Source organism: Rhinopithecus roxellana, chromosome 17 (assembly GCF_007565055.1).
Source record: "Rhinopithecus roxellana isolate Shanxi Qingling chromosome 17, ASM756505v1, whole genome shotgun sequence".
NCBI classification, from domain to species: domain Eukaryota; kingdom Metazoa; phylum Chordata; class Mammalia; order Primates; family Cercopithecidae; genus Rhinopithecus; species Rhinopithecus roxellana.
The window spans coordinates 112,189,570-112,311,465 of record NC_044565.1 but is presented as its reverse complement, the minus strand read 5'-3'; the positions used below and the strand labels follow the sequence as shown (position 1 = coordinate 112,311,465).

Genomic DNA, 121,896 nt, shown 5'->3' with positions numbered 1-121,896 from the left:
AGGTAAAACGGGGGCAGTCATCCCTCCCCTCCTCAACCACACCCGTCAGAATAAGAAGCCACAAATCATTCTCTGCCACCCAGCAACTGCCTCGGTCTCCTCCACCACTTTCCCCACCGATGGGAAGACGGGAACGGCGTCAGGCCCAGAACAGGGACAGACTGGATGAGGCCAGCGAAGAGCACAGGGACAAACGTTCGGGCAGCGCCCACTCTCGGGCTCGGGCAAGTACAGAGTCGCTCCGAGAGCCACCGTCTCCAGAAGATGCGGCAGGCGCCGGGCTGTGCCTGGAGCCGGAACACCCCGGAGCCGCCCGCCCCGCAACGGGCCCGCGCTTCTGGGATTGGCGCCCTGCTGGAGGCCACTGCCTGTGACGTCATCGGACGCGCCCGCTTCTCTCTGGAGTACGCGCCCAGCGGCCCTGGGTTCGCCGCGGCTGTAGTTCCCCGGCTGGCTGCGGTCACTGGTGCCAGTGCTCAGGCGCCCGCCGCCCTTGACCTCCGGCCCCGCGAGCCCTAACTCAGCGCAGGAGGACCGGCCTCCGCCGCCAGGTAGGACGAGCCTGGCTGGGTCAGGCCGGAAGGGTGTCCGTGGCGCGGGTCTCCCGCGGAGCGCAGAACTGGGACCTGACCCCCAGCCGCTTCTGACCACACCGACGGGGGGACCTTTCTGAGCCTCACTAACTGCGGGGTAAGGAGATGGGCATGTGGGAGATTGGGGAACCGGCATGGGTTCCAGGCGAGTGGACGGTGGTTTGGGATCCGACGTGCACACCCATGTCTCAGGCTTTGTTTGATGGAGGCTGCTTTTTCCACCTCATGTCGCCGCCCCTTTGCTTACGGACTCTTGCAGAGTTGGACTGAGCTCTGGCCGTGTGACATAGTGGTTGTTGCAGAAACCCCAGGGCCACTTTCTGACTGGTACCTTGGGCACCTGACGTCATCCCTTCGAGTCTCAGTGTCCCCTTCTGTAAAGGGAGGGCGCGCTACCCGAGGGGACCGCTGTAAGGTTGGAATGAACCTGCATGTGTGTGTCACGTGGGAAGGGAACGGTCAGTGGGGCCTGGGGTTCTCTTGGAGCGCTGGTAACCAGCCTTGTCCCTGAGGCAACAGCCAGAGGGCGCCTCTAGTTTCACCTTATGAAGTATAGCAGGGTAAAATACAAGCCTGGACCACTTCCCATGTGGTATGCAGGGAACCAGGGTAAAATACAAGCCTGGACCACTTCCCGTGTGGTATGCAGGGAATGGCTGATGGGGCAAAGGGCCTTGGGCTATAGTCCTAGGAATTTCAGGGATCCTGATGATGGCTCTGGGATCCTCCGTCTCCTGGATCCTGCGTTTTTCTCTGCAGGCTCTGATGCTGGTGTCTGGTAGAAGAAGGTTGCTCACAGCTCTGCTGCAGGCTCAGAAGTGGCCCTTTCAACCCTCCAGAGACATGAGACTAGTACAGTTCCAGGCACCCCACCTGGTGGGGCCTCACTTGGGCCTGGAAACAGGGAATGGTGGAGGGGTTATCAACCTCAATGCCTTTGACCCCACACTCCCGAAGACGATGACACAGTTCCTAGAGCAGGGAGAGGCCACCCTCTCAGTGGCAAGAAGGTAAGTAAGTGGGCAGCATCGCCCTGAAGCAGCTGCCCTGGTCCCCCCGCACCCTCCCACTGCATTCCTGTTCTGGGAAACAGCACCAGCAGGTAGCTCTTTGGCAAGGGAGCAGAGTAACCCCACCTTTTATTTCTCACCTGTTCTCTTAAAAGATCCTTAGAAATCTTACGTAATAACATCTTCAGTTTTCAGAGGAGAAAACTGAGGCCTAGGGGAGGTGATTAACAATTTCAAGGCCATACATTTGGTGCTGGAACCAGGACTCTCTACTTCATCACACTGCCTCCTCCAGGAAGGAAGTCCTGGACTGACTGACGGGTCTGGGCCAGGGGGTCCTAAAAGGCATCTTATGCAGCCGGGGGAGTGATATAGGCTCCCAGCTCCTACAAGGAGAGAGGACTGCAGGGAGGTTTTCTACAAGACAGTTCCTGGGTTTGGACTAGATTAGGTGAGAGCGTCCCTGAAGCCTGGACCCCTACAGAATCTGGTCTAAGGAGCTGATGAACAATAAATTAAAAACACGTTAAGATGTTGTTTTCATCTATTAAAATGGGAAAAAATACAAATGTTTCACGGCTCACAGTATTAACAGTATGTTCCCATATTGCCATATTCCGCAAAGATTAGAAACCTCCATGTGCCTCATTAGGGACTTGGGTATATCTCTATACAGCAGTAACAGGCAGCCACAAGCAATAAAGAGGACGCCCTCTGTGTATTGTTCCATATTGTTAAGGAGAGATCTCCAAAAGCAGTTGTTTTTGTCAAAAGTGTAAAGATTGGTGCTGTCATGTGCGTACAAAAGGCTGGGAGAAGAATATCCATAGAGTAGCTGCGAAGAGCCAGGGGAACAGGGGAACCAGAAGGGGAACGGGAGACCTTTCTGTGTATTCAAACTGCAGACCTTTCTGTGTATTCCAGTTTGTATCTTTTACATGGATATGAGTTACCTAAGCGGGAGAGGAAATCAAGACTCGAAAAATAAAAGCCCTGCTCTGATATCAAAGGACAATAGCTCGGCTTGATTTTCATACTGACTCTGATGGTTGATAGAGCTAGGAACTATATTTCAAAAAGCAAAACCTATAGCTGCTGCAGGATCTGCCCAGCCTGCCGGGGTTGCTGATCTGTTCCCAGCCAGACCCTCTCACCTGTTGTGGTCTCTACAGAGCCTTGGCTGCCCAGTTGCCAGTCCTGCCACGGTCGGAGGTAACCTTCCTGGCTCCAGTCACACGGCCAGATAAGGTGGTGTGTGTGGGCATGAATTATGTGGACCACTGCAAAGAACAGAACGTGCCCGTGCCCAAGGAGCCCATCATCTTCAGCAAGTTTGCCAGCTCCATCGTGGGGCCCTATGATGAGGTGGTCCTCCCACCAGAGAGCCAGGTCAGTGCCTCCCCACGCCCTCCCTAGTCAGTGGGCCATCGCAAGGGCGTTCTGAGCTCGGTACTCAGCCTGCTGGAGCCAGCTCTTGCTCAATAGTGCATTCAGCAGAAACTAGGGGATTATACGCTCAGTCATAACGGTGGCCTTGGAAAAAAAAAGTTAATGTGCATGTTTTCCTGATTACAAAAGCGATACACCTTCACTGTAGGTAAAATGGAGACAAACATTTAAAAATTACGTCACCCATAATCCCATGCCCAGGGCTTCCAATATTAGTGTTTTTCTGTCTATCTTCCCAGTGTTCTCCACTCCTGTATATGTTTATACTGTACATACACTTCTCTTTTACTTAAGACTCCATCAGGAGCATTTTCTCGTGACATTAAATATTCTCCGTGACATATTTAGGGTACCATGGAGTTTGTTATATAGGTTAGTTTACTTCCGATTACCTTATTGCTGGATACTGTTTCTAGTTTTCAGCTTCTATAAATAAATGTTGCAATAGACATCCTTATGTAGAAAAGGCTTTGCATGTCCATTAATACATTATTATTTCCTTTGAATAAACCCTTAGAATTTAAATATGTCAGAGTATAGGCAGTATTTCAAAACTTTTGAAAAATTCTGCCAACTGGCCTTTTAAAAGATCGTAAAAGCAACTCACACATCCACTAGTAGTGTATATACCCTTATTAACACTGGTTACTTTTTCTCTCTGATTTTTGTTTTAGAAATGTCTTGGAAATTTTAGAAAAGCTGGGAAAGTAATACAGTGAACGTCCAGATAACTTTTCCACCTTATTTCATTGTAAACATTTGGCTATATTTCCTTTTTCTCCCTGGCCTTCTCCCTGCCCTCCACATGGCAAACGTACACTTTTTTTTTTTTTTTTTGCAGGGGGTGGGGTGAAGGAGACCTTTTAAAATACATTGGGAATATTAAGACAATTTAGTCAGAAAAACTTAAGTAGGCATCTCCTAAGAATAAAGACAGTGGCTTGCATGACCATCCCACCATTATCACTACCAAGAAAATTAACTTGAATAATATTTAATATAAAATCCAGTTGCCCTAATTCCCAATCAGAAGTACTGCTGACTGCCCCAAAGGTAACTTTTAATTTGCTTACTTTTTTTATTGCTCCTTGATCAACCAAGGCCACACACTGTATTCAGTTTTATCTCTTTAGTGGTTTCAATCTAGGACAGGGTTCCGTAGACCTTTTCTTAAAGGGCTGTGTTGGTCTGTTCTCACACTGCTGATAGACATACCTGAGACTGGGCAATTTACAAAAAAAAAAAAGGTTTAATTAGACTTACACTTCCACGTGGCTAGGGAAGCCTCAAAATCATGGCAGAAGGCAAAGAGGAGCAAGTCACATCTTACATGGATAGCAGCAGGCAGAAAAGAGCTTGTGCAGAGAGACTCCCATTTTTAAAACCGTCAGATCTCGTGAGACCCATTCACTGTCATGAGAACAGCGCAGGAAAGACCCGCCCCCAGGATTCAGTCATCTCCCACTGGGCCCTCCCCCAACATGTTGGAATTATGGGAGCTACAAGATGAGATTTGGGTAGGGACACAGCTAAACCATATCAAGGGCCAATTAGTAAATATTAGGCTTTGAGTGTCAGATGGTCTCTTTTGCAGCAATTCAACTCTGCTGTTGTAGTGTGACAACCACCAGGGACGATACAGAAATGAATGGTGGGTTTCCAATCAAACTGTTATAGGAGATGGTGAGCTGGCCATAGTTTGCCAACTCCTGATCTCAAACACGCTCCCTGCCCTTTCCTTGAAGAATCCAGTTGTCTCATAGCATGTTTCACACCCTGGGTTTGTCTGGTTGTTTCTTCATGATTAGTGTCAGCGTAAGCATTTTTATCAAGAGGTCTACAAAGATGTTACAGATTTCCCATTGCATCCCACTGGGAGGTTCATGTCAGTGGTCCCAGAATTTGACCACTTGGTTTAGCTGACATTCACTAGGTCCCTCCATTGTGAAGATGCATTTCTATTTTTGTAATTAATAAGCAGTCTGTGAGTGGTAGTTTGAGATCACATAACTATCTTACTGCCCCGTAGCTTCTCATCCAGCGATCCTGTAGTCATCCTGACTGAATCCATTATTGCATTGGGGGTTAGAGAAAAATGACCTTTTTTTTTTTTTTTTTTTTTTTTTTTGAGACAGAGTCTCGCTCTGTTGTGCAGGTTGGAGTGCAGTGGCATGATCTCAGCTCACTGCAACCTCTGCCTCCTGGGTTCAAGTGATTCTCCTGCCTTGGCATCTCGAGTAGCTGGGATTACAGGTGTGTACCACCACACCTGGCTAATTTTTGTATTTTTAGTAGAGACAGTGTTTCACCATGTTGGCCAGGCTGGTCTTGAACTCCTCACCTCAGGTGATCCACCCGCCTCGGCCTCCCGCAGTGCAGGGATTACAGCCGTGAGCCACCACGCCCGGCCAAGATCAATGACTCTTCTCAATCATGCTTTCTGTTTTTATTGGCTGGCATTCTTCTATGAAGAAAAGCTGCCTCTCCTCTTTTTATTCCTGTGTCTTCAGTATCACTGTGAATTCATGATTTTTGTTTTTACTCAATTGTTTGTAATTCGTCATTTACATTCTTTAGGTGACTTCAGTTTGGCCAGTGAGGGGCCTTCAAGTTGACTCCATTCCCGTCACTTTTTGTATATCCTAGCTTTTTGACCAAGATGTTCTAGGCTTATCATGTACTGTCTTGGACCTGGAATTAGCCATTTCCCCGAGGAACCTGGTGCTTCTTCTTTTTTTTTTTTTTTTTTGAGGCGGAGTTTCGCTCTGTTGCCCAGGCTGGAGTGCAGTGGTGGGATCTCAGCTCACTGCAAGCTCCGCCTCCCGGGTTCACGCCATTCTCCTGCCTCAGCCTCCCAAGTAGCTGGGACTACAGGCGCCCGCCACCACGCCCAGCTAGTTTTTTGTATTTTTTGGTAGAGATGGGGTTTCACCGTGTTAGCCAGGATGGTCTCGATCTCCTGACTTCGTGATCCGCCCGTCTCGGCCTCCCAAAGTGCTGGGATTACAGGCTTGAGCCACTGCGCCTGGCCCCGGTGCTTCTTAATGGGGAGTGGTATTAGAGACCAACATCTAGGTGTCAGGTGTACTCATACCAACTGGTTATCATCAGAAAGAGCTGCCAATTTTAAAGGCCAAATTATATCTATTTTGTAGTTGTATTTTATGGATTATGGGAGAGGCTGAGCATATTTTCATGTTGTCTGGCCATGTCCATTACCTATTTGTGAATTGCTTACTCAAGTCCTTTGTGGGATGTCAATCTTTTTCTTACTAAAGTGAGTTAATAACATTACAGCATTTAGAATAGTGCCTGACACACAGGAAGGTTATGTATTGCTAGAGGATATTACTTCGTATTTATTCTTTGTTAAAAGTATCCAGAGTAACTTTTAAACTCAGTGCGCTGGACACGTTCCTCTTCTGCAGTCACAGTGGGGAGAGGACCTGTGCCTGCATCCCGTGATGCTCTCTGCCACTGCCCAAAATGTATGAGTCTACAAGCCACACCTCCCTTGTCATTCACTTGGCTCTGCTTCGTGGTGATGGCAAACGTGCTGGCACCCAAGCCCTAATGACAAAGGTCCACGCCCTTCAGCACCGTGTGCAGCCTCAGCATGGACAGTGGGCCCCGAAGCCACTGCAGCTCACTGTTCCTCTCCCACCCTACAGGAAGTAGATTGGGAAGTGGAGCTGGCCGTGGTCATTGGAAAGAAAGGCAAGCACATCAAGGTGAGGTGGAAAGTTGGGCTCCCAGGCCAGAGTGTAGCAGAGGCCCCAGCTCCTGCCTCTCCCAGTGCTGACCTCGCTCACCAACACACAGTGCCAGCTGTCCCTGACCCTGGGAAGCGGTCAGCCTCCTTGCTCCCTGACACTGCCTTGCCCTTCACCCACCTTTGGCTGGCTCTGGCCATTAACACGGGATAACAGCTTAGAGATCCTTTGCCATAGGTGTTGGTGTCACCCATGATCTAACCTCCTGTATGGCCACATCCCCTGCCCCATAGGCCACAGATGCCATGGCCCACGTGGCCGGCTTCACTGTGGCTCATGACGTGAGTGCTCGTGACTGGCAAATGAGACGCAATGGGAAACAGTGGCTGCTGGGGAAAACCTTCGACACCTTCTGCCCTCTGGGCCCTGCCTTGGTGACCAAGGACAGTGTAGCAGGTAGGTCCCTGGTCCCTGCCCCCTTATACCTACCATTGCACAGATGAACAGTGCTCCAGGGAGGAGCGTGGGTTCAGGTACATGCGGCACCTGCCCTCCCTGGCCACCCTTTCACTGCTGACTCCACACAGGGCAAGTCTCTTATCCTCAGCCATGAGTTCTCCCATGGGCTTCCTTCCCAAGGTCCCTAGAGGGAACACAACTGCAGAGGATGTGAAACTGCATGAAGTAAATGACAAACAACACTGAGCTGATGGGTGGATCAGGCTTCCCGTGGCTGCCACCATCTGAAACAATCTTAAGTTGAGCATCATGGAGCATAGTTATCACAAGGCCCTGGCATCTTCCACAGTACAGGAGACGACAGCCAGTGTGACTCACCCAGCCATTGTGGAAACAGAACAGCACTGACCACACACAGTGAGGAGACAGCGCCAGGACGGGGGCAGTGCCCCAGAGGGCAGAGCGCAGCCTCTTAACACAGCCGCCCACAACTGTGGTGGAGGTGGTGCACGGGGGGGTGTCCATGTGGGCCAGCCATGCCAGGATGCCAAAGACCCCATTATCTCACAGCACCCCATGCAGAGTCCGCAGGAAAGTTAAATTGTGTTTCAGCTGCTCTACTTAAGGGGAGTAGAACACTAAGACCACCACCAACAGTTGAAAGTGCTGGTTAGCCAGGATATTCTTACACTAATCCATCCCCTGCCAGCATCCAGTACATGAGGCCTCACTCTCCTGGCTAGAACCATTACCTCACTGCTTTGTAGATGCTAAGTCTTTTTTTTTTTTTCTTTTGGAATGGTCTTACTGTGTCATCCAGGCTGGAGTGCAGTGGCCCAATCTCAGCTCACTGAAGCCTCAATATCCAGGGTTCAAGCGATCCTCCCACCTCAGCCTCCTGAGTAGCTGGGACTACAGGCATGCATCACCACATCTGCCTGTTTTTATTATTTTTTATAGAGACAAGCACTCACTGCGTTCCCCAGGCTGGTTTTGAACTCCTGAGCTTAATCAGTTCTCACATGCCTTGGCCTCCCAGAGTGCTGTAATTACAGGCATGAGCACCAGGCTTGGCCCTGCCCAGGCGGCATTTTTGTATCTACAGGTGTCATCCTATGCTGTAGACAGATGCCCTTTTTTTTCAAGGCAAAAACCCGAGCCATTTTTCTCTCCCTCTTCAGAGTCTGGAACATCCTCTCAACTCATCCCTGTGACTACTGCCTGGTGCTCTTGGTGGGGATGCAGGGAGGCCTGAAAAGGCCAATGTCTATACTGAAAGTTCTAACGTAGAGCACTGAGTCAATGTGGGCACAAAGCCCTTTCACCTGGCAAGTCACAAAGCTCCGCTACGGTTGTGTTTGTGAAATACTGGGGGGTTTGAGGGGGAAAAGGGATAACCCCAAGGTACCATCTTTGCATTTCAGATCCACACAACTTAAAGATCTGCTGCCGAGTGAACGGGGAAGTAGTCCAGAGCAGCAACACCAACCAGATGGTATTCAAGACGGAGGACCTGATAGCCTGGGTCTCCCAGTGAGTGCCAGGGCCTGTCCTGCCAGTCCCACTCCATCCACCCACATGTGGAGGCTGAGCTGAGCCCTCCACCCTTGGCTGTGGCCACCTCAGCCAGCCCCTGGTCTCACCGGGTCCTTTTGCTTTGCTCCAGGTTTGTCACCTTTTACCCAGGGGATGTCATCCTGACTGGGACCCCCCCAGGTGTCGGTGTATTCAGGAAACCTCCTGTGTTTCTCAAGGTACGTTAGCGAAAAGGAAAGAGAGCAAGGGCCCGAAGGCCTGGCAGGCTTGGCTCAGACTTGAGAAGTACAGGCTTGTGTGGATGTGCGTGTGTCTGACGGAAGGGCTGACACCCTCATGGCCTGCTCTGTTGCAGAAGGGGGATGAAGTCCAGTGTGAGATTGAAGAACTAGGTGTCATCATCAACAAGGTGGTGTGATGGCTCCTGCACAGGCCCTGGACATAGGATGGGGGCATCTGCTCCCACTCAGCCTAGCCCAGGGAAAGGCCCAGTGACAGGTATGGGCAGGTGCCAGCCCTGCAAGCCGCCTCTTCTGGGTAGAGGGAGAAGGACAGAGCTCTCTTCAATAAATTTGTCAGGCCAGAGCAGCAGCTTGGCTTCTGCTGTTTGTCTTCTTTTGGGCTTTGTTTCATGGGACAAGTCGGGGCATTTTGTGGGACTGGGGAAGAAAAGAGCAAATACACACGCGTATGCCAAAAAGATACTCCTGGGCTTGGGAAAAGACAACCTGTCTGGTCCCCTTGTTTATCACATCAAAGGAGGGAGAAAGCAAGAGATGGCAAGGGACAATCAAGCCTCAATGATTATATTTATAGACCAGCTAAGGGTTTGCAGCCTCCTCTCCGTCTTGCGTCTTCTGGCTCTAGGACACAGCTGTGTTGTGTGGCTGAGAAGTCTCGGCACAGGCTCCTTCTCACAGTTCTAGCTACAAATGAATTGCCGGATGAACTGTTCTAGTTTTTCCTGATTCTCCCGGCTGGCAAAAGTAGGGGACAGGTGGAGCCTGGGGCCTGCAGGGCTCGGCATCTGCTGCAGAACCTGGGCCATGAAAGATGGGCCATGAGTACCCTCAACACAGAGACTGTGTCCACCGGGCCCAGGGCCAAGCCTGTCCCCCAGAAACCTGCCGTGAGACCTCTGGCCCCTTCGACCTCAGTGTTTGTGCAAAAGCTGCCTCAAAGCAGCCCTAATACCCCACCTAGAAGGATGAACCAGTGATTTGGGAGACCAAGAGGCAGGAAACCATCCCATCTTCTCCAACCCATCACCACGTCTGTTGCTGGAAGACACCAAGTAAATCCCAGGGTCTTAATGAGACACCATCAGGCCACCCCCATGGGGTGATGGGCACATAGCTGGGTTTCCCTGAGCCACGCTATCGGGGTGGGAACGGGGACAGAACATGGTGACACAGGCTCCTCTCACCCCTAGGTCTCTGAAGGTCCAGATAGCACTGATGGCGAGCTTTGGGTCCGCACACTCTGGAGAGGAGAGAGAGATGAAGGCTCTAGGTAGGGAGGACAGGGAGCCATTGGGCACAGGATTCTCTCCTCCTGTGTAAAGCAGCAGCCCAGGGAGGGATAGAGCTCAGACTGGACAGAAGACCCTCTGAACTCTGCAGCGCTCCTTCTAGAGTTGGGTTGTCACTGTCCGGCAGGGGGCAGCAACCACCAGCAAACACCCCTGCCTCCAGGCGCCTGGGCTGACTGGCTGGGACTCACCAAAGATCCCTTCTTCCTGGGCGGTGGCCTGGAGGAACTGGAACAGCTGCTCTGTGTAGCCCGACTCTGCAGAAAAGAGAAGACCTAGACCTGGCGCCCTACACCGACAGCCTGCCTCGAGGACTGCAAGGGAACGAGGGCCTCACCAGTATCGGGCAGCTGGCCCTGGTGGAGGAAGGCGGCAGCCTGTGCAAAGGCCTTGAGCAGTGGGCTGAGCAGGCGGCAGAGGAAGAGAAAGAAGTCTGGGCAGTGTGACTGCTGGCTGAGCTGGGGGGGACAGGCCGGGGTGAGCGCAGCTCCCTACCACCTCCCTCCAGGGGCGGCTTCTTGAAACACACCCTGAAGTACCGGCCCTCAGCCTCTTCAAAGTCATCACTGTCACTATCAGTAAAGTCCCCACTTGGTTTCCACAGCAGCTTCCTGCTCAGTCGCTGTCGCCCTGTGTCACAGGCTGACCGGGAGCCTGGGGTCTAGGGGCCATGGAGCCATAGTTCTCTGACAGGCTGGTCAGGGATCAACCCTATACCCCCAGACCAGGTACATGCCGGTGAATCCAGTAAAAGCAGACCTAGAGGCCCAAGAGCTTGCTATGCAGAAGCTTTTTAACTTGATGTGCTCCCATTAGTCCAATTTTGCTTTGGCTGCCTCTGTTTGTAGGGTAGTGCTAAATAAATTTTTGAGCAAAGTGTAGTGGCTCGTGCCTGTAATCCCAGTGCTTTGTGACACTTACAGGGGTGGATTGCTTGAGGCCAGGAGTTCAAGATGAGTCTGACCAACATGGTGAAACCTTGGCTCTACTAAAAATACAAACATTACTGGGGCATGGTGGCACACACCTATTATACCAGCTACTTGGGAGGCTGAGATGCGAGAAAGGCTTGAACCCAGGAGGTGGAAGTTGCAGTGGGCAGACAATACACCACTGTACTGCAGCCTGGGTGATAGAGCAAGACTCTGTCAGAAGGAAAGAAGGAGAAAAGGAAGGCAGGAAGGCAGGAAAGCATTTTTGCCCTGAATAATGTCCTGGAGATTTTCCCCAATGATTTCTTGTAGTAATTTCATAGTTCAATATTTTAAGTCTTTAAACACTTTTGATTTGATTTTACATATGGCAAGATACAGAAGTCTAGGATTTAGTTTCATTCTTCTTCATATGGAAATCTAGTTTTCTCAGCACCATATACTGAAGAGACTGTCTTTTCCCCAGTATGTGTTCTTGGTATCTTTGTTGAAAATGAGTTCACTGTAGGTGTGTGGATTTGTTTCTAGGTTCTCTATTCTGTTCCATTGGTCTATGTGTCTGTCATTATGCCAGTACCATGCTGCTTTAGTTACTATAGCTCTGTAGTATAATTTGAAGTCAAGTAATGTGATTCCTCCAGTTTTGTTATTTTGGCTTAGGATAGCTTTATCTATACTGGGTCTTTTCGGGTTCCATATAAATTTTAGGATTTTTTTTTCTATTTATGTGAAGAATGTCATTGGTATTTTGATGGGGATTGCATTGAATCTGTAGGCTGCTTTGAGTATTATGGACATTTTAACAATATTGATTCTTCTGATCCATGATCCTGGAATTTCATTCCATTATTGGATGTCCTCTTCAATTTCTTTCATCAGTGTTTCATAGTTTTTGTTATTGAGATCTTTCACTTATCTGGCTAATTCCTAGGTGTTTGATCTTATTTGTGGCTATTGTAAATGGGATTACTCTTTTAATTTCTTTTTCAAATTGTTCACTGTTGGCATCTAGAAATGCTACTGATTTTTCTATGTTGGTTTTGTATCCTGTAACTTTACTGAATTTATTTATCAGTTCTAATGTTTTTTTGTGTGGAATCTTTAGGGTTTTTTCAAATACAAGATCATATCATCTGCAGACAAGGATAATTTGACTTCTTCTTTTCCAATTTGCATGCCCTTTATTTCTTTCTCTTGTCTGATTACTCTAGCCAGGACTTCCAGTCCTATGTTGAATCAACAGTGGTAAAAGTGGGCATCTGTGTTGTGTTCCAGATCTTAGAGGGAAGGCTTTCAGTTTTTCCCCATTCAGTGTGATACTAGCTGAATGGTATCGTGTTTTAATTTCAAGTTCCACTTGTTCATTGTAGGTATCTAGGAACGTGATTGAGTTTGTACATTAACCTTGTATCCTGCAACCTTGGTATAATTACTTATTAATTTTCTAATTTTAAATTTTCTTTTTTTCTTTCTTTTCTTTTTTTTTCTGAGACAGAGCCTCACTCTGTAACCTAGGCCAGAGGAAGTGGTGTGATCTAGGCTCACTGCAAACTCCGCCTCCCGGGCTCATGCGATTCTTCCACCTCAGCCTCCCAAGTAGCTGGGATTACAGGCATACACCACCATGCCTGGCTAATTTTTGTATTTTTGGTAGAGACAGGGTTTTGTCATGTTGCCCAGGCTGGTCTCCGAACTCCTTGGCTCAAGTGATCCACCCACCTTGGCCTCCCAAAGTGCTAAGATTACAGGTGTGAACCACTACGCCCAGCCTAGAATTTTTTTGTTTTTTCTTTTCAGATTTTCTATATAGACAAACATGTCATCTGCAAACAGAGAGTATATTTTTTCCTCCTTTCCAATCTGTATACCTTTTATTTCCCTTTCTTGTGTTATCACATTAGCTAAGACTCTGGCACAGTGTTGAAAAAGAGTGGTGAGAGGAGACATGCTTGCTTTGTTCCTGATCTTAGCAGGAAAGCTGTTTCTCACTGTTGGGTACAATGTTAGCTGTAGGATTTTTGCAGATATTCTTTATCAAGTTGAGGAAGTTCCCCTCTAGTACTAGTTTACTGAGTTGTTGTTTTTTTTTTTTTATCATGGGTGTTGTATTTTGTCAAAAGTGATTTCTGCATCTATTAATATAATCATGTGATTTTTCTTCTTTAGCCTGTTGGTGTGATAATTTATATATCTAAATAAGTTTTTAATATTAAACCAGCTTTGCATACCTGGGATAAATCCCTCTTGGTCTTGGTGTATAATTCTTTGTTTACATTGTTAGATTCTACTTGCTAGTATTTTGTTGAGGAATTTTGCATCTGTGTTCATGAGAGATATTGGTCCCATAGTTTTCTTTTCTTATAATGGCTTCGTGTGATTTTGGTACTACAGTAATACTGGCATCTTAGGATGAGTTAGGAAGTATTCTCTCTGCTTCTATTTTCTGGAAGAGACTGTAGAATACTGACATAATTTCTTCCTTGAATTTTTGGTAGAATTCACCAGTGAACGTATCTGGGCCTGGTGCTTTCTGTTGAAAGGTTATTAATTATTGATTTGGTTTCTTTAACACAGATAGACCTGTTCAGATTGTCTTTTTTTTTCTTTTTCTTTTTTCTGAGACAGGCTCTCACTCTGTCGCCCAAGCTGGAGTGCAGTGGTGCAGCCACTCCTCACTGCAGCCTTGACATCCTGTGCTCAAGCAATCCTCCCATCTCCAGCTCCCAAGTAGCTGGGGCAACAGGCATACACCACCATACCCATCACATTTTTTATTTTGTAGAGACAGGATCTCACTGTGTTGCCCAGGCTGGTCTCAAACTCCTGACTTCAAGAGATCCTCCCTCCTCAGCCTCCCAAAGTGCTGGGATTACATGCATGAGCCACCATCTCCCAGCACAGATTGTGTATTTCTTCTTGCATGAGTTTTGACAGAATGTGTATTTCAAGGAATTGTTTCATTTCACCTAGGTTATCAGATTTGTGGGCATCAAGTTTTTCATAATATCCCTTTATGATCCTTTCAATATCCATAAAAGGACATTAGTGATGTCACCCCTTTCATTTTTCATATTAGTAATTTGTGTCTCCTTTTTTTCTTAGCCTGGCTGGAGGCTTATGAGTTTCACCTACCTTCAAATAAACAGGTTTTGATTTTGCTGATTGTCTCTACTGACTTCCTGTTCTCAATTTCATTGAGATGTTTTAGTTTTTATTGTTTACTTTCTTCTGTTTACTTTGGATTTAACTTGTTCTTTTTTCTATTTTCCTAAGGTGGAAGCCTAGATTACTGATCTTTGACATTTCTTCTTTTCTAATATAGAATCTAATAATCACTTTAATTCATTCAATGTTATAAATTTCTCTCTGATCACTGCTTTTGCTACATCCCACACATTTTAATTAGTTGTCTTTTCACTTTCATTAGTTCAAAATCTTGTTTAATTTCCCTAGATTTCTTCTTTGGCCCAGATATTACTTAAAAGAGTATTGTTCAATCTCCAGGTAATTTGATGGTTTCCTGCTGTCTTTATTTTATTGATTTGTAGTTTAATTCTGCTGTGGTCTGAGAACACACAGTATATGACATATATTCTTTAAATTTGTTAAGGTGTGTTTCATAGCCCAAAATGTGGTATCTTGGTGAATGTTCCATGCCAGCTTGAGAAGAATGTGTAATTTTCTGTTATTGGATGAGGTAGTCTGTAGATGGTCATTATATCCAGCTGATTGACGGTGTTGTTGAGTTCGACTATGTTCTTACTGATTTTCTGCCTGCTTGGTCTGCCGATTTCTGATCAATGAGTGTTGAAGTCTTCAACTTTAGTAGTGGATTCACCTGTTTCTCCTTGCAGTTCTGTCAGTTCTTCCCTCACATATTTCTATGCTCTGTTGTTAGGGGCATATACACATTCAGGATTGTTATGTCTTCTTGGAGAATTGACTCCTTTTTCTTATGTAATGTCCCTCTTTATCTCTGGTAACTTTCCTTGCTCTTCAAATCTGCTCTGCCTGAAATTAATGGAGATATTCTGGGGATGTTTTTGATAAGTATTAGTATGGTATATCTTTCACCATCCGTTTAATTTTAATCTAGGTGCATCTTTATATTTAGAACGGGTTTCTTGTAGACTACATATAGTTGTGTCAGATTTTTTAATCTACTCTGGCAATCTCTTTTATTTTATTTTATTTCTTTCTTCCCACCTTTTATTTTACGTTCAAGGGGTACATGTGAAGGTTTATTACTACGTGGGTCAACTGCATGTCACAGGAGTTTGGTGTACTGGCCATTTTGTTACACAAGTAACAAGCAGAGTACTCAATAGGTAGTTTTTCAATCCTCACCCTCCTCCCATCCTCCACCCTTAAGTAGGCCCCGGATGTCTGCTGTTTCCTTCTGTGTGTCCATGTATACTCAGTGTTTAGCTCCCACTTATAAGTGAGAACATTCATTGTTTGGTTTTCTGTTCCTGTGTTAATTCACTTAGGATGATGGCCTCCAGCTCTATCCATGTTGCTGCAAAGGACATTGATTGCATTCTTTTTTTATGGCTCTGTGGTGTTCCATTGTGTATATATAGTCTATCATTGATGGGCATCTAGGTTGAATCCATGTCTTTGCTGTTATGAATAGTGCTGCGATGAACATATGCCTGCATGTGTCTTTATGGTAGAATGGTTTATATCCCTTCGGGTATACACCCAGGAACAGAATTGCTGGGTTGAACGGTAGTTCTGTTTTAAGTTCTTTGATAAATCTTCAGACTACTTTTTACGGTGGCTGAACTAATTTATATTCTGACCAGCAGTGTATAAGCATTCTCTTTTGTTCACAACCTCTACAGCGTGTTACTTTTTGACTTTTTAATAATAGCCATTCTGACTGCTATGAGATGATATCTCATTGTGGTTTTGATATTGAGTATTTTTTCATATACTTGTTGGCTGTGCAGATATCTTTTGAGAAGTGTCTGTGCATGTCCTTTGCCCATTTTTAGTGTGGTTGTTTGCTTTTTCTTTGTTGATTTAGGTTCCTTATAGATTCTAGATATTAAGAGTTCTGTTGGATGCATAGGTTGTAAACATTTTCTTTCATTCTATAGGTTGTGGATTTACCCTGTTGATAGTTTTTTTGCTTTGCAGAATCTCTGTCTTTGTTGGTGTATTTAGCCCATTGGCACTCAAAATGATTATTGACATTGCTAGAGTAATATCTACCATATCTGTTACTGTTTTTTCTATTTGTTGCCTTGTTATTTGTTCCTCTATTTTTGTCTTCCACTCTTTTTTTTTTTTTTTTGCCTTTTGTTATTTTAATTCAGCATTTTATATGACCAAAAAATAAATAAATTGTCTGCATATTTCTGCTAGGGTCTGAATATGTTCCCCCAAAATTCATATGTTGAAATTTAATCACGAATATAAGAAGTGAGGCCCTTAGGAGGTGATGAAGTTATAAAGGTGGAGCCTTCATTAATGGATTAGTGCTTTAATGAAATAGGTGAGAGGGGGCTGTTCATCTTTTCCACCACACAAGGACACAGCAAGAAGGTACCATCTTGGAAACAGGGAGTGAGCCCTTATCAGACACCAAACCTGCTATTGCCTTGGTCTTGGACTTCCCAGCCTCCAGAACTATGAAAAATTAATTTCTCTTATTTATAAATTATGCAGTCTAAAGTATTTTTTATAGCAGCCCAAATGGATGAAGACAATTTCTTTATAACAAATATTTTTCTTCTTATTTTTTTCACTTCTTTTAGTGTTTTCCTTAGATTTGCAATATACGTCTACAACTAATGCAAGTCCATTTTCAAATACCATATACTACTTCATGGGTTGTACCAAGCACCTTATAATAGCAAAATAATCCCAACTCCTGCCTCCTATCTCTTATATCACTACTGTCATTCATTTCACTTATACATAAGCATACTTAAGTATATATGTTTCTGTGGATATATATACACATATATGAATACATAATTGAATATGTTGTTGCTATTATTATTTTGAACACTGTTATCTGTTAGATCAATTCAGAATTTTAAAAAATAACAGTTTCTGTTTTATCTTCACTCATTCCTTCTTCAGTGCTCTCTTTCTTTATATAGATCCAAGTTTCTGACTTGTATGTTTTTCTTTCTCTTTGAAGAACTTCTTTCAATATTTCTTACAAGACACATGTACTGACAATAAATTCCCTCAATTTTTGTTTGTCTGAGAAAGTCTGTATTTCTTCAGTTTTGAGGAATAATTTTGCAGGGTACAGAATTCCAGGTTGTTTATTTTTTCTCTCTCAGGATGTTAAATATTTCACTTCACACTCTTCTTCTTTGCATGGTTTCTGAGGAGAAGGCAGTTGTTATCCTTCTCTTTGCTCCCTGTAGGTAAGGTGGCTTTTTCCTCTGGCTTTTTTCAATAGTTTTGTTTTGTTTTTGTTTGTTTGTTTGTTTGGAACAGAGTCTCACTCTGTCACCAGGCTGCAGTGCAGTGGTACAATCTCAGCTCACTGCCACCTTCACCTCCTGGGTTCAAGCGATTCTCCTGTCTCCGCCTCCCAAGTAGCTGGGATTACAGGTGCCCACCATTGCGTCCAGCCAATTTTTGTGTTTTTAGTAGTGATGAGGTTTTGCCATGTTGGCCAGGCTGGTCTCGAACTCCTGACCTCAAGTGATATATCCACCTTGGCCTCTGATCAAACTGCCTTGGCCTCCAGTAGTGTTTTATTTATATTTGATTTTTCTAGTTTGAATATGCTGTGCCTGGGTGGGTTATTTTTTTAGCATTTATTCCTGGATCTATGGTTTGGTGCCTGATACTAATTTGGTGAAAATCTCTGTCATCTGTTGTTGTTGTTGATTTATTTAAAAGGTGGTGTCTGGCTATGTTGCTCAGGCTGGAACCTTCCACAGGCGTGATCAGCAAGGGAATTTTGACCTGTTCCATTTCTGACCTGGGCCAATTCACCCCTCCTTAGGCAACCTGGTGGTCCCCCATTCCCCAGAAGACACCATACTAATGCCAAACTTAGTGCAGACACCCAGGCGGCATAGTGCACTACAGCCCAGAACTCCTGTACCAACTCAAGCTCTCATCCTGCCTCAGCCTCCTGAGTAGCTGGGACTACAGGTGTGTGCCACCACATCGATTTATTTATTTTTTGAGACACGGTCTCACTCTGTCACCCAGGCTGAAGTGCAGTGGTGCAGTCATGGCTCACTGCAGACTTGACCTCCCAGGCTTACATGATCCTTTCACCTCACCCCACTGAATAGATGGGACCAGAGGTGTGCACCATGCCCAGCTAATTTTTTCATTTTTCTGTAGAGATGGGGTCTCCCTATGTTGCTCAGGCTATGATTGTTTTAAATATTTTTTCTGTTTCTTTCTCTTTGTTTCTATTCTCTTTCTTGCATCCCCATTATGTGTATGTTATTTATTTATTTATTTATTTATTTATTTATTTATTTATTTATTTATTTTTCCTGTCGTTGTTGCACAGTCCTTGAATAGTCCATTTCACTTTTTCAGTCTCTTTCTTCTTTGCTTTTCTGTCCTGGAAGTTTCTATTGATATATCCTCAAGGTTAGAGAGTCTTTCTTCAACCATGTCTGGTATACTCATGGGCCTATCAAAGGCATTTTTCATCACTATAACAGTGTTGCTGATCTCTAGTGGATTTCCATCTCTCTGCTTAACAGGTTCTTGCATGCTGTCTACTTGATTCATTAGAGCCCTTAGCATATGAGTTGTAGTTGTTTTAAATTCCCAGTCTGATAAGTGTAACACTCCTGCCATATCTGAGTCTGGGTCTGATGCTTGCTCTTTTTCTTCAAACTTTGTGTTTTGCCTTTTAGTATGACTTGTAATTTTTTCTTGATATCAGACATGATGTACTGGGTAAGAGGAACTGCAGTTAGTAGGCCCTTTAATAATGTCGTAGTAAGGTGGCAAAGGGCAGAAGAGTAATCACAGTCCTATGATTAAGGCTCAGCCTTTTAGTGATCCCCTGTCTCTGAAATGTTAACTTCACAAGTTCTTCTTGGTTTTCCCCTTTTGGATGGAACAGGACAGCTAGAACTCTGTATATACCTAAAAAAACAAATAAATATTGAACTTTAGCCAATGTATGCATGTTGAAATGTTTGAGGGGGGCAGGGAAAGTGTACTGATGTCTATAACTCACTTTGAAAGTCATCAAAAGACAAGATGGATTGATAGATAGATGGAAGGATAGATAGACATGTGATAAAGCAACTACAGTAAAATATAAATTTTAAGGTCTAGGTGGTGAGTATACAGGTTTTCATTGTACTTTTCTTTTTCAACTCTTTTGTGTGTTTGAAAATTTCATAATACAATGTTCAAAAAGTTAGCCCTACAGCCTAGGGAAATAGGTCAGGGTCAGTAGGATGAAATTTAATGCCAGTGAAGGGCAAGCTGGTCTCTTCAGATGCAGATGCTGTTTTGCTTAGGTGAAGAATGAGAAAGTCATTTTCTGCCAGCTGTTCATGTACATAAGGAATGGGCTGCACTCAAATGATGTGCTTCTGTAAGAGACGCTGAATTCATAGACGTTTCCATCATCTCTGGACAAGAATTGGGCATACTATCCTACTCCAGACCATTCACATCTTCTTAAGGTGAGATATCCCAGTTTCTACGACACTTTGGCAAACGAGTCGTATGAGTCAGGATGGGGGCTGAGTTTTGCTGCAATAACAAAAGACTCCCAAATCTCAGTGTCATCTCCCTCACATTCCACATCCAATGTGAGTTGGCTGTGGCTCGATCCATGTTGTTTTAACTCTGGGACACAAGCTGACAGAGTCTGGTTTTTATTTAGAGCATTCCATCTAGTAGCAGAGGGAAAAGAGACATGACAAACACAGGCTGGCTTTTACAGAAGCCTTGTAAGGGGTCTATGATGCTCCTACCCCCATAGCGTTGGCCAAAACAGTTCTCATGGCAAGGCCATAGTTCAGCTACATGCAAACACCCCATCCTCCAGCAGGAAGAGGCACAGCTGATGATGACCAAGTCATTGAATCTACCCCAAGGAGATTATCAGAATGATCTGAGGTCTAAGAAAGACAAGGGAACTAGGGGAGAGGTGGCAGAGGAATGACACGCTGGTTTTATTCAAACATTTTAGAAAATGCAGGATAAGATGTGCTCTGCACAGCTCCAGGGGCAAGCGGAGGACATTTCTACCAGCTAGGAGTCACAGGCTTCTGGTTGTCACGGGAAGCACATTCTGACAGGAAGGACTACCCAGCCATAGAGAACACCGAGGGCACGTTGTTACCTGGGCTGCTCAATGCGCCCAGGACAGTGGTGACACTTGAAGACAGTGTTGCCCTCCACTCTCCCCCTCCCCATAAAGTACTGGGCCCAGCCGCCCACACAGCAGTGAGCTCCCTGTCCCTGAAAAAATGTAAGCAGACCCTGGGTGCTCCTGGACAGAGGGCTGTGGATGGAGTCCCTGCATCGCAGGGTGGAGCAAGACCACAGCAAGCCAGAGGAGGGTGTGTCTAGCCCAGGGTACACGCAGGACAGAGCACCTGAGAGGGAGGCTGTGCTCCTTCTTGCTAACATGTGCCCCTCTCAAACTGCCAGGACAACAAAATCACATAATAAGGTTGCTAAGATCTACAGAAAGAATCTTCTATCCATGAAATTGTGAAGAAGGAAAAAGAAATTTGTGCCAGTTTTGCTGTCGCACCTCAAAAGGGCAAAGTTAAGGCTACAGTGTGTGAGAAGTGCTTGGGTAGGGTGGAAAAAGCATGAGATTTGTGAGTGGAAGATGTCAACAGAAACGTATTCTGATTGACAGCAACCGTGTAGCACCAGATTAGCTTCATCTGGATTAACTTTGATCACTGGCAGGTATGTGTAGGAAAAGACATGGCTGATGTAGGGTTTGGCACTATGGCAGTCTCATGCATCCAGTGGGGGTCTTTGAAGACATCCCCCAAGGATACTCTATCCAAAGGAAATAATTCCTCATGTACTCATTTTTAAACGACCTTTCTCACTCTGAATAATTATCTTGATCTAGATCCATGCTGCATCAACAATGTGTCCCTTTTTATTGCTGAGAAGCCTTCCCTAGTGTGGCCACACAGTGTTTACACATTCACCTGTTATTGGAAAACCAGGTGGTTTCCAGTTTGGAGACTTTACAAAAGGCCTGCTGGGAACATTTCTGTATACATCTTTGCATGAGCATTTTTTTTATTTCTCATGTAATTACTATCAAACAAAAATATAAATCTGGATTCTGTAAAAAGAGAATTTATTAAAAAGGATTGTTGTGGGGTGTGGGGGGGACTATTACAGTAGGGAAACGGTCTGACGATATGATCCTCAAGTGTCTCCGAGGTTAGGCAAAGGGCTGATCTTGTATAGGGAGGCTGTCAACGTGGCTACAGAGAACTATTATGGGAAAGTGGGCTGAGCAAGAGGGTCACCATCGAGTAGGTTGTACCCTGCGGACAGCCTGTTCTCAGGAGGGACCCTCAGGAGGGCTGTGGGTTGGCAGAGGCTGCGGTTGGGCCAAAGCTCGGGGGCTTGGAGGAGAGAATCTGAACCAAAGTTTAGTCACAGGTATTTTGTTCTTATTGATCTGTGGGGACAAGCAGTCCAGTTAATCATTTATGATGCCAAGACTGGGAATTTAGAGGGTCTGTGTCTGGCCTGGTCATAGATAAACAAGGGAGCATCTGGGAGGCTCATCCAAGTTATATGGGAAGTCACTGGCTCTCTCCAGTAGGGTGTTTTCTGGAACAAAAGAGTGGAGGGACTCCTTAACCTTCACTATTTCTAGGAGCAAAGGGCTAAGATAAAATTCAGTACTGTCAAGAGTCAGGATTGAAATGGCTAAATCATACGGTAGGTGTATGTTTAACTCTCTTCATACACTGCCAAATGGTTTTCGATCCTGGTGGTACTATTTTATAATCCCATTAGCAGTGTACAGGAATCCCAGGTCCTCCACATTCTTGCCAATACTTTTTATAATCAGTCTTCTTTGTCCATTCTCGTAGGTATAGGTGTGAGAAGGTGTCACATTGTGCTGTAGTTGCATGTCCTTAATGATTAATGATGTTGAGCATCTTTCCACGTCCTAATTTTCTATCTGTGTTATCTTCTTTGGTGAACTGTCTGTTCAAATATTTTGTCCATTTAAAAAACTGAATTGTTGGATTTTATCGATTGATTTTTAAGTGTTCTTTCTATATTCTGGATACAAGTCTTTTATCAAATACAGCCTTTGCACATATTTTCTTCCAGGCTGCACCTTAGCTTTTCAGAAAGCCTTTGGGAGCCATGGCTTAGTGAAACGCTTGTGCCAGGTTCTCCTCAGCACATCCCCCTGATCACAGCCACCCCCATAGGTTCCATTTCTTCTTTCTTTCTTTCTTTCTCTTCTTTCTTTCTTTTCTTTTCTTTCTTTCTTTCTTTTCTTTCTCTTTCTTTCTTATTCTTTCTTTCCTTTCTTTCTTCCTTTCTTTTCTTTCTTTTCTTCTTTTCTTTTCTTTCTTTCTCTTTCTGTCTTTTCTTTTCTTTTCTTTTCTTTTCTTTTCTTTTCTTTTTCTTTCTTTCTTTCTTTTCTTTCTTTCTTTCTTTTTGAGACGGAGTCTCGGTCTGTCGCCCAGGCTGGAGTGCAGTGGCATGATCTGGGCTCACTGCAAGCTCCACCTCCCGGGTTTACAGCATTCTCCTGCCTCAGCCTCCCGAGTAGCTGGGACTACAGGCGCCCGCCACCTCGCCCGGCTAATTTTTTGTATTTTTTAGTAGAGACGGGGTTTCACCGCGTTAGCCAGGATGGTCTCGATCTCCTGATCTCGTGATCTGCCCGTCTCGGCCTCCCAAAGTGCTGGGATTACAGGCTTGAGCCACCGCGCCCGGCCCTTTTTTTTTTTATTTTTAGTAGAGACGGGGTCTCACCGTGTTAGCCAGGATGGTCTCTATCTCCTGACCTCGTCATCTGCCCGCCTCGGCCTCCCAAAGTGCTGGGATTACAGGCGTGAGCCACCGCGCCCAGACATAGGTTCCATTTCTGTATCTGTGGTTACCTTCTGCAAGCTAGGCTGAAGTCCCAAGCTCCAGACCCATGGCTCCGACTGCCCACCGTTCAATGCCCTTTGGACGTCCCATGCAAATTGGAGCTCACCATCCTCTCCCCAGACCTGCTGCTCCTCCAGAAGCCCTGTCTCCATGAACAGCCCTGCACCTACCGGGCTAGAGACCCAGGAGTCGGCCTCGTACCTCCTTCCTTCTCACTTCCACCTCCTGTCATCCAAAGCTGTCAGTTCTTCCTCCTGAACATCTCTAGACACTCACCTTCTCCGCCACCCACCACAGCACCATTGTTCTCACCTGCACCACCCACCCAGACACCTTTCCTTAGACGGGTGGCCAGAGAAAAATTTCTCCAATAGAAGTCGGGCCATGGCACGCCAGTGAGGACCTTCCAGCGGTCTCCTGTGCACTTACACAAGGTCCAGACTCCTTCGTGCGGCAAGTCAAGCTCTTGACGATCCGGTCCTTGAGTAATGTGGGGGCCTCTTGCCCAGAGCCCCTCACATTCTTCAAAGACGGCAGCTGAAGAGCTGAGCTGTGGCTGTCTGTGGAGTTCAGCCGCCGCTCCCTGCACGCCCGCCCCCTGCAGGGGACGGGGCCCCGTTTCCCCACTTCCCCACCTGCGCCCAGCGGTGCTGCTGAGTGGCTGCGAAACGCCGGGCTTTGGGGTCAGGAACACCAGCTCCACTGCTCACCGCCTGTCACTCTGGAAAAACAGCTCTGGCGCCAGGCTCCCCGTAGGTAAAACGGGGGCAGTCATCCCTCCCCTCCTCAACCACACCCGTCAGAATAAGAAGCCACAAATCATTCTCTGCCACCCAGCAACTGCCTCGGTCTCCTCCACCACTTTCCCCACCGATGGGAAGACGGGAACGGCGTCAGGCCCAGAACAGGGACAGACTGGATGAGGCCAGCGAAGAGCACAGGGACAAACGTTCGGGCAGCGCCCACTCTCGGGCTCGGGCAAGTACAGAGTCGCTCCGAGAGCCACCGTCTCCAGAAGATGCGGCAGGCGCCGGGCTGTGCCTGGAGCCGGAACACCCCGGAGCCGCCCGCCCCGCAACGGGCCCGCGCTTCTGGGATTGGCGCCCTGCTGGAGGCCACTGCCTGTGACGTCATCGGACGCGCCCGCTTCTCTCTGGAGTACGCGCCCAGCGGCCCTGGGTTCGCCGCGGCTGTAGTTCCCCGGCTGGCTGCGGTCACTGGTGCCAGTGCTCAGGCGCCCGCCGCCCTTGACCTCCGGCCCCGCGAGCCCTAACTCAGCGCAGGAGGACCGGCCTCCGCCGCCAGGTAGGACGAGCCTGGCTGGGTCAGGCCGGAAGGGTGTCCGTGGCGCGGGTCTCCCGCGGAGCGCAGAACTGGGACCTGACCCCCAGCCGCTTCTGACCACACCGACGGGGGGACCTTTCTGAGCCTCACTAACTGCGGGGTAAGGAGATGGGCATGTGGGAGATTGGGGAACCGGCATGGGTTCCAGGCGAGTGGACGGTGGTTTGGGATCCGACGTGCACACCCATGTCTCAGGCTTTGTTTGATGGAGGCTGCTTTTTCCACCTCATGTCGCCGCCCCTTTGCTTACGGACTCTTGCAGAGTTGGACTGAGCTCTGGCCGTGTGACATAGTGGTTGTTGCAGAAACCCCAGGGCCACTTTCTGACTGGTACCTTGGGCACCTGACGTCATCCCTTCGAGTCTCAGTGTCCCCTTCTGTAAAGGGAGGGCGCGCTACCCGAGGGGACCGCTGTAAGGTTGGAATGAACCTGCATGTGTGTGTCACGTGGGAAGGGAACGGTCAGTGGGGCCTGGGGTTCTCTTGGAGCGCTGGTAACCAGCCTTGTCCCTGAGGCAACAGCCAGAGGGCGCCTCTAGTTTCACCTTATGAAGTATAGCAGGGTAAAATACAAGCCTGGACCACTTCCCATGTGGTATGCAGGGAACCAGGGTAAAATACAAGCCTGGACCACTTCCCGTGTGGTATGCAGGGAATGGCTGATGGGGCAAAGGGCCTTGGGCTATAGTCCTAGGAATTTCAGGGATCCTGATGATGGCTCTGGGATCCTCCGTCTCCTGGATCCTGCGTTTTTCTCTGCAGGCTCTGATGCTGGTGTCTGGTAGAAGAAGGTTGCTCACAGCTCTGCTGCAGGCTCAGAAGTGGCCCTTTCAACCCTCCAGAGACATGAGACTAGTACAGTTCCAGGCACCCCACCTGGTGGGGCCTCACTTGGGCCTGGAAACAGGGAATGGTGGAGGGGTTATCAACCTCAATGCCTTTGACCCCACACTCCCGAAGACGATGACACAGTTCCTAGAGCAGGGAGAGGCCACCCTCTCAGTGGCAAGAAGGTAAGTAAGTGGGCAGCATCGCCCTGAAGCAGCTGCCCTGGTCCCCCCGCACCCTCCCACTGCATTCCTGTTCTGGGAAACAGCACCAGCAGGTAGCTCTTTGGCAAGGGAGCAGAGTAACCCCACCTTTTATTTCTCACCTGTTCTCTTAAAAGATCCTTAGAAATCTTACGTAATAACATCTTCAGTTTTCAGAGGAGAAAACTGAGGCCTAGGGGAGGTGATTAACAATTTCAAGGCCATACATTTGGTGCTGGAACCAGGACTCTCTACTTCATCACACTGCCTCCTCCAGGAAGGAAGTCCTGGACTGACTGACGGGTCTGGGCCAGGGGGTCCTAAAAGGCATCTTATGCAGCCGGGGGAGTGATATAGGCTCCCAGCTCCTACAAGGAGAGAGGACTGCAGGGAGGTTTTCTACAAGACAGTTCCTGGGTTTGGACTAGATTAGGTGAGAGCGTCCCTGAAGCCTGGACCCCTACAGAATCTGGTCTAAGGAGCTGATGAACAATAAATTAAAAACACGTTAAGATGTTGTTTTCATCTATTAAAATGGGAAAAAATACAAATGTTTCACGGCTCACAGTATTAACAGTATGTTCCCATATTGCCATATTCCGCAAAGATTAGAAACCTCCATGTGCCTCATTAGGGACTTGGGTATATCTCTATACAGCAGTAACAGGCAGCCACAAGCAATAAAGAGGACGCCCTCTGTGTATTGTTCCATATTGTTAAGGAGAGATCTCCAAAAGCAGTTGTTTTTGTCAAAAGTGTAAAGATTGGTGCTGTCATGTGCGTACAAAAGGCTGGGAGAAGAATATCCATAGAGTAGCTGCGAAGAGCCAGGGGAACAGGGGAACCAGAAGGGGAACGGGAGACCTTTCTGTGTATTCAAACTGCAGACCTTTCTGTGTATTCCAGTTTGTATCTTTTACATGGATATGAGTTACCTAAGCGGGAGAGGAAATCAAGACTCGAAAAATAAAAGCCCTGCTCTGATATCAAAGGACAATAGCTCGGCTTGATTTTCATACTGACTCTGATGGTTGATAGAGCTAGGAACTATATTTCAAAAAGCAAAACCTATAGCTGCTGCAGGATCTGCCCAGCCTGCCGGGGTTGCTGATCTGTTCCCAGCCAGACCCTCTCACCTGTTGTGGTCTCTACAGAGCCTTGGCTGCCCAGTTGCCAGTCCTGCCACGGTCGGAGGTAACCTTCCTGGCTCCAGTCACACGGCCAGATAAGGTGGTGTGTGTGGGCATGAATTATGTGGACCACTGCAAAGAACAGAACGTGCCCGTGCCCAAGGAGCCCATCATCTTCAGCAAGTTTGCCAGCTCCATCGTGGGGCCCTATGATGAGGTGGTCCTCCCACCAGAGAGCCAGGTCAGTGCCTCCCCACGCCCTCCCTAGTCAGTGGGCCATCGCAAGGGCGTTCTGAGCTCGGTACTCAGCCTGCTGGAGCCAGCTCTTGCTCAATAGTGCATTCAGCAGAAACTAGGGGATTATACGCTCAGTCATAACGGTGGCCTTGGAAAAAAAAAGTTAATGTGCATGTTTTCCTGATTACAAAAGCGATACACCTTCACTGTAGGTAAAATGGAGACAAACATTTAAAAATTACGTCACCCATAATCCCATGCCCAGGGCTTCCAATATTAGTGTTTTTCTGTCTATCTTCCCAGTGTTCTCCACTCCTGTATATGTTTATACTGTACATACACTTCTCTTTTACTTAAGACTCCATCAGGAGCATTTTCTCGTGACATTAAATATTCTCCGTGACATATTTAGGGTACCATGGAGTTTGTTATATAGGTTAGTTTACTCCCGATTACCTTATTGCTGGATACTGTTTCTAGTTTTCAGCTTCTATAAATAAATGTTGCAATAGACATCCTTATGTAGAAAAGGCTTTGCATGTCCATTAATACATTATTATTTCCTTTGAATAAACCCTTAGAATTTAAATATGTCAGAGTATAGGCAGTATTTCAAAACTTTTGAAAAATTCTGCCAACTGGCCTTTTAAAAGATCGTAAAAGCAACTCACACATCCACTAGTAGTGTATATACCCTTATTAACACTGGTTACTTTTTCTCTCTGATTTTTGTTTTAGAAATGTCTTGGAAATTTTAGAAAAGCTGGGAAAGTAATACAGTGAACGTCCAGATAACTTTTCCACCTTATTTCATTGTAAACATTTGGCTATATTTCCTTTTTCTCCCTGGCCTTCTCCCTGCCCTCCACATGGCAAACGTACACTTTTTTTTTTTTTTTGCAGGGGGTGGGGTGAAGGAGACCTTTTAAAATACATTGGGAATATTAAGACAATTTAGTCAGAAAAACTTAAGTAGGCATCTCCTAAGAATAAAGACAGTGGCTTGCATGACCATCCCACCATTATCACTACCAAGAAAATTAACTTGAATAATATTTAATATAAAATCCAGTTGCCCTAATTCCCAATCAGAAGTACTGCTGACTGCCCCAAAGGTAACTTTTAATTTGCTTACTTTTTTATTGCTCCTTGATCAACCAAGGCCACACACTGTATTCAGTTTTATCTCTTTAGTGGTTTCAATCTAGGACAGGGTTCCGTAGACCTTTTCTTAAAGGGCTGTGTTGGTCTGTTCTCACACTGCTGATAGACATACCTGAGACTGGGCAATTTACAAAAAAAAAAAAGGTTTAATTAGACTTACACTTCCACGTGGCTAGGGAAGCCTCAAAATCATGGCAGAAGGCAAAGAGGAGCAAGTCACATCTTACATGGATAGCAGCAGGCAGAAAAGAGCTTGTGCAGAGAGACTCCCATTTTTAAAACCGTCAGATCTCGTGAGACCCATTCACTGTCATGAGAACAGCGCAGGAAAGACCCGCCCCCAGGATTCAGTCATCTCCCACTGGGCCCTCCCCCAACATGTTGGAATTATGGGAGCTACAAGATGAGATTTGGGTAGGGACACAGCTAAACCATATCAAGGGCCAATTAGTAAATATTAGGCTTTGAGTGTCAGATGGTCTCTTTTGCAGCAATTCAACTCTGCTGTTGTAGTGTGACAACCACCAGGGATGATACAGAAATGAATGGTGGGTTTCCAATCAAACTGTTATAGGAGATGGTGAGCTGGCCATAGTTTGCCAACTCCTGATCTCAAACACGCTCCCTGCCCTTTCCTTGAAGAATCCAGTTGTCTCATAGCATGTTTCACACCCTGGGTTTGTCTGGTTGTTTCTTCATGATTAGTGTCAGCGTAAGCATTTTTATCAAGAGGTCTACAAAGATGTTACAGATTTCCCATTGCATCCCACTGGGAGGTTCATGTCAGTGGTCCCAGAATTTGACCACTTGGTTTAGCTGACATTCACTAGGTCCCTCCATTGTGAAGATGCATTTCTATTTTTGTAATTAATAAGCAGTCTGTGAGTGGTAGTTTGAGATCACATAACTATCTTACTGCCCCGTAGCTTCTCATCCAGCGATCCTGTAGTCATCCTGACTGAATCCATTATTGCATTGGGGGTTAGAGAAAAATGACCTTTTTTTTTTTTTTTTTTTTTTTTTTTGAGACAGAGTCTCGCTCTGTTGTGCAGGTTGGAGTGCAGTGGCATGATCTCAGCTCACTGCAACCCCTGCCTCCTGGGTTCAAGTGATTCTCCTGCCTTGGCATCTCGAGTAGCTGGGATTACAGGTGTGTACCACCACACCTGGCTAATTTTTGTATTTTTAGTAGAGACAGTGTTTCACCATGTTGGCCAGGCTGGTCTTGAACTCCTCACCTCAGGTGATCCACCCGCCTCGGCCTCCCGCAGTGCAGGGATTACAGCCGTGAGCCACCACGCCCGGCCAAGATCAATGACTCTTCTCAATCATGCTTTCTGTTTTTATTGGCTGGCATTCTTCTATGAAGAAAAGCTGCCTCTCCTCTTTTTATTCCTGTGTCTTCAGTATCACTGTGAATTCATGATTTTTGTTTTTACTCAATTGTTTGTAATTCGTCATTTACATTCTTTAGGTGACTTCAGTTTGGCCAGTGAGGGGCCTTCAAGTTGACTCCATTCCCGTCACTTTTTGTATATCCTAGCTTTTTGACCAAGATGTTCTAGGCTTATCATGTACTGTCTTGGACCTGGAATTAGCCATTTCCCCGAGGAACCTGGTGCTTCTTCTTTTTTTTTTTTTTTTTTTGAGGCGGAGTTTCGCTCTGTTGCCCAGGCTGGAGTGCAGTGGTGGGATCTCAGCTCACTGCAAGCTCCGCCTCCCGGGTTCACGCCATTCTCCTGCCTCAGCCTCCCAAGTAGCTGGGACTACAGGCGCCCGCCACCACGCCCAGCTAGTTTTTTGTATTTTTTGGTAGAGATGGGGTTTCACCGTGTTAGCCAGGATGGTCTCGATCTCCTGACTTCGTGATCCGCCCGTCTCGGCCTCCCAAAGTGCTGGGATTACAGGCTTGAGCCACTGCGCCTGGCCCCGGTGCTTCTTAATGGGGAGTGGTATTAGAGACCAACATCTAGGTGTCAGGTGTACTCATACCAACTGGTTATCATCAGAAAGAGCTGCCAATTTTAAAGGCCAAATTATATCTATTTTGTAGTTGTATTTTATGGATTATGGGAGAGGCTGAGCATATTTCATGTTGTCTGGCCATGTCCATTACCTATTTGTGAATTGCTTACTCAAGTCCTTTGTGGGATGTCAATCTTTTTCTTACTAAAGTGAGTTAATAACATTACAGCATTTAGAATAGTGCCTGACACACAGGAAGGTTATGTATTGCTAGAGGATATTACTTCGTATTTATTCTTTGTTAAAAGTATCCAGAGTAACTTTTAAACTCAGTGCGCTGGACACGTTCCTCTTCTGCAGTCACAGTGGGGAGAGGACCTGTGCCTGCATCCCGTGATGCTCTCTGCCACTGCCCAAAATGTATGAGTCTACAAGCCACACCTCCCTTGTCATTCACTTGGCTCTGCTTCGTGGTGATGGCAAACGTGCTGGCACCCAAGCCCTAATGACAAAGGTCCACGCCCTTCAGCACCGTGTGCAGCCTCAGCATGGACAGTGGGCCCCGAAGCCACTGCAGCTCACTGTTCCTCTCCCACCCTACAGGAAGTAGATTGGGAAGTGGAGCTGGCCGTGGTCATTGGAAAGAAAGGCAAGCACATCAAGGTGAGGTGGAAAGTTGGGCTCCCAGGCCAGAGTGTAGCAGAGGCCCCAGCTCCTGCCTCTCCCAGTGCTGACCTCGCTCACCAACACACAGTGCCAGCTGTCCCTGACCCTGGGAAGCGGTCAGCCTCCTTGCTCCCTGACACTGCCTTGCCCTTCACCCACCTTTGGCTGGCTCTGGCCATTAACACGGGATAACAGCTTAGAGATCCTTTGCCATAGGTGTTGGTGTCACCCATGATCTAACCTCCTGTATGGCCACATCCCCTGCCCCATAGGCCACAGATGCCATGGCCCACGTGGCCGGCTTCACTGTGGCTCATGACGTGAGTGCTCGTGACTGGCAAATGAGACGCAATGGGAAACAGTGGCTGCTGGGGAAAACCTTCGACACCTTCTGCCCTCTGGGCCCTGCCTTGGTGACCAAGGACAGTGTAGCAGGTAGGTCCCTGGTCCCTGCCCCCTTATACCTACCATTGCACAGATGAACAGTGCTCCAGGGAGGAGCGTGGGTTCAGGTACATGCGGCACCTGCCCTCCCTGGCCACCCTTTCACTGCTGACTCCACACAGGGCAAGTCTCTTATCCTCAGCCATGAGTTCTCCCATGGGCTTCCTTCCCAAGGTCCCTAGAGGGAACACAACTGCAGAGGATGTGAAACTGCATGAAGTAAATGACAAACAACACTGAGCTGATGGGTGGATCAGGCTTCCCGTGGCTGCCACCATCTGAAACAATCTAAGTTGAGCATCATGGAGCATAGTTATCACAAGGCCCTGGCATCTTCCACAGTACAGGAGACGACAGCCAGTGTGACTCACCCAGCCATTGTGGAAACAGAACAGCACTGACCACACACAGTGAGGAGACAGCGCCAGGACGGGGGCAGTGCCCCAGAGGGCAGAGCGCAGCCTCTTAACACAGCCGCCCACAACTGTGGTGGAGGTGGTGCACGGGGGGGTGTCCATGTGGGCCAGCCATGCCAGGATGCCAAAGACCCCATTATCTCACAGCACCCCATGCAGAGTCCGCAGGAAAGTTAAATTGTGTTTCAGCTGCTCTACTTAAGGGGAGTAGAACACTAAGACCACCACCAACAGTTGAAAGTGCTGGTTAGCCAGGATATTCTTACACTAATCCATCCCCTGCCAGCATCCAGTACATGAGGCCTCACTCTCCTGGCTAGAACCATTACCTCACTGCTTTGTAGATGCTAAGTCTTTTTTTTTTTTTTCTTTTGGAATGGTCTTACTGTGTCATCCAGGCTGGAGTGCAGTGGCCCAATCTCAGCTCACTGAAGCCTCAATATCCAGGGTTCAAGCGATCCTCCCACCTCAGCCTCCTGAGTAGCTGGGACTACAGGCATGCATCACCACATCTGCCTGTTTTTATTATTTTTTATAGAGACAAGCACTCACTGCGTTCCCCAGGCTGGTTTTGAACTCCTGAGCTTAATCAGTTCTCACATGCCTTGGCCTCCCAGAGTGCTGTAATTACAGGCATGAGCACCAGGCTTGGCCCTGCCCAGGCGGCATTTTTGTATCTACAGGTGTCATCCTATGCTGTAGACAGATGCCCTTTTTTTTCAAGGCAAAAACCCGAGCCATTTTTCTCTCCCTCTTCAGAGTCTGGAACATCCTCTCAACTCATCCCTGTGACTACTGCCTGGTGCTCTTGGTGGGGATGCAGGGAGGCCTGAAAAGGCCAATGTCTATACTGAAAGTTCTAACGTAGAGCACTGAGTCAATGTGGGCACAAAGCCCTTTCACCTGGCAAGTCACAAAGCTCCGCTACGGTTGTGTTTGTGAAATACTGGGGGGTTTGAGGGGGAAAAGGGATAACCCCAAGGTACCATCTTTGCATTTCAGATCCACACAACTTAAAGATCTGCTGCCGAGTGAACGGGGAAGTAGTCCAGAGCAGCAACACCAACCAGATGGTATTCAAGACGGAGGACCTGATAGCCTGGGTCTCCCAGTGAGTGCCAGGGCCTGTCCTGCCAGTCCCACTCCATCCACCCACATGTGGAGGCTGAGCTGAGCCCTCCACCCTTGGCTGTGGCCACCTCAGCCAGCCCCTGGTCTCACCGGGTCCTTTTGCTTTGCTCCAGGTTTGTCACCTTTTACCCAGGGGATGTCATCCTGACTGGGACCCCCCCAGGTGTCGGTGTATTCAGGAAACCTCCTGTGTTTCTCAAGGTAGGTTAGCGAAAAGGAAAGAGAGCAAGGGCCCGAAGGCCTGGCAGGCTTGGCTCAGACTTGAGAAGTACAGGCTTGTGTGGATGTGCGTGTGTCTGACGGAAGGGCTGACACCCTCATGGCCTGCTCTGTTGCAGAAGGGGGATGAAGTCCAGTGTGAGATTGAAGAACTAGGTGTCATCATCAACAAGGTGGTGTGATGGCTCCTGCACAGGCCCTGGACATAGGATGGGGGCATCTGCTCCCACTCAGCCTAGCCCAGGGAAAGGCCCAGTGACAGGTATGGGCAGGTGCCAGCCCTGCAAGCCGCCTCTTCTGGGTAGAGGGAGAAGGACAGAGCTCTCTTCAATAAATTTGTCAGGCCAGAGCAGCAGCTTGGCTTCTGCTGTTTGTCTTCTTTTGGGCTTTGTTTCATGGGACAAGTCGGGGCATTTTGTGGGACTGGGGAAGAAGAGAGCAAATACACACGCATATGCCAAAAAGATACTCCTGGGCTTGGGAAAAGACAACCTGTCTGGTCCCCTTGTTTATCACATCAAAGGAGGGAGAAAGCAAGAGATGGCAAGGGACAATCAAGCCTCAATGATTATATTTATAGACCAGCTAAGGGTTTGCAGCCTCCTCTCCGTCTTGCGTCTTCTGGCTCTAGGACACAGCTGTGTTGTGTGGCTGAGAAGTCTCGGCACAGGCTCCTTCTCACAGTTCTAGCTACAAATGAATTGCCGGATGAACTGTTCTAGTTTTTCCTGATTCTCCCGGCTGGCAAAAGTAGGGGACAGGTGGAGCCTGGGGCCTGCAGGGCTCGGCATCTGCTGCAGAACCTGGGCCATGAAAGATGGGCCATGAGTACCCTCAACACAGAGACTGTGTCCACCGGGCCCAGGGCCAAGCCTGTCCCCCAGAAACCTGCCGTGAGACCTCTGGCCCCTTCGACCTCAGTGTTTGTGCAAAAGCTGCCTCAAAGCAGCCCTAATACCCCACCTAGAAGGATGAACCAGTGATTTGGGAGACCAAGAGGCAGGAAACCATCCCATCTTCTCCAACCCATCACCACGTCTGTTGCTGGAAGACACCAAGTAAATCCCAGGGTCTTAATGAGACACCATCAGGCCAGCCCTGTGGGGTGATGGGCACATAGCTGGGTTTCCCTGAGCCACGCTATCGGGGTGGGAACAGGGGGACAGAAGATGGTGACACAGGCTCCTCTCACCCCTAGGTCTCTGAAGGTCCAGATAGCACTGATGGCGAGCTTTGGGTCCGCACACTCTGGAGAGGAGAGAGAGGTGAAGGCTCTAGGTAGGGAGGACAGGGAGCCATTGGGCACAGGATTCTCTCCTCCTGTGTAAAGCAGCAGCCCAGGGAGGGATAGAGCTCAGACTGGACAGAAGACCCTCTGAACTCTGCAGCGCTCCTTCTAGAGTTGGGTTGTCACTGTCCGGCAGGGGGCAGCAACCACCAGCAAACACCCCTGCCTCCAGGAGCCTGGGCTGACTGGCTGGGACTCACCAAAGATCCCTTCTTCCTGGGCGGTGGCCTGGAGGAACTGGAACAGCTGCTCTGTGTAGCCCGACTCTGCAGAAAAGAGAAGACCTAGACCTGGCGCCCTACACCGACAGCCTGCCTCGAGGACTGCAAGGGAACAAGGGCCTCACCAGTATCGGGCAGCTGGCCCTGGTGGAGGAAGGCGGCAGCCTGTGCAAAGGCCTTGAGCAGTGGGCTGAGCAGGCGGCAGAGGAAGAGAAAGAAGTCTGGGCAGTGTGACTGCTGGCTGAGCTGGGGGGGACAGGCCGGGGTGAGCGCAGCTCCCTACCACCTCCCTCCAGGGGCGGCTTCTTGAAACACACCCTGAAGTACCGGCCCTCAGCCTCTTCAAAGTCATCACTGTCACTATCAGTAAAGTCCCCACTTGGTTTCCACAGCAGCTTCCTGCTCAGTCGCTGTCGCCCTGTGTCACAGGCTGACCGGGAGCCTGGGGTCTAGGGGCCATGGAGCCATAGTTCTCTGACAGGCTGGTCAGGGATCAACCCTATACCCCCAGACCAGGTACATGCCGGTGAATCCAGTAAAAGCAGACCTAGAGGCCCAAGAGCTTGCTATGCAGAAGCTTTTTAACTTGATGTGCTCCCATTAGTCCAATTTTGCTTTGGCTGCCTCTGTTTGTAGGGTAGTGCTAAATAAATTTTTGAGCAAAGTGTAGTGGCTCGTGCCTGTAATCCCAGTGCTTTGTGACACTTACAGGGGTGGATTGCTTGAGGCCAGGAGTTCAAGATGAGTCTGACCAACATGGTGAAACCTTGGCTCTACTAAAAATACAAACATTACTGGGGCATGGTGGCACACACCTATTATACCAGCTACTTGGGAGGCTGAGATGCGAGAAAGGCTTGAACCCAGGAGGTGGAAGTTGCAGTGGGCAGACAATACACCACTGTACTGCAGCCTGGGTGATAGAGCAAGACTCTGTCAGAAGGAAAGAAGGAGAAAAGGAAGGCAGGAAGGCAGGAAAGCATTTTTGCCCTGAATAATGTCCTGGAGATTTTCCCCAATGATTTCTTGTAGTAATTTCATAGTTCAATATTTTAAGTCTTTAAACACTTTTGATTTGATTTTACATATGGCAAGATACAGAAGTCTAGGATTTAGTTTCATTCTTCTTCATATGGAAATCTAGTTTTCTCAGCACCATATACTGAAGAGACTGTCTTTTCCCCAGTATGTGTTCTTGGTATCTTTGTTGAAAATGAGTTCACTGTAGGTGTGTGGATTTGTTTCTAGGTTCTCTATTCTGTTCCATTGGTCTATGTGTCTGTCATTATGCCAGTACCATGCTGCTTTAGTTACTATAGCTCTGTAGTATAATTTGAAGTCAAGTAATGTGATTCCTCCAGTTTTGTTATTTTGGCTTAGGATAGCTTTATCTATACTGGGTCTTTTCGGGTTCCATATAAATTTTAGGATTTTTTTTTCTATTTATGTGAAGAATGTCATTGGTATTTTGATGGGGATTGCATTGAATCTGTAGGCTGCTTTGAGTATTATGGACATTTTAACAATATTGATTCTTCTGATCCATGATCCTGGAATTTCATTCCATTATTGGATGTCCTCTTCAATTTCTTTCATCAGTGTTTCATAGTTTTTGTTATTGAGATCTTTCACTTATCTGGCTAATTCCTAGGTGTTTGATCTTATTTGTGGCTATTGTAAATGGGATTACTCTTTTAATTTCTTTTTCAAATTGTTCACTGTTGGCATCTAGAAATGCTACTGATTTTTCTATGTTGGTTTTGTATCCTGTAACTTTACTGAATTTATTTATCAGTTCTAATGTTTTTTTGTGTGGAATCTTTAGGGTTTTTTCAAATACAAGATCATATCATCTGCAGACAAGGATAATTTGACTTCTTCTTTTCCAATTTGCATGCCCTTTATTTCTTTCTCTTGTCTGATTACTCTAGCCAGGACTTCCAGTCCTATGTTGAATCAACAGTGGTAAAAGTGGGCATCTGTGTTGTGTTCCAGATCTTAGAGGGAAGGCTTTCAGTTTTTCCCCATTCAGTGTGATACTAGCTGAATGGTATCGTGTTTTAATTTCAAGTTCCACTTGTTCATTGTAGGTATCTAGGAACGTGATTGAGTTTGTACATTAACCTTGTATCCTGCAACCTTGGTATAATTACTTATTAATTTTCTAATTTTAAATTTTCTTTTTTTCTTTCTTTTCTTTTTTTTTCTGAGACAGAGCCTCACTCTGTAACCTAGGCCAGAGGAAGTGGTGTGATCTAGGCTCACTGCAAACTCCGCCTCCCGGGCTCATGCGATTCTTCCACCTCAGCCTCCCAAGTAGCTGGGATTACAGGCATACACCACCATGCCTGGCTAATTTTTGTATTTTTGGTAGAGACAGGGTTTTGTCATGTTGCCCAGGCTGGTCTCCGAACTCCTTGGCTCAAGTGATCCACCCACCTTGGCCTCCCAAAGTGCTAAGATTACAGGTGTGAACCACTACGCCCAGCCTAGAATTTTTTTGTTTTTTCTTTTCAGATTTTCTATATAGACAAACATGTCATCTGCAAACAGAGAGTATATTTTTTCCTCCTTTCCAATCTGTATACCTTTTATTTCCCTTTCTTGTGTTATCACATTAGCTAAGACTCTGGCACAGTGTTGAAAAAGAGTGGTGAGAGGAGACATGCTTGCTTTGTTCCTGATCTTAGCAGGAAAGCTGTTTCTCACTGTTGGGTACAATGTTAGCTGTAGGATTTTTGCAGATATTCTTTATCAAGTTGAGGAAGTTCCCCTCTAGTACTAGTTTACTGAGTTGTTGTTTTTTTTTTTTTATCATGGGTGTTGTATTTTGTCAAAAGTGATTTCTGCATCTATTAATATAATCATGTGATTTTTCTTCTTTAGCCTGTTGGTGTGATAATTTATATATCTAAATAAGTTTTTAATATTAAACCAGCTTTGCATACCTGGGATAAATCCCTCTTGGTCTTGGTGTATAATTCTTTGTTTACATTGTTAGATTCTACTTGCTAGTATTTTGTTGAGGAATTTTGCATCTGTGTTCATGAGAGATATTGGTCCCATAGTTTTCTTTTCTTATAATGGCTTCGTGTGATTTTGGTACTACAGTAATACTGGCATCTTAGGATGAGTTAGGAAGTATTCTCTCTGCTTCTATTTTCTGGAAGAGACTGTAGAATACTGACATAATTTCTTCCTTGAATTTTTGGTAGAATTCACCAGTGAACGTATCTGGGCCTGGTGCTTTCTGTTGAAAGGTTATTAATTATTGATTTGGTTTCTTTAACACAGATAGACCTGTTCAGATTGTCTTTTTTTTTCTTTTTCTTTTTTCTGAGACAGGCTCTCACTCTGTCGCCCAAGCTGGAGTGCAGTGGTGCAGCCACTCCTCACTGCAGCCTTGACATCCTGTGCTCAAGCAATCCTCCCATCTCCAGCTCCCAAGTAGCTGGGGCAACAGGCATACACCACCATACCCATCACATTTTTTATTTTGTAGAGACAGGATCTCACTGTGTTGCCCAGGCTGGTCTCAAACTCCTGACTTCAAGAGATCCTCCCTCCTCAGCCTCCCAAAGTGCTGGGATTACATGCATGAGCCACCATCTCCCAGCACAGATTGTGTATTTCTTCTTGCATGAGTTTTGACAGAATGTGTATTTCAAGGAATTGTTTCATTTCACCTAGGTTATCAGATTTGTGGGCATCAAGTTTTTCATAATATCCCTTTATGATCCTTTCAATATCCATAAAAGGACATTAGTGATGTCACCCCTTTCATTTTTCATATTAGTAATTTGTGTCTCCTTTTTTTCTTAGCCTGGCTGGAGGCTTATGAGTTTCACCTACCTTCAAATAAACAGGTTTTGATTTTGCTGATTGTCTCTACTGACTTCCTGTTCTCAATTTCATTGAGATGTTTTAGTTTTTATTGTTTACTTTCTTCTGTTTACTTTGGATTTAACTTGTTCTTTTTTCTATTTTCCTAAGGTGGAAGCCTAGATTACTGATCTTTGACATTTCTTCTTTTCTAATATAGAATCTAATAATCACTTTAATTCATTCAATGTTATAAATTTCTCTCTGATCACTGCTTTTGCTACATCCCACACATTTTAATTAGTTGTCTTTTCACTTTCATTAGTTCAAAATCTTGTTTAATTTCCCTAGATTTCTTCTTTGGCCCAGATATTACTTAAAAGAGTATTGTTCAATCTCCAGGTAATTTGATGGTTTCCTGCTGTCTTTATTTTATTGATTTGTAGTTTAATTCTGCTGTGGTCTGAGAACACACAGTATATGACATATATTCTTTAAATTTGTTAAGGTGTGTTTCATAGCCCAAAATGTGGTATCTTGGTGAATGTTCCATGCCAGCTTGAGAAGAATGTGTAATTTTCTGTTATTGGATGAGGTAGTCTGTAGATGGTCATTATATCCAGCTGATTGACGGTGTTGTTGAGTTCGACTATGTTCTTACTGATTTTCTGCCTGCTTGGTCTGCCGATTTCTGATCAATGAGTGTTGAAGTCTTCAACTTTAGTAGTGGATTCACCTGTTTCTCCTTGCAGTTCTGTCAGTTCTTCCCTCACATATTTCTATGCTCTGTTGTTAGGGGCATATACACATTCAGGATTGTTATGTCTTCTTGGAGAATTGACTCCTTTTTCTTATGTAATGTCCCTCTTTATCTCTGGTAACTTTCCTTGCTCTTCAAATCTGCTCTGCCTGAAATTAATGGAGATATTCTGGGGATGTTTTTGATAAGTATTAGTATGGTATATCTTTCACCATCCGTTTAATTTTAATCTAGGTGCATCTTTATATTTAGAACGGGTTTCTTGTAGACTACATATAGTTGTGTCAGATTTTTTAATCTACTCTGGCAATCTCTTTTATTTTATTTTATTTCTTTCTTCCCACCTTTTATTTTACGTTCAAGGGGTACATGTGAAGGTTTATTACTACGTGGGTCAACTGCATGTCACAGGAGTTTGGTGTACTGGCCATTTTGTTACACAAGTAACAAGCAGAGTACGCAATAGGTAGTTTTTCAATCCTCACCCTCCTCCCATCCTCCACCCTTAAGTAGGCCCCGGATGTCTGCTGTTTCCTTCTGTGTGTCCATGTATACTCAGTGTTTAGCTCCCACTTATAAGTGAGAACATTCATTGTTTGGTTTTCTGTTCCTGTGTTAATTCACTTAGGATGATGGCCTCCAGCTCTATCCATGTTGCTGCAAAGGACATTGATTGCATTCTTTTTTTATGGCTCTGTGGTGTTCCATTGTGTATATATAGTCTATCATTGATGGGCATCTAGGTTGAATCCATGTCTTTGCTGTTATGAATAGTGCTGCGATGAACATATGCCTGCATGTGTCTTTATGGTAGAATGGTTTATATCCCTTCGGGTATACACCCAGGAACAGAATTGCTGGGTTGAACGGTAGTTCTGTTTTAAGTTCTTTGATAAATCTTCAGACTACTTTTTACGGTGGCTGAACTAATTTATATTCTGACCAGCAGTGTATAAGCATTCTCTTTTGTTCACAACCTCTACAGCGTGTTACTTTTTGACTTTTTAATAATAGCCATTCTGACTGCTATGAGATGATATCTCATTGTGGTTTTGATATTGAGTATTTTTTCATATACTTGTTGGCTGTGCAGATATCTTTTGAGAAGTGTCTGTGCATGTCCTTTGCCCATTTTTAGTGTGGTTGTTTGCTTTTTCTTTGTTGATTTAGGTTCCTTATAGATTCTAGATATTAAGAGTTCTGTTGGATGCATAGGTTGTAAACATTTTCTTTCATTCTATAGGTTGTGGATTTACCCTGTTGATAGTTTTTTTGCTTTGCAGAATCTCTGTCTTTGTTGGTGTATTTAGCCCATTGGCACTCAAAATGATTATTGACATTGCTAGAGTAATATCTACCATATCTGTTACTGTTTTTTCTATTTGTTGCCTTGTTATTTGTTCCTCTATTTTTGTCTTCCACTCTTTTTTTTTTTTTTTTGCCTTTTGTTATTTTAATTCAGCATTTTATATGACCAAAAAATAAATAAATTGTCTGCATATTTCTGCTAGGGTCTGAATATGTTCCCCCAAAATTCATATGTTGAAATTTAATCACGAATATAAGAAGTGAGGCCCTTAGGAGGTGATGAAGTTATAAAGGTGGAGCCTTCATTAATGGATTAGTGCTTTAATGAAATAGGTGAGAGGGGGCTGTTCATCTTTTCCACCACACAAGGACACAGCAAGAAGGTACCATCTTGGAAACAGGGAGTGAGCCCTTATCAGACACCAAACCTGCTATTGCCTTGGTCTTGGACTTCCCAGCCTCCAGAACTATGAAAAATTAATTTCTCTTATTTATAAATTATGCAGTCTAAAGTATTTTTTATAGCAGCCCAAATGGATGAAGACAATTTCTTTATAACAAATATTTTTCTTCTTATTTTTTTCACTTCTTTTAGTGTTTTCCTTAGATTTGCAATATACGTCTACAACTAATGCAAGTCCATTTTCAAATACCATATACTACTTCATGGGTTGTACCAAGCACCTTATAATAGCAAAATAATCCCAACTCCTGCCTCCTATCTCTTATATCACTACTGTCATTCATTTCACTTATACATAAGCATACTTAAGTATATATGTTTCTGTGGATATATATACACATATATGAATACATAATTGAATATGTTGTTGCTATTATTATTTTGAACACTGTTATCTGTTAGATCAATTCAGAATTTTAAAAAATAACAGTTTCTGTTTTATCTTCACTCATTCCTTCTTCAGTGCTCTCTTTCTTTATATAGATCCAAGTTTCTGACTTGTATGTTTTTCTTTCTCTTTGAAGAACTTCTTTCAATATTTCTTACAAGACACATGTACTGACAATAAATTCCCTCAATTTTTGTTTGTCTGAGAAAGTCTGTATTTCTTCAGTTTTGAGGAATAATTTTGCAGGGTACAGAATTCCAGGTTGTTTATTTTTTCTCTCTCAGGATGTTAAATATTTCACTTCACACTCTTCTTCTTTGCATGGTTTCTGAGGAGAAGGCAGTTGTTATCCTTCTCTTTGCTCCCTGTAGGTAAGGTGGCTTTTTCCTCTGGCTTTTTTCAATAGTTTTGTTTTGTTTTTGTTTGTTTGTTTGTTTGGAACAGAGTCTCACTCTGTCACCAGGCTGCAGTGCAGTGGTACAATCTCAGCTCACTGCCACCTTCACCTCCTGGGTTCAAGCGATTCTCCTGTCTCCGCCTCCCAAGTAGCTGGGATTACAGGTGCCCACCATTGCGTCCAGCCAATTTTTGTGTTTTTAGTAGTGATGAGGTTTTGCCATGTTGGCCAGGCTGGTCTCGAACTCCTGACCTCAAGTGATATATCCACCTTGGCCTCTGATCAAACTGCCTTGGCCTCCAGTAGTGTTTTATTTATATTTGATTTTTCTAGTTTGAATATGCTGTGCCTGGGTGGGTTATTTTTTTAGCATTTATTCCTGGATCTATGGTTTGGTGCCTGATACTAATTTGGTGAAAATCTCTGTCATCTGTTGTTGTTGTTGATTTATTTAAAAGGTGGTGTCTGGCTATGTTGCTCAGGCTGGAACCTTCCACAGGCGTGATCAGCAAGGGAATTTTGACCTGTTCCATTTCTGACCTGGGCCAATTCACCCCTCCTTAGGCAACCTGGTGGTCCCCCATTCCCCAGAAGACACCATACTAATGCCAAACTTAGTGCAGACACCCAGGCGGCATAGTGCACTACAGCCCAGAACTCCTGTACCAACTCAAGCTCTCATCCTGCCTCAGCCTCCTGAGTAGCTGGGACTACAGGTGTGTGCCACCACATCGATTTATTTATTTTTTGAGACACGGTCTCACTCTGTCACCCAGGCTGAAGTGCAGTGGTGCAGTCATGGCTCACTGCAGACTTGACCTCCCAGGCTTACATGATCCTTTCACCTCACCCCACTGAATAGATGGGACCAGAGGTGTGCACCATGCCCAGCTAATTTTTTCATTTTTCTGTAGAGATGGGGTCTCCCTATGTTGCTCAGGCTATGATTGTTTTAAATATTTTTTCTGTTTCTTTCTCTTTGTTTCTATTCTCTGTCTTGCATCCCCATTATGTGTATGTTATTTATTTATTTATTTATTTATTTATTTATTTATTTATTTATTTTTCCTGTCGTTGTTGCACAGTCCTTGAATAGTCCATTTCACTTTTTCAGTCTCTTTCTTCTTTGCTTTTCTGTCCTGGAAGTTTCTATTGATATATCCTCAAGGTTAGAGAGTCTTTCTTCAACCATGTCTGGTATACTCATGGGCCTATCAAAGGCATTTTTCATCACTATAACAGTGTTGCTGATCTCTAGTGGATTTCCATCTCTCTGCTTAACAGGTTCTTGCATGCTGTCTACTTGATTCATTAGAGCCCTTAGCATATGAGTTGTAGTTGTTTTAAATTCCCAGTCTGATAAGTGTAACACTCCTGCCATATCTGAGTCTGGGTCTGATGCTTGCTCTTTTTCTTCAAACTTTGTGTTTTGCCTTTTAGTATGACTTGTAATTTTTTCTTGATATCAGACATGATGTACTGGGTAAGAGGAACTGCAGTTAGTAGGCCCTTTAATAATGTCGTAGTAAGGTGGCAAAGGGCAGAAGAGTAATCACAGTCCTATGATTAAGGCTCAGCCTTTTAGTGATCCCCTGTCTCTGAAATGTTAACTTCACAAGTTCTTCTTGGTTTTCCCCTTTTGGATGGAACAGGACAGCTAGAACTCTGTATATACCTAAAAAAACAAATAAATATTGAACTTTAGCCAATGTATGCATGTTGAAATGTTTGAGGGGGGCAGGGAAAGTGTACTGATGTCTATAACTCACTTTGAAAGTCATCAAAAGACAAGATGGATTGATAGATAGATGGAAGGATAGATAGACATGTGATAAAGCAACTACAGTAAAATATAAATTTTAAGGTCTAGGTGGTGAGTATACAGGTTTTCATTGTACTTTTCTTTTTCAACTCTTTTGTGTGTTTGAAAATTTCATAATACAATGTTCAAAAAGTTAGCCCTACAGCCTAGGGAAATAGGTCAGGGTCAGTAGGATGAAATTTAATGCCAGTGAAGGGCAAGTGGTCTCTTCAGATGCAGATGCTGTTTTGCTTAGGTGAAGAATGAGAAAGTCATTTTCTGCCAGCTGTTCATGTACATAAGGAATGGGCTGCACTCAAATGATGTGCTTCTGTAAGAGACGCTGAATTCATAGACGTTTCCATCATCTCTGGACAAGGAATTGGGCATACTATCCTACTCCAGACCATTCACATCTTCTTAAGGTGAGATATCCCAGTTTCTACGACACTTTGGCAAACGAGTCGTATGAGTCAGGATGGGGGCTGAGTTTTGCTGCAATAACAAAAGACTCCCAAATCTCAGTGTCATCTCCCTCACATTCCACATCCAATGTGAGTTGGCTGTGGCTCGATCCATGTTGTTTTAACTCTGGGACACAAGCTGACAGAGTCTGGTTTTTATTTAGAGCATTCCATCTAGTAGCAGAGGGAAAAGAGACATGACAAACACAGGCTGGCTTTTACAGAAGCCTTGTAAGGGGTCTATGATGCTCCTACCCCCATAGCGTTGGCCAAAACAGTTCTCATGGCAAGGCCATAGTTCAGCTACATGCAAACACCCCATCCTCCAGCAGGAAGAGGCACAGCTGATGATGACCAAGTCATTGAATCTACCCCAAGGAGATTATCAGAATGATCTGAGGTCTAAGAAAGACAAGGGAACTAGGGGAGAGGTGGCAGAGGAATGACACGCTGGTTTTATTCAAACATTTTAGAAAATGCAGGATAAGATGTGCTCTGCACAGCTCCAGGGGCAAGCGGAGGACATTTCTACCAGCTAGGAGTCACAGGCTTCTGGTTGTCACGGGAAGCACATTCTGACAGGAAGGACTACCCAGCCATAGAGAACACCGAGGGCACGTTGTTACCTGGGCTGCTCAATGTGCGCAGGACAGTGGTGACACTTGAAGACAGTGTTGCCCTCCACTCTCCCCCTCCCCATAAAGTACTGGGCCCAGCCGCCCACACAGCAGTGAGCTCCCTGTCCCTGAAAAAATGTAAGCAGACCCTGGGTGCTCCTGGACAGAGGGCTGTGGATGGAGTCCCTGCATCGCAGGGTGAAGCAAGACCACAGCAAGCCAGAGGAGGGTGTGTCTAGCCCAGGGTACACGCAGGACAGAGCACCTGAGAGGGAGGCTGTGCTCCTTCTTGCTAACATGTGCCCCTCTCAAACTGCCAGGACAACAAAATCACATAATAAGGTTGCTAAGATCTACAGAAAGAATCTTCTATCCATGAAATTGTGAAGAAGGAAAAAGAAATTTGTGCCAGTTTTGCTGTCGCACCTCAAAAGGGCAAAGTTAAGGCTACAGTGTGTGAGAAGTGCTTGGGTAGGGTGGAAAAAGCATGAGATTTGTGAGTGGAAGATGTCAACAGAAACGTATTCTGATTGACAGCAACCGTGTAGCACCAGATTAGCTTCATCTGGATTAACTTTGATCACTGGCAGGTATGTGTAGGAAAAGACATGGCTGATGTAGGGTTTGGCACTATGGCAGTCTCATGCATCCAGTGGGGGTCTTTGAAGACATCCCCCAAGGATACTCTATCCAAAGGAAATAATTCCTCATGTACTCATTTTTAAACGACCTTTCTCACTCTGAATAATTATCTTGATCTAGATCCATGCTGCATCAACAATGTGTCCCTTTTTATTGCTGAGAAGCCTTCCCTAGTGTGGCCACACAGTGTTTACACATTCACCTGTTATTGGAAAACCAGGTGGTTTCCAGTTTGGAGACTTTACAAAAGGCCTGCTGGGAACATTTCTGTATACATCTTTGCATGAGCATATTTTTTTATTTCTCATGTAATTACTATCAAACAAAAATATAAATCTGGATTCTGTAAAAAGAGAATTTATTAAAAAGGATTGTTGTGGGGTGTGGGGGGGACTATTACAGTAGGGAAACGGTCTGACGATATGATCCTCAAGTGTCTCCGAGGTTAGGCAAAGGGCTGATCTTGTATAGGGAGGCGTCAACGTGGCTACAGAGAACTATTATGGGAAAGTGGGCTGAGCAAGAGGGTCACCATCGAGTAGGTTGTACCCTGCGGACAGCCTGTTCTCAGGAGGGACCCTCAGGAGGGCTGTGGGTTGGCAGAGGCTGCGGTTGGGCCAAAGCTCGGGGGCTTGGAGGAGAGAATCTGAACCAAAGTTTAGTCACAGGTATTTTGTTCTTATTGATCTGTGGGGACAAGCAGTCCAGTTAATCATTTATGATGCCAAGACTGGGAATTTAGAGGGTCTGTGTCTGGCCTGGTCATAGATAAACAAGGGAGCATCTGGGAGGCTCATCCAAGTTATATGGGAAGTCACTGGCTCTCTCCAGTAGGGTGTTTTCTGGAACAAAAGAGTGGAGGGACTCCTTAACCTTCACTATTTCTAGGAGCAAAGGGCTAAGATAAAATTCAGTACTGTCAAGAGTCAGGATTGAAATGGCTAAATCATACGGTAGGTGTATGTTTAACTCTCTTCATACACTGCCAAATGGTTTTCGATCCTGGTGGTACTATTTTATAATCCCATTAGCAGTGTACAGGAATCCCAGGTCCTCCACATTCTTGCCAATACTTTTTATAATCAGTCTTCTTTGTCCATTCTCGTAGGTATAGGTGTGAGAAGGTGTCACATTGTGCTGTAGTTGCATGTCCTTAATGATTAATGATGTTGAGCATCTTTCCACGTCCTAATTTTCTATCTGTGTTATCTTCTTTGGTGAACTGTCTGTTCAAATATTTTGTCCATTTAAAAAACTGAATTGTTGGATTTTATCGATTGATTTTTAAGTGTTCTTTCTATATTCTGGATACAAGTCTTTTATCAAATACAGCCTTTGCACATATTTTCTTCCAGGCTGCACCTTAGCTTTTCAGAAAGCCTTTGGGAGCCATGGCTTAGTGAAACGCTTGTGCCAGGTTCTCCTCAGCACATCCCCCTGATCACAGCCACCCCCATAGGTTCCATTTCTTTCTTTCTTTCTTTCTTTCTCTCTTTCTTTTCTTTTCTTTTCTTTTCTTTTCCTTTCTTTTCTTTTCTTTTCTTTTCTTTTCTTTTCTTTTCCTTTCCTTTCCTTTCCTTTCCTTTCTTTTCTTTTCTTTTCTTTTCTTTTCTTTTCTTTTCTTTTCTTTTCTTTTCTTTTCTTTTCTTTTCTTTTCTTTTCTTTTCTTTTCTTTTCTTTTCTTTTCTTTCTTTTCTTTTCTTTTCTTTCTTTTTTTCTTTTTTTGAGACGGAGTCTCGGTCTGTCGCCCAGGCTGGAGTGCAGTGGCATGATCTGGGCTCACTGCAAGCTCCACCTCCCGGGTTTACAGCATTCTCCTGCCTCAGCCTCCCGAGTAGCTGGGACTACAGGCGCCCGCCACCTCGCCCGGCTAATTTTTTGTATTTTTTAGTAGAGACGGGGTTTCACCGCGTTAGCCAGGATGGTCTCGATCTCCTGATCTCGTGATCTGCCCGTCTCGGCCTCCCAAAGTGCTGGGATTACAGGCTTGAGCCACCGCGCCCGGCCCTTTTTTTTATTATTTTTAGTAGAGACGGGGTCTCACCGTGTTAGCCAGGATGGTCTCTATCTCCTGACCTCGTCATCTGCCCGCCTCGGCCTCCCAAAGTGCTGGGATTACAGGCGTGAGCCACCGCGCCCAGACATAGGTTCCATTTCTGTATCTGTGGTTACCTTCTGCAAGCTAGGCTGAAGTCCCAAGCTCCAGACCCATGGCTCCGACTGCCCACCGTTCAATGCCCTTTGGACGTCCCATGCAAATTGGAGCTCACCATCCTCTCCCCAGACCTGCTGCTCCTCCAGAAGCCCTGTCTCCATGAACAGCCCTGCACCTACCGGGCTAGAGACCCAGGAGTCGGCCTCGTACCTCCTTCCTTCTCACTTCCACCTCCTGTCATCCAAAGCTGTCAGTTCTTCCTCCTGAACATCTCTAGACACTCACCTTCTCCGCCACCCACCACAGCACCATTGTTCTCACCTGCACCACCCACCCAGACACCTTTCCTTAGACGGGTGGCCAGAGAAAAATTTCTCCAATAGAAGTCGGGCCATGGCACGCCAGTGAGGACCTTCCAGCGGTCTCCTGTGCACTTACACAAGGTCCAGACTCCTTCGTGCGGCAAGTCAAGCTCTTGACGATCCGGTCCTTGAGTAATGTGGGGGCCTCTTGCCCAGAGCCCCTCACATTCTTCAAAGACGGCAGCTGAAGAGCTGAGCTGTGGCTGTCTGTGGAGTTCAGCCGCCGCTCCCTGCACGCCCGCCCCCTGCAGGGGACGGGGCCCCGTTTCCCCACTTCCCCACCTGCGCCCAGCGGTGCTGCTGAGTGGCTGCGAAACGCCGGGCTTTGGGGTCAGGAACACCAGCTCCACTGCTCACCGCCTGTCACTCTGGAAAAACAGCTCTGGCGCCAGGCTCCCCGTAGGTAAAACGGGGGCAGTCATCCCTCCCCTCCTCAACCACACCCGTCAGAATAAGAAGCCACAAATCATTCTCTGCCACCCAGCAACTGCCTCGGTCTCCTCCACCACTTTCCCCACCGATGGGAAGACGGGAACGGCGTCAGGCCCAGAACAGGGACAGACTGGATGAGGCCAGCGAAGAGCACAGGGACAAACGTTCGGGCAGCGCCCACTCTCGGGCTCGGGCAAGTACAGAGTCGCTCCGAGAGCCACCGTCTCCAGAAGATGCGGCAGGCGCCGGGCTGTGCCTGGAGCCGGAACACCCCGGAGCCGCCCGCCCCGCAACGGGCCCGCGCTTCTGGGATTGGCGCCCTGCTGGAGGCCACTGCCTGTGACGTCATCGGACGCGCCCGCTTCTCTCTGGAGTACGCGCCCAGCGGCCCTGGGTTCGCCGCGGCTGTAGTTCCCCGGCTGGCTGCGGTCACTGGTGCCAGTGCTCAGGCGCCCGCCGCCCTTGACCTCCGGCCCCGCGAGCCCTAACTCAGCGCAGGAGGACCGGCCTCCGCCGCCAGGTAGGACGAGCCTGGCTGGGTCAGGCCGGAAGGGTGTCCGTGGCGCGGGTCTCCCGCGGAGCGCAGAACTGGGACCTGACCCCCAGCCGCTTCTGACCACACCGACGGGGGGACCTTTCTGAGCCTCACTAACTGCGGGGTAAGGAGATGGGCATGTGGGAGATTGGGGAACCGGCATGGGTTCCAGGCGAGTGGACGGTGGTTTGGGATCCGACGTGCACACCCATGTCTCAGGCTTTGTTTGATGGAGGCTGCTTTTTCCACCTCATGTCGCCGCCCCTTTGCTTACGGACTCTTGCAGAGTTGGACTGAGCTCTGGCCGTGTGACATAGTGGTTGTTGCAGAAACCCCAGGGCCACTTTCTGACTGGTACCTTGGGCACCTGACGTCATCCCTTCGAGTCTCAGTGTCCCCTTCTGTAAAGGGAGGGCGCGCTACCCGAGGGGACCGCTGTAAGGTTGGAATGAACCTGCATGTGTGTGTCACGTGGGAAGGGAACGGTCAGTGGGGCCTGGGGTTCTCTTGGAGCGCTGGTAACCAGCCTTGTCCCTGAGGCAACAGCCAGAGGGCGCCTCTAGTTTCACCTTATGAAGTATAGCAGGGTAAAATACAAGCCTGGACCACTTCCCATGTGGTATGCAGGGAACCAGGGTAAAATACAAGCCTGGACCACTTCCCGTGTGGTATGCAGGGAATGGCTGATGGGGCAAAGGGCCTTGGGCTATAGTCCTAGGAATTTCAGGGATCCTGATGATGGCTCTGGGATCCTCCGTCTCCTGGATCCTGCGTTTTTCTCTGCAGGCTCTGATGCTGGTGTCTGGTAGAAGAAGGTTGCTCACAGCTCTGCTGCAGGCTCAGAAGTGGCCCTTTCAACCCTCCAGAGACATGAGACTAGTACAGTTCCAGGCACCCCACCTGGTGGGGCCTCACTTGGGCCTGGAAACAGGGAATGGTGGAGGGGTTATCAACCTCAATGCCTTTGACCCCACACTCCCGAAGACGATGACACAGTTCCTAGAGCAGGGAGAGGCCACCCTCTCAGTGGCAAGAAGGTAAGTAAGTGGGCAGCATCGCCCTGAAGCAGCTGCCCTGGTCCCCCCGCACCCTCCCACTGCATTCCTGTTCTGGGAAACAGCACCAGCAGGTAGCTCTTTGGCAAGGGAGCAGAGTAACCCCACCTTTTATTTCTCACCTGTTCTCTTAAAAGATCCTTAGAAATCTTACGTAATAACATCTTCAGTTTTCAGAGGAGAAAACTGAGGCCTAGGGGAGGTGATTAACAATTTCAAGGCCATACATTTGGTGCTGGAACCAGGACTCTCTACTTCATCACACTGCCTCCTCCAGGAAGGAAGTCCTGGACTGACTGACGGGTCTGGGCCAGGGGGTCCTAAAAGGCATCTTATGCAGCCGGGGGAGTGATATAGGCTCCCAGCTCCTACAAGGAGAGAGGACTGCAGGGAGGTTTTCTACAAGACAGTTCCTGGGTTTGGACTAGATTAGGTGAGAGCGTCCCTGAAGCCTGGACCCCTACAGAATCTGGTCTAAGGAGCTGATGAACAATAAATTAAAAACACGTTAAGATGTTGTTTTCATCTATTAAAATGGGAAAAAATACAAATGTTTCACGGCTCACAGTATTAACAGTATGTTCCCATATTGCCATATTCCGCAAAGATTAGAAACCTCCATGTGCCTCATTAGGGACTTGGGTATATCTCTATACAGCAGTAACAGGCAGCCACAAGCAATAAAGAGGACGCCCTCTGTGTATTGTTCCATATTGTTAAGGAGAGATCTCCAAAAGCAGTTGTTTTTGTCAAAAGTGTAAAGATTGGTGCTGTCATGTGCGTACAAAAGGCTGGGAGAAGAATATCCATAGAGTAGCTGCGAAGAGCCAGGGGAACAGGGGAACCAGAAGGGGAACGGGAGACCTTTCTGTGTATTCAAACTGCAGACCTTTCTGTGTATTCCAGTTTGTATCTTTTACATGGATATGAGTTACCTAAGCGGGAGAGGAAATCAAGACTCGAAAAATAAAAGCCCTGCTCTGATATCAAAGGACAATAGCTCGGCTTGATTTTCATACTGACTCTGATGGTTGATAGAGCTAGGAACTATATTTCAAAAAGCAAAACCTATAGCTGCTGCAGGATCTGCCCAGCCTGCCGGGGTTGCTGATCTGTTCCCAGCCAGACCCTCTCACCTGTTGTGGTCTCTACAGAGCCTTGGCTGCCCAGTTGCCAGTCCTGCCACGGTCGGAGGTAACCTTCCTGGCTCCAGTCACACGGCCAGATAAGGTGGTGTGTGTGGGCATGAATTATGTGGACCACTGCAAAGAACAGAACGTGCCCGTGCCCAAGGAGCCCATCATCTTCAGCAAGTTTGCCAGCTCCATCGTGGGGCCCTATGATGAGGTGGTCCTCCCACCAGAGAGCCAGGTCAGTGCCTCCCCACGCCCTCCCTAGTCAGTGGGCCATCGCAAGGGCGTTCTGAGCTCGGTACTCAGCCTGCTGGAGCCAGCTCTTGCTCAATAGTGCATTCAGCAGAAACTAGGGGATTATACGCTCAGTCATAACGGTGGCCTTGGAAAAAAAAAGTTAATGTGCATGTTTTCCTGATTACAAAAGCGATACACCTTCACTGTAGGTAAAATGGAGACAAACATTTAAAAATTACGTCACCCATAATCCCATGCCCAGGGCTTCCAATATTAGTGTTTTTCTGTCTATCTTCCCAGTGTTCTCCACTCCTGTATATGTTTATACTGTACATACACTTCTCTTTTACTTAAGACTCCATCAGGAGCATTTTCTCGTGACATTAAATATTCTCCGTGACATATTTAGGGTACCATGGAGTTTGTTATATAGGTTAGTTTACTCCCGATTACCTTATTGCTGGATACTGTTTCTAGTTTTCAGCTTCTATAAATAAATGTTGCAATAGACATCCTTATGTAGAAAAGGCTTTGCATGTCCATTAATACATTATTATTTCCTTTGAATAAACCCTTAGAATTTAAATATGTCAGAGTATAGGCAGTATTTCAAAACTTTTGAAAAATTCTGCCAACTGGCCTTTTAAAAGATCGTAAAAGCAACTCACACATCCACTAGTAGTGTATATACCCTTATTAACACTGGTTACTTTTTCTCTCTGATTTTTGTTTTAGAAATGTCTTGGAAATTTTAGAAAAGCTGGGAAAGTAATACAGTGAACGTCCAGATAACTTTTCCACCTTATTTCATTGTAAACATTTGGCTATATTTCCTTTTTCTCCCTGGCCTTCTCCCTGCCCTCCACATGGCAAACGTACACTTTTTTTTTTTTTTTTTTGCAGGGGGTGGGGTGAAGGAGACCTTTTAAAATACATTGGGAATATTAAGACAATTTAGTCAGAAAAACTTAAGTAGGCATCTCCTAAGAATAAAGACAGTGGCTTGCATGACCATCCCACCATTATCACTACCAAGAAAATTAACTTGAATAATATTTAATATAAAATCCAGTTGCCCTAATTCCCAATCAGAAGTACTGCTGACTGCCCCAAAGGTAACTTTTAATTTGCTTACTTTTTTTATTGCTCCTTGATCAACCAAGGCCACACACTGTATTCAGTTTTATCTCTTTAGTGGTTTCAATCTAGGACAGGGTTCCGTAGACCTTTTCTTAAAGGGCTGTGTTGGTCTGTTCTCACACTGCTGATAGACATACCTGAGACTGGGCAATTTACAAAAAAAAAAAAGGTTTAATTAGACTTACACTTCCACGTGGCTAGGGAAGCCTCAAAATCATGGCAGAAGGCAAAGAGGAGCAAGTCACATCTTACATGGATAGCAGCAGGCAGAAAAGAGCTTGTGCAGAGAGACTCCCATTTTTAAAACCGTCAGATCTCGTGAGACCCATTCACTGTCATGAGAACAGCGCAGGAAAGACCCGCCCCCAGGATTCAGTCATCTCCCACTGGGCCCTCCCCCAACATGTTGGAATTATGGGAGCTACAAGATGAGATTTGGGTAGGGACACAGCTAAACCATATCAAGGGCCAATTAGTAAATATTAGGCTTTGAGTGTCAGATGGTCTCTTTTGCAGCAATTCAACTCTGCTGTTGTAGTGTGACAACCACCAGGGACGATACAGAAATGAATGGTGGGTTTCCAATCAAACTGTTATAGGAGATGGTGAGCTGGCCATAGTTTGCCAACTCCTGATCTCAAACACGCTCCCTGCCCTTTCCTTGAAGAATCCAGTTGTCTCATAGCATGTTTCACACCCTGGGTTTGTCTGGTTGTTTCTTCATGATTAGTGTCAGCGTAAGCATTTTTATCAAGAGGTCTACAAAGATGTTACAGATTTCCCATTGCATCCCACTGGGAGGTTCATGTCAGTGGTCCCAGAATTTGACCACTTGGTTTAGCTGACATTCACTAGGTCCCTCCATTGTGAAGATGCATTTCTATTTTTGTAATTAATAAGCAGTCTGTGAGTGGTAGTTTGAGATCACATAACTATCTTACTGCCCCGTAGCTTCTCATCCAGCGATCCTGTAGTCATCCTGACTGAATCCATTATTGCATTGGGGGTTAGAGAAAAATGACCTTTTTTTTTTTTTTTTTTTTTTTTTTTTTTTGAGACAGAGTCTCGCTCTGTTGTGCAGGTTGGAGTGCAGTGGCATGATCTCAGCTCACTGCAACCTCTGCCTCCTGGGTTCAAGTGATTCTCCTGCCTTGGCATCTCGAGTAGCTGGGATTACAGGTGTGTACCACCACACCTGGCTAATTTTTGTATTTTTAGTAGAGACAGTGTTTCACCATGTTGGCCAGGCTGGTCTTGAACTCCTCACCTCAGGTGATCCACCCGCCTCGGCCTCCCGCAGTGCAGGGATTACAGCCGTGAGCCACCACGCCCGGCCAAGATCAATGACTCTTCTCAATCATGCTTTCTGTTTTTATTGGCTGGCATTCTTCTATGAAGAAAAGCTGCCTCTCCTCTTTTTATTCCTGTGTCTTCAGTATCACTGTGAATTCATGATTTTTGTTTTTACTCAATTGTTTGTAATTCGTCATTTACATTCTTTAGGTGACTTCAGTTTGGCCAGTGAGGGGCCTTCAAGTTGACTCCATTCCCGTCACTTTTTGTATATCCTAGCTTTTTGACCAAGATGTTCTAGGCTTATCATGTACTGTCTTGGACCTGGAATTAGCCATTTCCCCGAGGAACCTGGTGCTTCTTCTTTTTTTTTTTTTTTTTTTGAGGCGGAGTTTCGCTCTGTTGCCCAGGCTGGAGTGCAGTGGTGGGATCTCAGCTCACTGCAAGCTCCGCCTCCCGGGTTCACGCCATTCTCCTGCCTCAGCCTCCCAAGTAGCTGGGACTACAGGCGCCCGCCACCACGCCCAGCTAGTTTTTTGTATTTTTTGGTAGAGATGGGGTTTCACCGTGTTAGCCAGGATGGTCTCGATCTCCTGACTTCGTGATCCGCCCGTCTCGGCCTCCCAAAGTGCTGGGATTACAGGCTTGAGCCACTGCGCCTGGCCCCGGTGCTTCTTAATGGGGAGTGGTATTAGAGACCAACATCTAGGTGTCAGGTGTACTCATACCAACTGGTTATCATCAGAAAGAGCTGCCAATTTTAAAGGCCAAATTATATCTATTTTGTAGTTGTATTTTATGGATTATGGGAGAGGCTGAGCATATTTTCATGTTGTCTGGCCATGTCCATTACCTATTTGTGAATTGCTTACTCAAGTCCTTTGTGGGGTCAATCTTTTTCTTACTAAAGTGAGTTAATAACATTACAGCATTTAGAATAGTGCCTGACACACAGGAAGGTTATGTATTGCTAGAGGATATTACTTCGTATTTATTCTTTGTTAAAAGTATCCAGAGTAACTTTTAAACTCAGTGCGCTGGACACGTTCCTCTTCTGCAGTCACAGTGGGGAGAGGACCTGTGCCTGCATCCCGTGATGCTCTCTGCCACTGCCCAAAATGTATGAGTCTACAAGCCACACCTCCCTTGTCATTCACTTGGCTCTGCTTCGTGGTGATGGCAAACGTGCTGGCACCCAAGCCCTAATGACAAAGGTCCACGCCCTTCAGCACCGTGTGCAGCCTCAGCATGGACAGTGGGCCCCGAAGCCACTGCAGCTCACTGTTCCTCTCCCACCCTACAGGAAGTAGATTGGGAAGTGGAGCTGGCCGTGGTCATTGGAAAGAAAGGCAAGCACATCAAGGTGAGGTGGAAAGTTGGGCTCCCAGGCCAGAGTGTAGCAGAGGCCCCAGCTCCTGCCTCTCCCAGTGCTGACCTCGCTCACCAACACACAGTGCCAGCTGTCCCTGACCCTGGGAAGCGGTCAGCCTCCTTGCTCCCTGACACTGCCTTGCCCTTCACCCACCTTTGGCTGGCTCTGGCCATTAACACGGGATAACAGCTTAGAGATCCTTTGCCATAGGTGTTGGTGTCACCCATGATCTAACCTCCTGTATGGCCACATCCCCTGCCCCATAGGCCACAGATGCCATGGCCCACGTGGCCGGCTTCACTGTGGCTCATGACGTGAGTGCTCGTGACTGGCAAATGAGACGCAATGGGAAACAGTGGCTGCTGGGGAAAACCTTCGACACCTTCTGCCCTCTGGGCCCTGCCTTGGTGACCAAGGACAGTGTAGCAGGTAGGTCCCTGGTCCCTGCCCCCTTATACCTACCATTGCACAGATGAACAGTGCTCCAGGGAGGAGCGTGGGTTCAGGTACATGCGGCACCTGCCCTCCCTGGCCACCCTTTCACTGCTGACTCCACACAGGGCAAGTCTCTTATCCTCAGCCATGAGTTCTCCCATGGGCTTCCTTCCCAAGGTCCCTAGAGGGAACACAACTGCAGAGGATGTGAAACTGCATGAAGTAAATGACAAACAACACTGAGCTGATGGGTGGATCAGGCTTCCCGTGGCTGCCACCATCTGAAACAATCTAAGTTGAGCATCATGGAGCATAGTTATCACAAGGCCCTGGCATCTTCCACAGTACAGGAGACGACAGCCAGTGTGACTCACCCAGCCATTGTGGAAACAGAACAGCACTGACCACACACAGTGAGGAGACAGCGCCAGGACGGGGGCAGTGCCCCAGAGGGCAGAGCGCAGCCTCTTAACACAGCCGCCCACAACTGTGGTGGAGGTGGTGCACGGGGGGGTGTCCATGTGGGCCAGCCATGCCAGGATGCCAAAGACCCCATTATCTCACAGCACCCCATGCAGAGTCCGCAGGAAAGTTAAATTGTGTTTCAGCTGCTCTACTTAAGGGGAGTAGAACACTAAGACCACCACCAACAGTTGAAAGTGCTGGTTAGCCAGGATATTCTTACACTAATCCATCCCCTGCCAGCATCCAGTACATGAGGCCTCACTCTCCTGGCTAGAACCATTACCTCACTGCTTTGTAGATGCTAAGTCTTTTTTTTTTTTTCTTTTGGAATGGTCTTACTGTGTCATCCAGGCTGGAGTGCAGTGGCCCAATCTCAGCTCACTGAAGCCTCAATATCCAGGGTTCAAGCGATCCTCCCACCTCAGCCTCCTGAGTAGCTGGGACTACAGGCATGCATCACCACATCTGCCTGTTTTTATTATTTTTTATAGAGACAAGCACTCACTGCGTTCCCCAGGCTGGTTTTGAACTCCTGAGCTTAATCAGTTCTCACATGCCTTGGCCTCCCAGAGTGCTGTAATTACAGGCATGAGCACCAGGCTTGGCCCTGCCCAGGCGGCATTTTTGTATCTACAGGTGTCATCCTATGCTGTAGACAGATGCCCTTTTTTTTCAAGGCAAAAACCCGAGCCATTTTTCTCTCCCTCTTCAGAGTCTGGAACATCCTCTCAACTCATCCCTGTGACTACTGCCTGGTGCTCTTGGTGGGGATGCAGGGAGGCCTGAAAAGGCCAATGTCTATACTGAAAGTTCTAACGTAGAGCACTGAGTCAATGTGGGCACAAAGCCCTTTCACCTGGCAAGTCACAAAGCTCCGCTACGGTTGTGTTTGTGAAATACTGGGGGGTTTGAGGGGGAAAAGGGATAACCCCAAGGTACCATCTTTGCATTTCAGATCCACACAACTTAAAGATCTGCTGCCGAGTGAACGGGGAAGTAGTCCAGAGCAGCAACACCAACCAGATGGTATTCAAGACGGAGGACCTGATAGCCTGGGTCTCCCAGTGAGTGCCAGGGCCTGTCCTGCCAGTCCCACTCCATCCACCCACATGTGGAGGCTGAGCTGAGCCCTCCACCCTTGGCTGTGGCCACCTCAGCCAGCCCCTGGTCTCACCGGGTCCTTTTGCTTTGCTCCAGGTTTGTCACCTTTTACCCAGGGGATGTCATCCTGACTGGGACCCCCCCAGGTGTCGGTGTATTCAGGAAACCTCCTGTGTTTCTCAAGGTAGGTTAGCGAAAAGGAAAGAGAGCAAGGGCCCGAAGGCCTGGCAGGCTTGGCTCAGACTTGAGAAGTACAGGCTTGTGTGGATGTGCGTGTGTCTGACGGAAGGGCTGACACCCTCATGGCCTGCTCTGTTGCAGAAGGGGGATGAAGTCCAGTGTGAGATTGAAGAACTAGGTGTCATCATCAACAAGGTGGTGTGATGGCTCCTGCACAGGCCCTGGACATAGGATGGGGGCATCTGCTCCCACTCAGCCTAGCCCAGGGAAAGGCCCAGTGACAGGTATGGGCAGGTGCCAGCCCTGCAAGCCGCCTCTTCTGGGTAGAGGGAGAAGGACAGAGCTCTCTTCAATAAATTTGTCAGGCCAGAGCAGCAGCTTGGCTTCTGCTGTTTGTCTTCTTTTGGGCTTTGTTTCATGGGACAAGTCGGGGCATTTTGTGGGACTGGGGAAGAAGAGAGCAAATACACACGCATATGCCAAAAAGATACTCCTGGGCTTGGGAAAAGACAACCTGTCTGGTCCCCTTGTTTATCACATCAAGGGAGGGAGAAAGCAAGAGATGGCAAGGGACAATCAAGCCTCAATGATTATATTTATAGACCAGCTAAGGGTTTGCAGCCTCCTCTCCGTCTTGCGTCTTCTGGCTCTAGGACACAGCTGTGTTGTGTGGCTGAGAAGTCTCGGCACAGGCTCCTTCTCACAGTTCTAGCTACAAATGAATTGCCGGATGAACTGTTCTAGTTTTTCCTGATTCTCCCGGCTGGCAAAAGTAGGGGACAGGTGGAGCCTGGGGCCTGCAGGGCTCGGCATCTGCTGCAGAACCTGGGCCATGAAAGATGGGCCATGAGTACCCTCAACACAGAGACTGTGTCCACCGGGCCCAGGGCCAAGCCTGTCCCCCAGAAACCTGCCGTGAGACCTCTGGCCCCTTCGACCTCAGTGTTTGTGCAAAAGCTGCCTCAAAGCAGCCCTAATACCCCACCTAGAAGGATGAACCAGTGATTTGGGAGACCAAGAGGCAGGAAACCATCCCATCTTCTCCAACCCATCACCACGTCTGTTGCTGGAAGACACCAAGTAAATCCCAGGGTCTTAATGAGACACCATCAGGCCAGCCCTGTGGGGTGATGGGCACATAGCTGGGTTTCCCTGAGCCACGCTATCGGGGTGGGAACAGGGGGACAGAAGATGGTGACACAGGCTCCTCTCACCCCTAGGTCTCTGAAGGTCCAGATAGCACTGATGGCGAGCTTTGGGTCCGCACACTCTGGAGAGGAGAGAGAGGTGAAGGCTCTAGGTAGGGAGGACAGGGAGCCATTGGGCACAGGATTCTCTCCTCCTGTGTAAAGCAGCAGCCCAGGGAGGGATAGAGCTCAGACTGGACAGAAGACCCTCTGAACTCTGCAGCGCTCCTTCTAGAGTTGGGTTGTCACTGTCCGGCAGGGGGCAGCAACCACCAGCAAACACCCCTGCCTCCAGGAGCCTGGGCTGACTGGCTGGGACTCACCAAAGATCCCTTCTTCCTGGGCGGTGGCCTGGAGGAACTGGAACAGCTGCTCTGTGTAGCCCGACTCTGCAGAAAAGAGAAGACCTAGACCTGGCGCCCTACACCGACAGCCTGCCTCGAGGACTGCAAGGGAACAAGGGCCTCACCAGTATCGGGCAGCTGGCCCTGGTGGAGGAAGGCGGCAGCCTGTGCAAAGGCCTTGAGCAGTGGGCTGAGCAGGCGGCAGAGGAAGAGAAAGAAGTCTGGGCAGTGTGACTGCTGGCTGAGCTGGGGGGGACAGGCCGGGGTGAGCGCAGCTCCCCACCACCTCCCTACCACCTCCCTCCAGGGGCAGCTTCTTGAAACACACCCTGAAGTACCGGCCCTCGGCCTCTTCAAAGTCATCACTGTCACTATCAGTAAAGTCCCCACTCGGTTTCCACAGCAGCTTCCTGCTCAGTCGCTGTCGCCCTGTGTCACAGGCTGACCGGGAGCCTGGGGTCTAGGGGCCATGGAGCCATAGTTTTCTGACAGGCTGGCCAGGGATCAACCCTATACCCCCAGACCAGGTACATGCTGGTGAATCCAGTAAAAGCAGACCCAGAGACCCAAGAGGATGGCGAGAGCCATGCCACAGCACCTGCTGGGCCAACTTGCAGAGTGGGAGGAAGTGAACTCCCACCCTCAAGGGCAGTGGCCGTGTTGCCAAGAAATGTGGGGAGCAGGAGGTGTGCAGAGAACCTCAGAGGCACACATGTCCAGTGCTATGCAGAGAGAGACACAGAACCGTGGCATAGGTGGCCATTCCCAAGGCACAGGGAGCAGAGATGCGAGCTAGGCTTCCCCGCTGTAAGGCCAGGGGCAGTCCACCACCACAGCACACACAGGGCAGAGGAGGAGCCTGGGGCAGCTGGCACTCAGGGTGTGAGGCTGGAGGATGCCAGGCCCAAGGGAAGGGTCTTGTCTCCAGCTGCCCTGCCTACCTCCTCAGCGACCAGGAGGCCGCACTGGATGAGCCGGTCCAGCACCTCCTGACAGTAGCAGTAGGAAGACTGGCAGGGCTGGGGAGAAAAAAGCACCCATATGGCCTCAGGCAAGCCAGGCACGTGGTCAGGGGCCTAGCCAAAGGCCAGGCAAGGCCAGACCTACCACCCAGGAGGTTTCAGAGGTAGGGCTTGGGCAGGGATGGGCCATTCCTGCCACCAAGAGGGGAAGGCCTAGGAGCAAGTGGGCCGTAGGGGAGGGCTGACCTTTAGCAGCAGCAGGTCTTGCGGCAGCAGGTGCATCAGCAGCAGGATCTGGCGGTACAGCTCATTCTGGCTCAGCAGTAATATGCCCTGCAGCTCCCAGGGCCCCTGGGGCGGCACTCTGCCTGCCAGCAACCCCCGCACTGCACAGGCTGGGGGAGGTGGGTCCATTATGAGGATGGAGCTGTTCCTTTCACCGCTGCACACACATCCCACCTACCCCGTGCACCTCAAGACTCACCACCCACAGCCTCGCTCAGGAAGACGGGCAGCAGCTCAGCACTCAGCCGTGCCAGCTGCGTGAGGCCTGGGCCAGGCCGCAGCACCACCAGCAAGTCGCCCTGGCGGATGCGCAGCAGGGCCACGTGCGCCCGCAGCAGGCTCAGAGAGTGCTTCAGCAGGCTCCGCAGCTGCCCAGAGAAGCCTACATCAAAGCCACGCAATAGTATCTCCTCCGTCAGCCAGGAGAACTCCCCCAGGAGCTGTGACAGGAACACGCCCTGGGTGGGCAGAGCAGGCCTGAGCAGGAGAGCCACACCCCTCCCCCCGCCCAGGTCCCCACCACGTGGCACCCGCTACCTTCTGGTGCTTGAAGAGCAGCAGTGTCGCCATGATGGCGGTGCTCATCACCGCAGCGCTCCCCACACTGGCTGGAGTGGGGCGGGGTGGGGGGTGGAGATGCTGGTCAGGGCTTGAGGCCCAGCAGCCTGGTCCCTCCATTATCTAGCAAGTCTTCCTGGCCACACATCCCAACTCCACCCCAGGGATGGGGAATGTACGCCCAGAGCAGTGGCTTTTATCACACAGGCTGAGAGCCAGGCCAGGAGCTGGGGGCCTTTCCCTAGATCTCGTCCTGGGGCCCACACACCAACCCACAGCTTCTACTACAGAGGGCCACTGGAGAAGATACTGATAGATCTCTCTAAAAGGGCCCTCTGCGCAGGCGCTGTGCTAAGCCCCTTACACGTATCATTCCATTCAGTTCACACCATCCCCATCTAAGCTAAGGAGACTCCACTCAGAAGGCAGGGCTGGGTGTGGCCTTTGAGAAGCAGCTGCAGCCTCCTGGCCTCAGGCCACCATCTTTGTGCATGCACTTAGCTGCTCCCTCATGCCAGCCCTGGCTGCCCTGCTCCTCCTGTAGGAGGAGGGTTCCATTCTTCTTCAGCTGTCCCTGAGGTACCATAGAGGGTCTCACGTGCAGACACTCACTTGGAATGGAGAACCCTGGTGACTGGCTGACCCAGAGAGAGGGGACGATTCAGGGACCCGCCCCCAAAGGCCCAGATCTGGTTCACCCTCACCACTCAGGACATGACAGCTCAGTCTCCTGACCAGGAGCTGGTCCTCTTCCTTGAGGGCCAGGAGAGGCCCAGTTATGGGGGTCCACTCCTGCTCCTTCTCAGTGTCTGGGACAGCAGTACTGAGATAGAGACACAGATTACAGAATGAAGGGACCAAACACAAAAACAGCTGTGGGAAAGCCGAGCTTTCTAAAAGGTGAGGGGGTTTCCCCCTCCCAGCCCCAGGACAGAGGATGGCTTCTATAACCCCCAGTCCCTTCCATGCCTCTGTGCCATATTCTCACACTCAGACTGTTGGAAAGGTGAGTGCCTGGAACTATCCAAGATGACCCCAGGATATGTGGTGAGGGAGGGCTGCTAGTGTGTGTATACTAGGGGGATACAGAAGCTGGTGCTGAAGGGCTGCCTGCCTTGCCCCTGAGACCGCATGATCCCATGCCCCTACCATTGGCCCAGCACGATGGGCTGCAGTAGCTGCTCCAGGGTCTGCCGGCCGCCCCAGCAGCTTCTGGCACTGACGATGTATTCCTGCCCAGGACAAGGCTCTTAGGTGGCCTGCGCTGGACTACCAGGAAACTTGCACACAGCCCACTGGAAGTAGGCAAAGCTATCCCTGCAGTGGCTTCGAAGGCCAGACTGCCAAGATGCCTAGGACAGCCCCCTTAGGTACTCCCAGCCTTCCCCAGCTGACTCCATACCTGCAGGGAGAAGGGCTGAGCTAGGTGCACCCGGGAGCAGATCCGGCGGCTGCAGCCCCAGTGGCTCCACAGGCTACGTAGCACAACCAGAGCTCCTGTCCGCAGCCCCAGGGGGGCCGAGGCCTGCAAGGAGGGAGAGGATTACTATAGTTGCCAGGGGCACTGCTCTCGGGTGGACATCAGGGCTGCCCACCCATCCTGGTCTCCAGAGATATACTCTGGTCCCAGCACGCTCAGTTTTATCTCAGGCCCAAACTGGTGCATGACCTTGTCCCAAGCTCCTCTTCTCTTATCCATGACACAGGAAAAATCCCTCCCTATCAAGGTCTTCAGAGGATGAAATGAGATGATGGTAATGGCCTTGGCAGGTGCTGCTGGATGATTCCTTTGTACCCCCAGCAGCCCTAAGAGGGACTCAGCCACAGGACACAATATTGTGCCTCCTGTCTGGAGCTGGTGTCCACCCAGGGGCCCAAGGGCTGGAGGGTCTCACGTTCTCACATTGTATATGTCACACAGTGCATCCGGAACCAGGTCATAGGTGACGGCCACTGGTACCAGCAGAGCATCTGGGACGATGCCCACCTGGACTGCCTGCACCACAAACCCCAGCCAAGCCTGGCCCAGGGCTGACAGCCGTGGCCCTGGGGACTCAGGAGTTTCCTCCAGGAAGATGAGCAGGGGCTGTCCACTAACCAGCAGCTGCTCTATGACCTGGAATAGGAGGGGACAGTGGGTGTTAAGGCCAGAGCAGAAACAGACCCCTGTCCTCTTAGCCTGGCCCATATGTAACCACTGGGGGCACTCACCGCCTGGACCACAGCCCTTGCAAGGAGCCCCTCAGAGCTGTCCAGGGAGAGGTTGGCCTCTGGGGGCAGGAAAAGCCCCCCAAGCTTCCTCAGGAGAACTCTGTGGGACACAGGGCAGAGCCTGATAAGGAAAGGGGCTCTGGAGATGAGAATGAATAAGGGGCTAGTGAGAGTCTCAGCTCCCCCACGGCCAGCCTGTATCCTACTTGAATACCCTGAGGTGAAGCCATGGCCCTACGCCCTGTGGTTGACCCCTCCATCTAAGCCCCACAGGCTAGACTGCTGTATGGTTGGGATGAGAGAGGCCACGAAGAGGGCTTTAGCAGGGAGCTGCTGCCAACACACCCCAATACACACCACGCCCCAGCCTGTGGCTTCTCCTACATATGTCTAGAGGCAAAAGCTTTTTACCTGAGGGCAGGGGAACAGGCACGGGAGTCCCAGGCCACACGGAGCACACCCAGGCCCTGGGAGAGCAGCATAAAGGGCAGCAGGATCCCGTCCAGGAGGGTTTTGTGAGTAGAGAGGAGGACAAGCGGCGAGCCCTGCTCCGGGGAGAGCCAGACAGAAGTGCCAACCTGCCCCACCCTGAGGACACAGGCAGCCAAAGACCCAGGGCAGCCCGAGGGAGGGAGGGTCCAGCTGAGAGTTCTTCCTCTGAGCACATTTCCCAAAAGCAAAGGAGCCTTTAGACAACTTTTAAGGTAACTGCACTGACGCAATGGTTGTTAAGACCATGATGGAAAGACGTTAGAGGAAGCCCCATGGGAGCAGGGCCGTGAGACATAAAGGGAAGGTCGGCAAAGAGCAGGGGATTTTTCCCACCAGCTGATGGGGACTGGACTGCTGTATGGCTGGGAGCAGAGAGGTCAGGAAGCAGGACCAGATGGGGGCTGCTCCTGACTTATGGGTTTGGCCCAGCCTCTGCTCTTCTGCTCCCACCATCCCCATCCCAATGGAGGGCGGGCCTTACTGCCTGGGCGGCCTTCTGGACCATCTTCATCTGACCCTTGTGGAGCTGCACATTCAGGAAGAGGCAGTTCAGGAACCGCAGCAGCGCCCAGCTGAACAGCCTGGGGAGGGACACCAGGCCTGAGGTGCGGCATGGAGTGACGCTCAGCCCGGGGCACTTGGAGGGCCGCCCAGTGCTCCTCTAAGGCAGGCCCCACCACTGTCCTCATTTTACAGAAGAGGAAAGTGAGGCTCAGGGAAGCTACAGAACTGCTTCACGGTAGCGAACACTAAGAAGTAACGGTGCTGGGACTGGAAGTTCTGACACCACAGTTCATGCCCACCAGATGCTGCTACACTCCCACGACCTCATGGTGCAGCTACCTCACATTAGAATCAGAGCATCTGCCTCTATTTACCCTAAAGGAGACTAGAGGACCAAGCTTCTCTCCAGGCAGAACCCAGCCTGTTCTTGGCAAACTGCCAGGAAAGATCAAATAAAAACGAAGGATTAGTGATAGAAGAAGGAAAGGGGACAACTGCAGGGGCAAAATCCCTGGTGGGCAGGCGCGTGGGGTTGTCCATCCAGCCCAACAGGAGGACCAGCTCTATTTATTTTTTAAGACAGGGTCTTGCTCTGTTGCTCAGGCTGGAGCGCAATAGCACGAACTTGGCTCACTATAACCTCTGCCTCCCGGGCTCAAGCGATCCTCCCACCTCAGCCTCTCAAGTAGATGGGACCATAGGCACGCACCACTGTACCCAACTAATTTTTTGGAGAGACAAGTTTGCCCAGGCTTGTCTATGTTGCCCAGGCTGGTCTTGAACTCTTGGATGATCCACCCTGCTTGGCCTCCCGAAGTGCTGGGATTACAGGCATGAGCCACTGCACCGGTGTAGGACCAGCTTTGATTTAGGACAGACACATAGCTGTAGTAGCAGGGAAATGTGGCAGATAAGCAGCAAGTCCCCATGTGATGGCTTTTATCTTGCTGTGAAGCATGAGATGCGGCATCAGTTGACACTGGATAAATCTAAGAAGGAGCAGGCTAGATGGGAGCTCTGGAGGGTGCCATGTCTCCCTGTGACATTTGCACTTAGCAAGGAAACCAGTCCACTGGTGTGTGTTTCTCTAGCAATGCTGGGCTGCTGAGGTGCAAAGAGAAGGCAGACAGTCGGGGGTCCTGCCCATGACTCCCTCACAAGAGCATTACTCGCATCCTGAGCCTGCAATCTCAGCTAGGCTCGGAGGGAAGGCAACACAGACAGGGAGGCTAATGGCTGATGTCAAGGGACATCAACGGATCACCTTGATGATCAAGGGACTAGAAATCTCAACAAAGTCAAGGAATTGTCACAGTGGAGGGCTGGCCAAGGTCACCAACAACCTCTACTTTCTGTCCTTGCTCAGTTGGCCACACAGCACATTCAAGACAGCTGAGCTTGACACATGCTGCCTCAAGCCCTCCTGCACTCAGGGACTCATTCATCTCCTTGGCTTTAAACACCATCTGTATGCTAAAGCTTCACAGTGTCTCTGGCCCCAACCTCTCTTCTGAGCTCCAACCTCCTATATGCAACTGCCTCCTCAGTGTCTCCACAAGCATGTCAAGTACCCAAACTCTCTGTCCAGATTACCTTTCTGGGCCAACTCACTTCTCCCAAAGCCTGTTCTCTGTACATACCACCAGAAAGTAGGCTAGAAATGGGGCTGTCCTGTAACTTCTCCAATTTCCCTCACTACCCTTGCTCCCACCGTCCAATCCATCAGTGAGTCCTGTTAATGTCACCTCGATCTCTCAATCCACTTTTCAACCTCTACTGTCTACCATCATCTCGCACCTGGACTAACAAAACAGCCTTCCAGATGCCTTTCTAGTCTCCACTCTTGACCCTAATCCACGATGTCGTCACTTCCCACTTAAAACCTTGCAGCTGCTTTTCACTGCACTTGGAGATCCAGTCCAAACTTGCACGGCCTTACATGATTTGATCCCTTCTGCCTCTCGATTTCACCTCCCACAGCTCTCGCGAACCCTCACTTGCTGGCTTCCAACCACGTCAGCTTCTTGAGCAAACCTAGTCCCTCTCCTGCCCAAGATCAAAACTCAGGCTATTCCCTCTAGCAAGACTGTTCCCCTCATTCTTGTACCCCCAAGGCTGGCTCCTTTTCCTCCTCTTGGCTCTGGCTTAAACAGTCTCTTTGTCCCGTTACTGGTATTCTGTCTCAGCCCTGTTCCTTCCTCCTTGCAGCCACGTGTATCTCTGTTTACCCCTCCATTTCCCTGGAACAGTGCACTGCATGTAACAGAAGCTCAGACCTGTGCTGGGGAATGTGGGGATGGGAGGCGGTGGTGAAGGCAGGCTGCAGCCCACTCTGGTAAACACTATCCAGCTCCCTAGAGGGAGAGTTCAGCACTTCCCCACGCCCAGCCAACACCCACTCTCCAGAAGGACACAGTCCCCAGCCCAAGGATGAGTGCCCCTCAGCACAGTTACCTGACCAGGAAGGGACGGGGTGAGGCCTGGATGTGACCCAGGATGCGCTGTACCTCTTTCTTCACAAGGTCAGGAGCCTGGCCTTCGCCAGCGCCTCCTGGGACCCTCGCTGAGAGGAGGTTCTGCACCCTGTGAGGGGGTTGGGAGGAGTGATATGAGGCTGCTGCAGGGAACGGCCTCCAATCTTCACCATTCTCCTTAAGGAAGGGTCCCAGGCAAAGCTCACCCTCTAGAAGCCTTGCCCCAGCCAGCCCTCTCAACTACCCCTACCTACTGTCATTGTCATCCCATTCAGGATCCCAGAAATGCCAGCCAGACCTCACTCCCTGCCTCCTCACCTGGTGCTTTCCACGATCTTCTGTGGGGCATCCTGGCAGGGGGGGATGTGCTGCTCCAGGGACCACAGGAAATAGCAGAGCCTCCGAACCAGCCAGCCCCGAAACCTGGGCACAGCTCCCAGAGCAGGAGGGAAGATCGTTCAGAGAGGGCCCACCTCCACCAGGGCTCACAGAGGGCTATTCAATCAGAAAGGGACCACACCCCAGTCCCATGTCCCAGGAACACCTGAGCAGGAAGAGGAACTGCCTGTCCATCTGTGCCCCATTCCCACCCCTCACCCTGCTGAGTGGGGGACAGCTTCACAGCCTGAAACACGGTGGGCAATCCACACATGCTCACAGAAGGAACTGCAGGAGAGCTCCAAGTCTGCCCCTCCCTGCAGGCTTGTGGAACAGAGGACAGGGCCCTTCTTTTTCTATCAGAGGAAGAAAATGGCACCAAAAAGCAGGGCCCCAGCAGCCCTGCACCCAAGGGGCCCTGTCCCCAATCCTGCTCCAGTCTGTAGCGCTGACTACCTGGTGTTCTCCTCCTTCACCAGGATCACACTGCAGAAGCCTAGGTCCGTTATGCTTCTGTGGAAGAGGGACTCCTGCCAGAGAGGCGGAGAGACAGCATGTCTTGGGGGACCTTTGCAAACTGGCAAAAAAACGCCCCTGTGCTGCCCGTCTGGTCTCTGCCTGGCAGCCTGCCAAGTCTTCCAGGAGAAAACATGACAGTGCAGTATTTCCCGAAAGGCGTGTGACCCCAGATCCTAGGCTGGCTCAGGAAAAGGGGCCCATGATCAAAACTGAAGTGCTGTATCCTGTACAGAATCACCCTTTTTCAGGTGGCATACAAAGTCTCCAGGAAGTTATCTTCTCAACAGCAGAGAACAGGCAACCCGGGTCTTCACGAGAAATCTGGGCACCCTCACCACCATCACATGGCACGGACCGAAAAAGAGGTCTTCAAGCATGAGCTGAGTGCTGGGGAAGTCTGAGTCGGTGGTGTCCCCAAAACTGAACAAGAAAACTCACGCGGGCATGATGAGACCCCAGCCCCCGGGCACACCCTACCACATTGAGGCCCCTCTGCACTTCTCCCACCCAGCTCTCCCAGGCCTGGGAACAAGCCACAGCTCAACCATACAACCAATCCCAGTGCACCCCTTCCCCTGCAAGACAGAGGCAGAGGCATGGGGCAGGGAAGAGCCAAGCTTGGAAGGGCACAAAGGAAGCAGCTTCCCAGAGCTTCAGCTCCCAGAACCAAGCTTCCTGGTCAGGGCCTGGCCCGACCATCACTCACCCAGCTCTTGGGGGTGCAGGTCTGGCAACAGCGACCCACAAAGGGGCGATACTTCCCCAGGAATGGGGTGACAGCCTCCAGCTTCATCCCAAAGCCTGAGGACCACAGGCTAGTCTGGAAAGGAAAATGAGGAGAGATGAGAGGACTCAAAGTCCTTGGCAGGGGAGAGGGAAAGATGGAGCGATAGAGGCTCTAGAAGTAAGGGGCACAGCAGAAGGGTGGCAGAGCAGAGGGGATTTGAGGAATGGGACGAGCCACACTACCTCTCGGCCACTGGAGCTACTCCTTGGCTGAGTCTGGCGTCGGCCTTCCGACATGGTGGCCATGAGAGCCTAGAAGAACCACGAACCAGTCACCTCTGCCACTCTCCTTCTCCCCACAGAAACCTGAGCCAGGGAAAGGTACAGGGATGGAGCCATAAGAATCTGAGCCATAATCCAGGGACTCCTGAAGTAACTGCAACCCCCCCCCGCCCCATCACAGGACAGACAGACATCACTTAGGCCATCAGTGGTAAGGAGAACCTAGGCTGGAAACTAGGGGCTGGCTCAGATCAAGGCCCTGCCCCACACCCAACTGGTCCCACAAAGGAGCCAGCTGTTCTCAAAAAGTCTCACAGTAGCCAGGTCAGGGCCCTCCTCAGGCCAACATGTTGTCTTACCATGCACACCCACCCTGCCATCTCCTAGCACAGATGAGGGCTGTACTGGAGATGCTGATCCTTTCTGTGCGGAGGGAAAGAATAAGGGCTGGATTGAAAAGATGGAGGCACAAGACTGCCAAGGAGGAAGAAGACTATTGCCATGAGGCCACCAGGTCCTTCTCAGCTGCCCTTCCCCTCCCCACCAGGAGACAGCCCTGTAACCACCCAAACATATGGGAAAGTGGGCTGGCTAATAGAAGAGGGACAACTGGGGGTCAGAACACAGAGGCCTATGCGCAAGAATGAGCATCTAGTTGAGGACAAGAAAGACTTTTCCACAATTACTCCCTTCTCGTATTAACATTCTCCACAGAAGACGCCACTTGTATCTCCTCAGCCCCTCCATCCCACCACAATATTTCCCTCAACTAATAAATATCTATGTTCCTTCAAACAGCACTGAATGCTTCCTGGCTCAAAAATTGGGGCCTAGAAGCCCCTCTTCCCTATTTCCCAGCATGACCCTGATGAACAGGCTGCTCTAATCATGTTTCCCCATCCCCACCACACTGTAATCAGGCCCACTGGGAGCCTCTCCCTTCCCAGCCACCCACCCAATTCTGCCCAGGGTTCTAAGTCCACGATGCTTCTGGAACACCCTCTAAGCCCTCCCTCTCCTCCTTGGGTTCCCCAGCCCAAGCCTGCTGGACAAAGAGCCATTCGAAGCCCTCCTCCAGGACTACGGTTTCATCTCCCTACGTGGTTGGAGTGTCCTGAGGGCAGGGGCTCATCTCTGATGTCCAGCAGTCTGCCCTGCGTGGAAGAGGGAACCAGGCAGAGCCAGCTGACCCACGGTAACTTCCTCCCAAAAATTCTCCAGGCACCTTCCTCCTTTCCCCAGTCAGCTCAGTTTCCCGACATGAAGCCAATCAATAATGGGATCAGGATCCTGCAGTGCCTGGGGTCTGGGGGGCCACGGGAGGCTCATCCCAAAGGCACTCCGTATCTTGACAATGTTCGCATAGCCCCGTTCACAGACACATGCTACAGCAAGGCTACAAGCCGAGGCCTGTGGTGAGTCCTGCCTGCTCTGCAAGGGATATCTGTCCCTTAGCCGAAGACCACCCCCAATCCCCAAATCCCACCCCATTAGGGGTGTGCTAGCTCTACGGAAGCAGAGTCAAAGCTAGGGCAAGACCCCATCTGCCAATTACCTCAACGACACAGCTCAGGACTCCTACAGCAGAGGATGTAAACTGGCACCTCGAGAGTAAATTCAACTCATATATATATACATATATATATATGCAGACACACACATATTTCTTTGACTATACAACGTGCTGAGACCTCATGAAGTAAAACCAACGTTTAACAGCAGAGGGCTTGTTATACATACACTTTTAAAAATCAAGGTTTCCAGTCGCGGTTGTAATGGAAAAAGCTGAGCTTTGGCATCAGAGCACACACCTCACAGGGCCCAGCTGGCCGCCGCTGTCCCTGCAGCCCGACCGCAGGAGCCCTCCCGTCTGCCTCCACCTTGATTATCATCGACGCCTGAGCCCGTCCACATCTGCGCGTTCAGCCCTTGATCAAGGGTCAAACTCTAAATCTGCCCGCTTTGGGAATGTTTGCGCCCTACAGAGAGCCGCGAGAGAACTCCACCTTCCCCGCCCTGCTCCACCACGGCCTCCCACAGCCCCGGCGCCCCACAGCCCCGCCCAGCGCCCCTCAGGCCTCAGCTCCCTCGCCAGACCCGTGGCAGGCGCTCCCTGAGCTACTCCCAGATACGCGAAGGGCACCTGCCCCACGTCAGGTCCTGGACGCCCCCTCTGGATGGACGAGGACCGGGTGCCCCAGACGAGGCAAAGCAGGGCTCTCCAGCGCCGCCCCCAACACCACACCCCGCAGGGGCTCATTCCCGCCACAGGCCCCGCATTCCCGCCACAGGCCCCGCATGGCCGGCGCTCCCTGCCCTTCAACTTCCGCCCAGTCCCCAACAGGCCGCGCAGACCAGGCTCTTGAAGCAGGAAGGTCCCTGGATGATCCCAGTCCGCGTCTGACCTGACCTCGCCAGGGAGCGGCCACCGCGCCTCTCACCTCACACCACCCGCCAACTCCCGCCAAAGCAGCAGCTCCACTAGGCGGCCGGAAGGCGTGGACTGCCCAGGGGAAGGCGCGCACCGCCCACCTCCGCGCGTCTGGCTAAAAGGCAGCCCCGAGAACCAATTGGGATGCGCGTTGGTCCAGAAGCCCCGCCCTGCGCCCCGTGCTCCGCGCCGCTCGTCGGGGACATGTGACCTGTGCTTGGTGGGTGGCCTGCTCGCTTCCTGTCTCTGTGCTCGGTGGGTGGCCTGCTCGCTTCTCCCGTCTCTGTGCTCGGTGGGTGGCCTGCTCGCTTCTCCCGTCTCTGTGCTCGGTGGGTGGCCTGCTCGCTTCCTGGGTCTCTGTGCTCGGTGGGTGGCCTGCTCGCTTCCTGGGTCTCTGTGCTCGGTGGGTGGCCTGCTCGCTTCCTGGGTCTCTGTGCTCGGTGGGTGGCCTGCTCGCTTCTTCCGTCTCTGTGCTCGGTGGGTGGCCTGCTCGCTTCTTCCGTCTCTGTGCTCGGTGGGTGGCCTGCTCGCTTCTCCCGTCTCTGTGCTCGGTGGGTGGCCTGCTCGCTTCCTGGGTCTCTGTGCTCGGTGGGTGGCCTGCTTGCTTCCTGGGTCTCTGTGCTCGGTGGGTGGCCTGCTCGCTTCCTGGGTCTCTGTGCTCGGTGGGTGGCCTGCTCGCTTCTCCAGCCGGCCCTGGCCCGCGGTGTGAGGGGATTGCTGCAGGCGGCCGCGAGGCCCCGAGTGCCCGAGCTTCAAGCATGGACTCAGGCCAGATTCTGATTAAACAGGCTATCCCAGGGCTCAGTCACCCCAAACTGGGGTTCAGGCGCTAGCAAAATTCCGAGTTGAGGACGATTAGAAAGGAGAGAAGGTCGTCAAGAGACAGCTGCAGTCATGAAAAACAAGTCAGGCCTCCCCAGGGTCATTTCCTTTGGTAATGGGAAGCCTAGACCAGTCGGGAACCTTCCGCAGCCGCGAGGTGCCGAGGTTTCAGCTGGGCCTGTGGCCAGTGCGTTCATTCGTGTGGTTATTTGATTAAGACCCGACTCCTGTCTCGGCCCTAAGCTCCGCGTGAACAAAGACCTTATGGGTTCATTCATGTTGTAACCAGCACCCAGCAGGAGACCAGCCAGTGGGAGGCAAGCAGTATAGAACAGATGAACGTGGGAACGACTGCTCTGTTCCTGCCCCCGTGGAATGAGTCCACCTGACATGCCAGAGGATTCCACAGTTCCAGAGCATGTGACACACATGTACCGGAGAGAAGCCACACATGAGCCTGGCGGGGCCCAAGAGAGCACACAACGTGTTCACATCCGTCCTTCCTCTCTGACTCACCAGCCCTGATGTGACTCCCACAGCCTGCCCCTCCAGGATGTAGCCTTTCTCTCCCTTTGTGCCATTTCGTGTCCGCCCAGGCTGTGTGTGCATCCACTCACCTCCACTGGGATTTGCAACATCTTCCCGGTACCTGCAGAATCCATTTTGTACCCTATCTTACCTTTCTTTTGTATCACGGTGCCCTGTGCACATCGAGATCCTGAGACTGAAGCTGAAAAACGAAAACTATAGACCTTCATTTCGAAGTTGTATAAGTTGCCTCCTATGAGTGCAGACTTGAATTTACCGAGGGCTGACGCCCCTTAGTTCTGGGAACACCATCTGTACAGGCAGCAGAGTTTTGCGGTTGTGGCCACGTCCCCACCTCTTAAGGAGTTCTCATGCTGAGAAGTACCCCCAAGGCAGAGACTTTAGACTAGAAGTTTGCATGGATTGACTGTAGAGACGAGGCCCGGCATCTCAGAGTTCAGCTCTCAGACGTGCTGCTTCTTTGGAAGAAATGTATTTTGTTGTGGTGGTGGTGGTTTGCTGCAATTTGGACGTTTGAAGAGAAGCATCCCTCTCAGACCTGGATTGGGCCACCAAGGACTGAGTGTGCTCTTTCTCCTTCAATGCAGCAAGACCTGTAGGCCAGCTGCCATACACACTGATTGTGACTGACCCTACCCTGAGAGAAACAAACTGATTTGAGCTGAGCCCTGCCCAACCTGGACTGGACTTGGTAAGCCCCATCCTGGACTCATGCCAGAACGCATTACCCAGAAGGTCCAGACACACGTAACTGACTGCCTATGCCCAGAGGGACAAAGGCCCTCCCTATGGCTGGGGACAGGTGTTCCCTGAAGGCACTGACAGGCCTTTCTCCTGTACATCCCCTGGAGAAAAGGACTTGGGCTGGCATTAGAATGAGCAGAGGGGCTCTCGCTCATCTGTCCGTGGAACACCGGAGGTCTGGGAAGAGGAGATGTGATGTTTAATTCTAGGTGTCAGCTTGGCTGGGATACCCAGATCCCCGGAGAGCTGGTAAGGCATTATTTCTGGGTATATCTGTGAAAGTGTTTCTGGAAGAGATTGGCATTTGAATCACTGGACTGAGTAAGGAATATTCACCTTCACCCAGTGGGGGCAGACACCATTCAATTGATTGAGGGCCTTGATAGAAAAAAGGCAGAGGAAAAGAGAATTTGCATGCAGGCTCGCTCTCTCTTTCCTCTCTCTCTCTCTCTCTCTCTCTCTCTCTCTCTCTCTCTCTCTCTCTCTCTCTGTCTCTCTCTCTCTCTCTCTCTCTCTCCCTCTCTCTCTCTCCTGCAGCTGGGACACCCATCTTCTCCTACCCTTGGACATTAGATCCAGGCGTTGGATTATATAACTTGTACCAGCAGCACCCCCACCCCCAGGTTCTCAGGCCTTCAAACTTGGACTGAGCTAAGCCACCAGCTTCCCTGGTTCTGTAGCTTGCAGAAGGCACATGGTGGGGCTTTTCAGCTTCCATAATCACAGGAGCCAATTCCCATAATAAAGCTCATCAGTCCATCCCCCTACCTATGCTCATGGTTCTGTTTCTCCATTCTAGGCTGTGGTTTGCTGCAACGTTGAACAAGACTATGGAAGATTCTGGAATAATAGAAGGGATCTACAACATAGACACCACCAGTGGTCACCTCTGAAAGTGGCTGTGCTCAGAACACCTGGGCCTGGGAGGGAAAGGGCTGTCTCAGAGGCAGGCGTGTCTCCTCCATTAGTTAGGGTTATGAGAGGGAGGCATGTCTCCTCCATTAGGGTTATGAGGAAATGCACTTTTCCATTGCTTTTTGTTCTATGAAGGCCCTTGACCGATTGGATGGTGTCTACCCCCATGGGTTGAAGGTGATTATTCCTTACTCAGTCTGGTGATTGAAATGCCAGTCTCTGAGGATCCCTGATTAATGGAGGAAACATGTCTGTTTCTGATACACCCCTTTCCCTCCCAGGCCCAGGTGCTGTGAGCACAGCCACCTCCAGAGGTAACCATTGGTGGTGCTCTGTGTTGTAGATCCTTTCCGTTATACCAGAACCTTGCATAACATCTTGCTAAGCATTGCAGCAAACCAAAGCCTAGAATGGAGAAGTTGAATTTGGGTGCTAGTGGCAGGAGAATGGGAACATTGGTGCTGGGAAGCTGCCAACAGACTCACTTTCCTCTGGCCAAGGCTGGCACCCCCTCTATAGATGAAAACTTGAGCCAAGAGGCTGGGATAGAGTGAGTGGGGAACCTGAGGTCCTTTCTATATTGGGGATCTGGGATTCTGTGAAGACCAGGGACAGCGTGAGAGATTCAAGGGCTGATCCCTGAGGGAGAAGGGTGCTACATGCTACAGTGCTTTCTCCTCCTCATCGGTATCTTCATCGCCAACTTGGAGGATGGCACAGAAGGCAGGCTTGGCCTTCTAGCAGATGTTATAAACCAATGAGGAATAAAGGGTATTTCCTGACAGAATCTGGATTCAAAGACAATTTGAAAAAAGGGGAACTATGATCAAAATAAGCCCTAACTTAAAAGAGTCTGGTGGAACCTGAGGGGTGAAAGTTCAGTAGAGGGCGGGGGCAGAGAGTTGGATTTGCTGGTAGGAGCGCTGTTCAGTGGGACTCATTCTTTCCACTTATTCCAACTCAAATGTGCGTAAGCCAAAAGATCATGGTTTGGCTCACATAACTAGCAAGTATGAATGTGTTAACTTCAGGCATGGCTGGACCTAAGTGCTAAAGCAACATTGTCAGGCCTCTGGTTCTCTCTCATGTGTCCATACTGCTTGTCTCTGCTTGGTTTTATTCTTGCTGAAGCCTCTTTTCTGTAAAAAAATGACTGTCAGTCGCCCACGATTTATATCCGCCCTCCTCAGCAACCTTAGTAGAAAGAAACATCGGTCCCCCAATATACACGTGAAACCCCAGGGAAGACTCTGGTCCTGCGAGGATTGTCCTCCTACCGTCTCGACCAATCACTGTGGCTAGCGGGTGTTGCATGTGGCTGGACCCACACCATTGCCCCCTTTCCTGTCTTTGGTGAGGGGGCACCACGATTGACCAGCCTAGGAGGAATGGAGGGCACAGGGCTGGTTCTCTCAGGGAATGGTGCTGGCTGACAAGAACAACATGTCCACCATGGTGTCTAATGCTGACTGGATCCATTTGACCATTTGTCTGGTCTCTGCCACATCGCAGGGCCAAGAAGCTGCTGCACTGTGAGCTCTGGATAAATGTTTTTCAGGTGATGAGTGAACTTCCTTCTCCGTGGACCTTAGCAGGAGATGACTTCTCCTCTTCTCTTGAATGGGGATGATAATCTTTCTACTTCACAATGTTGAGGTGTAGCTCAGTCAAGTCATGAGGCAGACAGCCTGAATGAAGCACATCAATCCTCCCAATGCCCGGGACGAGGGGGAAGCAGCCAGTGCCACCTCATGATGCTGGCTGGGAGGGTTGGGCCACACTAGGGAAAACCAGAAGTTCTGTTGCTCTGTGTCCCCTCGCCCGTTGCCCCAACTTCCCACCATACCTGCTTCCTCCGGGACACCTGGGTTTCATCCACCCAGAAAACATAGGTTCTGTGACAGGATGTTTCCTCCCTCTTGCCAGGCATGGCTGGGAATGGAAGCAGTGGTGCTGAAGAATATTCCAGGCCCACTCTGTCTTCCTCCCTGGAGATCTCCTCCCTAGCATTGATTGAGCAACTGTATCCATTGCTGACTAATTGGTGGGTGGGAGTAGAAAGAGGGTATAGACACTCCCCAAGTGAAGTCATTCCCTGCTTCTGGGAGGGGTGGCCTGATATATGGAGATGTCATTTCTCCCTCAGTTCATCCATCACTTCACTGTAGTCCAGTAAAGAGTCCAGTTTTAGAAACTTACTCTGAAACATGTGAGAAGGGATAAAGGTCCACAGATGCCTAAGCCAAAGGAGCGTAGGCAGGAAGCTTGCTCTTCCAGATACTCCGGTACTCTCTAAAGGTGCTGTTGTTGTCTTAAGCAGTATGATGACAGTGAACCAATAGACAACACACTGACAGCATGGAGAAGGGAGATCCCTGGCTGGAGGGGAGCTTCATCTATGATAAAATGTGCATCACGAGTCAGTGGGAAAGAGTTCCTGTTCTTGTTGGAAAAACTCTTACTGTATGGAGAAAAACAATGTGATCCCATATAAGGTGGATGCTCAGATGTAGAATTAAAGTATCATTCACTGATTCTTTTTTTATCATTATACTTTAAGTTCTAGGGTACATATGCACAATGTGCAGGTTTGTTACATAGGTATACATGTGCCATGTTGGTTTGCTGCACCCATCAATTCATCATTTACATTAGGTATGTCTCCTAATGCTGTCCCTTGCCCAATCCCCCACCCCCTGACAGGCCCTGGTGTGTGGTGTTCCCTGCCCTGTGTCCATGTGTTCTCGTTGTTCAATTCCCGCCTATGAGCGAGAACATGCAGTGTTTGGTTTTCTCTCCTTGTGATAGTTTGCTGAGAATGATGGTTTCCAGCTTCATCCATGTCTCTGCAAAGGACATGAACTCGTCCTTTTTATGGCTGCATAGTATTCCATGGTGTATATGTGCCACACTTTCTTAATCTAGTCTATCACTAATGGACGTTTGGGTTGATTCCAAGTCTTTGCTATTGTGAACAGTGCCACAATAAAGATACGTGTGTACGTGTATTTATAGTGGCATGATTTATAATCCTTTGGGGATATACCCAATAATGGGATCGCTGTGTCAAATGGTATTTCTAGTTCTAGATCCTTGAGAAATTGCCACGATGTCTTCCACAATGGGTGAACTAATTTACGCTCCCACCAACAGTGTAAAAGCATTCTTATTTCTCCACATCCTCTCCAGCATCTGTTGTTTCCTGACTTTTTATTGATCGCCATTCTAACTGGTGTGAAATGGTATCTCATTGTGGTTTTGATTTTCATTTCTCTGATGGCCAGTGATGATGAGCATTTTTTCATGTGTCTGTTGACTGCATAAATGTCTTCTTTTGAGAAGTGTCTGTTCAGATCCTTTACCCACTTTTTGGTGGGGTTGTTTGTTTCTTGTAAATTTGTTTAAGTTCTTTGTAGAGTCTGGATATCAGCCCTTTGTCAGATGGGTAGATTGCAAAACTTTTCTCTCATTCTGTAGGTTGCGTGTTCACTCTGATGATAGTTTCTTTTGCTGTGCAGAAGCTCTTTAGTTTAATTAGATCCCATTTGTCTATTTTGGCTTTTGTTGCCGTTGCTTTTGGTGTTTTAGTCATGAAGTCCTTGCCCATGCCTGTGTCCTGAATGGTATTGCCTAGGTTTTCTTCTAGGGTTTTTATGGTTTTAGGTCTTACATTTAGGTGTTTAATCCATCTTGAGTTAATTTTGTATACAGTGTAAGGAAGAGATCCAGTTTCACCTTTCTACATATGGCTAACCAGTTTTCCCAGCACCATTTATTAAACAGGGAATCCTTTCCCCGTTACTTGTTTTTGTCAGGTTTGTCAAAGATCGGATGGTTGTAGATGGTATTATTTCTGAGGCCTCTGTTATCTTCCATTGGTCTATATCTCTGTTTTGGTACCAGTACCATGCGGTTTGGTTTACTGTAGCCTTGTAGTATAGTTTGAAGTCAGGTATTGTGATGCCTCCAGCTTTGTTCTTTTTTCTTAGGATTGTCTTGGCTGTGCAGGCTCTTTTTTGGTTCCATATGAACTTTAAAGTAGTTTTTTCCAATTCTGTGAAGAAAGTCATTGGTAGCTTGATGGGGATGGCATTGAATCTATAAATTACCTTAGCAGTATGGTCATTTTCACGATATTGATTCTTCCTATCCATGAGCATGGAATGTTTTTCCATTTGTTTGTGTCCTCTTTTATTTCGTTGAGCAGTGGTTTGTAGTTCTCCTTAAAGAGGTCCTTTACATCCCTTGTAAGTTGGATTCCTAGATATTTTATTCTATTTTATTCTCAGTTGTGAATGGGAGTTCACTCATGATTTGGCACTCTATTATTGGTGTATAGGAATGCTTGTGATTTTTGCACGTTGATTTTGTATCCTGAGATTTTGCTAAAGTTGCTTATCAGCTTAAGGAGATTTGGGGCTGAGATGATGGGGTTTTCTAAATATACAACCATATCATCTGCAGACAGGGACAGTCTGACTTCCTCTTTTCCTAATTGAATACTCTTTATTTCTTTCGTTGCCTGATTGCCCTGGCCAGAACTTCCAACACTATGTTGAATAGGAGTGGTGAGAGAGGGCATCCCTGTCTTGTGCCGGTTTTCAAAGAGAATGCTTCCAGTTTTTGCCCATTCAGTATGATACTGGCTGTGGGTTTGTCATAAATGGCTCTTATTATTTTGAGATACGTTCCATCAATACCTAGTGTATTGAGAGTTTTTAGCACGAAGGGCTGTCGAATTTTGTCAAAGGCCTTTTCTGCATCTATTGAGATAATCATGTGGTTTTTGTTGTTGGTTCTGTTTATGTGATGGATTATGTTTATTGATTTGTGTATGTTGAGCCAACCTTGCATCCCAGAGATGAAGCCAACTTGATCGTGGTGGATAAGCTTTTTGATGTGCTGCTGGATTTGGTTTGCCAGTATTTTATTGAGGATTTTTGCATCGATGTTCATCAGGGATGTTGAGGTAAAATTCTCTTTTTTTGTTGTTGTGTCTCTGCCAGGCTTTGGTATCAGGATGGTGCTGGCCTCATAAAATGAGTTAGGGAGGATTCCCTCTTTTTCTATTGATTGGAACAGTTTCAGAAGGAATACTACCAGCTCCTCTTTGTGCCTCTGGTAGAATTCGGCTGTAAATCCATCTGGTCCTGGACTTTTTTTGTTTTGTAGGCTATTAATTATTGCCTCCGTTTCACAACCAGTTATTGGTCTATTCCGAGATTCAGCTTCTTCCTGGTTTAGTCTTGGGAGGGTGTATGTGTCCAGGAATTTATCCATTTCTTCTAGATTTTCTAGTTTATTTGCATAGACATGTTTATAGAATTCTCTGATGGTAGTTTATATTCCTGTGGGATTGGTGGTGATATCCCCTTTATCATTTTTTATTACATCTATTTGATTCTTCTCTCTTTTCTTCATTAGCCTTGTTAACAGTGTATTTTGTTGATCTTTTCAAAAAAACAGCTCCTGGATTCATTGATTTTTTGAAGGGGTTTTTGTATCTCTAACTCCTTCATTTCTGCTCTGATCTTAGTTATTTCTTGTCTTCTGCTAACTTTTGAATTTATTTGCTCTTGCTTCTCTAGTTCTTTTAATTGTGATGTTAGGGTGTCAATTTTAGGTCCTTCCTGCTTTCTCTTGTGGGCATTTAGTGCTATAAATTTCCCTCTACACAGTGCTTTAAATGTGTCCCAGAGATTCTGGTACGTTGTGTCTTTGTTCTCATTGGTTTCAAAGAACATCTTTATTTCTGCCTTCATTTTGTTATTTACCCAGTAGTCATTCAGGAGCAGGTTGTTCAGTTTCCATGTAGTTGTGCAGTTTTGAGTGAGTTTCTTAATCCTGAGTTCTAATTTGATTGCACTGTGGTCTGACAGACAGTTGGTTGTGATTTCTGTTGTTCTGCATTTGCTGAGGAATGTTTTACTACCAATTATGTGGTCAATTTTTTTTTTTTTTTTTTTTTTTTTTTTGAGACGGAGTCTTGCTCTGTTGCCCGGGCTGGAGTGCAGTGGCCGGATCTCAGCTCACTGCAAGCTCCGCCTCCCGGGTTCCCGCCATTCTCCTGCCTCAGCCTCCCGAGTAGCTGGGACTAGAGGCGCCCGCAACCTCGCCTGGCTAGTTTTTTGTATTTTTTAGTAGAGACGGGGTTTCACTGTGTTAGCCAGGATGGTCTCGATCTCCTGACCTCGTGATTCGCCCGTCTCGGCCTCCCACAGTGCTGGGATTACAGGCTTGAGCCACCGTGCCCGGCCTATGTGGTCAATTTTAGAATAAGTGTGATGTGGTGCTGAGAAGAATGTATATTCTGTTGATTTGGGGTGGAGAGTTCTGTAGCTGTCTATTAAGTCCGATTGGTGCAAAGCTGAGTTCAGGTCCTGGATATCCTTGTTAACCTTCTGTCTCATTGATCTGCCTAATATTGACAGTGGAGTGTTAAAGTCCCCCATTATTATTGTGTGGGAGTCTATGTCTCTTTGTAGGTCTCTAAGGACTTGCTTTATGAATCTGTGTGCTCCTGTATTGGGTGCCTATATATTTAGGATAGTTAGCTCTTCTTGTTGAATTGATCCGTTTACCATTATGTAATGGCCTTCTTTGTCTTCTTTGATTTTTGTTGGCTTAAAGTCTGTTTTATCAGAGACTAGGATTGCAACCCCTGCTTTTTTTTGCTTTCCATTTGCTTGGTAGATCTTCCTCCATCCCTTTATTTTGAACCTATATGTGTCTCTGCACATGAGATGGGTCTCCTGAATACAGGACACTGATGGGTCTTGACTTTTTTTCCAATTTTCCAGTCTGTGTCTTTTAATTGGAGCATTTAGCCCATTTACATTTAAGGTTAATATTGTTATGTGTGAATTTGATCCTGTCATTATGATATTAGCTGGTTATTTTGCTCGTTAGTTGATGCAGTTTCTCCCTAGCATTGATGGTCTTTACAATTTGGCATGTTTTTGCAGCGGCTGGTACCAGTTGTTCCTTTCCATGTTTAGTGCTTCCTTCAGGAGCTCTTGTAAGGCAGGCCTGGTGGTGACAGAATCTCTCAGCATTTGCTTAACTGTAAAGGATTTTATTTATCCTTCACTTACGAAGCTTACTTTGGCTAGACATGAAATTCTGGGTTGAAAATTATTTTCTTTAAGAATGTTGAATATTGGCCCCCACTCTCTTCTGGTTTATAGAGTTTCTGCCACAAGATCCACTGTTAGTCTAACGGGCTTCCCTTTGTGGGTAACCCGACCTTTCTCTCTGGCTGCCCTTAACATTTTTTCCTTCAATTCAACCTTGGTGAATCTGACAATTATGTGTCTTGGAGTTGCTCTTCTCAAGGAGTATCTTTGTGGCATTCTCTGTATTTCCTGAATTTGAGTGTTGGCCTGCCTTGCTAGGTTGGGGAAGTTCTCCTGGATGGTCTTCTCTACACTGTTTATTCTAGTTAGCCATTTGTCTAACCTTTTTTCAAGGTTTTTAGCTTCCGTGCGATGGATTAGAACATGCTTCTTTAGCTCGGAGAAGTTTGTTATTACCGACCTTCTGAAGCCTACTTCTGTCAACTCGTTAAAGTCATTCTCTGTCCAGTTTTGTTCCGTTGCTGGTGAGGAGCTGCGATCTTTTGGAGGAGAAGAGGTGCTCTGGTTTTGGGAATTTTCAGCTTTTCTGCTCTGGTTGCTCCCCATCTTTGTGGTTTTTATCTACCTTTGGTCTTTGATGATGGTGACCTACAGATGGGGTTTTGGTGTGGATGTCCTTTTTGTTGATGTTGATGCTATTCCTTTCTGTTTGTTAGTTTTCCTTCTAACAGTCAGGACCCTCAGTTGCAGGTCTGTTGGAGTTTGCTGGAGGTCCACTCCAGACCCTGTTTCCCTGGGTATCACCAGGGGAGGCTGCAGAACAGCAAATATTGCTGCCTGATCCTTCCTCTGCAAGTGCCATCCCAGAGTGGCACCCACCCGTATGAGGTGTCTGTCGGCCCCTGCTGGGAGGTGTCTCCTGGTCAGGCTACACGGGGGTCAGGGACTCACTTGAGGAGGCAGTCTATCTGTTCTCAGAGCTCAAACGCCATGCTGGGATAACCACTTCTGTCTTCAGAGCTATCAGACAGGGACGTTTAAGTCTGCAGAAGTTGTCTGCTGCCTTTTGTTCAGCTATGCCCTTCACACACAGATGGAGTCTATAGAAGCAGTAGGCCTTGCTGAGCTGCAGTGGGCTCTGCCCAGTTTGAGCTTCCTGGCTGCTTTGTTTACCTACTCAGGCCTCAGCAATGGTGGACATCCCTCCCTGCCCCCCAGCCCCTGCCAGGCTGCAGCCTCACAGGTCGATCTCTGACTGCTGCACTAGTAGAGAGCAAGGCTCCATGGGCCTGGGACCCACTGAACCAGGCATAGGAGGGAATCTTCTGGTCTGCTGGTTGTTAAGACCATGGGAAAAGTGCAGTATTTTGGTGGGATTGTACCATTTTTCCAGGTACAGTCTGTCACAGCTTCCCTTGGCTAGAATAGGGAAATCCCCCTGCCCCTTGCACTTCCCAGGTGAGGCGATGCCCTGCACTGTTTCAGCTCACCTCCGTGGGCTGCACCCACTGTCCAACCAGTCCCAGTGAGATGAACCACGTACCTTAGTTGGAAATGCAGAAATCAGCCATCTTCTCATCGATCTTGCTGGGAGCTACAGACTGGAGCTGTTCCTATTCGGCCATCTTGGAAGCGACTCATTGATTCTTTAATTAAAGAATCATTCGTTGATTTTTTAATCCATCATCTGAGCATCCAGCTTATATGGGATTGTGTTTCACACTGACTACCATGAATGGCCAGATTATAACATGTGAGAAAACAAAACACATAGGGGAACATCCCAAAGGGAGTAAAAGATTTCTTAGACAAAATTTCAAAGCAGAAACCATAAGGCAGAAAAAAGGGAGGGGATTTCATGATGTTAAAATCAAATAGATCTGTTCCAAATGACACATGGCAAAACAAGAGAAGTTATGTGCAGTCTAATACTGACAAGAGATTGGTAGCCTCAATATAAAAGGAACTCCTGAAAATTAACAAGAAAAATAAATGGACAAAGGACACGAGCAGGCAGTTTTTGGGAGAGGAAACCCCAAAAGCCAGGAAGCGTATGAGGAGGTGGCCAAGATTATTAGTACAGAAATACACGTTATAACAATAAGATATATAAGGAAATAGATCTCCAAAAAAGATAAACAGATCGTCAATGAGCACACAAAAAGGTGCTGAGCATCACCCAGAATAAGGGAAATGCAGACAAAAACTACCGTGAGATAGCATGTGATACCCACTAGAATAGCTACTGTCAAGAAAACTCGAAAATACCGAGTGTTGGTGAGGAGTGAGACATTAGACCCTTGTGCACTGCCGGTGGGTATGTAAAATGGTGCAGCCACTGTGGACAACAACATAGCCATTCCTAAAAAAAATTTCAAATAGAATTACCATATGACCAAGAATTTCCACTTTTGGACGTATTCCCAAAAGGATTGAAAGCAGAATGTCAAAGAGATATGGTATATCCAAGTTCATAGCAGCAGCATTTACGGGAACCAAAAGGTGGAAGCAAGTGTCCATTGATGGATGAATGCGTGAGCAAAATGTGGATACATGCAATGAAACATGATTCGCCCTTAAAAAGGGAGAGAATCCTGTGACAGGCTACATCGGGGATGAACTTTGAGGGCATTGTGCTAAGTGGAATAAGCCAGTCACAAAAAGACAGGATTCCACTTCCATGTGATACCTAGAATAATCAAATTCATAGAAACAGAAAATAGAATGATTGCCAAGGGCTGGGCAAAAACAGAATGGGAGGTTAGTATCTAATTGGATGCAGTGTTTCAGTTCACAAAAGTAGAGTTCTTGAGATGGATGGTGGTAATGATTGCACAACAATGTGAATGTATTTGATACCACTAAAGTGTACAATTAAGAATGGTTAAGATGGGAAATTTTACCTTATGTGTGCCTTACTACAATCTGAACCAGATACAACCTTATACTCTCAGTAGGCAAAATGCTCAGCTGAACCCCAATAGGCAAGCCCTTCTGTAACACTCTCCTGGTAAGTGTGCTTCTAATCAATAGATTCTAACAAAGGTGATGATGTGCCATATGGAAAAGGGGAAAGGAATTTGCCAGTGTAATTCAAGTCCCTGATCAGTTGACTTTAAGTTAGTGAAAAAGGACATCATCCAGGGTGCATCCAATCAGGTGAGCCCTTTAAAAAAGGATGTAAAGGTATGAGACTCTCTGCTGCTGGCCTTGAAGAAGCAAGTCTCCTTGAGTTCTACAACCACTCGGAGATGAAGTCCACCAGCGACCTGAGGCAGCCTGGACTCTATCTTTCCCCGGGGGAGCCTCTGATGAGAATGCAGCCTGGCCAACACCTGATTACAGTCTGAGCAGAGGACCCAGCTAAGCCGAGGGCAGAATCCTGGCCCACAGAAAATGGGAGATGAAAAGTATATGGTGTTTTAAGCCACACAATTTGTGTTAACTCGTTCTGCAGCCGTAGAAAACGAATGCAATCTGTTAGCAAACCTTAGCTGGCAAAAGACAAGTATTGGAGCTGGGCACAGTGGCACGTGCCTGTCATCCCAGCTACTTAGGAGGCTGAGGTGAGAGGATCCCGTGAGCCCAGGAGTTTGGGGCTGCAGTGAGCTATGATTGCACCTGTAAATAGCCAGGGCAACAAGTGAGACCCTGTCTCAAAAAAAAAAAAAAAAGAAAAAGAAAAAAAAAATGTTTGTGTTGGGTGGGAAAGTGAGGAAGTTGGTGAGGGCGCTGCTTGTGGAGTGTAGACCAGAGCCACCATTGTGGAGGGATTTTGGTCAATAGCATGCATCCCTTCCACCCCTGCTATACCACTTCCACGTAGAGATGTCAAAGATAATTGACACAGATTCATCAAACATGCACACAAAGATGTTCACTGCAGGGTTCTTTGTGGTAGTGTGGGGATGGGGGCTATGGGAAGCACCCTAAGGGTCTACCCTGGGGAGAATGGGGAGGCAAAATGGGAATGGTCCACACCATGGAGAATTATGCAGCCGCAAGGAGAGATGAAATGCACACATAGCCACAAGGATGGGCCTGAACACAGGGCTGAGTTTAAAAAGGAGGAAGCAAAATGGGAACCCAAACATGACCATTTGCAGAAATTAAACACATAAGGACAATATCTGTCTTGCAAGAGCATTTGAAAAGCACAGGAGGTGAGGGATCTGGGGAGTGTGTTGCCCATGCAGGGGAAGGGAATGGGAGTGAGTGTAAAGAGAAAAGAATACATAAAACAACAGTTTTATTGGACCAATGATAATTCACTGAGGAGTTTAGCTCAACTGGAGAGTAAAATTAATGGCTCCTGGATCCGGGGCGGCTGCAGAGGCAGCGATGTCCAGGCCTTTGTGCAGTGGGGGTGAGGTCACCCGTGCAGGTGGGGAAAGAGTAAATGCCAATGAAGCAGGTGTGTGTGGTACACAGAGAGCAATAAAGGAGAGATTAATTTGGCCTAAGAGGGACATCTGCATTTATATTACTCATGAGTTTCCACTGTAAGCCACAGAAAGCCCGGCTCAAATTGATTTTTTCTTTTTACAAAGAGAATGTATTGACTCCAGTGACTAAAAAGTCCAGGCTGACTCCCTCGGGTGGGAAAGATGGGTCCCAGCAGGGCCAGGCGTATTCTCTCTCCAGCTAGGAAACCAGAACTGTGGACCTCCCTTTCTCAGAGGTTTCCTCAAAAGCCCCAGGGTGGGTCCCCTTTGACCAGAAAGAGTGACATGCCTGAACTAATCCCCAGGGCCAGGCCCGGGTCACATCACTACCTGCAGACAGCAAGGGCTTCCAGCATAGACATGGCATGAGCACCAGCTCGTGAGGGACGTCTTTGGGAATGAAGCTGGAGAAGCAGGAAGCGAGGTTCCATGGCTGCCCAACTCAGGCATGACCTTCGCTGCCACTCCCTCAATGTGGCAGCTAGCGGTGGATGGAGGAGAGCCCTGGAGCATTTCCTCCTAGAAAGAAAATTCCTCCAGAAGTGCCTCCCTCTAGGTCCTTCTCACTGCCAGAAAGTCCCTTTCCCAGAGAGAAAGGAGGCTCAAGGGCTCAGAGTGTTCTCAACATAAATGACTGTGGGGAGAGCCCTCGTGGGGGCCTGGATCATTGCAAGAGGGAGCTCGTGTGGATGCAAATCTATATAATCGGTTGCCAAAAAAGTACTGAGCCGGCCTGTTTTCATCCTCCACCAGGAGGCCTGCGGAGGACAGAATGTCCACACTGTCTCTACAGAAACCCTTTCCGGCCTAGCCCCAGGGCCTGGGAGTTCTTTAGCACTTAACCACCAGCCTTCCTGCTCTGCCCAGCACAGGAGCAGCCGGTGGGTGGCTGCCGTCATTGTCTCCACGGGCACTGGGGGCAATGCTGGGCTGGGTAGGGCTGTGTGGGCTGAGGGCAGTGTGGGTTCTGAGGGTCAGGGAATGGCCTTCCTTTATGTACTCCCACAACACCTCCCCCAAAACACTCTTCCTGCTGCCTGGGGTTTTGAACACAGTCCTGGCCTCTTTATGGCAGTGGCAGTCAGTGTGGTTTTGGAATCACCAGCCTGCCGCAGGAGGCAGAGCTGCCACTGTTCCGGCAAAGAATAAGCACTGTTCTTTTCCCCAGAGTGGGTCTGCCTGGTCCTGGTCTGTGCCTGTCTCTCTGGAGCAGGAAGTCGAGCAGAGGGAAATGTGTGGATTGGTTAGAGTGCCTTCAGCTGCGAGAAACAGAAAACCCAACTCAAAGGGTCTTAAATAATCAAGATGTGTCTCCTGTGCCAAGCAGCGCAGAAGTAGGACAGCTCAGGGCTGGTTAGATCAGTGCCACAGCGACCCAACCGGGACCCAGGTTTATTCCACCTTTCCATACTGCCCTCTTCAATGGGACAGTCTGTTTTCAGGCCAGCTTTCCTCACAATCACAAGACAGCTGCCGCAGTTCCAGGCACCACCTCCAGATATGACAACACCCAGCAGAGGAAGCTCTCTCTTCCTGGATCCATCTTTTAAAGAGTAAGGGAACTTTTCCCAGAATTTCACCCAGCAGCTCTACCATCATGTCTCACTGGCCAGAATTGCATCACAGACCTATCCTTAGCCAGTATTTGACAGAGGAAACAGGAAAGCCGTGACTGGCTTGAAGGGCGTGGACTACGCCAATAGCACAGGGTTCGGACACTCCTGCAGATGCTCCAACAGCCTCCACCACACCAGGAGACAGAGGTCCTTCCCAGTTGGACTTCAGCTTTATTCACCATTGAGGATGTGATGTTTGGAGCTGTAGGGGCCATCTTGCAGCAGTGGGAGAAAATCAAGAACATCTCAGACTTGCCGACCTCATGCTTTGCCTTTATTGGGCTGTGAGACTATCCTGTGACCACATAGGTTTGTTACGTGAGTAAAATTAACTCCTGTTCAGTGAGGCCTCCGTTAGTTGAGTTTTCTTTGCTTACAGCCCAACTGACACAGAGCTCAGTCGTTTTGAGCAGTGGAGGGAGAGGAAAGGCTCCAATGGCAGCCATTCTCCTTTGGGTTCCCATCCTCTGTGATGAGAAATCCTCGTAAAATTAACCCACCAGGACAGTGAGATGGCCAAGTTTCTGCTGACCTTCCATGTGTCCTTGCAAACTTGAGGGGAAACTGGACCCTGGGCAAAATGATGAAATCAGAGAGTCCCTGAACCCTTCTTCTCACCAGAAAACTCCACCCATGACCCACATTCCCAGAGGACGTAGGAATGGATCAGTCATCATTGCAAATAACAAAGACTCAGAAACCTGTCAAGAGGCTCTTAAGCAAACATGGTTTGGGGTCTTTCTTTTCCGTGAGTAATGAGAAACCCAAAGGCCAGGAGCCATCATGGTCCCACTCCTGTGCTTGGGGTGAGGCTATAGGGGACCAGGGTCCTTCCAGCCACCTACTTTGACACCCTCAGCAGGTGCCTTCGTCCTCAGGGTCACAAATACCTGCTGCTACAGCTTCAGGCAGAGTTTCATGTCCCAGGGAGGAATATAGGGAAGGGGAAAGGTACAGTGAAGGACCACCAGGTCCAACAGGAAAGCAGTAGCTGTCGTGGAAGCGCCACTCTGAGGATGCCTCTCATGGGCTGTACTGTGTTGTGGAACCACCTTTGGCTTTGAGGGAGAGGAAGCGGGAGAATGGCTGTGGGCTGGACAGCTAGCTTCATGGGCCACCAGGTGTGGAGTCAGGAGACCTGGGACTCAACCCCACACTGCTTCCTGCTGCCTTCAGTAACCCCAGGCAGCCCAGGTCATTGCTGCAGCCTCAGCAGCCTCTCCTGCTTGGCACAAAGTTGGGGAAGAGAACTGCCTCCATGAGGGTCCCTGAAGGCTGGGTGTTCTCTTGGCCGTCTCCTCATCTGGGGCAGTGGGTCCTAGGGCAGTCATGGGAATGGGAAGGGTGGCTTATTCAAGGCTCTTCTGATGTCAAGTGATAGAAATTGATTCAACTCATCTATAGGGAAAAAGGGCAGGTGATAATTGATTTATTTCAGACCCAGTGGGCACGAGGAGCAGTCAGACCTCAGGAAGGACCTGACCTCAAGCTAGCAAGCCCTGGGAGACAGAGGCAGCTGCTCCTTTTGGCTCCCCTGGCCCCAGGGTTGCCTGTCTCTGCTGTTCTCCCCTCACCCACTATATCTTCTTTCCCTCTGAATGGAAAGGTGTTTCTCAGCCCCACAGCTTCTGCATTCCCATGGACAATGGGCTGCCGGCCTCTCTGAATTTGTATTTCACATTCCTGGGAGAGACTGTCAGATGATCCAGCTCACCCTGGTGTCTGTCTCTTGGCCAGTCAATCCAGCCACAGGGTTAGAGAAGTTCCCAGAAAAGAGGGGCTAGATGAGGCTGACCAGCACACCTCAACATTGACTCCAGGGGAGAAAGAGAAGCAGAGGCAGGAGGGTCCTCTTGGAGATCTGGGGGAAGGAGAGACAGGGCATTTCTTTAGGACCTGCCTCAAAGACCAGTGGGAAGAGACAGCTGGGTGAGGACAGGCTTTAGGTACTCTCCTGTGTCCAGATCAAATACAGCTTTAACCTCTGTCTGAGTCATTGCAAATCTTTATTTTGCAAATAGCAGAAAATCCCATTCAAATGGTTTGGCCAAAAAAGAGAATGTGTGGGCCCACCTCACTGAAAAGTCAGAACCAGGAGGGACTCAAGCATGGTTCGATCCAGAGGTTCAACATTTACTTGCAATATTTTCTCTGCAAGTTTCGTTTTGTTTCTGTTTCCATTTCTCTACAAGTCATTCATCTTTATTTCTTTGTAAGACAGTTTCGTTTGAGGCTGGCTTTCCCCCTGTGGCACAAATGCCTGCTTTGTATCAGCATTTCAGTGAAGCCTTTAGATGGGCTCTGAGTGGCCCAGCTTTTCTCACATGCCCCCTCCTGAACAAATCAACTCCTGTTGGGAGGGAAGGTAGTTTGCTGATTGGGTTGGTCAAGTCACATTCTCCCTTCTTCTCCCTTCAAGGAGGAAATCAGCTTCTTTGGGGTCACACCATCCCCCGGCAGATCTCTGGACTATAATCAAGAGAAGGGAGAAAATGAAACAAGTGTCCCCACACCAGTCATTTCCAAGACCTGGCCAGTTTGCAGAGAACAAGAAAACAGGTGCACGGGGCACTGGCATGTGGGCACCTGAAGAGGGGCCCCGAAGATGTACAAGTCCTCATTTCTGGAACCCATGAATATGTTAGGTTACATGGCAAGGAGAAGTTAAGGGCCCACATGGGATTAAGGTTACTAATCGGCTGACCTCAATGTCAGGAGATTATCCTGAATTATTCAGGTGGGTTCCGTACAATCACAAGCGTCCTTTCAATGTGCAAGAGGGAGGTAGGCGAGTCCGTGTGAGAGTGCGCCGTGTGAGAAAGTCTTGCAACAATTGCTGGCTTTGGAAATGGAAGGGGGCTGTGAGCCAGGGCAAGTGGGCAGCTCGGAGAAGCACAGAAACAGATTCTTCTCCACAGTCTCCAGAAAGGAACGCAGCCCTGATGACACCTTGGCTGTAGCCCAGTGACACCCAGATCAGAGTCTGACCTCCATAACTGCAAAATAATAAATGTGTGTTGTTCTGAGCCACTGAGCTGGTGGTAATTTGCTACAGCAGCAGTAAGAAACAAAGACACGGCATTCCAAGGGCAGGGCACTGCATGGTAGGAGTGACAGAGCGGTGCCCAGTGCAACAGTGTGTGACAAATACAACGTGCACTGCAGTGGGGATCTTAAGTATTCTAGTGGACACATTAAGAAAGAAAAAGAGGCTGGGTGCAGTGGCTCATGCCTGTAATACCAGCAGTTTGAGAGGCCGAGGTGGGTGGATGACTTGAGGTTGGGAGTTCAAGACCAGTCTGGCCAACATGGTGAAACCCTGTCTCTACTAAAAATACAAAAATTGGCCGGGCACGGTGGCTCAAGCCTGTAATCCCAGCACTTTGGGAGGCCGAGACGGGCGGATCATGAGGTCAGGAGATCGAGACCATCCTGGCTAGTCTCTACTAAAAAATACAAAAAAAAAAACTAGCCGGGTGACGAGGCGGGCGCCTGTAGTCCCAGCTACTCGGGAGGCTGAGACAGGAGAATGGCGTGAACCCGGGAGGCGGAGCTTGCAGAGAGCTGAGAGCCGGCCACTGCACTCCAGCCTGGGTGGCAGAGCAAGACTCCGTCTCAAAAAAAAAAAAAAAAAAATTAGCCAGGAGTTATGGCGGGTGCTTGTAATCCTAGCTGCTCAAGAGGCTGAGGCAGGAGAATCGCTTGAATCTGGGAGGCAGAGGTTGTAGTGAGCCAAGATTGCACCACTGCACGCCAGCCTGGGCAACAGAGCGAGACTCCATGTCAAGAAAAGAAAATAAGAGAGAGAGAGAAAGAAAAGAAAAGAAAAAGAGAAAGAAAGATTTCAATAATATATTTTAACTCAATATATTCAAAATACTATCATTTCAGTGTCTCATCAATACACAAAATATTGATAAGGTGTTTCCCATTCTTTTAAATCTCCAGTCTTTAGAATTCAGTGTGTATTTTACACTCACAGCACATCTCAACATTTCTGAGCTCCTTTTCAGGGCTTATCAGGCACACGTGGTCAGTGGCTGCTGCCCTGGATGGCACAGGCCTAGTGACTGTACCTCTGGTTATAAGGGTGGCAGTGGCCGGCATGAACCAGGATAGGGGTCTGTTTATGACAGTGACAAGGAAACCGCTAACCCCTGCTGATCTGTGTGTCCAGTTTTATTTCTCTCTTTTTTCTAATTTTTTATTTCCATACACACACCCTGCTTATATATCAAGCTCTTTTCTAATCAGGGATCCTCAAATGACAGGAGTTGGCCTCTGATTGTGTTTGTGCATTTCAAAGCCTGGAGCAGTGACCTCAGCCAAGGTGGGGAGGATGGGCGCTGGAGAAGGGCATTAAGGCTGCCAGCTTTGTGGGGGAAATGGCATCTTCTTAAGTGGGGACGAGTCCAAATAGAATATGCACAAAGTAGGAAGGACATTTCTAAAGCCTGTGCTTAGAACATTCTTCCTCTAAAGGATCAGGTGAGCTGGCTCAGAGCAGGGAGCCAACTGCCGAGCCGGGGTGAGAGGGCTTCGTATTTGGAGAGTGCAAAGAATACAGTTGCTTGGGCTTTGGATTCAGAGCATCAGAAACTCCAGGAGAAATGAGATCAGCTGAAAAGGAAATGGGTTTGATGTTGTAGACCAAACGTGAACAGTGGGGAACAGGCTGAAAAACGAGGGGGAGGAGAACAGTCAGCAGCTTCCACGGCTTCTCCCAAATGGAGGGAAGTAGGACCAGCTCAGTGGACAGGCTGGAGGCTTATGATGGAAGGTGGTGGAGTACAGGTGCGCCAGGAGAGGAGGCAATGCTGGGGGCTGCTATGGGAGAGGGGGGCAGAGGGAAAGTTGTGCTGCTGATGGGGTCACAAGAGTCACTTATGGCCTGGGGCCTTCAAGAACCAAGGGAAGCCCTCCCAGAGCCCAGCAACACGGCAAGCAATGCTCACAGCTCCAGCCAGCAAGAGTTGGGGTAGCAGCCCCCAGCCTCTCTCCCCATACTGGGAACAAAAGAGAACTGGAGAAGCCAGAGAGAGGGAGCTGGTCAAGCCTTTCCAGAGGGCACAGCCCAGGTCTCCACCATCCCATAGATCAGGCCTCTCCCCATGTGTGTTCAACCCTTAAACACTTTGCTAAGCATTACAGGAGTTCCTTCTGCTAGAAGTGGCCAGTCAAATGCCCCTGGCCTTGAATCTTGGTCCATGGCAACATTCCTTGCTTTTGGAGAAGGTGGGGGATCCAGGAGCTAAGTGTAACCTTCAGCCAAGTCATATATCCTCTCACTCGACCTCACAATAATCATTCCAGGTGGTATCATTCTTACCCATTTTACAAAGGTGAGGTTGACCCTGTGTAATAGTCAGGGTAGGCTTGGTTACGCTGCTATAACACACAGCTCTAAACATCTCCTAACTTAACACAGTAGTTTACCTCTCACTCCCACTTATGGGGGCTGGTGAGGGAATCTGCTCCATGCAGGTCACTCAGGGATTCAGGCTGATTGAGGCTCTGCTCTCTGGAACAGCAGCCTCTGCCAACTCCCTGGCAGGGGAAGACACACATGGAGGTGCATACTGGCTGCTTTAGAATTTGGCACGATCCTCCCAACTAGAAAGGTGCTTAGAAGTCTGAGGAGCATCTGGGCTGTCTGAGGATCCCCCAGTCCCCTAGATTGGGAAGTGGGAGCGAGGCTTAACTGAAGCATGTCTAAAGCCCTTGCTGCAAGCCCCACCTCATGCAGCTTCCCCGCCAAACCACTGTGAAAACATGTGAGCTGTGTGGTAATGTGCAAATTCCAGGGGTGCCAACACCGTGACCCCCAGATACTCTCATACACTGCCTTCTTAGCCCGTCCCAGGCAAAGAGGGCTCTGCGAACCAGGGTCCCTGTGAGGCCAGGGGACAGTGGCCTCCCGCCCTTCTAGCCTGCTCACTGTGTCCCTGCTGAGTCCCATGGCTCTCAGCTGCTCTCAGGATCCCCAGGTCTAAGAGTCCTTTCCATCCCATGGAATCTGGAGCCTGGTCCTCCTCGTCCAAGGCAGCACCTGCCAGGTTCCTCACTGGCAGCAAGCAGCCTTGCTAACAGCCTTGCTAACAGTCTTGCTAACAGTCTTGCTAATCCGTTAATTACCTGCTTCCAGCAGAGAAGCTGTTAATTGAAAACCACCCCCTTCTTTAACTGCCTGCCTGCCTCTGGCTGGCTAGGCTTCCCTGGGTTCTCTCCAGGCCCATAGCCCTTGGTTCTCTACCTTTGGGCTCCTGACTTCTTCCTGATCAATAAGGGCGTCTGTGGCTGCCTCTGCAGTGCTCATTACTGGGGTTGCCAGGTGAGAATCAGGGGCTACACTCCCTACCCCACAGCTAACAGCTTCTCTCCTGCCTGGCCCACTGTGGGAGGAAGGAAGGCACTTAAGGCAATTTGCCCCAGAAGTTAAGGGGGAGGTACTGGGCCAGTGGGAGGATTACACGGGGGTGGGGGGAGGGGAGAGGGGGGCTGCAGATTTTACTGAAACCAAAGGCTGAACTTCTGCAGGTCAGAGCTGGCCAGAGGGGTCGGCTACCTGGAGGGGCTGCGCCACTTCCTGGAAGGCTCCACCCTAAGTCTCAGCCCTGCCCAGAGGATTTTCTGACCTCAGTCCTTTGAGTCTGGACGCACAAGGGCTCAAGGTGGCCCTGACTTTGTTTACCCCTTCCCTCCCAGACACATCACCAGATTCACCAGGCACAGATAGAATTTGGCAATGCCAACAATTTGAAGAGTGAAAAAAGTGAATTTCAGAAAAATGAGGTCAATATCCCATTTTCCAGTAAAAATTTCTGAGTGTTGTATACATGTGATTATAAACACCTTTTCTAAAAGGTCTGATACAAAGCCCACCAAACTCTTAAGAGCGGCTACTTCTAGAGAGTAGGATAGGAGAGGGAGAGGGAGAGGGAGGACTCACAATGGATCTTTATTGTTTGGATTATTTCACTAGAAAGGGAGCAGGCGAGCCTTAGTCCTCAATGGCCTTATGATCCTGGACGAAGCGCTTGGCCACTCTGAGCCTCAGTGCCTCATCTGTAAGATGGAGGCTTCTCCCACATCCACTTTTACTCTGCATTAGAATGCGTGGTTGAATGCAACCTAAACCAACCCAGCTTGTGTAAGAAAAGGGGAAGAGTTTCCCAGGACACAAGGATTTTTATGCATCCAGACCTTAGGCAGCAGAGAGAATCCTGGGGAGGGCTCTGCACCTCTCCTTACTGTGTGCCTGCTTCCTATAAGTTCCTCTGAACAGGCTGCACCATGGTCAAGCCATTGTGACCCCTGTGACCCACATGTACAGGCCTCCTGGAGTCACAAGGCCTGGAGCAACAGGAGAACCACTAAAGAAGAAGAAACAGCTAGTTCCTGCCTTAACTGATGAGCCGACCTTGCGACATTCCACCCCTGTGATCTGTCCCTGCCCTACCCTAACTCATCAATCCACCTTGTAATATCGTGCCTCGTGACCTCTCCCCACCTCGTGACTATGCTCCTTGTGACATTCTTTCCCTGCCCGAAAAAAAATTGCCCCTAACTGTAACTTTCCACTACCTACTCCAAACCTATATAACTAATTCCACTCCCACCAGCCTCCACTGACTCTCTTTTCGGACTCAGCCCACTCCCACCCGAGTGAATAAACAGCCTTGTTGCTCACACTTAGCCTGTTCAGGGCGTCTCTTCAATCAGGTGCACACAGAACACGTCCTTCTCTGTCTTTGAAAAATGATCTCTCTGCTTCCACAATCCCACAGTGCAAAACACAGCAGCCAGGTTTACATCTTGTGGGCCCAGCCCTCTACAGAGTTGTAGGTCCTGTTTCTGAAGTCCTGGGCAGGGACTTACTGGCCAGATTGGTGACTGCATTGAGCCTGACAGGCCGGGTTACGTGGGTAACAAGTAGCCCACTGTTTCAGTGGCTGGAAAGAGTGAAGTTATTTCTGACATATGCAGTATGTCCACTGAGTCAGCAGGAGGGCTCCGGGCATCCCAGTCACTCGGTGACCCAGTCTGACAGAGGTTTCATCTCAACAGGTGTGTCCGGGATCTCAGAGACAGGGAAAGAGAACATGATGCAGGCCCACACGTGGGCTCCTGAGGCTTCTGCCTGAAACTGATATTCCACCCACTTCCACCCACATTTTGTTGGGAAGAGCCACTCACATGGCCATGCTTGTGTTGAAGTGGATGGAGAAGTCAACTCCCCCCATGCGCCTGGCGTAAACATCTGTGAACGGCCCGGATGCTACCGTAATGCCACCTCACCAAGAGCCCCTGCCCACTCCGTTTCACCTGGCCCATCGCTGCAGCACTTCCCACCGTGCAGCTGAATGCTGCCAGGGAAGGAGGGAGAGATTCCGTGGAGGGTTCAGTTTCTAGCTGTTGCTATCTGGCTCCTTTTCTGTGGCAATAAATACATAAGAAATATCGTGGCCGAGGTGTAGAAGTCCCGCAGGAGGCTCTCTGTGAATTCCAGAAAGTTGCCAAGCCCAGCCTCTGGGCCTCAGAGCCGCAGTAGGGAAGTTGTCGTCCCAGTTCAACCCCTCCCCTCCTCTAGCATGAAAGATGCCCTTTTGAGGGTGACGGCTGGGTGGGGGTGAGGTGGGAGTGTGGCACCTTTGACATTTTCTACCTGAACAAAACTGCGGCCCCTGGCTGCCTTGGTGGCTCTCCCTGGCTGCCTTGGTGGCTCTCCCTGGCTTTGCTTTCAGAGACATCACCTCCCTGTGGTCATTTAGGAGGAAGATGTGCACTCGGGATCCGGAGACCTGGGTTCAGGCTCTGGCTCTATCGCTAACGGGCTGGCTCTGTGACCTAGGCAGGCCAGTGAACCCCTCCAGAGCCTCCGTTTCCTCATCTGTAAACTGGGTTATCATAATGTCTGCATCCCCAGCGAGCCCTCTGGATTCTCTGAGGACCGGCTGTTATGGGGGCACCCCGGCTATTTGTCCAGGTGACACGTGGGAAATATGAGGGCTTATCTCTGTGCTGCTGTGGCCTTCTTGGGATTCTCCCTGAGGACTGGCTCTGCCCTGCGTTGCTCTTGTCCCTGCAAACGGCCCACCCTGTCTCCTGCCTCCCCACCCAGACGTGAAGCAGTCACTCTGCCAGCTCTCAAGGACTCATCTCTGAGATTTCAGACAGAATAATTTCCTCTCCCTCTCACGCCTGCCTGTCCGGGAAAATCACGCAACCCACACAGGCACCCCCTACGTGCACCCACACGCCCCACAGCCATTGTCTCCCGCACCAGCCTGCAGAAAAGCAGAGTGGGGCATGGGAGGCGGATGCGGAGGCTACAGGAAGGGGGGTGACACCCCCACCCCTGAGGGTCTCCAAGTGTCAGGCCAAGGGCTGACATGGACATGGGGAGACAGGAGCCAGGCTCCTTCCAGATCCTCCCACAACCTGAGTTTCAGCCACCCTCAGCCACCCTGCCGAGGCCACAGGCGCTGCACAAGGCCACAGGCAAACGTCCGGCTGAGGACTGACGTAGAGGCTGGATCCCACAGCCCATTGGTGGCAGAGACTGGATGAGAACGCCCAAGTCCAGTGCTCTTTCTGCACTGCTTCCCAGAACTTCCTGCCCCCAGGGACCTGCAAGCCGGACGTGACAGGGCAGGAGGTACAGAGAGAGCCTGCTCCAAGGGAGAGCCTCGGGACACAGGGAGTTTCATTCCTCCCTCCCAGCACGAGCCACGCCCATGCCGCTCAGGCCTCAGCCACAGGCACTGCCTAGCCCTGCTTGGGCCTGGGCTCACCGTCCCTTAGGGACATTAGGCCCCGTCTCCCAGACACTACCCCATGGCAGGGGAAAGCCTTGGGGTCCCCATAAAATGCGGGCATCCCCAGACAGAGACTAAGTCTCCCCAAGATGGGAAGATTTGCCTAGCGAGTGGCCACCCTTGATACCCTGCCCTCCCGTAGGAGCCAGGTTCTGGAAAATCCCCTGAGGGGCCGACGTGGGTCCCTCTCCTTAGCCCATCCAGGCCCACAGGTCTGGAGCTAATGGTGGGGAAAGGCGCCTCCAGGAGCCGAGGAGGGGCAGAGCCAGCGGATGGAGGCGGAAGTCCGGTAGATCTCAGGCGCATTTTCTGCAGTGATAAAGACCTTTTGCTCAGCAGCTGCTTCCACAGGCACTTCTCCCCCACGTGACACCACACCAGGGCCCACAGGAGAAAGCCCGGAGTAGGTGGAAGTGCTGGGTCCCCTCCCTTCCCCAAACACACCTGGCTGCAGGGTGCACTGTCTCCTTGCAGAGACTGGGGGTGGAGGCTTAGCTGCAGGGGGCGGGGTGGCTCCAGGACAGGACAGCCATCCAAGAGAAGGCCAGGGCTCTGGGAGAAGAGGGGGTCCCACCGCCCTCCTGGAACAGGGATCCTGGCTCCATGAAGCCGTCTCCACGGCTCCCACAGCTGCCTCCTCCTGCCCCTCCTCAAACTCCCACAGCCGTCTCCAGGTCTCCTGCCATGAGGTCTGCTCCACGACCGCAGGAGCCAGACAGAGGCCAGGGTAGCCTCGGGCAGACAGACACTTTTGTGGGTGTTCACCCAGAGCTAGACCTCAGGGAAAATAGAGTTGGCCTGGGGGCTGAGAATCAGGCAGTCCCAGCACATCCAGGACCATAAATATGCCATGCTCTCTGACCCGCTGATTCCACTGTTTGGAATTCCTCCCAAAAACATAATTGCAAAGGGAAAAATAGCTATACGTGCACAGCTGTTTATAGCAACATTATTTATCATAGTAAAAAAGTCAAGTCAGCCAAAATACTTTGCAAGTTGCGGGAGGGGGAACTGTGGGTCAATAAGGCGGGATATTTATTATACATCCAAGAAAAATGGTAAACTTGTAAAATTACTCATAAAATAATGTTAAGGGCAGTGATAAGACAAACTTGCACATATTTGTTCAGGCAGCAGATGATGACTGAGCACCCCGTCTGGGCTACGCAGCTGCTCCAGGTGCCAGAGAGATCCTGTGAACAGGACCAAGTCCCTGCCCTCATGGAGGGAACATTCCAGAAGTGTGCCACAGGGTCAAAGGTGAATCAAAACCACAGACAGGCAAGTACTTCCCCAAGGTGGGGAGATGGACAGAACTGAATGTTGTCCACTGTGGGGTCCATCCTGCCTGGGCTGGGTGGGTTACCAGGGAGTGGCCCCACAGAGGTCTGCAGGCTCCTAAGGAAGGGGCCAGACGCAGGATCAAAGCAAGGGGTGCCTAGCCAAGGGCAGTGGGTCCTGCCAGACCACAGGGTCTTCTCCCTACAGGAGGGAAATTTGTCAGGCGGCTTTTAGGAATCCCATGAACCTTTGGGGTTTGTAGATGAACCAGGGAGGAGCAGTCCCCAAGACTGTGAGCTGAGTTTTCTACTAACCTAACAAATTCGAAAGGGTCACAGCTGAGCGGCTGGGGGTCCATCCTGCCCCCAGCATGGCCAGATCTGCAAACAGGAGACATCATATGGTGGCCTGGGAGGCAAAGGCATCTGAGTCAGGGGTAAAGGTGTAATCTGAAGGTGGACTGGCCCCCATCCTGCCGGCTGCCTGTGGTCCAGAGAGTTGGAGAAAGCCCCTTGGACCAGAGCCTTCCCACACTTGGTCCTGTGTCGGGTAGGAGATTCGCAGGAGGCCGTTTATGCTCTTCCAGAGCCCAGACGGACTTCCCGGGGCTGGTGGGAGCCAAGGCATGGAATTGCAGTCATCTCCCAGGTGCAGGGCCCTGGGTGGAGCTGCTGGCTGCAGCCAGGGCCAGGGAGCAGAGATGCCCCTCTGCCACCCTGCCCCACCCCAGGCAATGAAGAAACTCCAAGCTCTGGGCCCGTGGGAGGCACCAGGCGAACAGAGGATTTGGCAAGCTAAACATGCTATTAGCAGCGATGGAGAAGTGACGATTATCTGCACAGCTGTCAGAAGCAGCTCTCCACCGCCTGGCACTAACACCTGGGGAGGGGCTGCCACTCATTGGCCTTCACGGAGATGCTCCAGGCTGGGAAAGAAAGACCGGCAGGCTGGACATTCTGTGCCACCACTCCCTCGTCCTTAGCTGCAGGGATCTTGCCCTTCATCCAGAGGCTGAGACCTGGAAGCGAGGCCCACCTCTGCACCTGCCCCCATAGCTGGGCCTTCGTTCCTCAAACTGTAAGCTGGGGATGAAAGTAACACCACCTTTGGTGGTGGAATTGTTGGGAAGGACCAGTGGGATATTTTGTCTGAAAGCACCTTGTAAATGGTAAAGGGCTGTAGGGTCACTGCTATTACAATTCTTCTATCAAAAATCTAATCTTCAGGGCTTTCACTGTCTGTTTCATTCACACAGAATGAAATTGAGGCTCAAGAGGTTACACGATTTGACCAAGTCGCACAACTGCAAACAAGGAGGTGTCGGTTTCCAGGATCGAAGCCAGGAGGAAGCTCAAAGAGCATCCAGCCCCCATGCTGTAAAAGGGATTCAAGAGCCAGAAACAGAAGGTGATTAGCCTCACTGCAGGACACAGGGCAGACAGCACTCAAGCCCAGCTCTGCTCGCTCTGCTGGGAGCACTTCCCAGGCCACTGTGGATCTGGGCCTCGTCCTCAGCTCAGGGTGGCTGCAGGAGCATGCTGAGGAATGAACCTATGCCAGAACACTGAAGATGTCCCCACCATCCCCGCCGCAGGCTCCCCACCCAGGTCTCTTCTTCTCAAAGGGGTTGTCATAGAGGCCCAGGGCTGTGGCCTGGAGGAACACACTCCATCTTCCTTGACATCTAGCCCATGTATCACTCTGATGGTAGAAAGACGGGTTCCAGAGCCTGCTCAAGATGCGGTGTGCAGAGCAGCGAAGGAGCCTGCTTGGCACAAGGCAGGGGCACCTCTCAAGGCCTCATGCGCTGCCTGGGGCCCTTCAAAACCCAAGGCCTTCCAGGGTGCTTTGAACTCGGTCTTCTCGGCCCTGCCACTGCCCCACTTGACAGAAGAAAGATGGACTGGAAGGTGAGAGGCACTGCCCGCCTGACCACCCACCACCTGTCGCCTCTGCCTTTTGAAATCACTTTCATGGGCAGAGAGGCAGGAATGCTGATCGCACCGTGTGGGAGGGACTTGGAGGGTGGGGAGGTGACTCACAGGACAGTGGGGGATAGGAAGCAGCTCCAGGGCCTCCCTGATAGTGGAAGGGAAGGGTGCTGGTGACTCAGGGACAGCTGGGGAGGGGTGCGTGGGGAGGGAGACAGCTGGGGAGGGGTGCGTGGGGAGGGAGACAGCTGGGGAGGGGTGCGTGGGGAGGGAGACAGCTGAGGAGGGGTGCGTGGGGAGGGAGCTCGCTCCCCCCGACTCTGTGCCCTGCATGCCTGGGGAGTCACCTCCTGCGGTGGACCCAGCTCTTGCCCCTGTGGGGCCGTCTTCGTCCTCAACTTGCTTCCCAGCAGTAGCCAGGCACCCAGTAGCTGCACGCTGAGTGAATTCCAATCTCGCCCGCTGCCGCCCAGCTGTGCAGACCTCGGCAGGCTGAGTGCTCCTCTGCCCTCACATCTAGGCCTGTAGATGGAAGCAGAGCCCGACTCTGAAAGCCGATTGCCCATCCTGCAGCTGTGAACGTCGCAGCTTCCAGCAGGTTCTTGCTGCAGACTTGCTGACAGGACTGAGTGCTGTGGCAGCCACTCCAGCCTACGGGGCTGTGGAGATAGCCCCCACAAATAGTAAATAAATGCCCTAGTCCCAGGCCCGCTTGCTTGCGGTGCTCCTTTCACCCCTGCCCTGCACTGAGCCCCCTGACTACAGCTCCCTGATTCATTCTCACCAACACCTGGTGTCCCCAGAACGCTACACACTGGGCCCTGGCGGGGCACAGGGGAAACAGCACATCTCAGACTGGGGGTTTTCAAACCCAAAGAGAGTCTCCCACCTGGAGAGAGGCAGAAGAGAGGCAGACTCACAGGGTTCAACTGTGTCCCCTGTCCCCGTAACACTCAGCCCATCCCCTACCACCTCCTCCCAGGCCACCTTCCCTGACATCAAGCCCATCCATCACCAAAGTCTCCCCAGAGCCCAACTACTGTCATCCCCAGCCCTGCCTCAGCCAAGCCACTGCCCCCTTCACTTTCTATCCAGGAGACCCAGTCAGTCAGTCAGCTCTGTCCTGAGATGGAAATGCAGCTACAGGGAGGAGAGCAGGGGATCAGTTTTCTTCTGCTCCTCATCCACCCATCCATCCATTGGTTCATCCATCTGTCCACCTATCCACCTATCAATCCATCCATCCATTCCTCTATCCACCCATCTGTCCATCTACCATCCATCTATTCATCCATCCATTCACTCATCTGTCTGTCCATCTATCCTTCCATCCATCTGTCCACCAATCCATCCATTCATCTGTCTATCCATCCATGCATCCATCCACCCATTTATTCATTCCTCCATCTATTCATTCATCTGTCCATCCACCTATCTGTCTATCCGTCCATCCATTGATCCATTCATTCACTCATCTGCTTGTCCATCTGTCCCTCCATTCATCCATCCTTCCATCTACCATCCATCCATTCATCCATCCAGGTATTCATATGTATATCCATCTATGCATCCATCCACCTATCTTTCTATCCATTCCTTCATCCATTCATTCATCTGTCCATCCAACTATCCATCTACCATCCATTCATTCATCCATCCATCCATTCATCTGTCTACCCATCTATGCATCCACCCACCTATCTGTCCATTCCTCCATCCATTCATTCATCTGTCCATCCATCTATCCATCTACCATTCATCAATCATTCATTCATCTATCTGTCCATCTATCCATCCATCCAAACATCTGTGCATCCATCCATCCACCCATCTATCCATCCATCCATCCATCCATCCATCCATCCATCCATCCATCTTTTCATCCATCCATCCATCCATCTATTCATCCATCCATCCATTCATCTGTTCATCCATCCACACGTCCATCCATCTAATCTCAGAATGCTTAATGACGTCACCCTGTGCACATGGGTCACCTGGAACATCAGCTCTAAAGGGGGAAGGATTACTGCTGGGTTTGTTCCCTGTGGTATCCTAGTGCCTAGAAGTTGGCACAAAGTCAGTGTTGAATACATATTTGTTGAATGTCAAATGACTGAATGAATGAATAGATTCTTCACCTGGAGAAGGGGAGTAGAGCCCACCAGCACTCACCTTCAACTCTGGATGATGAGGCCGAATCTCAGGCCATCCAGAGGTCAGGCCTTAGGTTCAGGGAAGGGCATGACTTGCCCAAGACCACCTGGCCAGGTAAGAGCAGGGCCAGGTGCCCAGCCCAGGGATTCTTCGCCCAGATTAGTGTTTTCGCCACTAACTACTAAGAGCCTTCTCTGCTGGCAGTCCCTGGGAGCAGCAGCAGAAGCCTAGAGCCCGGGGTGGAGCCAGTGGCCAGAGTCAGGAGCCGAGACTGGGAGCCTCTGAGGAACAAGAACCTGCCTGAGCAGGTTTGGATATTCCCAGCAGGACGAAGAGTGTGCACTGGGTGGCAAAGCTGTCCCAGCTGCCCAGAGGAGCAGCAAGTGCTCTGCTGGCTTTGCAATCCCAGCCCCAGGGCAGGATGAATAGGCTCTGGCCTGGAATGCACCAACTGGGCAGCCCTCCAAGCCCAGCCAAGCCCCTAGGCCTTTCTACCCCTTCGCCTCTAGCTCTGGGGGCCCCAGGAGCCAATACTCACTTCAACCCCAGCCAACATGGCCTGGGATCCAGTCGAGTCTAGGCTCTGACCTCAGCTCTGCCGCTGACTGACTGTGTGGCCTTGGAAAGCTCCCTTCTCCTCTCTGCCTCTGTCAAGCTTGGCTCTTCAGCCTCACTCAGGACTTTGGAAAAATGCATGTTATTGGCACTGTCACTAGAGATTCTGCTTCAACATGTCTGCAGAGGACTCAGAAATAAGCAGTTTACAAATGCTGCCACTCAAGCATCTGGGGAAACAGGCTGAATGAGGGTAGAGGGCCCCACGACTGAAGCCACCGCATGGCACCTGGCTCTGGGCCACCTGAACACTGCCCAGCCTCGGTCCTCTTACTTGCTCAATGAGGATGCCCAGGGAATCCTGTGGGTGTTGGCGGGTCCTGTGGGAGATGGTGTGGTGACAGCACTTGGCCATACCGTACAGGACTCCCAAGGGTACGGGGCTCAGGTGTGTTGGGATCCATTTCTGCTGTGAGTAACAGCACCTGAATACCATGGAAGTTGATTTCTTTCTCTTATCTGTCTGTGGGAAGCCCAGAGCACTCACTGGCTATGCCCTGCAAGGGAAGGGGTCTCAGAGGTGGAGGGAGCCCCCAACCCACACCCCCAGCCTCCCAGGCAGCATAGGGTGGGAGCAGGTGCCTGCAGAAGTCCTGCTTTCTTCCCTCTGCCTGCGCTTTTCAGCTGTGTGTGGAGCCTCGCTGGGCCTCAGTTGCCTCGTCTGTGAAGTGGGTGTAGTGATAGTGTCCGCTCTAGGAGGTGGTCACGTTGAGGATTCGAAGAGGTCATCTGTGCAGCACGCCCGCTCGGGGCCTGCATGTGGCACTCCACAGGGCACAAGGCCAGCTCTGCTCCTCCAGGCTGCTGCAAAGTGCTGCTGGTGCAGAGGCCTCTCCCTGGGGACTCGGGAAAGGCCAGAATCCATGAGGCTGTTGCTCTGGTCCTGCTGCCCGTGTCACTGATCCATCCTCAGCCTGAACCTCAGGGGCTGCAGCTCAGACACAGCTCTGCTGCTGCCTCCTAGGAGCAGAGTGAGGACTCGAAGGGGAGGTGCTGGGAGCAACCACGGACATCAGTGCCTCCTTCTCAACCAGACGCCCTGGGCCCTGAGCCCTAATGGTTCTCCCTCCCACTGTGGCCTAAGTGTCTTGGCATTCAAGGCTCTGGCAGTTATGGGGATTATATCTCAACATGAGATTTGGAGGGACCATCCAAACCATACCACGCAGTAAGGCGTGATGGGTGTTTATACACTTTATTGGACAATTTGTTTACTGACAGCCAAAAGCACCTTAACAAATACAAAGGCTCAACACTATCTGGGGCGTCTTTCCAGCCTCGTTTTCCACCACTGCCCTTTTGATGCCTCTCTGGGTGAAACGTGTTGTTTTCTCTTTGCTGTGGCTGCTAACTGCCAGGCCCTTCTAGTCTCCTCGAATTAGTGAACTCCTAGTCATCCTTCAAAGCCCAACTCAAATGCCCCGACCTCTGCAAAGGCTTCTGAGCTCCCCTAGGCAGAACTCAAAGCCCTGTCTTGCTGCCTTCAAATGTCTTCACTGTGGAATTTCTCACATCATTCTCCAGTCACTTGTCTGCTGGCCACTCCGCTGCGCTGTGAGCCCTTGAGTGCTTCAGCCTTTCTCTGTGATCTGTTATCCCCTAGCATTGCACCTGGTATGCTGCAGGCGCTGGTCAGTGCTGCACATTGCATTACTGAAAACACTGCTTCGTCCAGGCCTCCTGGAACCCTCGGCTCTCCTGATGTTCTCGCCCAGCTGGGCAGGAAGGTGGTGCATCTCTCATGTCCCAGGGGGAACGAGCTCTCAACCAGCGCACGGTATGGGAATAGGCTCCTGCTGCACCACGCTGCCCCTGCTCTCTTCAACCCAGGTGGGATCCCTGGCCCAGACGGGAAAAAGGGACACCCAAGGTCACCAGGCTGCTTGGAGCGGAGTGGGGCCTCCAGAATTGGGTAGGGAACGCTGGGTGTGTTTCAGAGCTGGCTTGACAGCTGTCCAAATTGACACAACAGTGCAGGAGGCAGGCGCTGTGGGAGTGGAGAGAGCTGTCAGGTGCTGAACAATGCCACCTGCCAGGCACTGAGGAACACAGGGGATGGGGGAATGGGGGGAGAGGGAGGGGAGCTTGGCACCGGGAATGGGCCTGGGACGCCTCCCCCAAGAACCCTCCCCCCACAAGCCCATGTCCCTCAGCCTCAGGAACCAGAGGGGCCCTGGGTGAGGGGAAGGAGCAAGAGAGCTAAGTCAGAGCTCACCCTGGGCAAAGGCGCGGACGGCTGGCTCAGGGTCCACCAGGGCTCCTTTGGGAAGCAAACAACAACCGGGGCTTAGAGGACTTTGGAGACTAGGATGGTGCTTTGTCTGCGGGGCTGGGATGAGTGCCAGGAGTGTCATGCATTGCTGGGGAGCTGGGCCAGCCTCCTGGGCTCCCACCGTGCTCCTCAGACAGCGGACAGCAGGATCAAGTAACCACTGTGTCCCCTGAGCCTTCCTGGAGCCCCATGGAGCTGGGATCCAGGTGCCGAGATGCCCTGGCCGCAGCACACAGACGCTGAGAAGTTGGGGAGGCCTCCTAGGAAGGCAAGCTGCAGGCCAGGGCTTGCCTTCCTAAGACCTGAGCTCCCGGGCAGGGTGTGCAGGGGAAAAAAGGCCACAGGCTGCAGCCAGGAATTGCTTTGTTTTTCTTTATTATTGGAGTTTAAAGATTTTTTTAATTGTCCCAGAACATCTCTGTTTGTTAGAAAAAAAAACCCAGAAGTATTACAGGCAGTTCTAATATGTCTCTTAACCACCTAACCCTCCCACAAAACACTTCTGTTTCTAGAGGTAACCGCTTCAGCTGGTACTGTTTAATAAAAATAATACATGTCACCCTCCCAAAAAAAATACACTTCAAGCCACACCAGATGTCTAAGATAAAACGTTTCCCTTCCCCCAACAATCATGAACAATTTCTCGGGTGCTCCTCCGGATCTTTTAAAATTCATAATCCTATTCGGGCACCAGATATTTGTTGTTTTCTCATAAAGAAGAATCGATACTTAATGACAGGAATAATTGGTCCTGCTCTGCATCCCCCCCACCTCCTGGGTTCCTGTGACGCTCTGGCTTCTCCTTGCACACCCAGAGAGACCCTGCCAGGGCCTCGCACTTTCTTCACCCTTTTCCCTGGGGGTGGTCGCCTGTGGTCTTTCCTGTCTGTTTCCCAGGCAGCACAGGAGAAGCGCGCATACCCTAAGTGCGGGGTGCATGTGGGGTGTCCGCCCCCGAGGTCGCCGCTCAGCGGGTCCTGGGCAGCCTCTGCAGGGACTTGGCCTCCACTTCCTCCACTGCAGCTGGGGGGTTGGACTGGATCTAGTCCATTCGCACCTCCCCAAGGATGGGCAGAGGGCACACCCCTCCCACTGTGCCTGTCCTAGCAGATGACGGACCCAGAATGTGGGAGCGCCAGCTGGGTTTGCTCTGGGCCAAACACCCCGGACACCCAAGTTCCTCTGCCCCCACCCGCTCTTTACTTCTTCTTTCCCTCCCAATACCACAAGTCCCCATGCCGTGGCAGAGACAGGGGCCTGCGTGGCCAGCAAGCCAAGCGAAGGGGACTGGGGTGTCATCCCCACCCCCAGCAGAGGAGGGAGGACACCCCCAGCCAGCTTTGCGGCTCCCCCGTTTCTCCCTCTCCCGCTGCTGCTACTGGTTCAAAAGATAAAATAAAAACCCTCTGCATCAACAAATAAAATAAAATCACAATAAAAAATTTAATATGCCTGGGGTGTAGGTCTTTCTAAACAGGAGCAGCTGCTGCCAGAGCTGAGTTTGGCAGAAGCAGCACTGGGCTTTTTTTCCTACTAGGAGTCTCTTTTTTTTTTCTTTTTTTCTTAAGGAGGCACGTCTAGTTAAAACGCATTCCTGATGGGAGCTCCGTGTGCTTTCCTGGTCATCAAAGCCGCCGTTTGTTAGTGTGCCCTTTGCCCGTTAGCTTGTTTGTTTGTGAGGATTGCTGGAGTTTCTTTTTTGAGATGGAGTTTCATGCTGTTGCCCAGGCCTGAGTACAGTGGCGCTATCTCACCTCACTGCAACCTCCACCTCCGTGATTCAGGCAATTCTGCTGACTCAGCCTCCCAAGTAGCTGGGATTACAGGCGCCTGCCACCACACCCAGCTAATTTTTTGTTTTTAGTACACATGGGGTCGGATTGCTGGAATTTCTGAGTGACAGGATGTTGTAGCAGAGGTGGTGAGTGCAGGGGAGGGCGGTATCCACAAAGTCAGGGGAGCTGCCTAGCAACTGGAAGCCAAAGGGGTCGACCCACCAGCCCCCCTGGAGACAGCTTTCTGCAACTCAGAGCCTGGTTGAATACGGCAGCCACTCTATCGGCTAAACATGTGGATGCGTTAAAGACATTTGCAGACATCTTTTCTTCTATTGCGCCTTTTCTCAGGAACTTTTAGAAGCATTCCGTCAAAACTACAGACAAGAACATGAGTCACCCCCTGTGTGATGCCCAGTCCTGTCACTGGGCAGTTTCCTGAAAGCTGCTACTGTCCCCATCTGAGTTCCAGATGCAGTGCCGAGGCTGGCTGGGGGCACGGGGAGGAGCTGGCCCAGTGAACAGAGCACAACCCAAGACAGCCCAGTGAGGGGTCCCCAGCGAGGGAAAGAGCACAGGGGTGCATTCAAGATTCAGGTTCCCAAGACCCCTACAACATAGACTGTACCCAGTGTTGGCATGTGGTAAGGGGTCTGTTGTGCAGGTTGACCACTGTTAAACTAAAGAAAAAGTGGCAACTGCCAGAGGCTGGCCTTGAAGCAGGTTCAACGTACCCACTCTTTAGCCAGCACTCCGCACTCTGTTATGTTGCCATTATGGAATGAAAGTATAGCCTGAATATTGCCCCAGCCCTGGACCCTGAGAGCTCAGTGCCACTGGCTGCCCGGAGCCCCTCTCTGTCTGTCTCTCCTTGGCCTGGAGGAGAGGGGGGCCACAGGTGGTTTCCAAAGCCTTTCCTTAGGGCCTTCTCCTGACCGATCCTGCTTCCCGGGCTCAGGGGACATCTCCCAGAGTTCCAGCCACACGACTGACGATCCAGCCAGCCTCAAGGAAGGGGTTGTGTGGTCTCTTTCTCACGTCCCTTTCTTCTGTCTGTCCCTCTGCCCCTCCCCGTGCTTGTGAGAGCTCCAGAGTCACCTTCCTCCATCGCAGAGCAATTGAGCTCCAGGCCAACAACCCTAAGATGGGCAAACCCAGCCCATCTTTGGCTCCGCCAAATCCTCCAGCTCCCAGCCACCCACCCGCTTGCAGTCACAGACACGTCTTCATTCCACAGGTGACCTGTGCCATACTCCTAGGGGTGTTCAAACTCCTGCCCCTGTGCCACGCTATGAAAAGGGGCCGGCTTCCATCCATGGGACTAAAATGGATGAATCCTTATGCTTTTGAGGCACAGATCAACCAGGAGAGCCACAGCTGGGACAGGAAGAAAGGGGTGTATGGCGCTCTGGCTTTCCTGAGTCATGAGCCTGGAGCTCCAGCTGGCAGTGGCATGGGCTTACCTGGGCTTTTGGGGGAATGAGGGGGGCAATTCAAACTCCTCTCCTGAGGGAGAGGAAACAGGGCTCAGGAGGAAGATGCTGAGTGTCCGTCCATGCCCCTCAGCCAGGCCTGAATCACTGCTTTCTCCCCATGGACAAGTGAGCTGTGGAAACAGACCCAGCCACGCCAGGGCGCGAGGGCACCGCGATGTGGCCGGGGCTGTTCCTCAATTCACATCCCTCTCTGAGTCCCAGGGTGACCTCCGTCCAGGGATGAGGGGAAATGGACTCTATGGGGAAGGTATGGCCGGTCTCCACTCCCTGGCCACCCTAGCCTGGCTGTCTGGGGGGCTGTTGGAAGAAGAATTCTGATATGGCCTCGGCTCAGTAGGAACAAACGCAGCGTGATGGGCACAGACGTGGTCAGATGGGGCCAAGGATTTGTCAGAACAGCCTGGATGCCTGTGAGATCCCGGCCTGGCATATGTTCATTGCTTCTCTGATCAGACAGCAAGTGCCACAAAGGCGGCCACACCCCTCCGAGGCCACTCTGAGAGACCAGACCGGCTCTGGCGGCTCCAGAATCGGCTCTTGGGCCTTTGTTCCTGTGAGCCCCATTCCCGGAGGAGCAGCTGCAGCTCAGGGGAAGGGGTGATGCTCCCTCAGGGAGCAGCGCCGTGACTCTAGACAGTCAGTACCGGCAGCTGTCAGAGCTGTCATTCCCTGAGCGTACCTCTTAATGAAGGCCCATTAAGTCTCCTCTTATGACTGCATAATTATTGCCACAAGGAGGCTTTGTTCTCTTTATTTCGGAAATAAACCAGTTTTACATCCCTAAGAAAAGAGAGGTGCGCACCAGCTGGGGGCTCGCACCGGAGAACACAGAACAGCAGGGCGGGGGCTCCACTGGGTTGGGGCTGTGGTGTCTCCAGGCTACTGCGGACACCGCCCAGAGCCCAGGGAGCAGCAGCTGTTGTTTCTGCAGCAGAGTGGAGGGGCCGGGTCAGCTCCAGCCCTCCTGTGAGCTGTGGGAAGTTGCCACAGGGCCCACCGGCCCTCCTCACTTCTCCTGTAGCTCCCAGCAACTGTCATCACGAACCACCTGCACCCTCACCATGCCTGAGGGGCTGGGCAGTGCTGGGGCCCTTATCTCCCTTGACCTTGAGAAAACAGAGGATGCTGGGTGGCCTGGCCAGGGTCCCTTGGGTGTCAGAGGAGGATTAACAGGAAGAAGAGGTTGAGCATGTCCTATGTCCCAGGCACATGTGCTCTAAGTCTTCACATACACGACCTCACCTGCTCACTACCGCAGGCTGCAGAGGAAGAGCTGAGCTCCCATGTTAACACAGGTGAGGCTCGGAGGCATCAGGTGAAGTGTCCAGTTCACCAGCTTCTATGTGACCAGCTGGGCTTTCAGCCCAGATATTTCCACCTCTCCAGCTTCCCATCCTCAAGAATGGGGCTGGGCCAGACCTGGACTCTGAGGACATTCAGGGACACTGTGCCTCGCCAGCCCCCTGAAGTGCTCAGAACGCGTGTCCTGACCCCACTGCGTGCCAGGAACCATGCATTGGGAAGTGGGTGGACAGGAGAGACAAGACATGCTCCTTCCCCAAGAGGAGTCTGCAGGCAGCCAGGGGAACCCCTAGGTAAGCTCAAAACAGCCGTCCACCACTGGGAGCATGAGCTGCATCCTGCCTTGGGGGGCTGCTTTGGTGGGAATGTGCTGGGCAGAGAAGAAGGGAAGGGCATGCAGGCAGAGGTGGCGCCCGGCCAAAGGCTCGAAGGTGCAGAGGTGAGAGGCATTTGGGAGCTGGTGAAGGCATTGGGGGAGGCCTCCTGTTGGGGAGGAATGAGAGGGAAGGGTCCCTCTGGCAGGGGCCCCGTACTTTCCCCTGGGGACTTGAGTGGGGCTGGCTCTGCACCCCCACCCCTGCCCAGGGAGGGCTCCACTGTCCTAGGCTGACCAGAGAAGCAGTGGGTTCTGTCACGAAGGGGAGGCTCCTTTACCCCGTTCATGAGGCAGCCGGGGGAGGGGGAGGAATGTAGTGGCATCCCACAGAGTGGCCCCGGCCACGGACCTGCCCTCTCTGCCCCATTTCCTCACCTGTGACAGGGGGACCCACACACTCAAGCCTCTAATCTGCTTCTAAGAATTTCGTGAGAGCCAGTGATGGTCAGAGGACTGCTGATTGTAAAGCAAAAGCTCCAATAGGCTGTAAGTGAACTGGCCTGGGACACCAGCGCTGAAGAGCCCTGGGCTATCTGAGTGCCCAGCCTTCATGTAACAGCAGAAGAAACAGACCCAAGGAGGTCAGAGAATGTGTCCAAGATGAGCCGATGAGTTCGGGCAAAGACAGAGCCTGACTTCTCTCCTGGACCACGCTAGCTCCAGACTGGCAACTCTTTTCTCAGCTCTACTTGCTTCATCCCAAAACATTTCTCCTCTGCCTGCATGCTGAATGGGATCACACCATTAGAATGGTTTCTCAGAGGTGGTTACTATGCATGCCCTTCTTGGGGAGAGTTTAACTGGGCATCAGTCACTCACACTTTAGTATGAATTAGTTTTATCAGCAGTTATTTAGCATCGGTGGTATGATTTTAAAGAAAAGAGCAGAGAGAGGAATATTTGTGGACCTAGGAAGGACAAGCTTGAATGCGCCCAAGACAGCTGCTACAGTATAAAGAGGAGATCTGGTTTCCAGTCCAGTTTCTCGAATGTATTCACTCTGAGCCCCAGAGCCCATCTCTATAAAATGGCAGTCATCAAGTACTTCCAGGCTGACATTCTGGTTTTCTCCACCATAGGAGAGAGTCCCCAGAAGCGGGACCAGGCTCAGGACAGGAAGGCCAGGCCTCTGGGTTCTTCATCTCATGGGCCAAGCCCTGTCGCAGATCTCCACAAAGCCAAGGCTCCAGCAGGAGTCAGTCACAGAGAACACTGCCTCCTCGGCAGTGCAGGAGGTGGGCTGAGCCCCAGCCAACCCCATCTTCAGCTCCCAGCAGCCTCTGCCAAGCAGGAGGTCCTGACTCTCCCGTGACAAACATAAGTATCTGCTCCATCCATCCTGCAGAGCTCTGTCCTGTCCATTCTCTTTTCTTGGGTAACAGTACTTCACTAAAGTGCAGGATAATTAACATATAGTGAAGTACACAAATCCTAAGCTATGGCTTGATACATTTCTACACATGCATACACTTGTAGCCATCACTCGCATCCAGACAATAAAAGGAGCTTGCAATGGTGTAATTGTATTGATCGCTCTGCCTGTTGCACTAGTGTTTATATATAATTTACTTCCACATGCTTATTATTTTGCTGTAAATGGCCAAAAGTGTTTTTTAAAGTAAAAAAACAAAAGATAATCTCTTATATTTTCCATGTATTTACAATTCCTGGTCCTTTCTATTTCTTTTGTGTAGTCCAGGCTTCCATCTGAGATTCTCTCCCTTTGGCCTCAGAAATTCCTTTAGTACCATTTATAGTGTCACAATGAATGCCTTAAGCTTTCGTTTGTCTAAAAATGCCTTGATTTGGCCTTTATTTTTGAGTGACATTTTCACTGGATATAGACTTCTAAGCTCACAGAATTTTTTCCTCGAGACCCTTCAAAGTGGTTCTTCAACTGTCTTCTAGCTGCCTTTGTTTCTAGTGAGAAATCAGCTACAATTCTTATTGTGTTCCCCCTAAATATAATCTGATTGTATTTTCTGGATGATTTTAGGATCTTTTTACCTTTGTTTTCTAGCTTGATGATGATATCTCTAGGTGTAGCCTTTCTTGTATTTATACAGTTTAGGGTTATTTTTATTCTTGGATCTGTGCGTTGACATCTCTCATGAGTTTTGTGAAGACATGTTCAGTCATTCTCTCTTCAAATATTTTCATTCAAGCCCCATTCTCATTCTCCTCTCCTTCTGGGACTCCAGTTATATGTATAACATGCCATTTAACATATTGTTTCATAGATTTTGAGGCTCTATTACAAGGGTTGACAAACTCTTTTCTAAAGGGCAAGACTTAACATTTCAAGCTTTGCAGGCCATATGGTCTCTGTCACAACTACTCAGCTATTCTCTAAACAACGTCTGGTATGTCTGGGTTCCTATAAAACTTTATTTACAATAGCAGGCAGCAGGTCAGATTTGATCCATGGGCCCACAGTTTGCTGACCCTTCCTCTGCTCTGTTGTTGTTGGTTTCTTTCTGTGCTTCAACTTGGAGAACTTAATTTGGCCTGCCTTTGAGTTATTGATCCTTTCTTCTGCTTGTATCCAATCTGGTGTCAGCCCTATTAAGTGAATACTTCATTTTAGTTTCTGTATTTTTCAGATCTAGAGTTTGCATTTGCTTATTGTTAATAGACTTTTTTTTTAAGTTTATTTCTTTGTTAATAGATTTTATTTTTTAGAGCTGTTTTAGGTTCACGGCAAAATTGAGCAGAAAGTACAGAGAGTTTCCCTTCGCCCCCATCCCACACATACACAATCTGCCCTACTATCAACATGGACCACCAGAGTGGTACTTTTCTTACAATTAAGTCACATTCATATCACTGTCAACCAAAGTCAATATTTAACATTAAAGTTCACTCTTGGTGTTGTGCTTTCTATGGGTTTTGACGGAAGTACAATAACATGTAGCCACCGTTGTAGTGTCACGCAGAGTAGTTTCACTGCCCTAAAAATCTGGGATGCTCCATCTGTTCATCTCTCCCTCCCTCCTAACCTCTGTCAACCCCTGAACTCTTTACTGTCTCTACAGTTTTGTCTTTTCCAGAAGATTGCACAGTTGAAATCATACAGTACGTAGCCTTTTCAGATTGGCTTCTTTCATTGAATAATAGGCATTTAAGTTTCCTTCTTGTCTTTGCATGGCTTAAAAGCTCATATGCTTTCTTTTTAGTGCTAAAGAGACTTTAGCACTAAAATCTTTTAGTGCTGAATTCTTTTCTTTTTAGTACTAAATAATATTCTTTGGTGGTGGCTCACACCTGTAATCCCAGCACTTTGGGATGCCGAGGCAGGTGGATTGTTTAAGGCCAGGAGTTGGAGACCAGACTGGCCAACATAGTGAAACCTTGCCTCTACTAAAAATACAAAAATTAGCCAGGTGTAATAGGGTACATCTGTAATCTCAGCTACTCAGGAGGCTGAGACACGGGAATCACTTCAACGCGGGAGTGGAGGTTGCAGTGGGCAGACAATGCACCACTGCACTCCAGCCTGGGCAACAGAGGAAGACTCTGTCAAATAAAAAAAAAAAAAAAGAAGCCCTGGAGATTTTTCCCAGTGATTTCTTGCAGTAGTTTCATAGAGGTTTTAGATTTAAGTCTTTAATCACTTTTGATTTCATTTTATATATGGCAAGAGATAGAGGTCTAGGATCTAGTTTCATTCTTCTGCCTATGGAGACCTAGTTTTTTCAGCACCGTATATTGAAGAGACTGTCTTTTCCCGAGTGTATGTTCTTGGCACCTTTGTTGAAAATGAGTTCACTGTAGATGTGTGGATTTGTTTCTGGGTACTCTATTCTGTTTCATTGGTCTATGTATCTGTTATTATGCCAGTACCATGCTGTTTTAGTTACTATAGCTCTGCAGTATAATTTGAAGTCAAGTAATGTGATTCCTCAAGTTTTGTTCTTTTTGCTTAGGAAAGCTTTGACCATACTGGGTCTTTTAAGGTTCCATATAAATTTTAGGGTTGTTTTTTCTATTTATGTGAAGAATGTCATTGGTATTTTGATGATGATTGCATTGAATCTGTAGATTGCTTTGAGTATTATGGACATTTTAATGATATTGATTCTTCCAATCCATGAACCATTCCATTTTTCTATGTTCTCTTCAATTTTATTTTATTTTATTTTATTTTATTTTATTTTATTTTTTTGAGACAGAGCCTCACTCTGTAACCTAGGTCAGAGTGAAGTGGCGAGATCTAGGCTCACTGCAACCTCTGCCTCCCAGGCTCAAGCGATTCTCCCATCTCAGCCTCCCAAGTAACTGGGATTACAGGCATGCACCACCACACCCAGCTAATTTTTGTATTTTCGGTAGAGACAGGGTTTTTTCATGTTGCCCAGGCTGGTCTCCGAACTCCTGGGCTCAAGTGATTCACCCACCCTGGCCTCCCAAAGTGCTAGGATTACTGGCATGAGCCACCATACCCAGCCTAGATTTTTTTTTTTTTTTCAGATTTTCTACATAGACAAACGTCATCTGCAAACAGAGAGTATAGTTTTTCTTCCTTTACCATTGGTATACCTTTTATTTCTCTTTCTTGTATTATCACATTAGCTAAGACTTTTGTACAATGTTGAAAAAGAGTGGTGAGAGGAGACATCCTTGCTTTGTTCCTGATCTTAGCAGGAAAGCTGTTTCTCACTGTTAAGTACAATGTTAGCTGTAGGATTTTTGCAGATATTCTTTATCAAGTTGAGGAAGTTCCCCTCTAGTACTAGTTTACTGAGATTTTTTTTTGTCATGGGTGTTGTATTTTGTCAAACGTGGTTTCTGCTCTATTGATATAATCATGTGATTTTTCTTCGTTAGCCTGTTGGTGTGATAATTTATATATCTAAATAAGTTTTTAATATTAAACCAGCTTTGCATACCTGGGATAAATCCCTCTTGGTCTTGGTGTATCCCTCTTGGTCTTTGTTTACATTGTTAGATTCTATTTGCTAATATTTTGTTGAGGAATTTTGCATCTATGTTCATGAGAGATATTGGTCCCATAGTTTTCTTTTCTTATAATGGCTTTGTGTGATTTGGTATTAGGGTAATGCTGGCCTTATAGGATGAGTTAGAAAGTATTCTCTCTGCTTCTATTTTCTGGAAGAGACTGTAGGATACTGATATAATTTCTTCCTTGAATTTTTGATAGAATTCACCAGTGAACCTATCTGGGCCTCATACTTTCCGTTTTTGAAAGGTTATTAATTATTGATTTGGTTTCTTTAACACAGATAGACCTGTTCAGATTGTCTTCTTTTTTTTTTTTTTTTTTTTTTTGAGACAGACTCTCATTCTGTCACCCAAGCTGGAGTGAAGTAGCACAATCACCTCTCACTGCAGCCTTGACATCCTGTGCTCAAGCAATCCTCCCACCTCCAGCTCCCAAGTAGCTGGGACAACAGGCATGCACCAACACACCCATCAAATTTTTTATGTTTTGTAGAGACAGGGTCTCATTAAGTTGCCCAGGCTGGTCTCAAACTCCTGGCTTCAAGAGATCCTCCCACTTCAGCCTCCCAAAGTGCTGGGATTACATGCATGAGCCACCATCCCCAGCACAGATTGTCTATTTCTTCTTGAATGAGTTTTGACAGAATGTATATTTCAAGGAATTGTTCCATTTCACCTAGGTTATTAGATTTGTGGGCATCGAGTTTTTCATAATATTCCTTTATGATCCTTTCAATGTCCATAAAAGGCCATTAGTGATGTCATGCTTTCATTTTTCTTATTAGTAATTTGTGTCTTCTCTCTTTTTTTCTTAGCCTAGCTGGAGGCTTATGAGTTTTACCTACCTTCAAATAAACAGATTTTGATTTTGCTGATTTTCTCTGCTGATTTCCTGTTATCAATTCATTGATATCTGTTCTAATTTTTATTATTTCCTTTCTTCTGCTTACTTCAGATTTAATTTACTCTTTTTTCTACTTTCCTAAGGTGGAAGCTTAGATTACTGATCTTCAATATTCTTTTCTAATATAGAATCTAATAATCACTTTAATTCATTCAATGTTATATATTTCCCCCAATCACTGTTTTTGCTACATCCCACACATTTTTATTAGTTGTATTTTCATTTCCATTAGTTCAAAACATTGCTTAATTTCTCTACGTTTCTTCTTTGGCCCAGATATTACTTAGAAGTGTATTGTTCAAGGCCGAGACGGGCGGATCACGAGGTCAGGAGATCAAGACCATCCTGGCTAACAAGGTGAAACCCCGTCTCTACTAAAAATACAAAAACTAGCCGGGCGAGGTGGCAGGCGCCTGTAGTCCCAGCTACTGGGGAGGCTGAGGCAGGAGAATGGCGTAAACCCGGGAGGCGGAGCTTGCAGTGAGCTGAGATCCGGCCACTGCACTCCAGCCTGGGTGGCAGAGCGAGACTCCGTCTCAAAAAAAAAAAAAAGAAGTGTATTGTTCAATCTCCAGAGATTTTGATGGCTTCCAGCTATCTTCCTTTTATTGATTTGTAGTTTAATTCTGTTGTAGTCTGAGAGCAGATAGTATATGATGTATATTCTTTAAATTTATTAAAGTGTGTTTCATGGCCTAAAATGTGGCATCCTGGTGAATGTTCCATGTGAGCTTGAGAAGAATGTGTAATTATCTGTTGTTGGATTAAGTAGTCTATAGATGTCCATTATATCCAGTTGATTGCTGGTGTTGCTGAGTTCAATTATGTTCTCACTGATTTTCTGCCTGCTCAGTCTGCCAATTTCTGATGAATGAGTGTTGAAGTCTTCAACTTTAGTAGTGGATTCATCTGTTTCTCCTTGCAGTTCTGTCAGTTCTTCCCTCACATATTTCTATGCTCTGTTGTTAGGTGCATATACACATTCAAGATTGTTATGTCTTCTTGGATAATTGACTCCTTTTTCTTATGTAATGTCCCTCTTTATCTCTGGTAACTTTCCTTGCTCTTCAAGTCTACTCTGCCTGAATTAATAGAGATATTCTGGGGGTGTTTTTGATAAGTGTTAGTATGGTATATCTTTCTCCATCACTTTAATTTTAGTCTAGATGCATCTTTATATTTAGAATGGGTTTTCTATAGACTACATATAGTTGGGACTGGTTTTCTTACCTACTCTGACAATCGCTTTAATTTTTTTTCTTTCCACCTTTTATATTAGGTTCAAGGGGTACATGTGAAGGTTTATCATTACATGGGTAAATTGCTTGTCATGGGAGTTTGGTGTACAGAACATTTTGTCACCCAGGTAATAAGCAGAGCCAATAGATAGTTTTTCAATCTTCACCCTCCTCCCAGCCTCCACCCTTAAGTAGCCCCCGGATGTCTGTTGTTCCCTTCTTTGTGTCCATGTGTACTCAGTGTTTAGCTCCCATTGATAAGTGAGAACATGCAGTATTTGGTTTTCTCTTCCTGTGTTATTCACTTGGGATGATGGCCTCCAGCTCTATCCACGTTGCTGCAAAGGACATTGATTGCATTCTTTTTTACGGCTCTGTGGTGTTCCATAGTGTATATATAGTCTATCATTGATGGGCATCTAGGTTGAATCCATGTCTTTGCTATTTTGAATAGTTTTGTGATGAACATATGCCTGCATGTGTCTTTATGGTAGAATGGTTTATATCCCTTCGGGTATACACCCAGGAACGGAATTGCTGGGTTGAACAGTAGTTCTGTTTTAAGTTCTTTGATAAATCTCCAGACTACTTTCCACAGTGGCTGAACTAATTTATGTTCTGACCAGCAGTGTATAAGCATTCTCTTTTCTTCACAACCTCTACAGCATCTGTTATTTTTTGGCTTTTTAGTAAGAGCCATTCTGACTGGTGTGAGATGGTATCTCATTGAGGTTTTGATTTGATTATCGATATTGAATATTTTTCCTATGCTTGTTGCCTGTGCAGATGTCTTTTGAGAAGTGTCTGTTCATGTTCTTTGCCCATTTTTTAATGGGGTTGTTTGTTTTTTGCTTGTTGGTTTAAGTTCATTATAGATTCAAGACATTAGATTTTTGTTGGATGCATAAGTTGTAAACATTTTCTTTCATTCTATAGGCTGTCTGTTTACCCTGTTGGTAATTTCTTCTGCTTTGCAGAATCTCTTAGTTGGTATATTTGCACCATTTGCGTTCAAAATGATTATTGACATAGTTAGAGTAGTATCTACCATACCTGTTACTGTTTTTCTATTTGTTGCCTTGTTATTTGTTCCTCTATTTCGTCTCCCACTCTTTTTCTGCCTTTTGTGGTTTTAATTCAGCATTTTATATGACCAAAAAATAAATAGTCAGCATATTTCTGCTATGATCTGAATATGTTCCCCCAAAATTCATATGTTGAAACGTAACCACCAATATGATAAGAAGTGAGGCCCTTAGGAGGTGATTAAGTCATGAGAGTGGAGCCCTCATTAATGGATTAGTGCTTTCATGAAATAGGTGAGAGGGGGCTGTTCATCTTTTCCACCACACGAGGACACAGCGGGAAGGTACCACCTTGGAAGCAGGGAGTGAGCCCCTATCAGACACCAAACCTGCTCTTGCCTTGATCTTGGACTTCCCAGCCTCCAGAACTATGAAAACCAAATTTCTATTATTTATAAATTATGCAGTCTGAGGTATTTTGTTATAGTAGCCCAAGCACACTAAGACAACTTCCTTTTTGTAAAAAAAATAAAATACTTTTCTTCTTATTTTTTTCACTTGTTTTAGTGTTTTCCCTAGATTTGCAATATACGTCTACAACTAATGCAAGTCCATTTTCAAATACCATATACTACTTCATGGGTTGTACCAAGCACCTTATAATAGCAAAATAATCCCAACTCCTGCCTCCTATCTCTTAAATCACTACTGTCATTCATTTCACTTATACATAAGCATACTTAAGTATATGTTTCTGTGGATATCTATATATACACATATATGATTAAATAATTGAATATATTGTTGCTATTGTTATGTTGAACAAACTTACCTGTTAGATCAATTCAGAATAAAAAAAAAAAAAAACACTTTCTATTTTATTTTCACTTACTCCTTCTTCAGTGCTCTCTTTCTTTGTATAGATCCAAGTTTCTGACTTACATGTTTTTCCTTCTCTTTGAAGAACTTCTTTCAATATTTCTTACAAGGCACGTGTACTGACAATAAATTTCCTCAATTTTTGTTTGTCTGAGAAAGTCTGTATTTCTTCTTCCCAAAGAGTTGTGGATGGAGCCCCTGCATCGCAGGGTGAGGCCGGACCAGAGCAAGGCAGAGGATGCCATGTTCCTTCTCACCAACACATGCCCCTCTGAAGCTGCCAACTGGGTGGCTGCACAACCAGAGTTCCAAATACAAGCATGTTTTCTGGGAGAGGCCACAAGGCAGACAACCCCCTACCTCAGGCAGCTGCCCAGGCCCTAAGCCCAGGAGTCCTGGCGTGGGCTATTACTGACCATCCCTGCGATCTTGGGCAAGAGGTCTAATTGCAGGGGAGGAGGTGCTGAACTAACACCCTTGTGCATAACTCAGGTGGCCCAGGCGGGCCTGCATCTCCAGGCCTCTCCAAGCAAAAGGTAAGAGTGTCGGCTTGTGCGGCTCCCATGACACACACCAGGTCTTACCTTAGGGCCTTGCCATGAGCAGGCGGTCCTGCGAGTGCCACACTTCTTCCAAGGCCTGAGGTTTGGAGAGCCTGGGTCCTCACTCGTTGCTGATCACTTCATAAAGCTATCAGATCCATCCAGCCGCGGCAATAGCTCTTCTCTCGAGGATGTCCTTCTAGCCTGCAAAATGCAAAGGCTCCAAGCCTGTGTCCTGACCAGGCCGGGCTCCAGTCTTGGACTCATACTCACCCTAGCCCACGGCTACTCTGCAAGGGGACAAAATGGAGCGAGGGCCAAGATACCTGCCTGTCCCCCGGGGCCTCTTTGCTTGGCCAGCTGAGGTCATCAGGGCATTGGCTGGAAGGCCAGCTCTCCTCTCCACCTCCCATTCTGGCAGCACTGCACAATTTACAAAGGAAGCTTCTCCACTCCCAGGAGTGTCACTGACCTCATTACTTCCTTAGAGAGGAGGGAAGTTGCTTGCCCAAGGCCACACCACTCATAAGGAATAGGCGGGGACGGGGACTCACATCTCCTGTCTCTCAGAGCCCATTGTAGCTTACACAGCTGCCCTCCCTCCCACCCCACACATGGGCAGTTCTCAGGCTGCCTTAGGTGGCCAGGAAGCCCACCTGCCTCTTCCCCTAGTCCTGGCAGGGCCACCACATCCTGGGGTCAACACCCAATGAATTTGGCAGGCACTGTGCAGTGTCACTTTAATCAGGAGACTGATGAGATGTAGGCTGCCATAGCTTTAGCAGTGGCCCTTTCCTTAGTCCTGCAGACCCTCCCTGCTCCAGCTCAGCCCAAGGCAGAGCCTGGTCGGTCAGCCATTGGCCTCCAGCCTGGCAGTGTCGGGAGGAGGGGAAGTCAGGCCTGGCGCCGGGGCTGGCCAGCAAGGGGCCAAGGACCGCAGAGCTGCTCACGTCCGCACATATCTAAGCATCCACATCCCGTGACCTGCTTCCAAGGGCCAAGGCTCCCGCCCCTCCACTGGTGACAGTGCCTTCTGTGCTCAGCCAGAGGTGGCCCAAAAAATCTGGCTGGCTTAGCCTCATGCCCCGACCTCAGCAGAGAGGCATGCAGAAGGCCACGTCTGCCAAGCCCTCCCAGGCCCTGCCCTGCCCCAGGCGTGCACAGTCAGAGGCCATGCACGTTCAAATCCTGACCCCTGGACACTGCTGCCCCATATGGGCTCCTGCCACCCCCAATCCCTGCACGACCCTAGGGAGAGAGGCTCACCCTCCCTCTCCAGCCTCAGAGCCATTTCCCACTTCCTGCCTCTTTCTTCCTTAGTGCCTGAGTTAGGCGCATGCCTGTCACCACCCACACTGACCTGCAGGCCCCATGGGGGCCACTCACATGATTTATGTTCATTTTCTCTTCATCTCCATTCCCATGGATGTCCTTGAATGCACATGCATCCTCAAAACCATCTAGTGGCCCAAACCGGGGACAATGGATGAGCGTGAGTTCTATCCCAGCAGTCACAAAGACCTCCAGAGGGCATCGCTCCCAGGAGCCAGGGGATTTGGTGCTCATGGCCTTTATATCTCGATTCCAGGACAGGAAGCTGCCCTGATACCCAGGGATGCTGCAGCAGGTGCAGGCGCTGTTGGGATATTGCTCACCAAGTCCCAGCCACGGACTAAGGGAGAAATGCCCTCCGCCCCTGGGTTGTCCACGCTGTTTCTGAGTCCAGCTCTGGCTTGAACGCATGAATCACACGTCACGTCCCTGACCACGTACCCCGTAGCCACCGTCGAGCAGCCACCTCTCCTGAGAGTGCAGGACGCCCCCTGGGTTCCACTCCATCATCCCACCCTTGCTTCTTGCTTGTGAGAGTTCTCGCCGTGTGTGTGTGTGCCTGCCTTTGTTCCGTGCTGTGGGTTTTGTAGACCACCCTGGACGCCCTCCAGCTGGGTTTGATGGATCCTCTCAGCAAGCCTCATGCTTTGCACTGTCCTGGTGGCCACCTTTCCACCAGCCTGAACACGCCAGGGGGCATCCACCATGTCTGAACAAACAAATGCACAAATGAACAGACCACGGTGTGAGCCTGAGAAATGGTGGGGCGGCCTCTGGCCAGCAGGCCCTTCCCAGTGGTCTTGGAGAGTGGGCACCTCCTCCAGGCCCAGGGCCTCCCTCCCTGACAGCCAGGGCCACCTGCACTGCTTTGGCTAATCCGGCAAACCCTAAGGGAGGCCCAGAGGCAGAGCAAGGTCCTGCCCTGAGGACCAGCCGGGGGCTGCTGGACTGGAGGAGGCGAGGAGGAGAGCAAGGCCAGAGGTGCGGTCAGCAGGGGCTTCATGTGGGCCTTGGGGTGTAGGTGGGGTTTAGATGACGGACGTGTGGAGTGGAGGAGAAAGGGGAGAAGCTTCAAGTCACGGGCAACTGTGTGCACAGGCCCAGCACAGGGGAAGCTCAAGCCACTAGGGAGTGGCCCTGAGTCTGTTTTTGGAGGGTCCAGATGTGGGGAGAGGAGGTGCAGGTACTGAGGCTGCAAAGGTAGGAAGACCCCCGGGGACAGTGCCAGGCCCCCAGCTAGGCTGGAAAACCCAGACTCTCCTTTCGGTATGAGGCCAAGTTTCACCCCGAGCAGCCAGGAAGAGAGTGCAGCCAGGCACTCTCTCAGCACAGGAGCCATTGCTGACTGCCAGCGATG

The 121,896-nt window shown here is 49.0% G+C and overlaps 4 protein-coding genes across 15 annotated transcripts; 3 read left to right on the top strand and 1 right to left on the bottom strand.

Moving 5' to 3' along the window:
• The first annotated feature begins 386 nt into the window (after nt 1-386).
• On the top strand, nt 387-9,351 carry LOC104661449 (fumarylacetoacetate hydrolase domain-containing protein 2A). 2 transcript variants are annotated; one of them, XM_010362068.2, is made up of 8 exons: nt 387-551; nt 1,353-1,603; nt 2,776-2,992; nt 6,724-6,783; nt 7,059-7,221; nt 8,649-8,757; nt 8,891-8,978; nt 9,116-9,351. In XM_010362068.2, exons 2-8 carry the CDS (start codon nt 1,359-1,361, stop codon nt 9,176-9,178), a joined length of 945 nt encoding a protein of 314 aa, XP_010360370.1. In that variant the 5' UTR covers nt 387-551; nt 1,353-1,358; the 3' UTR covers nt 9,179-9,351. The 2 variants fall into 2 exon arrangements, with proteins under 2 accessions (XP_010360370.1, XP_010360371.1); XM_010362069.2 differs by having other exon boundaries at nt 387-690.
• Nucleotides 9,352-9,464: 113 nt separating this feature from the next.
• Nucleotides 9,465-71,312, bottom strand: GPAT2 (glycerol-3-phosphate acyltransferase 2, mitochondrial). Of its 7 annotated transcripts, none has more exons than XM_030920751.1 (23): nt 71,139-71,312; nt 70,442-70,696; nt 67,998-68,120; nt 67,735-67,848; nt 66,966-67,039; nt 66,450-66,554; nt 66,112-66,240; nt 63,635-63,734; nt 63,073-63,206; nt 62,662-62,761; nt 62,354-62,566; nt 61,853-61,975; nt 61,600-61,682; nt 61,155-61,273; nt 60,430-60,500; nt 60,092-60,350; nt 59,854-60,002; nt 59,587-59,664; nt 58,974-59,105; nt 58,771-58,891; nt 58,625-58,690; nt 58,329-58,384; nt 9,465-9,799 (listed from the first exon to the last, which is right to left on the bottom strand). In XM_030920751.1, exons 3-23 carry the CDS (start codon nt 68,058-68,060, stop codon nt 9,683-9,685), a joined length of 2,406 nt encoding a protein of 801 aa, XP_030776611.1. In that variant the 5' UTR covers nt 68,061-68,120; nt 70,442-70,696; nt 71,139-71,312; the 3' UTR covers nt 9,465-9,682. The 7 variants fall into 7 exon arrangements, with proteins under 7 accessions (XP_030776611.1, XP_010360369.1, XP_030776610.1 ...); XM_010362067.2 differs by having other exon boundaries at nt 60,092-60,332; XM_030920750.1 differs by having other exon boundaries at nt 70,478-70,696.
• LOC115894223 (fumarylacetoacetate hydrolase domain-containing protein 2A) lies at nt 24,442-35,305 on the top strand. Of its 3 annotated transcripts, XR_004054252.1 has the most exons (9): nt 24,442-24,745; nt 25,408-25,658; nt 26,831-27,047; nt 30,776-30,835; nt 31,111-31,273; nt 32,701-32,809; nt 32,943-33,030; nt 33,168-33,310; nt 34,247-35,305. XR_004054252.1 is itself a non-coding variant. In XM_030920759.1 (8 exons), the coding sequence occupies exons 2-8, from the start codon at nt 25,414-25,416 to the stop codon at nt 33,228-33,230; spliced, it is 945 nt and encodes a 314-aa protein (XP_030776619.1). In that variant the 5' UTR covers nt 24,442-24,606; nt 25,408-25,413; the 3' UTR covers nt 33,231-33,403. The 3 variants fall into 3 exon arrangements, 2 of the variants coding, with proteins under 2 accessions (XP_030776619.1, XP_030776618.1); XM_030920759.1 differs by lacking the exon at nt 34,247-35,305 and having other exon boundaries at nt 24,442-24,606; nt 33,168-33,403; XM_030920758.1 differs by lacking the exon at nt 34,247-35,305 and having other exon boundaries at nt 33,168-33,403.
• On the top strand, nt 48,524-59,050 carry LOC104682167 (fumarylacetoacetate hydrolase domain-containing protein 2A). 3 transcript variants are annotated; one of them, XR_004054251.1, is made up of 9 exons: nt 48,524-48,827; nt 49,490-49,740; nt 50,913-51,129; nt 54,865-54,924; nt 55,200-55,362; nt 56,789-56,897; nt 57,031-57,118; nt 57,256-57,398; nt 58,335-59,050. XR_004054251.1 is itself a non-coding variant. In XM_030920757.1 (8 exons), the coding sequence occupies exons 2-8, from the start codon at nt 49,496-49,498 to the stop codon at nt 57,316-57,318; spliced, it is 945 nt and encodes a 314-aa protein (XP_030776617.1). In that variant the 5' UTR covers nt 48,524-48,688; nt 49,490-49,495; the 3' UTR covers nt 57,319-57,491. The 3 variants fall into 3 exon arrangements, 2 of the variants coding, with proteins under 2 accessions (XP_030776617.1, XP_030776616.1); XM_030920757.1 differs by lacking the exon at nt 58,335-59,050 and having other exon boundaries at nt 48,524-48,688; nt 57,256-57,491; XM_030920756.1 differs by lacking the exon at nt 58,335-59,050 and having other exon boundaries at nt 57,256-57,491.
• Nucleotides 71,313-121,896: the final 50,584 nt, after the last annotated feature.

What these genes read in the sequence shown, in the direction of transcription:
- LOC104661449 (XM_010362068.2), top strand. Translation starts at nt 1,359, where the DNA reads ATGCTGGTGTCTGGTAGAAGAAGGTTGCTCACAGCTCTGCTGCAGGCT. An exon ending in AGAAAGGCAAGCACATCAAG is followed by an intron (nt 6,784 to 7,058) that starts GTGAGGTGGAAA and finishes CCTGCCCCATAG; the next exon opens with GCCACAGATGCCATGGCCCA. An exon ending in GACCAAGGACAGTGTAGCAG is followed by an intron (nt 7,222 to 8,648) that starts GTAGGTCCCTGG and finishes TTTGCATTTCAG; the next exon opens with ATCCACACAACTTAAAGATC.
- LOC115894223 (XM_030920759.1), top strand. Translation starts at nt 25,414, where the DNA reads ATGCTGGTGTCTGGTAGAAGAAGGTTGCTCACAGCTCTGCTGCAGGCT. An exon ending in TCCTCCCACCAGAGAGCCAG is followed by an intron (nt 27,048 to 30,775) that starts GTCAGTGCCTCC and finishes CCCACCCTACAG; the next exon opens with GAAGTAGATTGGGAAGTGGA. An exon ending in AGAAAGGCAAGCACATCAAG is followed by an intron (nt 30,836 to 31,110) that starts GTGAGGTGGAAA and finishes CCTGCCCCATAG; the next exon opens with GCCACAGATGCCATGGCCCA.
- LOC104682167 (XM_030920757.1), top strand. Translation starts at nt 49,496, where the DNA reads ATGCTGGTGTCTGGTAGAAGAAGGTTGCTCACAGCTCTGCTGCAGGCT. An exon ending in AGAAAGGCAAGCACATCAAG is followed by an intron (nt 54,925 to 55,199) that starts GTGAGGTGGAAA and finishes CCTGCCCCATAG; the next exon opens with GCCACAGATGCCATGGCCCA. An exon ending in GACCAAGGACAGTGTAGCAG is followed by an intron (nt 55,363 to 56,788) that starts GTAGGTCCCTGG and finishes TTTGCATTTCAG; the next exon opens with ATCCACACAACTTAAAGATC.
- GPAT2 (XM_030920751.1), bottom strand. Translation starts at nt 68,060, where the DNA reads ATGGCCACCATGTCGGAAGGCCGACGCCAGACTCAGCCAAGGAGTAGC. An exon ending in TCCAGAAGGCCGCCCAGGCA is followed by an intron (nt 63,207 to 63,634) that starts GTAAGGCCCGCC and finishes TCCCCGGAGCAG; the next exon opens with GGCTCGCCGCTTGTCCTCCT. An exon ending in CCTGAGCGAGGCTGTGGGTG is followed by an intron (nt 60,003 to 60,091) that starts GTGAGTCTTGAG and finishes CACCTCCCCCAG; the next exon opens with CCTGTGCAGTGCGGGGGTTG.